Here is a 144,179-nt window from a genome sequence, read left to right on the forward strand (position 1 = left end):
CTGGAAAAACCCCTAAGGGAAAACCAGTTCTACAGATGAGAAATTATATTAAACTTCAGCAAATCAAGAGATACAAAATTCCTTGCCTCACACTGGCAGAACTCCGACAACCTCCTAATTTCTCCTGCTGATATTTCTCACTGCTATCCTTGCGCTAACACTGCACCCTTGCTAACACTGCAAGACTGTTTGCTAACACTGCAAACAGCTTCACCAAAGCATCACCGCCTTTTTTTTCTCCAAATGCCCCCTAGACCCCTTTTTATACTACTCTCGTTGGTAAACCAACGACCGAGATTACATCAAACCAACGGCTGAGATTAAGACAACTCAACAGCCAATAATAGAATTGGTTGCAAGGTGTCCAAAAGGAATCACTAAAATTAGTAAATAATAACCATTTACTAATTTTTGGCAAGTGGACAAACAGCTGTCCAAACCACCCATAAATACAACCGCTATTCATAGATAAAGGACAAACAGCTGTCCAAGCTACCCATAAATAGTGCTGCTATTTCCGAGTCAGAAATAACAGCTGTCCAACTAACAATAATTAACAGTAATCCCCTCTTCTCTCAGGCAAATCGACACCACTCGCACTCCTGACTTCCTCGATCTACCTTCTTCTTCCTCTTCCTCTTCCTCTGGACTATGGTCCAAATACTCAACTTTTGGCGAAGATGTTATCATAGGAGTGATCGACACGAGGATATGGCTTAAAAGCTGAAGTTTCAAAGACGAAGCTCTGGGACCTATTCCCTCGAAATGGAAGGGCGAGTGTGAGAATGGGCAAGAGTTCAACTCTTCTCACTGCAACAAGAAAATCATTGGAGCTCGCTACTTTTTCAAAGGCTACGAGACTAAAGACCGCATCAATGAGACCCTGGAGTATAAATCTCCTCGAGACAGCGATGGCCATGGCACACACACAACTTCTACAATTGCCGGGGCTGCAGTGGCTGACGCCAACTTCTATGGATTCACCAACGGAATAGCTTCAGGGATGGCCCCTCGAGCCAGGCTGGCGATCTACAAGGCCTGCTGGGAAAAGGGCTGCGTTAATTCGAACATAGCTGCTGCCATGGAAAAGGCCATCGCAGATGGCATGGACATCATTTCTTTGTCAATTGGCTCGCGGGACCGGCCATTTCACAAGCAGGTCAGAGCCATTGCAGAATTTGGGGCCATGGAGAAGGGTGTTTTTGTTTCTACATCGGCTGGGAATTTAGAACCTAGGTCATCTTCTCTTAGTAATACAGCCCACTGGGTTGCCACTGTGAGTGCCAGCACAATTGATAGAGATTTGCCCACTTTGATTGTCTTGGGAAACGAAGATATACACAGGGGAACTTCTACATACAGAGGTGAAGATAAAGATACAATTCAAAATAAACCTCTTCCGCTGATCTATTCATCAAACGACCATAGCTCAAGGTTTTGTCTTGACGGAGGGCTTGATGCGAATATGGTGAAGGGTAAAATTGTGGTGTGTGATCAAGGAAAGTCTACCACCTATAACAAGAGCATTGTTGTGTTGAAAGTAGGAGGTGCAGGAATGATTGTTGCGAATAAACTGGGTAATGGTGAAGTGCAGATACTTACAAACACTGATGGTATACCGGCTATCAATGTGGGTTTAAGGGCCGGCAAAAAAATCAAGGCATATATCATTAATACAGGGATTAATGCCACTGCTACATTGAGAATCCCTGGATTGACTGTGGTGGGAAAGACCATAGCTGCTCCAATGGCGGCGCCCTTTTCATCAAGAGGGCCAACTGTAGCATACCCACATGTTCTCAAGCCTAATTTGATTGCTCTTGGTACGAACATCTTGGCAGCATTTGCAGAAGTTGCAGATGGTTTGCCCTACGAGATTTTATCGAGCACCTCCATGGCATGTCCTCACGTCAGTGGCATTGCAGCACTCATTAAAGTAGTTCACCCTACGTGGAGCCCAGCCACCATTAAATCTGCCCTCATGACATCATCTTCCATTGTTGACAATATGGAGCATTCCATCAGGGATATTTCGACCATGGAAACAGCCAAATCGTTTGCCATTGGCGCAGGCCAGGTGGACCCAACTGGTGCAGTTAATCCCGGGCTTGTTTATGATTTGGAACCTCAAGACTACATCAACTTTCTCTGCGCTCTCAATTATAGCTCCCAACAGATTGCTCTTCTCACAAAGAAGATGGTGTCCTGCCCTACTAGTCCAAGTTTGGAAGTCGGTGATCTTAACTACCCATCGTTTACTGTGCTATTTGAAGCTGGCAAGGGATTGGTTCAGGTGAAGAGGAGAACAGTGAGGAATGTGGGTGGAAGACCTCGTGTGTTGTATCGAGCGAGTGTGAAGAGCCACCTGGAGTAAAAATAACCATGGAACCAGATATATTGGAGTTCATAAAAGTAGATCATAAGAAAAGTTTTAGTGTGAGATTTGAAACCAACATAACATCTCCATCTGTGTCTCATCAGTTTGGAGAAATAAAGTGGACGTGTATAGAGGGGAGAATAGGAGATTACGTCATTCGTAGCCCAATTGTCCTCCAATGGCCGACCGCCAATTAATACACCCCAACATTATTATATTGTTTTGGGCATTCCTAACTTGACATTACATTGCAGCTTCTATATAGAATAAAATTTCCTGCTTGAATTGTCTATTCCAAATGTGTATCGCCTACTATTTTTCATAAATAGAAATAAATAGAACATTCTTCTAATAAGGAATTTTTTTTTTTATAGAGATCAAATTAATTGACCAAAATGAAACAGTAAAGTTGTATCATATTTCTAATTGATCAAAAAAAAAATGAAAATTGAAAAAGTTAAGTTTGACAGAATATTTATCTATCAGTTAAGTATTCCATTAAGTTCATCATGAATTTTCTTCAATCTTTTCTCAAGTGAAATGAAATTTTAGTGGGGAGAATTTTACTCCTTTCTTTCAATAGAGCACTAGATATAGCATGCTATTAAAGCATTTATTTATTCTAATTATATAGTGTACCACTAGTTTCCTTTCAACGGGCTGTTCAAGAGATATTCCTACAACAGCTCAATCTTCAAATCTTATAATTTTAGAAATCTACAATATTTTTCTTCACCAGATAAACAATGACACTCAATGACATTAAATTGTATATAAACTTACTATATGCAGTCATTCTTTCTATCTTTTGTTAAAGGTCTTTTTGTCTAGTCTATGCCTCTGCAGGAAGAAAAATAATTGTCGATAATTTGTTCCTAATAAATTCACAAATGAAAGGACTCTAATTTGCTCCATGAAATATTTTGAAATTCATCAGGAACAACTTAAGACTAATGATATAGCTTACTATAATGAGAATTTGATTTCTATTTTATTTAACCATCTTTTCTTATTTGTCAAGAAAAAACTAATAGGGCCATGCTTAGAAAAACATTAAATCCAGATTAGACTAGAAGTTGTAATTTAACTACTTGATTAGAATACACAACTTCCTACGATTATTTATGATCTAACAGAAATGGGAAAAACCATGTCAGCTGATGTTGCTTTTAAGTTTGATGTCAGAATCTATTAAACATTTTAGAACTCAAGAGGGTTAAAGTTGTTACTATCAAGCCCTGTTACGAGAGCAATATAAAGATTACAAAGGAAGTTCACAATCATTAAATCAAATTTTGTGGATCTACATTTCCATTTCCCTCCTACTTTGGTGCAACCCATCTTATCAAGCTTACAATCCCATTTGAGAAACTTAGGAAAGCTAAAACTAATCTCAACCAAGATCTTAAAATCTCAAAGTTTTATAACTATTAATTGATGGTTCTCAATATAATATAATAGTAAAATTGGTTAACTTCCTTTTACTATCTTGATTACTTTATAAATATCTATCAAATGCAATAGCAGAAGTAGTAAAATAAAAGAATTTATCTATTATCATAACAATTGGTATCAATAAAAGAGAATGAAAGAATTTGTGTGAAGATATTTCCGTGCAGTTGCTCTCACCATGTTTCATTTTGTATTCTCAATTTGACATAATGATGTTTTTTCTTTGAAATGAGGAATGCCCATGATTTTTTAAATGATCTAGAATTAGTAATAGACTTTTGGTATTTTAAGTAAATTAGACCTTTTTACTTTCAAGTATACATGGATGTCTCCCAATGTAACATGTTTGAGTTTGAATATGTATGTGATTTTGAGTCTAAATTATTTAAGTGTTTTAGTTAGGCTCTTAGGAGTCGTATTCCTTCCTCTAGTTCTATTTTTGGAGGTTGGTTGCATATGAGGATGGAGGAACTCCATCACCTCAAGCTAGCTTCTTGTTTTGAGATGGTGTTTAGGATGAGAACCATTTTTAATTTTATTTTCTTTCTAGTGGTTTTAAAGTTACTTATATTGTGAAGCTTGATTTGTGGACATATGTAAGAATTTTTGTGTAGAGTTCAAGATGGATAGTTGTCCAATAGATTACAAGACTGATTTGAGAATTATTGATGGAGAACTCAAGAATCTAAGATAACTTGATAGAACTCCAGTTGATCCAAGATCTATTTCTTCTACAAACTATTTCACAAATATACATAAACTAATTCAATATACACAATATGAACATAGGAACTCAAACCTAAAAAAAATAAATTTATAACCATTATTATATAAATAAATTGTAAGAACCAATATCGTAGTGATATAACCTTTTTGGACAAATGATCCTTTCATAACATCTATACAATAAAACTAGCACTTGCACCGTCAAGTGCAAGGATTAGCTGATTTGGATTATGAGACATTTAATTTTTCCTAGCTTTTATTTGTTGGTGACCTTACTTTAGTATAAAATTGTTATTATTTTTCCTAAACTTTATCCAAAAAATCCATTGTCAAGAGATACCTATTCTATATCTCTAGATTAGAATCAACAAACATGGCTACATTCATCCAATAATAGTTGTTGAACAATTGCATGTCCTCCTCCTTGTATACCGATTTATTGAATAATACCTTGTCAGAAGAAATCACTAACATTAATTTAACTTATCAAATAATTTCTAAGAAGGAGGTATTTCCCATGATAAAGCAATTATTTCCAATGTTTCCTCTATGTAAACAACATGCAACTCTTTCTCTCCACTTCCCCCTTTCACACCCTCATGTACTTTTAAACCTATTTCAAGCCCTCTCTCACTCTTTCTCCTCTCTCATCCCCCCTTTCTAAGATAGTTATAAATATAAATTCAATAATCTCTCCTTCCATTTAAGGAAATCTTAGTAGTGACTACTCTATTTTTTTGAAGGTCCCCTATATGAGAATCCATCCTTAATATTCTCAATAGATTTTGATTATGACATAACAAATAAGTGTCAAATAGAAATGCTCCTGTTAGAAACATTTAGGATAACTGAGCAGGGGGTGGGTGGGGGGTGTGAATCAATTACTCAAAGTCTATATGTACCCCTTGAACAATTAAACATATCCTGCTATTGCTAAGTCTCTACTGTAAAACTGTTATAAACCTAACTTGTATTGCATAATGAAAACATCATAATGTGCAAATCATTCATAAGACATTCATCATAGTTTGACATTAGTATTTTATGTGGAAATCCAATTCGGAAAAAACCACTAGCAACATGTCACTCTTTTTCACTCCTTTGAAGTGAGCTCTGTTAGGAGGCAAGCTTGTTAAAGGTTACAATACCCACTATTAAATTTGACTTGGTTAGAGGATTTAATCAGCTTGTTAGGAGTGGCCTTGTAAGAGGACTTTGATTATTCCATTTGGAATGTCACCTATTTAAATGATTTACATAGATTGTTAAGTCTTCAAATAACTATTAGGTCAACCTCTACTAAAAGGATTTAAATATGGAATGTTTACAATGATAAAAAAGGAAATAATAGGTTTTGATCTGTGTGATTACAACTCACATTTTCTTATTCACATCTCTGTTTGATCCTTATGTTGGTTCATTGATAAGCCTTTCATTGTCATATTTGATCTTGATCTGCTTGGACACCCTTCAAGCAATCAATCCACTCTACTAATCAACACTTAAACATTCTTCACAAATCCACTTATCAACAACAACATCACATCTATAAAATTTCTCCTTTATCTTCACATTCACACTCTTGTGTACTTCTGATCAACCTTGCTTTTGTAAATGAACTTGCTCATACACACTAGATGGGCTCGGCTAGGCTTGACTAGACATGATATCAAAAGTTTAGTTCAATATCCCTTTAAATAGGCAATTTGTGCTTTACTATTTTCTACATCCATCATAGATCTCAAGGTTTATGATTAGATTAAACTCAATTCAATGTATTTGTACATCTTCTTGATCATCCTCTAGAAACTTCTCTAGAATCCTTTTATTAGGGCTTTACCTAATCATTAGTTTGAATTTAATGATCCAAATCAGCAGTCTTATCTTCAACACATTTTACATCTCCCAAGAAATCAACCAAGTCATATTGATCTTACAATTTCTTTGAATTTGATCTTTTACTATCACTTGGCAATCATTGATATTTGACATTCAAGAAATACTGAAATACTTGGTTGTTGTTTAAGCTTTCTGGCTCGACATGATCTTACTATCTTGGTGTCAACGCTAGATTTTCTCAGCACTAACTATGGCTTGGTTGACGCTAACATTACTCTACATTCCTTAGTATTTTACTCTTTTTCTCAACTTTCCTTAGCTTTCTTGACATAAACAACTTCTTTTCTTTATCAAAATCTATCTAATCAAATGTCCATTATAACTTCCTGTTCATAAATTCAACCTTTCCTCTAGGTGCTATAGTTATGAGTAACTTCTAAAATCCTCTTTATCAATTAAATAAATATGACATTTAGATTAGGTAGTAATATGTCTCATCCATAGATTAGACATCAATGATAGAACAACAATTGTTCCAATTATAAGTTTCCAACAACTTCATGACTTTGATGGATGCTATGTTTAAATATTACTTCTATTCTCTTATTTGTTCTCAACTATAGCAATACAATTATTAATTTCCTTGCATAAATCTCTTTTCCATATTTGTGATACTCAACTTGCACATTTTAAAGAAAATATTTATTATATTAGCTAGCTGAAGGGTTATATAATTTGTGTGAACTAAGAATCATGAAAAATTATATTAACAATAAAAAATTATTTAAAAATTATTAATATTATTTCTTAAACATTGGTGACGTTATATGTATTAAAGAGATATGATCACAATTTCTAACTTTAATATCTAGAAATGTATATGGGCAAAACAAGGTCAAGGAAAAGTAGTCCATAGATTGTTGATTTTGATTTTCCATTAGTGACATGTCATTCCCTCCACCTTTGATGCAATGCAAGGTAGGAGAATCCCCAATGTAGATGTCCTAATCCCCCAAAAGAATTGTTGTGGTACAAGAAACTAAAGATTCAGTAAATGAACCTAAGAAGGATGGGAATAACTTGCTGATTCAAAGAGCATTGCTTGGAAAGAGGACATTGAAACCTTCTCAAAGGGGTACTTTTTTCAAGACTTATTGTAATTCTAGTAGTAAGATCTGTAATGTGACTGTAGATGGTGGTAATATTGATAACTTGGTTGCTGAAGAGATGGTTCAAAAACTTGGTTTGAAGAGGGTAAGACATCCTTGTCCTTATCGGATTGGCTAGTTACAAGATGAACATGCTTTGAAAGTGAGGGAACAATATGTTGTTGATTTCTAGATTGGGTAGTATAAGGATCAAGTGTTGTGTGATATTGTGGACATTGATGGTTGTCACATATTACTTGGCAGACCTTGGAAGTATGATTGCAAAGATATGCATGATTATGTAAGGAATGTGTTTATGGTTGAGAAGGGTGGTATTAATCATTCACTAATTCCTTTATAGAATGAAGAACTCAATAGGAACCTAAGTATTGGTAGCCGAGTTGAGTTGAAGGATTTTGAAAGGGTTAAAGATCAGCATGGAAAGCAAACTTGTTGTACATCGAAGATAGATGTGAAGACATGACAGTTGCAAAAGAAGAATAAAGGAAAGAGTGTACAAGTTGATGAGGTGGACATGTATGTGAAGAACCAATTTGGGGTTTCTGTGTTGAACCCTAAAAGATGTTCTTCTAGCCATTAAGAACATCTTTTCTTCTCACTTGGGGTGTTTGATGCAAGAGCATCCTAGGGAAGTCAACAATCCTGTATGATGGGGATTCATGCTTAACTTATTGAATTATAATTTGGAAGGTTAGAGATATGTTGGAGACATTTTTATTTATCCTTTTCCTATGTGTATGGAGATTGGAGTTATTATGCTGAAGTTAGAGCCATTTTTACCTTGCTGCTAGAGTTGTATTTTTTTTGGTTTATAGGTGCTTATTGCAAGCTACATAACTAATTATACACTATTATTAAGAGGCTAAAAATTTAAAGGATTGAAGAGGGCCTAGATTAATATATATGATTAAGTGAACATTTCTTATTTTATTATGAGTTGAGAGATATGGTGATCCTCTTGGAGTATCGATTTCTATCAGTTTTCATGATGAGTTTTTGTGTGTGATTTTTGGGATGAATGCACACTTATCATTAGTGAATCAGCTTTTCACCACTTAAGGGGTTATGTAGGAGCTAAATTAATGCTTTAAATTCAAAGAACAAGTTCTAATTCAATTAGAGCTGGGTGATATCATTGTTTTCCTTAGGTATCAATTTTTGAGCAATTTTCACATAAAAGTGTGGAGTTTTCATCTTGCACAATTTCATATTAGGAAATGGGATCTTTTCAAGAAAGGGAAATGCTATTGGGTCATTTATGGACCTAAATGGAACTTGGCATTTCATTTTTTTCATGTTTGTTGTAGTTTTGGTTTACTCTTCCAAGGTTGACCTGTATTGTAACTAAATGCTTGACTAGTTGACTTGTGGCATAGCTGGCTATATAAGGAGCTTGCGTTGATGAAGAAATTATTATGGGATTATAGGGATCATAATTTGGAGGATTTCATATCATCAGTAGAGGAGTATCTAAGATAGCTAAGATAGCAAGTTTGTGAGAAGAGCTAGTGGTTGTGGTTTAGGAACAAGGAGATTAGTTGGTGGCTTGGGAGCACAAGTTGAGATCTTGGAGGTTTCTACTAGATTCTTGTTGTGTTATAGATCTAGGTTAGCTAGGATTTTAGTTGGATCTTGAGGGATCTTGGAGAACTATTGTAATTTCTTTATATTTGGTCGTAACTGGGAAGGTGTTACAGCTTGACACATTGATTGTAATCAATTGTTTTATGAATAAAGAGTTGTAAATTGGTATCAAATCTTATGTTTTTATTTATATTATGTTGGGTGGTTATTTATTGGGGGTTAGGATATCTCCATTGGGGATTCTCTTGCCTTGCACTACATGAACCTTTATATTACTTCTAGATTGGGAAATGAGAATGTTTGACTGAATGCTAGAAAGAGCTCTAATTGTTGCACTATTGGATGTAATTGCATGGAATAATTAGATCAGTACATCTAGGAAAATGCAATGAAATCTGATATTTACTTAATTTTATAAAGGTAAAATAAAAATTTAGAGGCCATATGGGGCATGTTGCATTCACTTACTAGTATGCCTAAAAGTTTAAATGAATGCCCAATAGAGTTTTTTCAAACTATGTTCCTCAATCAAAATGAAAGTGGATGAACTATGAAAGGTAAAATGCTTGTGACATTGCATTCATAGTGTATAGTCATTTTGTATTTTTCCATTGCATGTTATCATTTTTTTTAGATCTTGTGAATTGGGTAAGATGAAAATGATGTTCTCATTATCAATTTCTAAGACAAGTGTTATCCTTATTGACTAGCTTCCCTTTCTTATGTAGTTTAGATTTCACTCTCTATAACAGCTTAGCCCACACTAAAAACAACCAGAAGAGATTGGTGGAAAGAAAGCTCTCATTACAAGTTTATAATTTTTTTCTAAATATAAGTATGGCAATTTTATTTATGGGAGATTTAGCCTGCTCATCATATGACATCAATACCTATGAATAAATCTCCTTTAGTAAAATTATTGGATTTCCCATATCAATTCAATCTAGGTTGAACTCCTAATCTTCTAATGAGAAAAGAAAATTGTTTAACTATACATACCCTTTTCTTTAGTATGATATAACATTCTTTGTCCTAAACCAGGAATAGCCTTGAATGGGATTACAAAGAAGCTCATAGTGTTATTTCTATGGAATTGGATGAAAGATGCAAGATTTGGAATGGTTCAAACTTTAGACCATACCCAAATTTTTAAAGATTGCATTTTCTACGAAATTACCAAATAAGCATAACATCAAAATATGCAATGAAATCAAATTCACATTAGTGTGCAATGGGTAGATTTATGAAATGTCATATAAGTATTTGTTTCTTTATCCATTTCTCTCTATCATCCTCTATGTATGTCCTTATCAATCTATTAACCTATCTGGCCATCTATATCTCTACATATCTCTCCCTCTCTATGTCTATTTCTATATCTCTTTGCATCTCTTGTCACTATAGATTGTTATCTCTCTCTCTCTCTCTCTCTCTCTCTCTCTCTCTCTCTCTCTCTCTCTCTCTCTCTCTCTCCACACACACACACACATATGTATGTATATATATGTATATAGATATAGATATATATGTACATATACATATATATAGATATATATATATATATATGTATATATATATGTATATATACATATATGTACATACATACATATATATATACACATACATATAGACACGCACACACACACACAGATATATATATATATACATATATATATATATATGTATATGTATATATATATATATATACATATACATATATATATATATATATACATATACATATATATATATATATACATATACATATATATATATATATACATATACATACATATATATATATATATATATATATATATATATATATATACACACACATATATATGTATATATATGTATATGTGTGTGTATATATATATATATATATATATATATATATGTATATATATGTATATGTATATATATGTATATGTATATATAGATGTATATATGTATATGTGTGTGTGTGTGTGTGTGTGTGTGTCTTCATTTTATGTCTCTCCTTCTCTCCTTCTCTCCTCTTTTTATGTTTATAACTTCCAACTCCACTCTCTCCATTTATCTCTATCTACCTCTTCTCCACATCTCTCTTCTTCTTAGTCTCCATCTCCACACCACTATCTATTTCCTTACTCTCTATCAATAACACAATTTGAGTTGTTGTGAAAAATATCTATTCCTTATCAATTCATGAGCTTTTCTAGATAAGACTAAAATACAATATATAGGGTCATGTTGTTTCAATGTATAGTATCATATTGTGTTACAGTTAGCATAATGATGTAGTGGACTCTTAAATTTTTCTATTTCTTATTTTAATACCTTAGAAATAATTTTTTGAATAAAGTCCATATTATTTTTATTGAAAATTTGGGTTTTGGATTTAGAATTAGGAAATAATAGATATCAAATTTCTTGCACAACATTACATGCCATTGGCACATAGATGGAAACAATAAGCATATTCTAGTTAAACATAAAATATAAAGCAAGGGTAAAATCAGCTCAAAATGGGTGGCCAATCCCATGTCTTCTCCTCTTATTTGTAGTGTTATTCATGCTTTGTTTGTTTAATTCCTTTTGATGCTCTTATGCCCCTATTATTTTAATTATCATAATAAGTGAATTAATAATATGTCTGCATGTGTAAAAAGGTGACGAGTTGCATTTTATGAGCATAGGTTATAGTAAAGGGAGATTAATAGAAATTTGAAAGCATTAATTTAATAATTCCATAAATATATCCCAAAACAAATGATTATGTAATATCTTAGCAATCCCATAAATATTTAAAAGAACAAATGACTATTTAATAACTTAGACCTTCCTATATTACTAGATAAAAGTTTGAACAAGTAGGAAGTAGTTGCTAAGAATCTTAGATTTAGATAAAGAAACTTTCCACTTCTACCTTTTAACATTAGAAAATAGTATATAATACCTAATTTTTTTACAATAATACAGGCCAATAATTTTTTTGTAGGTTTTACCTTTCTACATTAGAAAATAGTGTCTAATTTCCAATCTTTTTAGAAGAACATAATCTATAATTTTGGGTCATCTACGCAAAGGACTATTCCACACATGTTTCAAAAGAGTTTTGCATATATGTCAGAGTGCACTAGAATTTCCCATTTTTAAATATTTGTTGTATCTTACTTCCCATGTTAAAGTGCAATTTTTTTCTAGTGCTCAAAATACTATATAAAGTCCTTGCATAGCTTCTTCTATTTACTCTATCTCATTGTCATGTAGGCTCTATGTAGAGGCATTTCGTTGGCTCAAATCATTTATTATTTCTGCACTATCAGTAGTGATCAGGGTAAACTTTAAGAAAGCCGCCTCAAAAAAAAGATATAAAATGTTGGCGAATATTTCATTATTTTGAAAAAACAAAATTATTTATATTGGCGAAACTCTCAATTTTTTATTCTAAATATGATTAATTTTGGCGATTATTTTTGAATCATAATTTTTTTGTATAAAATATTGACGAATCTCAATAATAATAGGAAGTTCATCAATCACCATGGAATATTACAAGTCAAAATTGAACATTTTTTTACCTTGTGGAATGTTATGAGAATCATTACATATACTTTAAATCAATAGTGAATAATAAATATTGGTGATATATCCCTAAATTAACTAATAATTATGATAATTATTGGTTAGTTCAATTTAATTTCTCCAATAATATATTATATTTAGGTTACTCAAATCTATTCATGTAATGAATATTGTGGTGAATATTTGAGTTTAAATTTTTCAATAAAATAAATTATTGAGCGATTTTAAATATTCTAGAATTGAATTTTATAAAACAATTGCGATTTAGGTTGTATCAAATCTTAAATTATTAGCCAAAATACTAGCTAAAAAATTCTAAAATTAGCCAATTTACTAATATTAGCCACTAAATTATATCCTAGTAGTGATACTTTTGGCAAGATTTTGTATCTATCTTTCTTAGGATCTCATCCCATTTTTGGAAACACAATTTGTTACAGAGGCTTCTTTCTCAACCATAAGTAAGTGGGTTTCTTATACTAACACTAATGTAGACTTCTATATCTTTAGACATACAATATGAAAATACACATGGGAAATTCCATTACAATATTCTTTAATATAGAGCCACAAACTACCACCTATAACTACCTTAACATCACTACAAGCCTTCCTTATATAGGAAATTTTCACCATATGGGAAGGTTCTAGACATTAACTTTAGCTCTTGTTGTCAATAAAAATCCAACTAAAAATTATTTCATAAATTAATTACATAGGGTCAGCCCTAATTATGTTCTTAGCTATACCAACTTCTAGAGTCCAAAACTTTCAAACTGTGTCTTATTTTCAACAAAAAATACATTTTAGAATCATCAACACCTAAACTATAGTGCCTAACATGTTCAAGCACTAGTCAATCCAAGCACGCCTTTATTTTGAAGCCACTACAACCTTCAAAATTGAGCTCAAAGGGTTCATGCTAGAAATCCTCAATAACTTTTGTAATACATATGGTATGACAATAAAACTCCACTAGTAGGTTGATATGACTAAGATGAAATTCCACCTCCTAAATTAGAACATTCTAAGATTTTATGACCCTCGTACTAAAAATGATAAGTTTTTATAAATAGTAACTCTTTACTAAAATATTCCTTATTAAAAATGACAAAGCATAAATATTTTTGGGTGATGCAATTTTTTCCTTACACCCAAGATGATCCTACATCATTAAAGATGATATTGATCAACCTTTCTTGATTCATGACGTTACTTTCTTTGATAGCAGTACTATTTGGGATGAGCCCTTAGATAGAAATATTGAATCTTTTTTCCTTCTTGATACTTATATGGCTCATGTGTTTTCCTCCTCAAATGCATATTTTCTTCCCTAAGATGATTCTACTACTCAGGATGTAGATATCATATAGATTATTATCTTCCTTATGAGACATTTTTTGATGATAAAATGGTTATTTAGTCAACCTTTTTCTATGTATTTCATTGGTATTCCTTCTATGGATAGGACCTTCATGAGTTTTATTTGTCCTTCAACTTAGATTTCCTTAGTTGTAGAAGACCACACCCTTTATTCTTGTTCTTGTTCCTATTAAAATACATCTCAAATAAATTTGTCTTGTTGAATATGATAATCATTATGACCTTCCTTTCATTTATTCAACATTATAACATAAGTATCCTATTCATATCAACCCTATAAGTGGCTAATAGACTCTTGATGATTGAGACACACTGGACTTCACATCAACGTCATACATCCTTGACTTTGTGTATGCAACTCCTTTATTTGATGAGTATACACATATTGATTCATTCTCTTTAGATATCAATATAATTACATATAAGATATCTTGATTTTTAATGTTTTATCAATTCACCACTTATATTATGTTTCATGTAATTTGCAATGATGAACAATATACTTTTTATGATCATTTTTGTTGATGCATTTATATCCCTACTATATTTCTCCTAGGTTTGTGATATTGATAGCCTATCTTTTGGGGATTCGTTTTCCTACTTTATGAGTAACATAATAATAATTTACCTTGAATCTTCATTTGGGGGACAAGGGCCCTATTTCTCTTTCTATGTATGTCATTGGATCCATTCTCTCCCTTTGCTAACTTCTTTTCCATTTATACAATGACATATTTTCTTTAATTGACTTTTTTGTATTAAATGTTAGTGTAAATTGAAACCCCTTAAGGAGACATAATGTATCCTTCTTCCCTTGTCTAATGTATCAAATATCACTTATGACTTATTATTTTATTATAAGGGATACATCATCTGTGTTGTATATTCGATTTTATTTCTATGTTTTCTCTACAATTTGTTATCCCTTTATTGTTTCTTTCATGATAACTATGTAGGCATAATGTCCTTTCAACTCTTTATCCTATTTCCATATATTTGTATTTTTTTATGTAACATTCTTATTTGTTTATATGATTTTCCTAGTTACATGCATGGATGTGGTTTTTTCCTAACAAGTGTCTTTTTATATCTTATATTTTAGTGTTTATAATTTAGTGACCATCTCTAGTTTATGTCATTTGTGATATCTTTTCTTATGTTAGAATTGATGATCCTATGATGTTTCTTTTATCCCCTCTATGGTGTAGCATTATATCCTCTTTTTTTCCTATGGGATGTTTGTGTTTTGTGCACGACTATAGGTTTTTCTTATGACTAATATTTATTTCCATCAATATGTTTCTATATAATCTACCCTAGATCTCTTTTTCTTGTCTCATGCTTAGGGGGGGGGGGGGGGGGGGGGGGAGGGGGGGGGGGAATTCTTGTATATTTTCTCTTTTTCAAGAGGTGAATGTCCTAATTCATCACCTCTTCTTTATCAAGTAAAGATATGTCCATTATGCATACTTTCCTTTGCTTGGAGATTATCATTCTTCATCAAAAGGTCCCTATTTTACCTATATATAAGGGGCTAACTAGGTGCACTCTTGTTCTTCTTCGCTTATTCTTGAAGATGTTATCATAATCAAGAAATCATCTTAGGTAGACGTCTTGTCATTAAGATTCCTCCCTTTTCAGGATCCTCTTTCTATAAGTGATATATCCTTTTCACAATTTGTGTATGTTCTTATATTGAAAGAGTTAAGGCTCTTCACTATGAACCTAGTTTGGATTGTTTCTTTAAGGATATCTCCTAGATACTTTAAGTTGGCATCCTTTTTTGGTTTGTTCTCATGTTTAATAACTAGACATGATAATGAAGGGATCATATATATACCATCCTTATAAATCATTTCTATTCTCATGGGGTATCAAATAGATATTTTGAGCATGGCTTAGAGTACTTTATTCCTAGATGATAGGTATGCTTTCTAAGTCATTCTAAAATGTATGCATCATTACTTCATCTCTCTTTTTTCATACATATACACATGATAAATCTCATATTGAGAAATTCAAATAAACATACTAAATCTCACTCAGGGGTAATGCATATAGACAGATATATTTTAGTTTATCTTATACTTAACTAATACATAACACTTGCTAATTCACAATATGAGTAACACATTCAAGAATAAAATGCTAAGTCCCATACATAGGTAACACATTTTCATAAGACCATGTCATATTAATGTAATAAATATTGATTTATAGATGGAACTTTGGTGTGATGACTAGAAGATTATCACTCTATTTGACCATTAAATGCTATCATTTTTGGAAGTTCTCTTGGTGATTCATAGTGGTGTAGACACTTTACCAAGTGAAGTAATCACTCTTTCTTTCTTATCTATCTTTTTCTTTCATGCTAGTAGAGATAGATTTTGAAGCTATGTTATTAATGATCGTGCTTTAGAATTTCTTACGGACATTCACTTATGCTCATATAATCACTTTCAAAATATGATATTGGTGGGTGAGATTTTTCTTTAGCTGAGGTCTCTTTCATTGGTTTGTTTGAGATTTTTTAGTACTGACCCCTTTGTCAAGTCTTTTTATTTTTTCCTTAATTTTTTTTCCTTTGCACCCTTGTTCAAGAATGTGGAGTTATTATGCTTGGTCTTGGTGCCTTGTTCTCTTTGACTAAGTGATGTCCTATCTCATTGTGATTTGTTGGACACTTGACTTCTTCTTCTCTATACTTTAATGCAAGCATGGGTTGATCACAACTTTCACTAAAGTGGGTTCCAAATGTACCATCTATTAAATTAGATGCAATCCAATTTAATAAAGGTTTAGAACATATTTAATGAGAGATCATCAATATCCTTACATCTTTCATTCTTCTTCCCTTTTCTGTCCCTCCTCCTAGGTAGAATTGTGGTAAAACCTAAGATATCATCTTTAAAGCTTCTATTTTCACATAATTAATCTCAAGGAATGATATATCCTTTTAGGTCCTCTATTCCCTTCACCTATCCACTTTTAATCTACTGTTCTCACCGTAACACCTATATCTTATATTTTACACTTAATTTTGGAGATCTGAGAACTATTTTGGATCCCTAAAGGATCTTAGAGGTCCTATGAACTATTTATTAAGTGTGCAGTTTTCCCTTGACCAATAAGGGGTGCAATGTGCCTAGATGGGCCAATTAGGGGTGTAGTGCACCACTAATGGGAACCTATTTTGGGTTTCCTCTTCAGGTTTGGCATTGACTTGTACGTTTGGGGTTTTACTTCTTAAACAAGTTAGCTTGTGAGAATTAGTAAATTATGACATCTATGTAAACCCTTCAATTTATTTTTCTCCATATTTCATACCCCATCATCAAGTGCTGAAGAAGTAACAAACTCAAGCTCTCAAGTCCTCAAGTATTCTTCAAAAAATCAAGTCATTCATGTTATCTCTCCATTAAAGAGCAAGAATTGATGCATTCAATCTATCGAAGGAGTTTATGTACGATCTATCATTTTAACATTCAAGATCTCTCTTCTTCCATTTAAGATTCATTGTTTCATCCTCTACATCCATCCTTCAAGATGTACATTTTTCTACATTCATTCCTAAGAAGGATTTCCAACACATTCACTTATGAAGCTTTTGATTTCACTTTGACTTTATTTCTGTGGTTTTGAAGGTGAGTTAAGGCTAAATTAAATCTACATACTTGATTACATTAAAAATTCAAGAGCATATTCATAGATTTACATTGCTTTTATGTTAGATCTATCACTACTGCTTGATAGACTACCTTTATTTCAATTCAATGTTAATTCATTAAAAAATATTTTAATGAGGCACCCCTCCCTCTACCCCCCCCCGAAAACAAAAAGAATCCTTATTTTGAAAGTTTTAGATCTCATGTCAAAGAAAAGGTTGTAGAACTAGATACTCTTTTCATTTTCTTCAAAACTTTGAAATCAGAATCAACATCATACACTTTCAATCAGGGCCATATAGTACTAATGATGCTCCATTTTGCCCCTAATTACCAAGGTCACCCCTAACAAATCATCAACTAATTTATGGGTTTTTTTTTGTAGCAAAGTTTAAAATCTAATAAGTGGGAATTGACCCTTTCTTAGGTTATTTGACAACCCATTTTTAGCTTTTTATTTCATAAGGTACATATTATCTTCCTCTCTTTCATTTATAAATACTTTATCATTTCATCTCATCTTTATATTCTATATGTTATTTATTAAACCCTCTTAAGGTGGAGGTGAGAGGGAAATAAATATGAGTCATTCATTCATTTTGTATTATGGCATTTCATTGATACTTCCTTTTATATTAATCAAACCTAACTAAAGGGGTAGATCTTGGTCTTACCCCTTCATTAATGTAGTGGTTGGATTGCTTTCATTTTCCTACCTTACATATTGATAATTATTTTATACCATACACATATATAATGTGAGATTGGGTATATCTCATATCTTGCTAGTGACATGATAAAGACAGTGAACAATAATGAATAACTAAAAACCAAATCCATATATTTTTATTAAATAAAAATAGGTTTTGTACAAAAGGTGAACCATTTACAAATAGATTTTATGAATAATTTGTAACTACAAATGAAATAAATGCAAAGATATAGTTCTAAAAATTAATTTAACACACAATGACAAAAAAAACCCAAAATTAGAGCATACAAGGTACTTGACCCATCAATAACTAGATGATTACTTACAAGACACTACACATATATTTAAAAGGATCACTTAACTCGAAGCATTAAAAACCATGGGTTTTACTAGGTAATAGTTTTATGTAGGATCCATTTATCAAGTCTCCCATAACCTTACTTATAACTAGTAACATGATATAATAAATAAAAATATATTGGAGAGTAGAGAGGTTATCCCTCAATGGAGAAACTAAATAATTTTGAGTGTACCTAACTCTTCAAAGTATATTATTGAGCTATACACAAAACCATTTCGTAACTATCAAATAAGGATTTTCTCTAAAAATTATGTAACTCACCTACATTCCATAGAGGTAATAAAAATTAAAAGTGTTCCTCAGAGATTAAAGAGCCACCCAAGAAAAGAGGGGGACCACAAGATTTAGAAAGGAATCCTAAAGCTTATAATTGGCTTTAAAAATGAAACCCAAAACCAAAAATTGGTCATCATGAATAATTTTCCATTCACAAGTCTTACACTCCTAGATAAAACCACTATCAACCTCTATAGGAGAAGAACCAATCTCCACAGGGAACAATAAGGGTGAAAAAATTTAGTAGAAAAGCCATACTCATTACAACCCTTTGTTTAAGAAACCAATAATATATGAAACCCTTGAAGAAAAAATTCTTAGCTATCTTAAAAGGAAAATATCTACCTCCATAGATTCCTACCTTAGTAAGATCAACAAAGGAGGGAGAAAGAGGGAAAGAGAATAAAACCTAAATAGTAATTATGAGAAACTTTCTCACCTCTATAGAAGAAGACTTGACCTCTTTATGAATCATATAAGTAAGGGAGGAGTAAAATCCAAAAATTCCTAAAAAGATAAAAATAGTAAAGACCAAGAAAAAAAAGGTCATAAAGAAACAAAGACCATGACTAGCAAGCTTGTTAGATCTAACAATAAATATAATCAAGTAGTAGGAAACACTTGACATGATAAGGCCCAAAGGTAAATACATAATTTTCTTTAGGTTATCACACATAATTAGGGAAACTAATGCTAAAATATTCATAGCACATAACAAGAATAGTTAGAAAAGCTATCATAAATAAAATGAAATTCCATGAGAAACAACAACCCTAGAGTCAAAAGAATTTTAAAAAACTCTAGACATCGATCATAATGGCCAATGAAAAGGCATACACAAGATACCTAGCCCACTATTTGTAAGGAATTCCAATTCCTACCATAGTAACATCAAATTCAAAAGTTTAAAAATAATAAAATACAAACTAGAGAAACAAGTTCCAAACCTCACCATCACACACAAGAAGTTGAAGAGAAATCATTAGCCAAAATATAAAGGGTCTCTAATAGATCAAGAAATTAATATTAACATGAATATAGAAGAGAGAATATCGTGAGAAGAATTTATGAGATAGGGATAAATCCCACAAAAATGCATTTTGGGAACCCCAAAGTGCCAAGCTCACATAAGTTGTAGCTAGTCAACATGACAGTGAAATGAAACCTAAAATCCTGATGCCATACAAGAAAAAAACTTTACACCAAAAAATAATACTTGAATCCTTGAACCTATAGAAGGTCCAACATGATCTTCATTGCACAAAACTCCCTTTTTACCAATGTAGATTTTAAAACTCTAGCATCTCTCTATTTCTCACTCTTCACCCTCCTCTTCATTCCTTTAGCCTTACCAGTGGCATTTTAAACTATAACCACATGGTGACAGTATGTTAAAGATTGATTTTAAGTATAGTGCCAAAAATCTTATATATACACTTAATCACTTATTTGGGTCCTAATTATTGTAGCAAAAAGTGGAATTGGTTTTGAAAACTTTTCTTTCTCTAATGATTCAAGAGAAAACATGGGTTCAAAGAAAGCATTGATAATTTAAATTCATCATGGAGAGAATAATCCTCTTGCACAAACAAACTCTAATGAAATCATTCCATTCTTTATGCTTTTATGAACTCTCTTATTCTATGTAAAGTTCTCATTTTATTATACAAAGAGAGTTCCATCAACTTTTTATTTTATCTATCATTTCTATACCTCCAAATGCCATTTCTCATAAGTTATGAAACCAACAAATATGATGATGGATATCTATATATCAATCTCACTACTTACCTTACCATAATATTTGTGAGAGATCTCAAAACCCTCACACATTATTGGATGGAGTATAAATGACATAGTTTAATTTTATGAGAGCCTCTTATTTTTCATATATTTTAATTTTTCTTATTGTTTTATATGTCACTTTCTTTCTTTTAAAAAATACTTTTAATTTTCTAATAATTGATAAGTGGGACATATTTTGGACAACATGTCAAAATGCGATATTGCTACTAGGATTCAACAATGTAATTTTCAAGTCAAACACATTAACCTACGTTTCATATGCAGTGGTTCACAATACAAGAGTGATTTACCTTTGTGACCATCACTAAGATGCAATGAGTACAAAGTTTTTGTTTATTCTTGTGAGAGATGAGATCTTGTAAACTACTACTCATAAAATATTGAGTAGTCAGTTTAACTTATAAAACAAAGTATTGAAACCCAATAGCATTATTACAATCAATATTTAATATTGAAATGTTGGCATAAAGGAGGCCAACGTAGAGATATGATATGAAACTTATATTTGTATTAATTAATAGCTCATATATATTTAATCAATGCAAAATTTTACTTAATGATAAATATCTTGAAAATTGATTATATTGAATTTTATTCTATAGATAAATTGTTTTCATATTAATGATGATAATGGGACGGTTTAGATTCTTTGTAATTTATTAGTGGAGTTCTCTCACTATTTGTCCCAATTTTGGAAACAATGAGTGTTACATTGTCTACTAACCTTAAAGGCCACATTAGCATGCATGTACATGAATTCTTTTGGACGGCCAAACATAGTCCAAGTTGTATAACCTGTCAGAGAAACGTTGCAAGAATATTCTCCATGCCTGTCCAAACCTTTAAAGCTGCATTACCATGCATATATAAAGTTATTTTTAGGGAAAAGTATACTGTCAATAATCTTTAATATCCGCTAGGAGAGTTGTATAACAGATAATATGAATAATTCATCATTCATCTGCAACCAACAATAGAATGCCCAAAGCACGCCGTCCATACCATCCGAAGCATATAAATATACCTTCACCCCATACAATATTACTCTACCACATTCTTCTCTTTGTGTTGTTGAGCTTTTTTTTCTTCGTGAAGTTATGGCCGAAACCAATGCAAGAGAGCAGAAAGATGGTGAGATCTTCGGTTTGGATGGCAAGGAAATTGAGGAGAAAATGGTGGGTTCTAAAGATTCCAGTGAAGCAAATGATGTAGTGCAAGAGGGTTTGATAAAAAGTATTCTTCTGCGTGAAGTAATACCAGCGACAAATGAAGAAGAGAAGAATGAAGAGGAAAGCTGCCATGAGGAGAAAACCAGTCTTGCAGATCCACATGTTAACGAACATGTGGAAAATGTTCTTCCTCCAGCTACGGTACAGCTCAAGACCCAAATGAGAATGAAGGGATAATGGATGAGAAGGGGTCGATTATAGAACCCTATCTCACAAGCAAATGTTCCTCTACCACTGTAACTTCTTTTTAACTTAGCCCAGTTTGTTTAATTTGATTGTTTTGAACTATAGAACAATATTTTGAGAATCACAAATTAATTTACTACTTTATTATATATCTTGGGATTTCTATACTGGCAACCTATTGATGAGGAAATGGGAAACAAAGACGAGAATATGAAAGACGCTAAGGAGAAGATTGGAGAAAAGATTCTAGGACATCGTGAAATTAATGAAGCTGAAGACTTATAAGACAACAAAGAGGCTTGGAGGACAATAACCAATTAAACTTTTAGAAGTGATAATGTAATGACTGGACATGATGTTACGTTCGTTTGTGGAATTTTTATGTGTGGTTTGTATTATTTCTGGAATTCTGGAATAATAACTTAATAATATTTATGTTCTCTTGTACTCAATTTTTCTTTAGTGTAACGTTCTATGTTGAATGTCCATATACTAGTGAATCTATTTATTATATTATTTTCAAATATTAATTTTATTTTAAAATATTTTTGACATTGGTTTTGAAAACATTTTTTCTCTAATGATTCAAGGGAAAATATGGGTTCAAAGAAAGCATTGATAATTTCAATTTATCATGGAGAGAATAATGCTCTTGCACACACAAACTCGAACGAAATCCTTCCATTCTTTATGCTTTTATGAACTCTCTTATTCTATGTAAAGTTCTCATTTTATTATACAAAGAGAGTTTCATCAACTTATTATTTTATCTATCATTTCTACACCTCCACATGCCATTTCTCATAATTTTTGAAAACCAACAAATATGATGATGGATATCTATATCTCAATCTCACTACTTACCTTACCATAATATTTGTGAGAGATCTCAAAACCCTCACACATTATTGGATGGAGTATAAATGACATAGTTTAATTTTATGAGAGGCTCTTATTTTTTATATATTTTAATTTTTCTTATTATTTAATATGTCACTTTCTTTCTTTTAAAAATTACTTTTAATTTTCCAATAATTGATAAGTGGGACATATTTTGGACAACATGTCAAAATGCGATATTGCTACTAGGATTCAACAATGTAATTTTCAAGTCAAACACATTAACCTATGTTTCATATCTAGTGGTTCACAATACAAGAGTGATTTACCTTTGTGACCATCACTAAGATGCAATGAGTGTAAAGTTTTCATTTATTCTTGTGAGAGACGAGATCTTGTAAACCACTACTCATAAAATATTGAGTAGTGAGTTTAACTTATAAACCAAATAATTGAAACCCAATAGCATTATTACAATTAATATTTATTATTGAAATGTTGGTATAAATGAGGCCAATGTAGAGATATGAAATGAAACTTATAATTGTATTAATTAATAGCTCATATGTATTTAATCCATGCAAGATTTTACTTAATGTTAAATATCTTGAAAATTGATTATATTGAATTTTATTCTATAGATAAATTGTTTTCATATTAATGATGATAATGGGACGGTTTAGATTCTTTGTAATTTATGAGTAGAGTTCTCTCACTAATTTGTCCCAATTTTGGAAACAATGAGCACTACATTGTCTATTAACCTTAAAGGCTGCATTAGCATCCATGGACTAGAATTCTTTTGGGCGGCCAAATATAGTCCAAGTCGTATAACCTATCAGACGAACATTGCAAGAATATTCTCCATGCCTCTTCAAACCTTTAAAGCTGCATTACCATGCATATATGCTAAAGTTATTTTTAGGGCAAAGTATACTGTCAGCAATCTTTAATATCTGCTAGGAGAGTTGCATAACAGATAATATGAATAATTTGTCATTCATCTGCAACCAACAATAGAATGCCCAAAGTACGTCGTCCATACCATCCCAAGCATATAAATGTACCTTCACCCTATATAATATTACTCTACCACATTCTTCTCTTTGTGTTGTTGAGCTTTTTTTTCTTCATGAAGTTATGGCAGAAGCAAATGCAAGAGAGCAGAAAGATGGTGAGATCTTCGGTTTGGATGGCAAGGAAATTGAAGAGAAAATGGTGGGTTCTAAAGACTCCAGTGAAGCAAATGATGCAGTGCAAGAGGGTTTGATAAAAAGTATTCTTCAGTGTGAAGTAATACCGGTGACAAATGAAGAAGAGAAGAAGAATGAAGAGGAAAGCCATGAGGAGAAAACCAGTCTTGCAGATCCACATGTTAATGGAAATGTGGAAAATGTTCTTCCTCCAGCTGCGGTAGAGCTCAATGACCCAAATGAGAGTGAAGGTATAACGGATGAGAAGGGATCAATTATAAAACCTAATCTCACAAGCATATCTTCGTCTACTACTGTAACTTCTCTTTAACTTCTTAGCCCAGTTTGTTTAATTTGATTGTTTTGAACTATAGAACAATATTTTGAGAATCACAATTTAATTTCCTGCTTTATATTATATGTTGGGTTGTCTATATGCGTAGCCTATTGATGAGGAACTGGGAAACAAAGAGAAGAATATGAAAGACGCTCTTAAGGAGAAGGCTGGAGAAAAGTTCTAGGACATCATGAAATTAATGAAGCTGAAGACTTATAAGACAATAAAGAGGCTTGGAGGACAATAACCAATTAAACTTTTAGAAGTCATAATGTAATGACTGGACATGATGTTACGTTCATTTTTGGAGTTTTAATGTGTGGTTTGTGTTATTTCTGGAATTCTGGAATAATAACTTAATAATATTTATGTTCTCTTGTACTCAATTTCTCTTTAGTGTAACGTTCTATGTTGAATGTCCATGTACTAGTGAATCTATTTATTATATTATTTTCAAATATTAATTTTATTTTAAAATATTTTTGACATTTATAAATTCATAATCAATTATATTAGATATTTATATTACAATTTACATTTATCAATTTGGAAAGCTAAACTTCCTTTCTGAGTCTACCAAAAACAAAGCTTCGAAGTATGGGGAAAACAATGAAGATGTAAGAAAGGCTCTATGGTTAGGCAGCTCCATAAAATCTATATTTACAATATTTTGTTAATAGTTTCTTCTATGCATTGGGAAAGTTGGTTATAAATAGGGTTAGGGCACAAGGTGTTTTGTAATATATAAATCTTAAAATATATGCGGGAAAATAATACAAGTACATGATTTCTCTATGTTGTCATAGGAGTAGTTAGTAGGGATGATGATACATATAATGGGAACTGGAAGAGTTTTCAGCTAAATATAATATATAAAGATTACCTAGTACTAAGCTCAAAAAACAAAAAATAATGAATGATTGTAAGGAGGCTCTATCTAAAGGAAACTATAAAAGAATAGAATATTTTTTTATATGAAAATGTAAAAATTCTGTTTATATGAATGGCTTCATATGAAATTTTATCTTGCTATTGGTTTGGGACAGAAATTGCCACTCTCAAACATTACTGACTAAAGAGATTAAGAAGAAAATTAAGCTTCAAAAAAATAACTCAACTTTGAATATTTAACACTTTAAGTTTTGAAATGAATCTTAGTATGTGATGTTTAAGTTATCCAAACGCTAACTCTATTTAATGAAATAACCCAAAAATATAACAAAACTAGTAAAATAAAGTAGAAAGGCATTATCAATTCTCTATATTGACTTTTGTTGATGTGAAGCTTGCACTTGGTTTCAAAGAAGCTAAAGGCTAGATAAATTTCATTCAAAATCTATATTCGCCATTTCTTCAACATGTTCTACAGATGAAATGAAAATACTTTTTAGATTAATCAATCACTTTTCATTCAGCCAATCAATTTACATGAAACTTATGCATAGGTTTATATAGCCTTATGTAATATCGAGAAAATATTCAAAGTGTGGACCAAATTTGCTAAGTAAAAGCTTGTTGGAATCTTTGAAATGCATTAAAGAAGATTCAAAGAATAAAATGCCTTTTCCTATACTTTGCATCGTTCCCAGATGGCTTGACAAAAGCTTAAAGGAAATCTCACCTTATTCATCAGATTCCATCTCTTATTATCCACAAAAACACCATGCAAAGACTCAGTTTCATGCAAATAGAAAGATATGTCAATGGGCTTCAAGAGAATTACAAATTTGATTCATCAGGATTATTTGAGAGTGAAGAATAAAAGGAAAATTAGAAACTTTCTAAAGAGTTGTGAAAAGAATTAAGATTATTTTTAGAAATTTCTAAAATTAATGTTTTTTTAGTGTATCATCTAAAAATTAATCAAAAAATTAAAAGAACGGGAAGGCTGACAACATTTTCGGTGAAATAGTGATTTTTGGGAGCAAAAGCTCCCACAATAAGCCTATCAGCTTAATTATAGTGCATTATGGATTGCTGAGTCAAACGGTTGGGACAACTAGGTTGTCTTCTATCTATGGTGGACTCTAGGTTGTGGATGGTGGGTGGTCAACAGAAATTAGCCAACACTCCCCCTTAATTTCTACCATTTACATTTTCTGCACCAATAATACTCAATTTTTCTTGCAGATATTCAAAGTTACTCTTTGGCAATGTCTTAGTAAAAATATCTACGAATTGATCTTCATATTTGCAAAACTCAAGGTAGATTTCTCCATTGTTGACCAATTCTTGACGAAGTGGTACCTTGTATCAATAGGTTTGCTCCTCTTATGAAATACATGATTTTTAGATAATGCTATTGCTGATTTGTTATCACAAAGGATTTGTGTTGGTTACTCCTAATGACAGTGAAGATTGAAAAAAAATTGGCACATCCATACTACTTGACATTCTGTAGAAGTGGCAGCTACATATTCTACTTTAGCTGATGAGATCGTCACTATAGGCTGCTCCTTTGATGCCCATGACATGGCTCTTGATATATATCTAGAAGTGCTCTTCCTATCATCAATGCTACCTAAAAAATCACTGTCAACATAACCAATCAAACCAAAATTGTTAGCTTTGGAATATAGGATTCCATATCATGTTGTTCCCACAATATATCTCAATATCTTTTTTCCAACTTGCTAGTGAGAATTTTGTGCTGACTCCATGAACCTTGAGATCAAACTAACACCACACATGATATCTGGCCTTGTAGCTATCATATACATTAAATTTCTAATATTTTTTCTAAATATAGTTGGATCAACATTTGAGCCCTTCTCTTGCTTGCTAAGTTTTGTTCTGGTTGCAATTGAAGTTGATATTGGGTTTGCAATTCATCATTTTACAAATGAAGATACCTTTGTCGCATTGAATAACTTCAATACTTAAGAATTATCTCATCAACCCCAAATCTATCATTTCAAATTGTTTCATATTTTTTGACTTGAACATTTCTATTGACAGATTTCCAGTGAATATCAAGTCATCAACATATAAACACACAATCAAAATCTGACCTTCCTTACTAGTCTTGACATACAACATGTGCTCATTGTTACTTCTATTGAATTGATTATTGATCATGTATGAATGAATCTGCTTATACTAAGCCCTAGGAGCTTGTTTCAAACCATAAAGTGCCTTGTTTAGTTTATATATCTTGTTTTCATGCCCACAAACCTCATAACCATGCACTTGCTTAACATATACCCCTTCATCAAGAAAACCATTAAAAAAAGATGATTTTACATCCATTTGATACACTTCCCAATCATTTTTGTGCAGCTATTGCTAAAATAGTTTGAAATATGTCAAGTCTAGCAACTGGAGCAAATGTTTCATTATAATCAAGTCCATAGTGTTGTGAAAAACCTTTAGCAACTACTCTTTCCTTATGCTTAACAATTTCACCTTTTGCATCAAGTTTATTTTTGTAGACCTATTTGACTCCTATACATTCCTTTCCTTTAGCTAAATCCATTAATTCCCATGTTTTATTTCTTTTAATAGAGTCAATTTCTTCATTTATTGCTTTGATCCATTTATCTTGTTTAATTGCTTCTTCAAAATACCATTGGATCAGAAGAAAATAAAGCAAAATTTGAGTATATGTCTATGTTCTCTTCTTCTTGATCATATATCTCTTTTAAGCTTCTTGTCTTCTTACCTTTGTAACTTGGTCTTGAGAAGTAGAATCTAATTTATCACTTACATTTGAACCTAGAGGTGAGGCTCCTTGCACAAAGTTTCTTGGTGGAGTATTAGGTGGTGATTGAGTCCCTTGTTCTTTTAATTCATCATCACTTTGTAATATTGGTACTTCTCTTGTGACTTGTTTTTTATCATTTCCATGCCATGAATCTTCTTCTTCAAATTTAACATTCCTGCTAATGATCAATTTCTTTGAAATAGGGCTATACAATCTATAAGCCTTTGATTCTTTACTATAACCAATAAAGATGCATTTTTCACTTTTATCATCTAATATCCTTCTCAATTCATATGGCACCAATAAATAAGCAACACATCCAAAAGCTCTAAAATGGGATACATTATATTTCTTACCATTCCACCCTTCTTGTGGAATCGTGTTCTTAACACTCTTTGTAGGACTCCTGTTTAAGATGTATACAACACATGCTACTGCTTTTGCCCAAAACTCATTAGATAGATTTTTGGCCGTCAACATACTCCTTTCCATTTCCATTATGGTTCTATTCTTCCTCTTTACTACACCATTTTGTTGTGGTGTGTACCTGGTCGTAAACTACTTCTTAATTCCATGAAATCTTCAATATTTTAGAAACTCATTAGAGGATAAAAGTACAAACCTGTGTCACCCTTTTACAAAAGAAAAGGCTAACAAAAGTATAATTGTTCAACTTCAATGATATAAATCTAATATTATTATTTATAATTTGAAAATGAAGTAAACTAATGAAATTTGTAGAAGTGGATGAAGTTTAGAATTATAATTTTTTATAATTATTTGCAAAAAGAAATGATAGATTTTTTTTTTTTTTTAAAGATAACTTTTTAGTTGTTGAAAAATGCTGGAAATTAGGGGTCTAGTTCCCACCACAAAACTATAAGGAAATAAACTTATTTCCCTTTGATCTCATATTATGATATAGATAATATATGTAGCTAGAACAATAAAAAACAAAATTGACTTTAGACCTATATTTTCTCTTTTATAACAATTCAAATTTCAACTTATTCAAATTGATAGTTTTCATCTCCTACCACATTTTTGAAAATAAATCTATTCCAACCAATATAAAAATTATAGATTCTTGAAGAGGACTCTCTCCTCTACAGCATTCTATAATTTTTAAATTTTTTTAATTTGATTTCTATTTTTTTCTTTCTCAAAATCGACATCTTCTCGAGTGTTAAAATGCATAATTGTAGAATTTTTTAATTACAATTTATTATATCTAATTAAAACTCTATGAACTCTATATTAGAATATTCTTGACTTTGAGATCTATAAAATGGTGTTTATAAGTTATTAAAAAAAATCATAAAAAATAGTAAGAGTTATTGAAATGTTAGCTTTCTGAAATAATTTAATTTCTTTGGTGATTTGACACTAACTACTATAGTACATGCATTTAATAGACATTTCCAATTGGAAAAGTGTGAGACCATATATAACTTAGCTAGAATAGATCTAACAAGATAATATATTTGAAAAAAAAAAAAAAAAAATTAGCTAGAAATACTCAAACTTAGTCATTCTGATTAGTTAGCCTGAAAGGTGATAGAACTTCATACTTTCACCCTAGAACTGAATTCACCACCTCTATCAAATCATAATACCTTGATGTAGAGACGACATTGTTTCTCAACCAAATTTTTAAACTCCTACAATTTGTCAAAAGCTTCACTCTTTTGTTTGAGAAAGTATATCAAAGTCTTCCTGCTGAAATCATCAATAAATGTTAGGAAATATATACTTCCTCCTAAATATGGAGATTGCATAGGTCCACATATGTTAGTGTGAACTAATTCCAATGTATGTGTCAATGTTAGATGTTCTATATTTTTCTGATAAATTCATAATAAATTTTTATTTCAGGCCTGCACACATCTTATGTAGTGGACTATAATTTCTAGCTAATGAACTTTAAATTAGCGGCCAAAAGAAGGAAAAAAAATGCATAACAGAAATAATTTTCTATCATGACAAGAGATTTTCCCTGCATAGTATTAATTTTAGGACACTTGTTCTCTAAATAACATTTTTTCATCTTTCCCTTGCCAAGTGTGCAAGAAATGATAATCATATTAGATAATGACAACAATTAAAGAAAAATAGAAAAAACAAGATTATGAAAACAATCTTTTTTCTATTTAAAAAAGAAAAAAGTTTTTATCTTCAAAAGGAAACTTTAACATTTTGAAGAATAAATTGAGTTTTATTGTATGTTGAGAAATTTATCTCTTATTTTCAAGAGGTTATATATCTTTCTTCTTTGTTAAGGCATAATCAATGTATGAATAGAAATATTGCAGCAACTGTGAAGTTGAAGATGTAATGAGTTTCTTCTGAGCAATAAGAATACCAATACTTGCCTCATGGATGTTTCCTTGACATATTGTTAAGGTTTTACCACATATATCTGTGCATTTTTTTTTGTATTGTTATTATTTTATATTTCTCTCACTATTTCTTAATTTATTTTGTAAGTATATTGTTTTTGGTTAATGCTTCCGCTCCCATAACAAGTGGTATAAGAGAAATTTCATTTTTACATTAGTTGTGTTAGAATTTGGTGTTGAGTTTTTTCAGTATCAAATGGCAAAGGTTTCAAATTTAAGATTCAAGGTGGAGAAATTTAATGGAAAAAATAACTTTGAGCTATGGTAGCTCAAGACACGTGACTTGTTAGTGCATCAAGGTTGCATAAGACATTATCTAGAAAGTCAAAGAAACTGATAAATATGACAAAGGACAATTGCAAATATTTGGATGTGAGAGCCCTAAGAACAATCTAGTTGTGTTTGGTAGATGAGGTTCTTTTAAATATTTTTGAAGAAGATATAGCTACAGGTTTATGGGGTAGAATGGAGAGTCTTTATATGAAAAAATCCTTCACAAATTCAATCTACTTGAAGAGAACTATATAGCTTGCAAATGAAGGATGGTATAATTTTTTTTGATCGTTTAAATATTTTTAATACTCTAATTTTTCAATTGGGAAGTATGGATGTAAAAATTGATGATGAAGACAAAGCAATTATTTTGTTATACTCTTTGCCCAAATCCTGGAATCACTTAGTTACTTCTATTAGTTTTAGTACAACTGACTCCCTTGAATTTGATTCTATTCTGGGAGCTTTTTTCTCTAAAGAGGTTCAAATGAAGTCTAATATAGAAACCTCCACACTAGAAGCAATGGTGGCTAGAGGTTGTTCCATAGAAAAAAGGGAAGGTTCGAGAGATAAATCCAGATCCAAGTCAAGAGGCAAAAAGAGTAAGGGTAAATGTTGGTATTGCAATAAAGTAGGGCATGTCAATAAAGATTGTTGGAAAAGAGAAGAAGAGAATGATGAATCCAAAAAGGAAGTGAGTCCAACTAAGGCAAATTTAGGTATAGTTAGTAAACGGTTATCTGTTTGTAATATCTTACAAAATCAAGATGAATGGATTTTATATTTTGGTGCTTCTAATCACATGTGTCTACATAGAAGTTGGTTTTCTTCTTACCAACCTATTGATGGAGGTGTTTTTTTATGGGAACTAATGCTTCTTGTAAGACTATTGGGATTGGGAGTATTAGAATCAAGATGTTTCATGGTATTGTAAAGACACTAATAGGGATACGACATGTACTATAAATTGAAATAAAAATTATATGAGACCAATTTCTGATGTAAATGCTTAGAGGCACAATAACATCAATATTTTCTAATGTGTTGTATGATATATTTGATATATATCTGAGATATGAAATACAAAGAGATAGCCCATTTATATAGGCATGTGTTGATAGAGTGCTTGGACAAGTGTCTCAACTTGGAGGAAGTAGAGTCCTCATGGACTCAACCACCTACCATCCACCTACAATCTAGAAGGGTGATGTCTAAATTGGAATTAACCACATGTGACATTTAAGGAGTAGTTGAAGTCAAAGGGATGACTCAACAATATCCTTCTAATAATAATATCCAAAATATATAATTCCTCCTAATTTGAGTTCACCTAAGTAAACTTAATAGATGATTGAAATGGGAAAGAGCCATTTACTCTAACACCCCACCTTAAGTGCTAATTAGGGAGTATCTTAATTCAATATATAGCTAATGGTCCTGAAAACAAAGCCATGTTAGGTATCCATGTACAACTAAAAATATACAATCTCTCAAAAAAAGGGACAAAAATGGAAAACCACATGGGAAAAGCTCTCCCCTCAAAAAGAGAACTAGAAAAAAAAAAGATGCATGAATGTAAGGTATAATCTAGACACGCCCATTATGGCATACATCATGCATAAACTATACATAAGTATGAGAAAAAGAGATATATAATAGCCCTTCATCAATGTAGAATGTCAACTAGTGGTGGATGCTCTAAGTTTGATGTATAAACCTCACCATAGGAAGAAACCTTAGAAAGTTTAGAATGATTGTGCTCAAGTGTCTCCATGTCAAGGATGAAAGAAGATGACATGAACCAATTAGGATCAAGCCTAATAAAAGAAGGTGACAAATAAGGATCTAATGGTAATTGATCCTTGTGATAATTTGTACTTGGGAACTCTACATAAAAAGATGACTCATGATCAACCAAGGATGAATCTAGACCATGTTGTAAAGAATCAATAATTCTCTCTTAAGATAAAGTGATCTCCTCTAATTGTTGTACTAATTGATGAAAGTGATCTCCAATTGTTATACTAATCCATGTGAACATAAAACGATCTTCATCAATTGTTCAAATAATTTTTGTGAATGCATGGCTATATGAATGAAAGAATCATCATAAGTACTAGTAGAAATAATATCAATAGAAGAATAAGGAATGGATAACTCATGAACTAGATCATATGTAGGAATACCCAAGTTTAGGTAGCCAAATTTCTCCTCAATACGTGAATCAAAACTAGAAGTGTGATCAAAATTTGTTGAATAATCACCATCATCATCTGAAGAAAAGTTTGAAAAGCATATATTCAAGATGCATGATCAACCATTTATGTAGCAATGATCTCTCTACTCTTCAATTCTTTGATAAGAACGAATTCGGTATTGAATTCTACAATCCTTCTTGTTCGATCATTAGTGACTTGATATATGGAAAATATATTGTGAGTAAGGTGGGGTACACACAACACATCTCTGAAGGTTCTCTCCCCCTTATCAATTGTTCCATTCTCAATAACATTCATGTAAGTATGATTTCCCATCAAAATAGGTGGTGCATTACAAGGCTCAAATCAAGAATACAAAGACTTTGAAGATGCCGTATAATGAGAATCTCCTCAATCTAGAAGCCATCTCCCTGAATCATGACTTGAAGTAGAAATTAAGTCTTGACCTTTTCTCTTGTTATCTTTTATTTTAGCATGATTGGAATGAGTAGAAGAGGATGAAGTAGTCATTCTTGAAGATAGATTTGTTTTAATTTTCTTAAGAGTATTCTTGAGTTCATCAATATCCTTCTTATAAAAATGATGTTCTTCATGTCCATTCTTCTTGCAACATGAACAAATATACTTTTCCTTTTTAAATAATTCTTTATTTGAGGAAGAAATTCAAAATTTTCTTTGTGACTTAATCTATTTGTTCTTTTGTTTCTCTTCAAGATTATCTGCATCTTTCTATACCTATGCCTTACTTGCAATTAATTCTTGTGACTTGGATGTCTTGATGATACCCATTTTAATTAACTTTACTTCCTCTTGGATTAGAAGATTTCATAAAGCATCAAAAGTAGGATCAACATATGTAGCTCCCATAGAAAACTAATTGGTATGAAAGGTAGAAACACATACGCAATACTCAGGACCAAGCTTGGATAACACATTGAGAGTCAATTGTATATCTTCCTTAATTGTCTTGTAGTCCTTTAGCTATGTTCTTAATTCTTTAATCTTGGAGATGTATTCTTGGATGTTGTTGAAACCTTTTGGATCAAGATTCATCAAATCATTATCAATTTGATAACTCTTAATCTTGTCAGTTTTACAAAAACAAAGTTTCAAGAGCACCCCAAGCCTCTTTAGCTCTATTAAATGATTCCAAATGAAATTTCAAATCAAAAGAGACTAATGAAAAAATGTATCCACGAGCTTTCTCAAGATTGACGTCCCATGCTTGAAGAGCATTAGCATTAGTCGGTGCAGTAATAGTTTCATTTACATATCCTATGCAACCTTTTTCCCTTAGATAATTCCATACTGATTTTTTCCATGATTCATAATTATATGGAGTTAGGAGTTCAATTTGTGATTTTCCCATTTGTACTACAAGAAAGAAACAATGACACCAACACAAAACAAGTTCATCATCCAAAATTTACTAAATGAGAAATCACCCCCACCAAAGATGCAATGATTTGACACTTTATAATTTAGTGCATGTAAAATTTTCATTTGCAAAAATGGACCAAAGTGAACTTATGATTTTGATAACTAAAACTTCAAATATGAAGAAAAAAGAGATTCATACAATTAGGACATAGATCACTCAAGGATCTAATAGATTACTAGTGCCAAATTAGGCCAATTTGGACAAAATTCTTAAAGTACTATGTCTAACCATAATATCTTAGAATTGATACCAAAGCTAAGAAGTAGACAAAATCATGCACTTTGAAAAAAACTAGCATATAAAAAAGTATCTGTATGAGCTCAAACAATACCTTAGAAGTTGCAAAATTCAAGAGCTCAAACAATACCTTAGAAGTTGCAAAATTCAAGATTGTAGAAGGATTGTCATCAAGAACTATAAGAAGGACCCATAGTAGGTGGGTCCCACAAGAGGATGAACATTACTAGAGGTGGTCCCCACTTAATATGGGTTAGCTGGAGGTCGGTCATTCTTGATCTGGGCCCTAATAGAGGTGGGCTTTGCTAGATGTTAACCCCACTTAGTGTGTGCCCCACTCAGTATGGGTCCTCCTTGATGTAGACCCACTAGAAGTTGGACCTGTTGGAGGTGGAACCCACTTGGTGTGGGCCTTGCTCTATGTAGGACACTACAAGTAGGTGGGCCCTTTGTCCTCAAGATCTAAATCCTTCAAAGTGCTACAATGACTAGATCAAGAAAAAACAATATATATGTAAAAGAGATTAATGAGTCTTAATGAATCCTTTTTGATTCTCCAGTTCATATAGAAATGCAAGAGATCATACAAGATTTTTCGAGACCACTAAAAATAATCTAATCTTTCAATAACTAATTTTATACCATGTTAGAACTTGTGAAAATAAATATATAAAATATAATCCATTGAAAAATTTAGATCAAACAACATGAAATGAAATTGATATAATAATTATATTAGACCAATTTCTAATGTAAATTCTTAGAGGCATAATAACATCAATATTTCCTAATGTATTGTATGATATATTTGATATATATCTAGGATATGAAATACAAAGAGCTAGCCTATTTATGTAGGGATGAGTTAATAGAGGTCTTGGACAAGATTGAGACAAGTGTCTCAACTTGGAGGAATTAGAGTCCTCATGGACTCAACCACCTACCATCCACCTACAATCTAGAAGGGTGGTGTCCAAATTGGAATTAACCACATGTGAAATTTTAGGAGTAGTTGAAGTCAAAGGGATGACTCAACAATATCCTCCTAGTAATAATAATAATCAAAATATATAATTCCTCCTAATTTATAAGTTCACTTAAGTAAACTTAATAGAAGAGTAAAATGGAAAAGAACCATTTACTCTAATAGAGATTAAGGGTTTAACACATGCCATGTACATGCCAAATGATTTCAAAATTAAGTGGATTGGTTTCCATTTGAGAAGAGTTCACGACATGTCTTTCTAGTTAGAACAACTTGTGAAGGTCATGAAGAAGATGGTTCACTAAGTTGCAAGTTACCTTATGCTGGATAGACCCAAAATGAAAAAAACCCTAGCTTGTGGTGAATTGGCAAAGAAGACCTTAGTTGAATGGGATGACAGAGGAATGAAGCTAAACGATATAATTGACATGGAAATAAAATTTAGGATCCATGTCATTTCTCACAAGATTTATAGTCCAAGTAGACCAAGAAATGTCCCTTGTGAACTTGTTGACTTGGCTTACAAGGTTGTGAAGAACAACCTATCATTTGACCTTGCTAAGTTGCAACTTAGTAAACATTGGAAAAATATGGAGAGCATCTAAGTATTAAAGAAGAACATGCAAAACTTTGGATCCCTCCTAGTTTGTTTATTCTTTATTTTCAAAAGTTCTTTCCATCCAAAGGTTGTGTTGTTTGGATTAAGGATAGGCCAATAATTTATCAAATCAATGACTACATAAAAGACTTGGGAGAAAATTTTGATGGCATAATGGAAGCATAGTTTGATAATTTCAAGAAGGAAATGCAAAACATGTATAGGATACCTTAGTAGTTGGTTGAGAAGTATGCTCAAGATATTTGTTTCTTGGTTGATTGTGATAATACTCACATTCATGCAATCATTCTTTGGACTACATGGTTAAAACCCTTGAGATATGAAGTTAATATATATGGTACAAGGGATATCATAAAGGCTCTTTTTAATGAGACTACTAACCCTAAGGCAACATACTTTGGTACCTATGATGAAGAAAAGACCAGGATATATCTAGAGATAGAGATTCCTCAAGCATTGAAAAGAGAAGAAGAGGATGGAGACCTTGAAGAAGAAGTTGAAAGATGACCCTCTCATCCTAATTGAGGGTAAATGTAAAGATGCAAAGGAGGGAGAAGAGGGAGAATAGGAAGAAGTAGATGAAGAACAAGAACAAGAACCCCCTAAGAAGAAAGGAAAAGTGATTACAAGGGCACCTAAGCAGGCTACAGTCAAGAATGTAGCTACCCCTATATTCAAAATTTCCAAAAAATCCAAGTGAAGCTAAAACTTCAGGATGAAGATGAAGTAGAGGAAAATTCTCCTATCATCCAACTCAAGAATCCTCCACTATCCTTTGAGCAAAAAGTAAAGAGACTAAGAGAAGGAAGTGGCATGGAAGGTTTCAAGTATATAAAGTATGAACCAGAGGTAGAGAAGAGAAAAAATAGATTGAAGATGATCTAATAGAGAAAATGGCTAAATGGAAATATGACCCAAATGAGTTAAAAAGCTAATCCCTTGAAGTCCTACTAAAGGTAGTTACATAGAGATGGACAAATGTTGTGAAAATATAAAGATACATTAGAGAGAAAAATCTAAAATATATCATGCCTAACCTCTTAAATGTAGAAATCAAGGAGGCCATGGAAAAGCATGAGAATATGTAGACTCCAAGACTCAAAGTATTTCAAATCTTGAAAAATAATATTGAGGATCTTGTGCAGTCCACAACAAAGCTGTCGAAAGTAATTTTTGAGGAAGAAGGTAAATTGAAGAAGGATGAAGAGCAAGAGATACACACTATAGAAGAGTATAATATAGAGATGATTGCAGCAACTATGATTGCATCTCTACCCTCCACTCTAAGCTAGGCCATTGATACATCTAGTGTAGGACAATTAGAGAAGAAGGAACAAAGTCTTTCATCCACCCAAGTAGGAGTTGACTTGTAGACTCAATCTACCTCCAAGAAAACTTTAACTAATAAAAAACCAAAGGATGAAGATAAGGTTAACAAAGAAAGCAAAGAAGAAACTCAGAGTCAACTAAATGAAGAGGAGAAGGATGAGCAAAAAGATAAAGCAATCATAGTCTCTCTTAGTGCCAAAGGTAAGGAAAAGGAAAATAACTCTAATGAGATAGACCTTGATGATGAGATTATGATTCCAAACTAGGATCAATCTAATCTCACTGCTGATCAAATGTAGATCCTCAATGATCTATGGAGGTAAAGAGCACAACAAAGGAAGTTGAGAGCAGAAAGAGACAAAGGTAAAGTTCTTAAAGACATCAAGGACATATCTTTGGATGTATTGCAAATTGGGGTAAATAATGAGGCCCTTGTTATTGAGAAATTAGTAGATACTATAAATAAATTCAACAAGGATATAGATGGCCAAGAATAAACTTTGCAAAGGGAAAAAAGAAAGTTTGAGAACGAAGTTTTGGAAAATGTATCAAAGAAAATTTCTATTGACCAAATGGAACCTTTTACTCTTATTGGAACTCATGAAGGATTTGTAAATAATATTCTTTCATTGTTCACGAAATTGAGTGATACATCAACTTTCACTAATGAAATAAAAGACAAACTAGAAATTTAAAATAGTGAAGATTTGAAGAACAATGCTAGTCAGTTAGGACTTGACCTAAGTACTAGCTCAAATCATTTTTTGCAGGTCATATTTTTAACAAATTTGTAGGCAAAGTTATTAAGGGAGGAAGCCATAATAAGGGCAAGCATTTCATACATCTAGAGTATGATACTTCCTGACATGGATGTGATGCAGAAGCATTAGACACATGCTAAGACATTAGTTCATGGCACCAACATCTCAGTTGTAGATCTCATGATGGAGCCATCAACTAAAATCCAACTTTAACCACACATTTTGAAGGTACTATAGGAAAATTGGGATAAAACTATGTCTTTAAAATTGAAAGTGCATAATGATTTCCTCACACATTTTTGTATTATCTTGTAAATACATGTTTTGGCATTTCCAACAAAAACAAGGGGGAAAACATAGTGCATATATAATCAAGGGGGGAAATAATGGTATATATGTATATGAGGAAATGTATAGAAGAAATATGTATATGATAGATGATTAGTCAAACAAAAAATAATTTTGAAAAATCCAAAATTAGATAAAGTTGTAATTGATTTAAAATAATCTAGTTTAAATTGAGTTACATAACCAAGCACATGCAAAAGGGGAGTTTGATAGAAAATCTTGATTAAATGATTTTTGTATTATTGGCAAAACTATTCAAGATAAGTTTTTTTTTCACTAATGCCAAAGGTGGAGACTTTTAACCCTATGGCGAGGCATATTGTCAATTAGTGACAAACCATTTAAGCTATCCAAGAAGGTTGGTTAATATTGCAATCGAGCTTTCCATTATGGAGAAAATTTTAGTCTAGCTTGAGCAGATGAAGGTATACTATGTTAACTGAGCTCATAGTATAAATCAAGTTGTTCAGTATTATCAATGTTGAAACAAGTTTTATGTGTGAACCGAGTTTACAGAGTTAACTAAACTCTCTATGTAAACTGAGCTCCTATATCACCCAAGTTCCACAATGTTGTTCAAGATTTTAGTACTAACCAAGCAACAGTTTCACTTGAGCTCACTATAATGCACAAGTGTCAATGAAAGATCAAAAGCACTATATTGCTTGATAATAAGCACTTGAGTTGACTTAAAGGTATATTGGATTATTATCATGAAGATATCTATTATGGGAGTCAAATTTGTATAGAGTTATTGTTTGAAGGGTATATAAGGAAAACAAATTCATTTTTTTAAGAGTGTAATATGAAAGAACTAGAAGATAAATTATTATTTTGGAAACAAGAAGTGAATATGGAGTGGAATATGTAATTAGGCTACAAGGTAGTATAAAAGGGCAAACCAAGGACTCATCCATCATAGTCAAAAGATCATATTATTCTAGTGTAGGGTACCTTTCTTTTTGATACTTTTAGATGTTTTCTGGGTGTATGGAATAAAATACAATGGGTTTGATCTATGGTGGATCACCCATATGTTGTAAGAGCCTATAGTGCTCAATAGGGGAAAAAATGTTAACAATTGCCATTTTGGCTTAAATTGGAGAATGGTGTTATTTTGGGGTAGGCTGAGTTTGAGGGGTGATTTAGGACCATATAGATGTTTTGTGGAGTCAATGTGCTCACACTCAAATATTGAGTTGTCTATATGGGCTAAAATGCTCATTGTGCAAAAAGTTGCTAAGCAAATTGGAAAAGTTGCTCAAGCAACTTTGACACCTTTTGCAACAATGGAGAAACTTTTGGTTGGATCAGTTATAACCACCCACGCTTGGGATCTAAGCATGGATTTTATGCTTGGAGAAGGCTAATGGAATTTTGGATTGTATTTAATTTTTTTTGTACTTCTGTATAGACTACTGTGATTGTATTATGTTAGAACTATATTGTTTCTTTGTTGCTATATAGACTGTATGGATTGGTGTGGTAGATCAAGATTCATGGAAATGTAGAGAATTTTACTAACTTTCATTTAAGTTAAATATTTTTCTTTCAAGTTGCAGGTGTATAGAGTTAGGATTTTTTGGAAGCTTGTTGCTTGTATAGAGCAATCACTGTGCTATTTGTAAAGAAATGACTCTAACCTAAGAACCCATAGGTGGAATTGACTGAAACCATGGGGGAAGTCAGGATAAGTATTTTAAAAAAGGTTTTTGTTTTCATTTATTTTTTTTCAAAGGTTTTCCATGGCCAAATTAGAAGCCCTATGGTTGATTGTTGAGATTAGGTGAACTAGGACAGGGACAATAGTGCTTTGGCATGTGCACCCATAGCCTTGTGGAAAAGGTTGAAAGGAATTTTTGGAAGCTCTAGATGTTCCCCTAATAGGATCTAGAGGTGGAAGGAGTAGAACTTAATATTGAAGGGCATTTTGACCATTTTTTGTGTTCATTAGCCTAGAGGCATTATTAATAGGCTTAAAACTAGAGCTTGGATGAAATTAGGGTTATGGGTGCAATAAAAAGTCAAGATTTTAGAACCTAATAGTGTTCATAAGTACCTTATCAATTCTTAAGGTCTTGTGTGGGGTCATTTCGAAAATTTGGGATTTTTATCATCAAACAATGAAAATAAGTCTAGTAGGCCTTGGAGCAATTAGGTCTTTTAGGGAATTTGAAACCAATCAAGTTAGAGAAGGGTCTAGAAGTGTGGGTGAAGGTTTAGAGGGTGGAATAGACTAGTAAGTGTCTAAGGGAGTATGTGGAGAGATCCTAGGTAGAAGACTGGGGATTCTAGGGGGATAGCCTAACAAAGAAGACTAGGGATTTGAGGACTAGCTAGATTAGTTCAACCTTGTAAGCTTGGAGTCTTACAAAGATCAGGTATACCTTGGAGGAGAAGTTGATACCAAAGGTTCTTGGAGATCCTAATTAAGAAGAAAATCCTAAACCACTAGAAGGTTAGAGAAAACAAAGGAGTATTTGGAGCAAGGAAAGCCTAGGATACCTAGGTCCTCTACATTATATTCAAAGGATCTAATTCAACAAATCATGTTGTAAAGCAGAGATCATCTTGTTGATTCATCATAATAGGTGCACCAATAAAATTCTCTAAAGAGGTGGACGTAATAATATTTTTCTAAGTCTCTTAATAGAGAAAATATTTTATTGTATTATAAAGTCCTTTTAGAAGGTGGATCTAATAGTCTTTCATACTCGCAATAAAGTAGAACACCAGAACTGATCAATTGTAAGCCCTAATAGGCCAACTTTATTATTGTAATAGTGAATTATTGTGGGTGTCATCCCCACCCTAATTTTATCTTCTACTTGGAGGGTTTTTGGGTTACCACATCTTATGTCAAAGTATTATGGCATTGACTTATTTATTGCTTTATGTTAATGCATGGAAGTAGATTAGATAATCAAAAGAGATAAAGCTAAAGTAATCTAAGTGTGAAAAGTTACATTGGTTCTTGATTCAGCCCCCTTCTTAATCACTTGCTTGTCATTACATTTCAAACACACTTTGCTTGACATGATTTCCATATCTAACCAGTAATAAGATTATGAAAAAAATTCTCTACAAAATTTCCACTAAAACTAGATTACAAAAACCCATCTATGCAACAACAATAATAAAGCTAGCTAGGCTTTGATACTAATTAACAGAAGCCAAAGTACAAAAATGCTTCCAAATGCTTAATCTAATAAGAGAGATGATGCCAAAAAAATCCTACAAACTCTTAAGCTATTACAAACTAGATATAGAGATATGAAAAATAGATTTCAACAAATAAACCCACAACACAAAATATAAATGGGAAAACCCTTGTAGGAAAAAACCCACCCTCCAAAAGCTAGGATCAATTGTATTATTAGAAATAACAATAGTTATAACACAATCCTTGAGCCAATGCTCATCAAGAGAAATTACAATAATAAAGATTTTTAGAGAATATTTGGCACATAAATGATCCTTAGAAGATATCTGAAAATAATCATTCAAAATGCACTAAGGGGATACATATTTATAGAGCTTAACACAAGTGGATAGAACCCATGGTTTCCAAAACCATCTCCAATACCAAAGAGGTATGTGGTGTCAACTTTCTAAACCAATGACATGTTGCACATAGAAACTTCTAGAATATCTCAACCATAATAAATATCATTCCATATGCAACACCTACCTCTCACCACTTGTTAATAGTTAATTCTACCATAAATATAATCTGACAAATATTAACTCTTTATGACTCTTCCACCAAACTAGTAACTACCATAATCATTACATAGATTCAACATCGCAAGTTAGGACACATTCTACTTAACTTTAGGACTTCTAAAATGGGCTATATGAAATAAATAAAATGAATAACATGTTTAGACTCAAAGGTTGAGATAGCTTTATACTAACACAAAAAATTGTTGGAAATATAAGAGGAGTAAATGAGAGGGAAGGGGTGAATCAGTTACCACAAAAAAAAATCTTAGATCCCTTAGATTGCAACACAATTCAAAACATAAACTCTGATAAACTATATTTTCTTGAAACTTGGCAAACACATAGGAAATCAATTTACACTAGAAAATACTGTAACTTGGCTAGCACTAAAATATGAACTGTAACTAAGTAACTACTAAGCATTCATATCTTTAGATGTTTATTGTGATTATCCTTAATTAACTTAGTTGCATACACATAAAATAAATAACATGAAAACATGTGACACCAAGATTTAATGAAAAAATCCAATTTGTGAAAAACCACCAATTGCAAGTAGTTACTATTTTTCATTCTTTTGAAGTGAGCCCTATTAGGAGCCAACCTTGTTAAAAGTTACAAAGCACACTGTTTGGTGTGACCTTGTTAAAGGAATTAATCACCCTATTAGGAGTGGCCTTGCTAGAGGTCTTCAAGACATTTCAAGTAGAAATGCCACCTCTTTAGAGGATTTACAAATAGATGTGAAGCCAACTTTGTTAAGAGATTTAGTTCACTGCTACAATGGTTAGAGTAACAATGATATGACCTAATTGCTGATGCAAATATATCTTTTCTGATTTTGAATCTCAATTCTAGCTTGAATACTTGATCCTTCTTGATCAAATGTATCTTTGCAGCTCCACAAGGATATTATGCTTATCCTTCCAATTTGCTTCCTCTAAGAATCTTCTCATCTTCACACACTTGTTCATACTCAATCCCACAACTTAGGTTTATACATGTATCATATACATTGTCAAGTTGACTTGAATACAACTTAAAATAATTTATATTTCTCTCCTTAGTCAACTAAAACCATCAAAAAAGTTTACTTAACTCAATATGCCAAAACAAGAACATCTATTGTTAGCCGACCCTGCTCGATAGAAACAAACCAAAAGTAGATTTTCCTTCATTGAAAAAGTGAGCTTGGTTAACACTAGTTTCATGCCAACTTTGCTTTTTCTCCCAAGTGAACTCTGTAGACATTAAGTTCTGTGAATTTTTTTTTGGTAATTGAGTGATATTGGTTAACACTCATTACCTTCCAAATTTCATTTGTCTCCCAAGTGAACTTGGTAGACACTATCATCTAAACTTGGCTAACTCTAGAATGCTTGATAGACATAAAGAAGTATCTTCATTGCTTGAGTGAGCTTGTGTAATGGAAACCCAGGAATGCCCAAAAGCTGAACCAAGGCTAAAATTATATTAATGCTGAGAATGCTGCAATCAATTACAAAGAGATGCATTTCAAAGCCCAAACCCTAATGAAATGACATCTAGAATGTTACAACAGAGAATGAATGTCCTCTATTGCCAAAAGAAGGGAGTGTGATTCACACATCCAAGCTCTTATCAAATGCAAGTCATAATCATCCGATGATTAGCATTATGACTTTCAACCCTATTTATCCTTTTCTTCATCCTTCTGGAAGGAACTAAAACATTAATTAATTGCAAGAGTTAGAAGCTTCCTTCTTCCAATAATTAATGCATTCTCTAGAAATTCCTCCCTGGCAATAATTAATTAAATCACGAGACAATTTTGTCCTTCAAATAATTAATACATACACTAGAAGCTACTCCCTTGTAAATAATTAAATTAATTAAATTAATTAAATAAAAAGTCACCTTTTAATCTTTAATTGAATTAATTTATAAGAAATTAATTTAATTTCTTCTTATCCTCCACTTAGACTTTGGAGAACGTGAGAGCTAAAAGATGGGATCATTACAAATCTGCCCTCCTTGAAATTGCTTGTCCTCAAGCAATTAAGTAACATAATGAACTTCAACCTCCACTTGGATCCCAATTGAAGTAATATGTGATATCCACATGGACATTAAACAAACTATAAATGAACATTATTAAGACCAACCGCAAGTCCTGCAAGTTAGCTCCTAAAACTTGTGCTGATGAAGTATAAGTCTGGATGTCACCAAAAGGTGATTCCATAGAAGATCTATGAAACCTCTTCGTCCCAAATGCTACAGCACAAAACTGAATCTTTGTAGATGGTGAAAACTGAGCCCAACTCCACTCAGGTGAATGATCAACATCAGCCTCAAATATTAGATTTTTATAAGACAATGTTGCATCCATGTTGAACATAGTACCATCCTGAGAGTGAACATTAACACTTTGTTGATCAATAGTATAATATGACTCTGTCACTATATTGCTCACCTCATTAGCAATAGCAAGTGTACTATCATTAGAGCACACATCTACAACCGCATGTATACAACAAAATCCCTTGTTGGATGGTTCAACTGACAAAGAAGTGGCTGCCGATATGATAGTATCCTCATGTTCTCCTAATCCCACTATTATTGTAGCACCATCTCCTGACAAAGCTTCATATGTGGTCTCCTAACTTTGCACATATGTTTCTGCTAATTCCACTAAAACACCCATATCACCAACATCATAGATGGGTGGCTCTATACGTGTCTCGATCCCACCTAAGGAAACAACTTATTTCTGCACTAGAGCAACATACAAATTATCAATATTGATGCCCATCTGTCTAGCCATAAGCTGCAACATCATATCCATTTGTCTAACCATTCAACTACTATGCTCCTCTAATGAACTCAGTAACCTAAGCATTGAATTTTCTTTATATGGACTGGTATACATTTTGTCAAACTCTTTTCCCTTTATCTCACTATTCCAAATTCCCTATAAGAACTCCATAGGATGCTAGGACTAATAGCTTTGATACCATAGTAATGGACACCCAGGAATGCACAAAAGTTGTACCAAGGTTGAAATTATATTAATGCTAAGAATGTTGCAATCAATTACAAAGAGATGTATTCCAAAGGCCAAACCCTAAGGGAATAATGTCTAGAATGTTACAACAGAGAATGAACGTCCTCTATTGCCAAAAGAAGGGAGTGTGATTCACACATCCAATCTCTTATCAAATGCAAGTCATAATCATCCGATGACCAGCAATATGACTTTCAGCCCTATTTATCCTTTTCTTCATCCTTCTAGAACAAACTAAAATATTAATTAATTGTAAGAGCTAGAAGCTTCCTCTTCCAATAATTAATGCATTCTCTAGAAATTCCTCCCTGGCAATAATTAATTAAATCACGAGAGGCTTCCATCCTTCCAATAATTAATACATACCCTAGAAGCTACTCCCTTGTAAATAATTAAATTAATTAAATTAATTAAATTAATTAAATACAAAGTCACCTTTTAATCTTTAATTGAATGACTTTAGAAGAAATTAATTTAATTTCTTCTTATCCTCCACTTAGACTTTGGAGAACGTGAGAGCTAAAAGATGGGATTATTACAACTTGATAGACATTGACTAGTGAATGTATGACATGTTGTGTAACATCTTAGACAATATACAATTGATCAATTATTTTCAACAATCTTTCTCTCTGGCATTGATGGCAATAGAACATTTCATAATACAATGAAATTATAGAGAAAAATAAAGTAAGGAAAAATATCCTTAGTTTCATTCTAATTTTCATCCATTAGAACTCCCTCCAACTTCAGTCTTCTCCCTTTGTCAACAAACTCTTATGTCTTCAACATTTTCTTTTGATAGCAAACCCTCTCTCTTTGATATTAGACTAATTTCTTCTTCTTTGCAAACAACCTCAATTTTCTTCCTCTTTGACATCTTCATATGAAATCAAACTCTTCATAGAATTATGGGATCAAAACTCTCTCCCTCTTTGACATCCTATGCCAAAGACCATAAACAATGTTGTTTCTAATATACCTTAAGTAATTATTCTAATGATGTGGGATAACCTCAACTTAGCTTATACTACAAAATTACTAGCACTCAAAAATTGTTGTAACTCTGCAACAACCAACAGAATCAATGGGATAACACAATGTCTAGGATGCTCCTACATCAGACTCTCTAAGTAAATAGAAAAGTGTGTCCCACACTTTGATGCCCAAAGAAAGAGAAACGATCATCTTCATCTTCACCAAAGGTTTCCACTCCAATAAGGAAAAGAAAACCAACCTACACATCATCCACATCCACATCATTCTGTAACACACCAAAACCTCAACCATCCAATTAGCATGCTCACTCCCAGGAATAAACTAAACATAATTTTTCATCAACAAATCCTCATCCATATCAATAACTAATAAATCCACACCAACAACAAAAAACTCCACATTAGTAACAAAATGTAGATCTTCATCAACAAATGTCAAACTCACAACACCAACAATCTCATTGCTCACAACAAGATGCTCTATAACATACAACTCGCCAACAATAGCAATTGAATCATCCATGACCAAGTGCTTTGCAATTTCCATGTTAGACTTAGCCAACTGATCATGAAAACCAATGTCTATCCCAACATAAAAAAGGATAGGAATATCTTTAGCAATAATCTCTAGCTACTCTACAAATTCTATATCAGTCTTTATAATCTTATCAACAAAACAATCCTCTTCCACCTTGACCTTGCTATTCCATCTTCTCTCATGAACATGTCTCTTAACTAGACAAACAACTCTCTTCTAGATTGGTAAACTCTAGCTCCACAAACATCTATAGAATGCCTTCCTTATCTTGTCCTTATCTCAATTAGCTAAACTAGTTTCAAACTGAGTAACAACCTTCTTACTTTGATAAACCAAACTAGCTTCAACTTGAGTAGACGTCTTAGAAAAATTCCTCTCCACCACATCATGGAGATTCACAATTATCTCAAGGTCCAATCCTCTTGGACCCATCTCCAAGGATATTCACAAACCTTCTACAATAAATCCTTCCCACACTCCTTGTGGCAACCTTGAATTGTTTTCAAGTTTGATCACAACCTACAACCTCACATGAATAATGAGGAATCACATCACAAGTCTAGGACCACGAACCTACAATCCACAAACTCTTTATGATCATGACTCAATAAGATCAATCTTCCATCTTTGCATCCATCAATCCATCTATAAGACCTTTGAAATTGCAATTTAGAACCACAATTTTCCACCTTGTAACCAAGAGATCTAGGAATCTAGAAAGAAAATCCACCACTAGATCAAGATCAACTCAGATCTATTTTTCCAACCCAAGTCCTGTGCAAACTACCTCATCTTGGGTGATCTATCTACATGCTTAGAAACAAACTTCACTCTAATACCTCCTAACATATTCCAAGGTAGGAGAATCCCCAAAGGAGATGTCCTAGCCCCCAAAAAATAACCACACAACATAAACACAAAAATAAGAAGCAATAATGCAAGATTTGATACCAAATCATAAGTCTTTATCTATTCATAAGATATAACTGAGTACTTGCAATATTCCAAGTTAGGGCCAAATACAAACAACAATTACAAAATAATCAATTCTACGAGATCCAATGAGATCCAACTTACAACACTGACTAGTTCAAATCCACACTTTGGATAAGAACAAGAAGAAGAATCCACACTTATACCCTCAAGTCCACCAAGCTATCCTCTAGTTCTCAAGCTATAGCCCTAGCTTTGCTCACAACTCATTTTTCAAGATCCCTCAAGATCCAACTAAATTCTTGCTTAACTCTAAGCCAAAACACCCTATTTATAGTTGTCAAACAGCTTACAGACCATTCTAGAACATTATAAAATAGGAAGGATGACCTAACAATAGTTTGGACACATCTCAAGAAAAGATCTTATCACAAATAGTGCAATCAAAATAAATCCCACGAGTTGGCTCACACCAAAAATGCAAAAATCATGTCCAAAATACTAACAGTAAATATAAGTAGGAAAACTTGGCACATGAAGAATCACTCAGGACATGAAGAGTCACCTAGAACATTCTATAGAACTCAACACACACTGCAAAGTGAGATGGGATAACACGCCAACCCAAGTGTTAACACAATGTGGGATATCCTCAACTTGGCTTACACTATAAAATCATTAGCACTTGGCAATTGCTATAACTTGGAAACAAACAATAGAATCAATGAGATAACATCATGGATAGGATGCTCCTACATCATTTTACTAGAAAGAATGCCCCACCACTGGTGCTCTTTCTGTCATCAATGCTTCCTATCCAATCAACATTAGTGAAGTCTTTTAAACATAAGTTGCCTCCTTTCTTTTACCATAAGCCATAATATTCAATACCCTTTAGATACCTCATGATTCTCTTGATTGGCATCATATGATTTTCTTTAGGATTAGCTGAAAATCTTGCTAGCATACCAACTACAAGAGCAATGTCAAGCCTAGTATGTACAACATATTGAAGTTTACCAACCATTGATCTGTATGTGCTCTGATCTATCTCCTTGGAATTATCATTTTTTGAAATCTTATGTCTAGTACACATAAATGTTCCAACTGGTCTTAAATCCCCCATTCCAAAAATTTTTAGTATCTCCTTAATATACTTAGATTGAATAATGTAGACACCATCTTTGTTTTGTTGAATTTGTAAGCCAAAAAAGAATTTGATTTCTCCAAACATTGACATCTCAAATTCCTTGCTCATTTCCTTAGAAAAAGATTTACATAAGTCATAATAACTAGTAAACAATATATCATCCACAATAATCTCTACCAACAATGTCTCCTTCTTTGGTCCTTCTTCGATGTACAAACTACTATTATCATTTGTCCTTTGAAAACCAATCTTCATCAAATAATTGTGAAGTCTTTCATACAAAGCTCTGGGAGCTTGTTTAAGAAAATATAATGCTTTGTCAAGTTTACAGGCCACGTCTCTTTTTCTAGGATCTATAAAACCTTTAGGTTTCTCATTTTAGACTTCCTCTTCTAGAATTCCATTCAAGAATGTAGATTCCACATCCATTTGATACACTTTAAAACATTTATGTGCTATATATGCAAGTAAAGTCCTAGCACCTTCTAATCTTGCAATGGGAGCAAAGGTTAAACCATAGTCAATACCTTCCTCTTGAGAATAACCTTTGCAAACTAACCTTGCTTTGTTTCTTGAAACTTCTCCATCTTCATTCAAATTTTTTTCTGAATATCCACTTTGTGCCAATTACATTCTTATCCTTGGGTTTAGGAACAAGAGTCCAAGTCTTATTCCTTTCAATCTGTTCAATCTCTTCATTCATTACTTCAATCCAACTTTCATTATCTAAAGCATCTTTAACAGTTCTAGGCTTAAATTTAGTAAGCAAACATGTACCTTTCAATTTTTTTCTAGTCATTATACCTTCTAATTTGTCTCTAATGATCTACTCAGGTGCATGGTGCCTTCTGACATATCTTGCTAGTATAGGTACATTGGATTTTGAGCTTGTTCCACTTGCCTCACCATGATATTCTGTATCATGCTTAGGTCCCATTATCTATGTCTAGGGTCCTTCAAATTTTAACTTGGGTTGTACTAGATGCAACTCAATAGCCTCTATCTGTGACTTGGGTCCTTCAAGCTATGACTCGAGTTGCACTAGTTGCATCTCAGCTACTTCTAGAGATTTTGGGGACTTGGAAGGTGAAGTCTACTAACTCCCAATTGGATTAGGCAATATATTAGGTTCGTAATACACAAACCTTCTATAATCTTTATGTTTTTTGTTGCTCTCTTCTTCGCTCTTTTTTGCAAATTCATCAATCTTCATATGTGCACTTTCTATGATCTTATAAGTGGTTAGATTCAAACACTTATCTGCTTTACTTCTGTAGGAGTATCCTAGGAATATGCCTTCATCATTTTTGACATCAAATTTACCTTTCCTAGACTCCTTCAAGTTATTAAATTTGCTACCAAATACTTTTAAGTAACTTACACGTGGTTTATTGCCAATACCATAGTTCATAAGATGTCTGATTTGAGCCTTTCTTCAGCTATACTTTGTTCAAGGTATGAACTATTGTATTGATTGCTTCCTTCTAGTATTTGATTGCAACGTTCTTTTTTATCATTAGTGTTCCTATACGATCCATGATAGATCTATTCCTTCTTTTTTATATACCATTCTATTGAGGTGTACTAGGGGATGATACTTGACGTTTGATTCCTTTCTTAGTGCAAAATTTATTGAATTCATTTGAGATGAATTCACCTCCTCTATCTAGCTTTAGACATTTTAATTTCTTTCCTATCTCTTTCTCAACTCTAGCTAGGTACCAGATGAATTTTTGAAAATCTTTAGACTTATCTTTCAAATACATTACAGTCATCATTCTAGAATAATCATCAACAAGTAAAATGAAATACTTATCTCTAGTATAGCTTTCTATTTTAATAGGTACACAAAGGTCTGTGTGGACCAACTCTAAGACTTCTTCTGAATGATAGTTCTTGCTTTTGAAACTAGTCTTTCCCATCTTTCCAATTTGACAATTTTTGCATAGACCCATATTAGGTTTCCTCTTACTACGAATACCTCTTACTCTTTTTCTTTTTCTTTTCTTATCTTGACTAGGTTGTCAAAGTTCACATGACACAACCTTTCATGCCATAACTAGCTTTCTCCTACTTGAGCAATGAAACATGAACTTTCACTAAGATCTAAGTAGAATAAGTTACCTTTTATTTGATTACCAGACCCAATTAGATTTCCTTTTCCATCTAAAAACTTGGCCTTCCCATTAATGAATTATACCTTGAATCCAATGTTATTCATTTGTGCCACATTCAATAGATTATGCTTCAGTCCTTCAATCTAATAGGCATTGTCACATCTTAGTTCAATGGTTAGTGAAATGCAACCTTTTACTTTTATACAACAGGGTTCATTATTTTCAAATCTAACACTTCCACCATCACAGTGTTCGATATTCTCAAACATTGGCTTATCACCAGTCATATGGTTCAAACAACCATTATTAGTAATCCATGTATAATTCTTGCTAACATGAGAAATAAGTGCCATCTTATTATCTTCATCATCAGATTTATCTTTTACAACAATATAGACTATTTCATCACTATCACTACTATAAAAATCCTTAGCCATAAAATAAGACTTGTTACCTTTATCCTTGTAGTCCTTGTAGATTTTGAAATCCTTCTTATATTTGTACTTGCTACCTTTCTTTTCTTCTTTGCTTTCTCTATTTGGACACCTTGTAGCAATGTGACCAAATTCTTCACAAGAAAAATAGATTAGAGGAATTTTACCTTTGCACTTCCCTCTACATTTGGGATATTTCCTTATAAGTAGGGCTTCAATAACTTCAAGATCACTCTCAAAACTTTCTTCCTCTTCTTCACTTTAAGATTTTTTTCCTTTTATTTTTCCACCTTTCTTCTTGAGTGAAAGCTTGGCTTCAAATGCAGACTTAATGCCTTTGGAACTAGGAACATAGTTATCATAGTTATCCAACTCAAAGGTTGTCAATCCTCCCACTAGAGCATCTAAATTTATCTTATTATTTAGATCACATCTCATCCCTTGAATTGAAAATACTCTAATTGCTTATATAGGAAGAAGGGTTTTGAGTACCTTGCTTACAAATGTTTTATCATCAATGTCTCCTCTAGAGGCTTTGATTGCACTTACACTGGCTTTGATTCTTTTAACATATTTTTCAATGTTTTCATCCTCTCTTATTTTCATCTAATCAAACTAGCCTCTAAGAATTTCAACTTTGGCTCTCCTCACATTGTCATCACCTCCATAGTTATCCTTTAGCTTGACCCATATTTCATGAGCAGTACCACAACCTTTGACCTTATCAAATTCAACATAGTTAAGATGAGAAGCAATGTCAATAATCATTATGTCATTATTTTTCCTTTCAACAATTTCTTCCACTATCAATGTTCTTGTAAGAGCCTTGTATTTATTTTCCAAATATTTCAAATTTGAATCACTAATGATTGCCGAATGTGGCTTCATAAGTTCTTGCCATGCTGAAAAGTTATCTTTGTTTAGCTTGGGAATCTCTCTTCTGTAAGACATCCTAATCTTTAGCTTAGGTCCCCGAAACCTTCTCTGCAAACACCAAAATCTTTGATACCAATTGTTAGAAATATAAGAGGAGTAACTAAGAGGGGAGGGGTGAATTAACTAACAAAAAAGTAAATTCAAGATCCCTTGGATGTCAAAAAAATTCAAAACATAAATTTTGATAAACTATATTATGTTCAAACTCGGCAAACAAATAGGCACTTGATTTACACTAGCAAATGTTGTAACTCGACAAACACTAAAATATCAACTATAACTTGATAACTATTGAGCATTCAAATCTTTATATGTTTAATGTGATTAGCCTTAATTAACTTAGTTTCATACATAAAAAAGGAATAACATGAACACAAGTGACACCAAGATTTTACATGGAAACCCAATTTGGGAAAAACCACCAATTGCAACTAGTTACTATTTTTCACTCTTCTGAAGTGAGACCTATTAGGAGCCAACTTTGTTAAAGGTTTCAAAACAAAATGTTAGGTGTGACCTTGTTAAAGGATTTAATCACCCTATTAGGAGTGGCCTAGTTAGAGGTCTTCAAGACACTTCAAGTAGAAATGACACCTTGTAATTGGATTTATGAATAGTTGTTAAGCTAACTTTGTTAAGAGATTTAGTTCACTACTGTAATGGTTAGAGAGTAACAATGATATGATTTGGTTGTTAATACAAAGTTATCTTTGTTGATTTTAGATCTCATTTCTAGCTTGAATACTTGATCCTTCTTGATCAAATGTATCTTTGCAGCTCCACAAGGATATTATGCTTATCCTTCCAATTCACTTCCTCTAAGCATCTTATTGTCTTCACACACTTGTTCATGTTCAATCCCACAACTTGACCTTATACATATATTGTATGCATTGTCAAGTCAGCTTGAATACAACTTAAAAAAAATTATATTCATCTCTTTAGTTAGCTAATTTAACCATCAAACAAATTCATTTAACTCAATATGCCAAAACAAGAAAATCTTTTGTTAGCTGACCCTGCTCGGTAGACACTAACCAAAAATAGATTTTCCTTCATTGACCAAGTGAACTCGGTTAACATTGGTTTTTATTCCAACTTTGCTTTGTCTCCCTAGTGAACTCAGTAGACATTAACTTCTAATAATTCTCTTTAGTATTCAAGTGAGCTCAGTTAACACTCATTACCTTCCATCTTTCCTTTGTCTCTTGAGTGAACTCAATAGACACTATCATTTGAACTTGGAAAACTCCAGAATTCTTGGCAAAAATAGAGAATTGTCTTCATCAGCTGAGTGAGCTTGACAGACACTAACTGGTGAATGTATGACATTTTGTGTAACATCAAAGACAATAAACAATTGATTTCAATTATTTTCAAAAATTTGTAGTACCTCTTTGTGTGTAATAGTATACCAAATGCAATGTTGTGATAATATAATGCTTGGGCTATTGTATCATGAAAACTGCACACTATTTTCCAAGGATTAGAGTGCTAGATCACATAGATTTTAGTTTACCATGGCATCTATTATTGCCCCATTGATCCAAGAACAAACAAGCCTTCCATGCATAGTTAGTGTTGTAATTTTCTTTTTTGTCTTAAATAAAATTGCTTTGCAAGCTTGTTCTACAATCAAATAATAAAAGCGAGAAACAAAAGGAAGAGATATTTTACATAAGACTATATGAGGATCTAGTACAAAAATGATATGAAAACTATTTGGCATAAGAGAAATGATAAATATTGTTTAGGTATTGGGGCACATTGCTTATAAATATGTTTATTTATAGAACAAAGCTTCACTATAAAAATTTGTGTCAGGCCACTAGAGCACATTTATGATACCAAGGTTTCTAGTTGCCTCTTCAACACCATTAATTTCACAAGCCTCCATCCTTTCCTTACAACATTTGTTTCCAACACAAAAGGAGCTCATAAGCCCAAAAAGCTCAATTATGTAATATCTTATGAGTAGAGTATTGATCAACTTGATGTATATTGACCATAACAAAATAAGGATAAAATATTGTAGTTGATATAGCCACTTATCTATACCTATTGCCTAATATAACCAATATAAAAATCATTTTTTTGATACCATTGAATGGTCGCACCCACAAATAGAAGAGACACCATTGAAAACAACCTTTAAAACATATTAAATTTAGTTCATTTAGTCCCTTGGACTAGTTGGTCTCATAGAAATTTCTAAAATTCATTCATTTTATTTTTATGATGATGAATATTTGTTAAATTGATAAATAGGATTTTCTAAAGCAATACAACTAGTGGATAAACAGAAATAGCAAGAATTAAATATGGATCCACATTGGACAAACTCAAAGTTGAAGTACACCTTAGTACAACTATATGAACTAGTGTGTTTTCCAAATTAATGATTAACATCATTTAAATTATATTTATCTAAACACAAATCATGCTATATTATTACTTTAATGATATTAAACAATGACTATATATATATATATATATATATATATAAACATGGATGCTACCATTACATGCACTCTAAGCTTATGTAAAACACTTTTTTCCTTGAGCTATGAACTACTTTTCCTAGAAATGGAGGACTTCATTACCATACAAAGCTAAAACTCAATTTGATGAACATAATTAAGGGAAGAAACAAGCATGTGATCTTGATGTTAGAATTTGAATCTTGATAGGAACAACACTAGCACCACTTAACTGACATACTTAGTAATGAATGCCAAATATATTACATATTTAATAGTTACCATTGAAATATTAAGTTATTTAAATTAGGTTAAATATATTAAGACTATTCTTTAATAATAATAATAATAATAAGTAGATTCTTACATATCATTAAATAAAAATAAATGATTGTTAATGGTGATTCCAATCACGAGAGTCGATGACTATTGTGTAGCATTACTACTTCGGTGGCACAACTATTTAACATAGTTTTACCAATCAATTTCTAGTCTCCTTAAAATAAGGACCGGTTCTCATCGTTACAACAACAGCCAAATTTAAATAATACACAACTATTAAATATGCACCATATTTAATGAGAGCGAGGAAGCAGGAAGAGCCAAAACGATGGGTACTACTCTCCCCTATAAAAAACTCTCTCTATCAACCGTTCTTGACACATCACTTCACTTTGCTATTCTACTCTACTCTTTACCTGCCAACAATGGCAAATGCCTTCCTTGCCTCTGAGATTCTCATGCTTCTCACCATCACAATGATGATGTTTCTAGGCACGGTTGAAGCTCAAAATTCAAGAAAGCTATACATTATTCAAATGATGAAGACCGTGAGGCCTTAACACTTCAACTCAGATGATAACTGGTATTCTTCAATGCTCAACCAGGTGTCAAGATCTGATACTAGAATTGACATGCTCTATACGTATGATATGGTCCTGCAGGGCTTCGCCGTGACGATGAGTAAAGCAGAGGTGGAAGCCATGAAGACTACGGATGGCTGCTTTGGTGTAATCCCCTCCTCTCTCAGCCAAATCGACACCACTCGCACTCCTGACTTCCTCGATCTCACTTCTTCTTCCTCTTCCTCTAGACTATGGTCCTAATAGTCAACTTTTGGCAAAGATGTTATCGTAGGAGTGATCGACAGGGGGATATGGCCTGAAAGCCAAAGTTTCAACGACGAAGCTCTGGGACCTATTCCCTCGAAATGGAAGGGCGAGTGTGAGAATGGGCGAGAGTTCTATTCTTCACCCTGCAACAAGAAAATCATTGGAGCTCGCTACTTTTTGAAAGGCTACGAGGCTAAAGACCGCATCAACGAAACCCTGGAGTATAAATCTCCTTGAGACGACGACAACCATGGCACACACATGGCTTCTACAATTTCTGAGGCTGCAGTGGCTGACGCCAACTTCTATGGATTCGCCAATGGAATAGCTTCAGTGATGGCCCCTCGAGCTAGGCTGGCAATCTACAAGGCCTGCTGGCAAAAGTGCTGCGAATTCGAACATAGCTGCTGCCATGGAAAAGGCCATCACAGATGGCGTGGAGATCATTTCTTTGTTAATTGGCTCGCGGGACCGGCCATTTCACAGTCAGGTCAGAGCCATTGCAGAATTTGGGGCCATGGAGAAGTGTGTTTTTGTTTCTACATTGCCTGGGAATTCAGGACCTAGGTCATCTTCTCTTAGTAATCCAGTCCCCTCGGTTACCACTGTGGGTGCCAGCACAATTGATAGAGATTTCCCAGCTTTGATTGTCTTGGGAAACCAAGATATACACAGGGTAACTTCTACATACAGAGGTGAAGATAAAGATACAATTCAAAATAAACCTCTTCCTCTAATCTATTCATCAAAGGACCATAGCTCAAGGTTTTGTCTTGACGGAGGACTTGATGCGAATATGGTGAAGGGTAAAATTGTGGTGTGTGATCAAGGAAAGTCTACCACCTATAACAAGAGCATTGTTGTGGTGAAAGCAGGGGGTGCAGGAATGGTTGTTGCGAATAAACTGGTTAGTGGTGAAGTGCAGATGCTTACAAACACTGATTGTATACCGGCTATCAATGTGGGTTTTAGGACCGGAGAAAAAATCAAGGCCTATATCACTAATATAGGGATTAATGCCAGTGCTACATTTAGAATCCCTGGATTGACTGTGGTGGGAAAGACCGTAGCTGCTCCAATGGCAGCGCCTTTTTCATCAATAGGGCCAACTGTAGCATACCCACATATTCTCAAACCTAGTTTGATTGCTCCTGGTACAAACAACTTGGCAGCATTTGCAAAAGTTGGAAATGTTTTGCCCTACGAGATTTTATTGGGCACCTCAATGGCTTGTCCTCACGTCAGTGGCATTGCAGCACTCGTTAAAGCAGTTCACCTTACGTGGAGCCCAGCCGCCATTAAATTTGCCCTCATGACATCATTTTCCATTATTGACAATACAGAGCATTCCATCAGGGATGTATCAACCATGGAAATAGCCAACCCGTTTGCCATTGGCACAGACCACGTGGACCCAATGGTTGTAGTTAATCCAGGGCTTGTTTATGATCTGGAACCTCAAGACTACATCAACTTTCTCTGCGCTCTCAGTTATAACTCCCAACAGATTGCTATTCTCACAATGAAGATGGTTTCCTGCCCTACTAGTCCAATTTTGGAAGTCGGTGATCTTAACTACCCATCGTTTACCGTGCTATTTGAAGCTGGCAAGGGATTGGTTCAGGTGAAAAGGAGAACAATGAGGAATGTGGGTGAAAGACCTCGTGTGGTGTATCGAGGGAGCATGAAGAGCCCACCTGGAGTAAAATAATAATGGAATCAGATATATTAGAGTTCATAAATGTAGATCATAAGCAAAGTTTTAGTGTGAGATTTGAAACTGCCATAACATCTCCATCTGTGTCTCATCAGTTTGGAGAAAAAAGGTGGACATGATGAGAAGATAACAAAAACAAAGCCTATAATAGGCTCAATATTGGATGGAAAGAAGAAACTGAAAAAAAACTATAGGAAAAATACCAAATGTGAACAGCACCTTACAGGTTACATGTGTTCATTCATGGCAAGCACATAGGGATGCTGCCTTACCAAACACATGTTTCTTCAAACTGTAGCCCATTCCTGCAAATGGCCATGAAGAAAGTAATGTACATTCCTCCTACCTGCTCTCCACCACACTCATGCCACTTCACATGATGTTCATGTGAGGAAGAGGCATTTTTGCCTAAATTAAGTTCTAGAGATTCTTGTGTGAGTCTACTTTCTACAGCAATAACTTTTAAACAACACAAAATAAATTTAAATAATAAAAAATAAATTAAAAAAATAATGCTACTACTACTTTATTTAGAAACCAATAGATATTATATGCATCCCTAATCAGTTTGCAGTGTGAACAAAATAAAACCAAAATGAAGTAGCAAGAAAGCACTAAAATATTATTTATTTCATTTGTTCAAGGCCGGGTAATAATCTTCACAATATCTCAGTCCTTCTTCACACAAAAAATAAAATTAAAATTAATCCTCTCCCCAACGATCAATTTGGAGAGAACATATAAACAAAGATAAATAGTTAAAACTATTTTTGGCAACCACTAGACCCGTACATGTTTTGTTCAATTATTTAATAAAACATCAAACTATGCTTTAAAATATTAAAATGTTCCCTAAACATCAATTATTTACGAAGTGATAGAAAACTATTAAATTATACCCTAAAATGATAAAATATGCCCTAAAACATATAAGTACCCCCCATAAACAATATAGAAATATTATTTATATAGTTGTTCCTGTAACATACTCCTGAGGGTGAATTTTGTCTCAAGTCCTCTTGGAGATCAACTGTTGTATATCCTCACCTTGCCTTAGAATCTCTTTTTTTGGCAACCAAGTAGCTTTAGAATCTGGAAGACCCTTCCACTTAACCAAATACTCCCTGTGTACTTTGTGTCTTGTCCTCATTGCTTCCCTACTATTGATGATACTTTCCATCTAGGGTGTCTCTTTAGAAGGCAATTCTTGAATCCAGTCATTTGATTCATGTGTTGTTGCTTCTATACCAACTTTTTTGTTTGAACCTTTATACAATGTGAGATCCAAGACATTAAATATAGGTGAAATAGCTACAAGACATTAAATATAGGTGAAATAGCTACATCTGGAGGCAATGCCACTTCATAAGCATTTTCTCCATACTTTTCTAAAATTTCACACGGTCCAATCTTCTTCATCATCAACTTTGTATGGCTGCCCTGAGGTAACCGATCTTTGTTCAAGTGAACCATAACCATGTTTCCAACTTGGAACTATACGTATCTTCTTTTCAAATATACTTTAGCCTTCACCTTTATTTTATTTTTTTGTAGAGTTTTCCTCATGTGCTCATGCACTTCCACCATTGCCTCAGCAAAGTTTTTTGCATGTCCACTCTTTTTCTCCAAACCATCCATATTTCTAGACAAATGATCCTCTCTCATAACATCTATAACATAAAACTAGCACTTGCACCATCAAATGCAAGGATTAGCTGATTTGGATTATGAAACATTTAATTTTTCTTAGCTTTTATTTGTTGGTGACCTTACTTTAGTATAAACTTCTTATTATTTTTCCTAAACTTTATCCAAAAAAATCCATTTTCAGGAGATATCTATTATATATCTCTAGATTATAATCATCAAACATGGTTACATTCGACCAATAATAGTTGTTGAACAATTGCATGTCCTTCTCCTTGTATGCCCATTTATTGAATATTACCTTGTTAGAAGACATCACTAACATTAAGTTAACTTATCAAATAATTTCTAAGGAGGTATTTCCCATGATAAAGTAATTATTTCCAATGTTTCCTCTATGTAAACAACATGTGACTCTTTCTCTCCCCTTCCCCACTTTCACACCCTCATGTACTTTTAAACATATTTCAAGCCCTCTCTCACTCTTTCTCCTCTCTCATCCCCCCTTTCTAAGGTAGTTATAAATATAAATTCAGTAATCTCTCCTTCTATTTAAGGGAATCTTAGTAGTGACTACTCTATTTTTTTGAAGGTCCCCTATATGAGAACCCATCCTTAATATTCTCAATAGATTTTAAGTATGACATAACAAATAAGTGTCAAAATACTAATGCTCCTATTAGAAATATTCAGGATAACTAAGTAGGTAGGGGGGGTGGGAATCAATTACTCAAAGTTTATATGTACCCCTTGAATAATCAAACATATCCTACTATTGTTAAGTCTTTATTCTAAAACTATTATAAACTTAACTTGTATTGCATAATGAAAACATCATCATGTGTAAATCATTCATAAGACATTCATCATAGGTCGACACTAGTATTTTATGTGGAAACCAAATTTCGAAAACACCACTAGCAACATGTCACTCTTTTTCACTCTTTTGAAGTGAGCTCTATTAGGAGGCAAGCCTATTAAAGGTTACAATACACACTATTAAATGTGACTTGGTTAGAGGATTTAATCAACCTGTTAGGAGTGGCTTTGTAAGAGGACTTTGATTATTCCATTTGGAATGTCACCTATTTAAAGGATTTACACAGACTATTAAGTCTTCAAATAACTATTATGTCAACCTCTACTAAAAGGATTTAAATATGAAGTGCTTATAATGATAAGAAAGGAAATAATAGGTTTTGATCTGTCTGATTACAACTCACTTTTTTTCTATTCACATCTCTATTTGATCCTTATGTTGGTTCACTAATAAGCCTTTCATTGTCACATCTGATCTTGATCTTCTTGGATACCCTTCAAGCAGTCAATCCACTCTTCTCATCAACACTTAAAAATTCTTCACAAATCCAATTATCAACAACAAGCTTTCTCCTTTATCTTAAAATTCACACTCTTGTGTGCTTCTAATCAACCTTGCTCTTGTAAATGAACTTGCTCATACACAGTAGTTGGGCTCAGCTAGGCTTGACTAGACATGATATCAAAAGTTTAGTTCAATATCCCTTTAAATAGGCAATTAGTGCTTTACTATTTTCTACATGTATCATAGATCTCAGGGTTTACGATTAGATTAAACTTGATTCAATGTATTTTTACATCTTCCTGAGAATCCTCTGAAAACTTCTCTAGAATCCTTCTATTAGGGCTTTACCTAATCATCGCTTTAAATTTAGTGATCCAAATCATCAGTCTTATCTTCAACACATTTTACATCTCCCAAGAAATCAACCAAGTCAGCTTGATCTCACAATTTCTTTGAATTTGATCTTTTATTGTCACTTGACAATCATTGATATTTGACACTCAAGAAGTATTGAAATACTCAATTGTTGTTTAAGCTTTTTGGCTGAGCATGATCTTACTATCTTGGTCAATGCTAATGCTCAGTCAACACTAGATTTTCTTGGAACTAACTATGGATTGGTTGACACTAACATTACTCAGCATTCCTTACTATTTTACTTTTTTTCTCTCTTTCTTGACTTTCCTTAGCTTTCTTGACATAAACAACTTCTTTGCTTTATCAAAATCTATCTAATCAAAAGTCCATTGTAACTTCCTTTTCATAACTTCAACCTTTCCTCTAGGTACTATAATTATGAGTAACTTCTCAAATCCTCTTTATCAATTAAATAGATATGACATTTAGATTAGGTAGCAATATGTCTCATCCATAGATTAGACATCAATGATAGAACAGCAATTATTCCAATTATAAGTTTCCAACAACTTCATGACTTTGATGAATTCTATTTTTAAATATTCTTTATATTCTCTTATTCATTCTCAACTATAGCAATTAAATTATTAATTTCCTTCCATAAATCTCTTTTCCAGATTTGTGATATTCAACTTGCATATTCTTAAAAAAATATTTATTATATTAGCTAGCTAAAGGGTTATAACATTTGTATGAATTGAGAATCATGAAAAATTATATTAAATATAAAAAAATAATTTAAAAATTAATAATATTATTTCTTAAGCATTGGTGACATTATATGTATTAAAGAGATTGGCTCACAATTTCTAACTTTAATATCTAGACATGTATATAGGCAATGCAAAACAAGTTCAAGGAAAAGTAGTCCACAGATTGTCGGTTTTCATTCGCCATTAGTGACATGTCATGCCCTCCACCTTTGATGCAATTCAAGTTAGGAGAATACCCAATGCAAATGTCCTAACCCCCCAGAAGAATTGTTGTGGTACAATAAACTAAAGGTTTAGTAAATGAACCTAAGAAGGATGGGAATAACTTGCTGATTCAAAGAGTGTTGCTTGGAAAGAGGACATTGAAACCTTGTCAAAGGGGTACTCTTTCAGGACTCATTATAAGTTTGGTGGTAAGATCTGTAATGTGATTGTAGATGGTGGTAGTATTGATAACATGGTTGTTGAAGAGATGGTTCAGCAACTTGGTTTGAAGATTAACATGATTTCAAAGTGAGGGAGCAATATGTTGTTGATTTCTAGATTGGGTAGTATTAGGATCAAGTGTTGTGTGATATTGTGGACATTTATAGTTCCCACATATTACTTGGTAGATGATTGTAGATATGTGCATGATTATGTAAAGAATGTGTTTATGGTTGAGAAGGGTGGGAGAAAGCATTCACTAATTCCTTTATAGAATGGAGAACTCAATAGGAACCTAAGCATTGGTAGCTGAGTTGAGTTGAAGGATTTTGAAAGGGTTAGAGATCATCATGGAGAGAAAACTTTTTGTACACCGAAGATAGATGTGAAGACATGACAATTGTAGAAGAAAAATAAAGGAAAGAGTGCACAAGTTGATGAGGTGGAGGACATGTATGTGAAGAACGAGTTTGGAGTTTATGTGTTGAATCCTAAAATATGTTTATCTAGCCATTAAGAACATCTTTTCTTCTCACTTGGGGTGTTTGATGCAAGAGCATCCTAGGGAAGTTAGCAATGATGTATGATGGGGATTCATGCTTAAGTTGTTGAATTTTGGTTTGCAAGGTTAGGGATATGTTATAGACATTTTATTTATCCCTTTCCTATGTGCGCATAGAGATTGGAGTTATTATGTTGAAGTTAGAGCCATTTTAACCTTGCTGCTAGAGTTGTATTTTTTTCGGTTTATGGGTGCCTGTTGTAGGCTGCATAACTAATTATACACAATTATTAAGAGGCTAAAATTTAAATTGTTGAAGAGGGCCTAGATTAATATCTATTATTAAGAGCACAGTTCTTAATTCATTATGAGTTGAGAGATATGGCGATCCTATTGGAGTATCGATTTCTATTAGTTTTCACAATGAGTTTCTGTGCCTGACTTTTGGGATGAATGCACACTTATCATTAGTGAATTATCCTTTTAGAACTTAAGGGGTTATATAGTACCTAAATTAATACTTTCAATTGAAAGTACAAGTTCTAATTCAATTAGAGCTGGGTGATATCATTGTTTTCCTTAGGTATCAATTTTTGAGCAATTTTCACAAAAAAGTGTGCAGTTTTCATTTGCACAATTTCATATTAGGAAATGGGATATTGTAAAGAAAAGGAAATGCTATTGGGTCATGTGTGGACCTAAATGGAACTTGGCATTTCATTTTTTTCGTGTTTGTTATAGTTTTGGTTTACTCTTCCAAGGTTGACCTATATTGTAACTAAATACTTGAATTGCCGACTTGTGGTTTAGCTGGCTATATAAGGAGCTTGTGTTGATGAAAAAATTATTATGGGATTATGGGGATCATAATTTGGAGGATTTAATATCATCAGTAGAGGAGTGTCTGAGGTAGCTAAGATATCAAGTTTGTTAGAAGACCTAATGTTGGGTATTTTTGATATGTGGTGATACGAAATTGGTTCTTGCGGCGGTATTGAGCTGTAAGGGATTACGGATTGTAATCAGGTTGTAATCACTGGATTGTAATAAGATCGGACTTGCTGTTTGGTGGACGTAGCCCAGGGATTGGGTGAACCACGTTAAATCTTGGTGCCTTGTGTTCATTTCTGTGTGTTCTATTATTTTTTGTTATTGGTTATATTTGCATGTAGTTTTTATTTCTGTCCATGGTTTATCCTAACAAGTGGTATCAGAGCCTAGTTGTTTCTCAGTTATCCTTTGCAGGAAAGTCTCACGGTTAAGTGGGAGTCTCACGGTTGAGTGGGAGCAATGGCAGATGATGGTAAGCTGAGGGTTGATAGGTTTAATGGGCAGAACTTCCAGTTATGGAAGATGCAAATGGAAGACTATTTATATCAGAAGGATTTGTGGAAGCCGTTTAAAAGGAAAAGCCAAGAATCAGGGAACTATGTCAGAGGCTAAATGGGATCTTTTGGACAGAAAGGCACTTGGAAGCATTCGGTTATGCTTGGCACCATCGGTGGCATTTAATAGTACAAAAGCAAAGATGACAGAAGATTTGATGAAAACCCTAGCGACACTGTATGAAAAGCCCTCCGCTTCAAATAAGGTATTTCTCATGAAGCGTTTATTTAATATGAAAATGGCAGAAGGTGGATCTGTTGCAGATCATTTAAATGAGTTTAATACTATTACTAGTCAATTATCTTCTGTGGGTATCAATTTTGATGAAGAAATTAGGGCTCTCTTGATTTTGTGTTCTTTGCTTGAAAGCTGGAATGGCTTGGTAATGGCGGTGAGTAATTCTGTTCCTGGATCTAGTACCCTAAAATATGATGATGTGATCGGTGTTATTTTAAGTGAGGAAACTCGTAGAAAATCCTCAAGTGGATCTACATCAGGAAGTGCTTTAAATGCACAAAGCAGGGGCAGAACGACTGAAAGAGGAAGTAACTCTGGAAATCGTGGGAAATCAAGAGGAAAGTCAAAGGGGAGGAGGTCTCAATCGAGAGGACCAAATGATTGCTGGTACTGTGGGAAACCAGGGCACAAAAAGAAAGATTGCTGGACTCGAAAGAAAAATGAAGGAGATAAATCAGATGGAGAGAAAGAGGCAAATGTGGTAAGTAACAAATCCGAAGAGGATGCTTTGCATCTATCTTTAGAGAGTGTTGATGATTCATGGGTTTTAGATTCTGGTGCTTCTTTTCATGCTACACCTCATAGAGGTTATTTCATTGATTATGTCCAAGGGGATTTTGGGCTTGTTTATTTGGGGGATAATGAACCCTGTCAGATTTTTGGAAAGGGAAAAATTAAGATTAAGTTGCAGAATGGGAATCATTGGCTACTACATGAGGTAAGACATGTTCCAAAACTAAGTAGAAATTTAATTTCAGTAGGGCAACTCGGTGATGAGGGTTGTGTAGTTACTTTTAATGATAAAAATTGGAAGGTTTCAAAAGGTTCCCTTGTAGTAGCAAAAGGTGTGAAAGTAGGCACCTTATATCTTTGTACAGGTCATATTGTTCCTTCTACTTTGATTGTTTCAGAGAAAAATGAATATTCAGGAACAATTACTGCAGATGAGCAGGGAGAACAAATAGCTGTTGTGGATTCTGATACAGCGCTGTGGTACAATAGACTTGGGCACATGAGTGAGAAAGGTATGAAAGTACTTCATTCAAGGAAAGTTTTACCAGGTCTAAAATGTGTGAATATGGATTTCTATGAAAGTTGTGTGTATGGAAAACAAAAGAGAGTGAGTTTTGTAAAGACAGGGAAGGAAAACAAAAAGGAGAAATTAGAACTTGTGCATACAGATGTATGGGGACCGGCTCAGGTATCTTCCCTTGGTGGCTCTCATTATTATGTTACATTTATTGATGATGCAACTAGAAAAGTATGGGTTTATTTCCTTAAACAGAAATCTGATGTATTTCAAACTTTTAAGAAATGGAAATGCTTGGTTGAAAATGAGACTGGTAAGAAATTAAAATGTCTCAGATCTGATAATGGTGGTGAGTATTGCAATCATGAATTTGAAGATTATTGCTCCACTAATGGTATTCGTAGACAAAAAATTGTTCCAAGGACTCCATAGGAAAATGGAGTGGCTGAACGCATGAACAGGACTATAATGGAGCGCGCAAGGAGCATGAGGTTGCATGCTGGGTTGCCCTTACACATGTGGGTAGAGGCTGTCAATACTGCAGTATATTTGATTAATAGAGGTCCCTCTACTCCTTTGGGCTGTGGTATTCCAGAGGAAGCATGGACTGGTAAGAAGGTGAGTTATTCATTTCTCAAGACCTTCGGTTGTGAAGCTTTTGCTTATATAGACTCTGAAAATAGAACCAAGCTAGAAGCTAAATCAAAGAAATGTGTCTTTGTTGGATATGGCATTAATGAATTTGGTTATAGGCTTTGGGATTTTGAAAATCATAAAATTATAAGAAGCCGGGATGTCATATTCAATGAAAAAGTGTTGTACAAAGATCTGTTGCAGCAACATGAGAAGAAAGAAGATGATTATGTAGTGCTGGATGATACTCCAAAAGCTGATGTTCCAGCCATTCCTCATGATGTGAAACAACCGCAACAACAAATACCACATACACCAGTGAATATTAGACGGTCAACAAGGCCAATTAGACCTCCACAAAGGTTTTCTCCCTCTTTGTATTCTATTTTACTTACTGATGCTGGTGAACCTGAAAGTTATGATGAAGCTGTGCAGGTGGATACTAAGATTCAGTGGGAGTCTGCAATGAAAGATGAAATGGACTCTTTGCTGAAAAATAAGACATGGGATTTGTGCAAGTTGCCTGCAGGTAAAAAGGTTTTACAGAATAAATGGGTTTACAGGTTGAAAGAAGAGGAAGGAGGTAAGAAAAGATTTAAGGCCAGGTTAGTTGTAAAAGGATTTGCACAGAAAAAAGGAATTGATTTTGATGAAATATTTTCTCCTGTTGTTAAAATGACTTCTATTCGTACTGTTTTAAGTCTTGTGGCTACTGAAGATTTGCATTTAGAGCAGATGGATGTTAAAACAACCTTTCTTCATGGTGATTTGGATGAAGAAATATATATGGCTCAGCCACAGGGTTTTGAGGTCAAAGGTAAGGAGAAATTAGTGTGCAAATTGAAGAAAAGTTTATATGGCCTGAAGCAAGCACCTCGGCAATGGTATCTGAAATTTGACAGTTTTATGCATGAGCATGGATATAATAGGTGTCATTCAGATTACTGTGTTTATTTTAAGAGGTTGGATGATGATAGCTACATTATTTTATGTTTATATGTTGATGATATGCTTATAGCTGGGTCTAACATGGATCATATTAAGGGGCTAAAACGCAAATTAGCACATGCATTTGCTATGAAGGATTTGGGGGCAGCAAAACAAATCCTTGGTATGAAGATTTGCAGAGATAGGAAGAACAGAACATTGACGCTATCTCAAGCTGATTATGTTGAGAAGGTGTTGCAACATTTCTCTATGGAGAATGCTAAAGCTGTCAGCACACCTTTACCTGGTCATTTGAAATTGACTAAGGAGATGTGTCCCAAGACACAGGAAGAGGAGGATAAGATGTCCAAGGTACCCTATGCTTCAGCTATAGGAAGTTTGATGTATGCTATGGTATGCACTAGGCCAGATATTGCACATGCAGTGGGAGTCGTTAGCAGGTATATGAGTCATCCAGGTTTTGAGCATTGGAATGCTGTCAAGTGGATTCTCAGATATTTGAGAGGAACATCCAATAAGTGTTTACACTTTGGGGGCTCTACTACTGATTTACAGGGCTATGTTGACTCAGATTTGGCTGGGGATATTGATACCAGGCAGAGTACTACAGGTTATGTCTTTACTGTTGGTGGGGCAGCCGTGAGCTGGGTTTCTAGGCTACAGAAGATTAATGCTCTCTCCACTACAGAGGCAGAGTATGTTGCTGCTACAGAGGCCGCCAAAGAGATGATATGACTTCAGTTCTTTTTGGAAGAATTGGGACATCCTCAGAAGGATAATTTTTTGTTCACAAATAGTCAGAGTGCCATTCATCTTGCTAAGAATTCAGCTCTGCATTCTAAGACCAAATACATACAGTTGCGGTACCATTTCATTCGGTCAGTTTTGGAGGATGGACAGTTAAAGCTGGAGAAGATACATACCAATGAAAATCCAGCAGATATGTTGACAAAGGTTGTCACAAGGGAGAAGCTGAACTCCTCTTCAGCTTCAGTTGGTCTTTTAGACTAAATGTGAATAAAAGAACAGTAGAGTCCAGGGTGGTTTGATCCAGTGGGAGCCCCATGCGGTAGTTGTATTGCTACAGGATCAGTCTCCAAGTGGGAGATTGTTGTTTAGTGTGGAGCCTGATCAGTCCCCAAGTGGGAGATTGTTAGCTGTAAGGGATTATGGATTGTAATCAGGTTGTAATCACTGGATTGTAATAAGATCGGACTTACTTTTTGGTGGACGTAGCCCAGGGATTGGGTGAACCACGTTAAATCTTGGTGCCTTGTGTTCATTTCTGTGTGTTCTATTATTTTTTGTTATTGGTTATATTTGCATGTAGTTTTTATTTCTGTCCGTGGTTTATCCTAACACAAATTGAGATCTCAAAGGTTTCTACTAGATTCTTATTGTGTTATAGATCTGGGTTAGCTAGGATTTTAGTTAGATCTTGAGGGATCTGTGAGAAATATTGTAATTTCTTTACATTTGGTCATAACTGGGAAGGTGTTACTATTGGAAATATATATTAACTAAGAGGGGGGTTGAATCAGTTACCACAAAATAAATGCACAAATCCCTTAGATGTCTTATAAAACTAGTTACTGCTGTCACTCGGTAGCTATTTAAAAAAATGTTGAAACTCGGTAGACGCAGTGTATGTTATCTTTAATAGAACTTGAATATTCATAGTGATTAACATACAATCATAAAGAAGTAACATAAACACATGAGACACCAGATTGAACGTGGAAACTCAATATGGGAAAAATCCACCAAGTAACTAGCTACTAATTTTTACTCTTCTAAAGTGAGCCCTATTAGGAGCCAACTTGGTTAAAGGTTACAAAACACACTATTAGGTGTGACCTTGTTAGAGGATTTAATCACCCTATTAGGAGTGGCCTTGCTAGAGGACTTAAAAACAATTTAATAGAACTGCCACCTTGTTAAAGGATTTAAAAAATGACTATTACACCAACTCTGTTAAGAGATTTAGAAATCACTGCTACAATGGTGAGAAAGTAGAAATGAATTGACTTAAATGAGATGCAACTAAAGTGTTGATACAGATCTCAATTCTGCTTCACTAGATCCTCTCTAATCGAATAAAACTTTGCTAGTCCCTAAGGATACCCAACCATCCTAAAAAAATTGTTCACACTTTCTTCTTGAGTCAATACACTTGCATGGTTGCTCATTCATTCATTCATACTTTAGAATTCTCAACTTGACCATTCATTTATACCTTACAAATTTTCAAGTTAACCCAATTGCAACTTACAACTATCAATAATCAATTCATTAGTTGGCTAAAATTATTGCATGAAACATTTAAACTTTATTTTCCAAAATAAACAAAATTCTTCATTGGCCGACCCTACTCGGTAAACACTGCTCCAGAACTGATTTCCAGTGTTAACCAACTGAAGCTCAGTTGACATTGCAAACCCTGCAAAGTCATTTGGAGACTGAGTGAAGTTAGTAAACACTGACTTTCCTTCGTTAACCTTGTGAGCTTGGTTGCCACTGACTTTTGCCACAAAACCCTTCAATGTCTGAGTGAATTCGGTAGACATAGCTTCCACAGAGTATTTTTCACGAATGCTCGGTAGACTCTAAAATTTTCTTTGCTAACCAATTGAGGTTAGTAGACTCTATCTGCCAACTAATATGACTTTTGTGTAACCTCAAAGACACCACAAAATTGAACAATTGTATCCAACAATCTCCCTCTTTGGTATTGATGGCAACACAACATGTCATAGGATAATGAAAATTGAAAACAAGTATTTTCTTGATAGGACATTTCTCCCTCTTAGATTTTATGCCACAAACTTCTCTAATGCAGTAATCTCCCTCTGTGAAGAATTTACATAGCTTCCTTTCCAAACAACAAACTCTTTGCAAAAAAATTCAAATTTTAGAAAGATATGAATTAAACTCTCCCTCTTTGAAAACACATGCCAAAGACAACACAAACCAAATGAGTAACAATGTACCTTAAGTAGTGATTCATATGCAATGTTCCCATGACTATGTTGCATCAACTGATAGATCTTCAACTTGGTTCCTATTGATGCATCACTAAAAAATTATTTTAGCAAGCTTAACATAGGGGAATGAACCCTAACTTACCTCTTAAATACAAGAATGAATCCTTAGGTAATGGCTTGGTGAATATGTTAGCAATTTGTTCTTTACTATGGAAATATTCCAATTTGATCTCTTTATCCTGCACCAATTCTCTCACAAAGTGATACTTTATTGCAATGTGCTTGGTTTTGGAATGCATTACTAGATTCTTTAATATGTAAATTGCACTTGTATTATCACAAAACATGACAACTAGTTCCTTGATCTCAACCTTCATGCCTTCTAATAACTGCTTAAACCAAACAATTTTAGAACAATTCATTGTTGTTACAACATGCTCTACTTCTATTGTAGATTGGGATGTACAATTTTTCTTTTTACTTGTCCAAGATACCAACCTCTTTCCAAGAAAGAATGCTCCACCACTTGTACTCTTTTTGTCATCAATATTTTCTACCCAATAAGCATCAGTAAACACTTTCATGTCCAAATTGTCTCTAAATTTATACCACAATCCATAATGTTTAGTGCATTTCAAGTATCTCAAGATCCTCTTGATTGCCATCATGTGATTTTCTCTGGGTTTTGCTGAAAATCTTGCCACTATACCAATTGCAAGAGAAATATCAAGCCTTGTATGAATCACATACTACAACTTTCCAATCATTGATTTGTATAAGGTCTAATCTGCCTCTTTTGATTCATCATCTTTGCTAAGCTTTATTCTAGTACACATGGGTGTTCCAACTGGTTTTGAATCTTCCATACCAAACTTCTTGAGTATTTCCTTAATGTACTTAGACTGAGTGATGTAGATACCATTCTTGCTTTGTTGAATCTGAAGACCAACAAAGAATTTGATCTCAACAAACATAAACATTTCAAATTCCTTGTTCATTTGTTTTAAAAATTCCTTTCATAAATCATCATTCCCTATAAACAAAGTGTTATCCACAAATATTTTTGCCAAAATAATCTTGTTATCTGGTCCTTCCTTGATGTAAAAGCTATTGTTATCATTAGTTCTTTGAAAACCAATTTGAATAAGAGAGTTATGCAATCCTTCATACCATGCTCTAGGGGGTTGTTTTAGACCATATAAGGCTTTATGTAATTTGTAGACCATGTCTTTTGTGTCTGGATGAACAAAACCTTCATGTTGCTCAATGTAGACTTCTTCATCTAGAATGCCGATTTGACATCCATCTAATATACCTTAAATTTTTTGTGTGCAACATATCCATGTAAGGTCTTGACACTATCCAGTCTTTCAATAGAAGCAAAAGTCTCTCCATAATCAATTCCTTTTTCTTGAGAGTAGCCTTTGCATACTAGTCTAGCTTTTTTCTTTGATACCTTTCCATCTTCATTCAACTTATTTCTGAATACCCACTAAGTTCCAATCACATTTTTGTCTTTAGGCCTAGGTACAAGAGTCCATGTTTTGTTCTTCTCTATTTTCTCTATCTCTTCATTCATAGCTTCAATCGAACTTTTATTTTCCAATGCATCTTTGACATTTCTAGGTTCAAAATCAGCAAGTAAACAAGTACCTTTTAATTTACTTCTTGTCATAGTACCTTCTAATTTTTCTCCTATAATTTGATTTGGTACATGATGTCTCCTAACATACTTAGCCAATATAGGTTCCTTTCCTTTTGTCATCCTCTTGCACTTCAACTTTAGGTTCTAGTTGCTTTGGCTCAGTAGGCATTAGCTCTATAGCATCTGAATGTGACTTGGGCTCTTGCAATTCAATTTGAACCTCTTGCGACTTGGTGACTAAAGATTCAGGAGTAGAGGTTTACTGATTGATAGATATATTTGGCACTATCTGAAGTTCAATAAAAAAGAATCTTCTGTGGTATTTTGGTTCCTTTTTGCTTTTTTCTTTAGTCCTTTTTACAAACTCATACACTTTCACATGTGCACTTTCTATGATTTTGTGAGTAGAAAAATTCAAACATCTATATGCCTAACTTTTGCAAGAATATCTTGAAAATATGCCTTCATAATCCTTCACATCAAATTTTCCTTTTCAAGATTCTTTCAAAATATAACATTTTCTTCCAAATACTTTTAGGTAACTTATATTGGGTTTATAGTGATACCATAACTCATAGGGGGTTTTTAATGAGTCCTTCTTTAGTTGTACTCAGTTCAAGGTATGAACTGTAGTGCTGATAGCTTCCTTCTAGTATTTGATAGCAATGTTCTTTTTAATCATTAGAGTCCTTGCATAGTCCATGATAGATCTGTTCCGTCTTTCAACTATTTGATTTTTCTCAGGAGTTTGAGGAGTTGATACCTATCTTTTGATTCCTCTTTCAATGAAAAAGTTTTTGAATTCACCACCTCTATCTAATCTCAAACATTTCAATCTTTTTCATGTTTCCTTCTCTACTTTTGCCAAATACCATTTGAACTTCTCAAATGCTTCTAATTTCTCTCTCAGATACATGACAATAATCATTCTAGAGTAGTCATCAACAAAAATAAGGAAAAAACTTTCTCCAGTCTAGCACTCAATTCCAATAGGTCCACACGAATTGATATGCACAATTTAAAAAAATTCTTTAGACCGATAGTTTTAACTTTTAAAACTAGTATTTCCCATCTTACCAATTTGACAATTCTTGCATAGACCAACATCAAGTTTCTTTATACTAGGAATGCCTCTTACTTTCCTAAATTTTCTATTCTTTACAATGTTATCAAAATTCACATGACACAACCTTCTGTTCCATAACCAAATTCCTTCAACTTGAGCAATAAAACATAAGCAATCACCAAGTTAAGGATAAAAAAAAGTTACCTTTTGTCTGTATGCCTAATCCAATTAACTTTCCTTTGTCATCTAGTAGTCTGGCCTTTCCATGCATGAATTCTACCTTGAATCCAATATTATTAGCTGTGCCACGCTCAATAGAATATGTTTTAGTCCTTCAACGCAATAGGCATTATCACATACAAGCTCTTTGGTTAGTGAGATTCTTCCTTTTCCTTTTATTCAACAAGGTTCATTAATACCAAACCTCACACTACTGCCATCATAGTCTTCAAAATGTTCAAATTTAGTTTTGTCACTAGTCATATGATGAGAACAAGCACTATCTATGATCCATGTATCATTTTTGCTCACATGAGAGATAAGTGCCACCTTATCTTCCTCATCATTATCAGATTCATCTTTCACAACAATGTAAACAATTTCATCTTCACTATTATCAAAATCCTTAGAATCCTTAGCCATGAAACTTGTTTTCTTACCTTTGTCTTTGAATGATTTGAAATCTTTCTTTCCATTGCACTTATGACCTTTCTTTTCATCCTTGTTTTTCTTGTTCGGGCACCTAGCATTAATATGACCAATTTCTTCACATAAAAAAATAGATTAGGGTAACCTTACCTTTGTATTTTCCTTTGCCTCTAGAATATTTCTTTGCTAGTAGAGCTTCAACTACTTCAAGATCACTATCATAACTTTCTTTTGATTCTTCTTCACTTTTAGACTAAGATTCCTTTATTTTCTTTCCTTTTTCTTTGAGTGAAAGCTTGGCTTCAAATAATGATTCAATGTTTGTGGAAGCTAGAACATAATTTTTGTACTTATCTAGCTCAAATGCTATCAACCTTCCTACTATGGCCTCCAAGTTTATCTTATGATTTTCTTCACATCTTCTTTCTTGAATTACAAAGACTCTAATTGCATAAATTAGAAGCAATTTTCTAAGAAATTTACTTACAAATGTTTCCTCTTTGATATCTCCTCCAGAAGCCTTGATTGCATCAACACTTTCTTTGACTCTTTCAACATATTTGGCCATGTTTTCATCCTCTCTCATTCTCATCTGATCAAATTGTCCTCTTAGACTTTCTACTTTGGCTCTCCTTACATTGTCATTACCTCCATAGATTTTTGTCAGCTTGTTCCACATTTCAAATGTAATTTTGTAGTCCTTGATATAATCAAATTCTTCATAGCTTAGAGCATATGCAATGCCTATCATCATGGTATTATAAGTCTTCTTCTTAACAATGTCATTAACAAATAATGTTCTAGAAGGAGTTGTGTATTCTTCATCAAGGTACTTTAATCTTGTGTCTCCAATGGAAGCCAAATGAAGTCTCATTAGTCCTTGCCATGCTGAAAAGTTATCCTTGTTAAGCCTTGGAATTTCCCTCTTGTAAGACATCCTAATTTTTAGCTTAGATTCTTGAAATCCTTCGTGCAAGCACCAAAAGCTCTGATACCAATTGTTGGAAATATAGATGGAGTAACTAAGAGGGGGGGGGGGGTGTGTGGGGGTGAATTAGTTACCACAAAATAAATCCATAGATCCCTTAGATGTCTTATAAAACTAGTTACTATTGTCACTCGATAGCTATATAGAAAAATGCTATAACTCAGTAGATGCAATGTATATTATCTTTAATAGAACTTAAATATTCCCAATTATTAACATGCAATCATAAAGAAATAACATAAACACATGAGACACCAGATTTAATGTGGAAACCCAATATGGGAAAAAACCACTAGTAACTAGCTACTAATTTTTACTCTTTGGAGGTGAGCCTTGTTAGGACCAACCTGGTTAAAGGTTATAAAACAAACTATTAGGTGTGACCTTTTTAGAGGATTTAATCACCTTGTTAGGAGTTGCCTTACTAGAGGAATTTGGAAGAATTCAATAGAACTATCACCTTGTGAAAGGATTTACAAAATGGATATTAGGCCAAATTTGTTAAGAGATTTAGAAAGTAACAATGAATTGACCTGAATGAGATGCAAATGAAGTGTTGATATAGATCTCAATTCTACTTCACTAGATCCTCTCTGATTGAATAAAACTTTGCTACTCCTTAAGGATACCTGACCATCCTTAAAATTTTTCTCACACTTTTTTCGTCAATCAATACACTTGCATGCTTACTCATTCATTCATTCATACCTTTAAATTCTCAACCTGACCCTTCATTATTACCTTACAAATTGTCAAGTCAGCCCAATTACAACTTACAAATATCAATAATCATTTAATCAATTAGCTACAATTATTGCATGAAACATTTGAGCTTCATTTCCCAAAATAAAAAAATCCTTCATTGGCCGACCCTACTTGATAAACACTACTCCAGAATTGATTTTCAATGTTAACCAATTGAAGCTTGGTTAACACTGTGAACCCTACAAAATACTTTGGAGACCAAGTGAACTTGGTAAACACTAACTTTCCTTAGTTAACCCCATGAGCTTAGTTTCCATTGACTTCTACCACAAAATCCTTCAACACCTGAGTAAACTTGGTAGACATAGTTTCCACAGAGTATTTTTCAAGAATGCTTGGTAGACTCTAGAATTTTCTTTGCTGACCAAATGGGCTTGGTAGATTTTGTCTACAAACTGATATGACATTTGTGCAACATCAAAGACAACACATAATTGAACAATTGTATTGAATAGTTATAGCCTGATGCATTGACTATAATCAGTTGTTTTATGAATAAAGAGTTGCAAATTGGTATAAGATCTTATTTTTTTGTTTATATTATGTTGGTTGGTTATTTATTGGAGGTTAGGATATCTCCATTGGGGATTCTCCTACCTTGCACTACATCAACCTTTATATTACTTGTAAATTGGGAAATGAGAATGTTTGACTGAATGCTAGAAAGAGCTCTAATTGTTGCACTATTGGATGCAATTGCATGGAATAATCAGATTAGTCCATCTAGGAAAGTGCAATGAAAGATGATATTTACTTAATTTGATAAAGGTAAACTAAAAATTTAGAGGCCATATGGGGCATGTTGCATTCACTTAGTAGTATGCCTAAAAGTTTAAAGGAATGCCTAATAGAGTTTTTTCAAACTATGTTCCTCATACAAAATGAAAGTGGATGAACTATGAAAGGTAAAATGCTTGTGGCATTGCATTCATAGTGCATGAAATATAGTCATTGGGTATTTTTCCATTGCATGTTGTGGTTTTTTTCACATCTTGTGAATTGCCTAAGATGAAAATGATGTTCTCATTATCAATTTCCAAGAAAAGTGTTATCCTTATTGACTAGCTTCCCTTTCTTATTTAGTTTAGATTTCACTCTCTATAATAGCTTAGCCCACACTAAAAACAACAAGAAGAGATTGGTGGAAAGAAAGCTCTTGTTACAAGTTTATAATTTTTTTCTAAATATAAGTATGGCAGTTTTATTTATGGGAGATTTAGCCTACTCATCATATGACATCAATACCTATGAATAAAGCTCCTTCAATAAAATTATTGGATTTCCCATATCACTTCAATCTATGTTGAACTCCCAATCTTCTAATGAGAAAAGAAAATTGTTTAACTATACATACCCTTATCTTTAGTATGATATAAGATTCTTTGTTCTAAATTAGGAATAGCCTCAAATGTTATTATAGATAAGCTAAGAGTGTTATTTCTATGGCATTAGACGAAATATATAAGATTTAGAATGGTTCAAACTTTAGACCATACCAAAAATTACAAAGATTGCATTTTCTACGAAATTGCCAAATACGAATAAAACCAAAATATGCAATGAAATCAAATTCACATTAGTGTGCAATGGGTATCTTTTTGAAATATCATATAAGTATTTGTTTCTTTATCCATTTCTCTCTATCATCCTCTATGTATGCCTTTATCAATCTATCAATCTATCTGGCCATCTATATCTCTGCATATCTCTCCCTCTCTATGTCTACCTCTATATCTCTCTACATCTTTTGTCACTATAGATTGTTCTCTCTCTCTCTCTCTCTCTCTCACACACACACACACACACACACACACACACACACACACACACACACACAAACACACACACACACACACATATGTATATATGTATATACATATATATATATATATATATATATATACATACATATACAAACACACACACACACACACACACACACATATATATATTTATATATATTTATATACATATAAATATATATTTATATACATATACATACATATATATACATATATGTATTTATATATATATATATATATAGGTCTTCATTTTATGTCTCTCCTTCTCTCATTCTCTCCTCTTTCTTTTTTTATAACTTCCAACTCCACTCTCTCCATTTATCTCTATCCACCTCTTCTCCACATCTCTCTTTTTCTTAGCCTCCATCTCCACACCTCTCTCTATTTCCTTACTCTCTATCAATAACACAATTTGAATTGTTGTGAAAAATATCTATTCCTTCTCAATTCATGAGCTTTTCTAGATCAGACTAAAATGCAATAGATAGGGTCATGTTGTTTCAATGTATAGTATCATATTGTATTACAATTAGCATAATGATGTAGTGGACTCTTAACTTTTTCTATTTCTTATTTCAATACCATAGAAATAAATTTTTTTGAATAAAGTCCATATTATTTTTATTGAAAATTTGGTTTTTGGATTTAGAATTAGGAAATAATGGATATCAAATTTCTTGCACAACATTTCATGGCATTGGCACATAGATGGAAACAATAAGCATATTCTAGTTAATGAAAAAATACAAAGCAAGGGTAAAATAAGTTGAAAATGGGTGGCCAATCCCATGCCTTCTCCTCTTATTTGTAGTGTTATTCATGCTTTCTTTGTTTAATTCCTTATGATGCTCTTGTGCCCCTATTTTTTTAATTATCATAAAAAGTGAATTAATAATATGTCTACATGTGTAAAAAAGTGACAAGTTGAATTTTATGAGCACATGTTATAGTAAAGGGAGATTAATAGAAATCTGAAAGCATTAATTTAACAATTCCATAAATATATCCCCAAAAAAATGATTATGTAATATCTTAGCAATTCCATAAATATTTGAAAAAACAAATGACTATGTAATAACTTAGACCTTCCTATATTACTAGATAAAAGCTTGAACAAGTAGGAAGTAGTTGCTAAGAATCTTAGATTTGGATAAAGAAAATATCAACTTCTACCTTTTTACGTCAAAAAATAGTATAAAATACCTAATTTTTTTACAAGAATATAGGCCAATAATTTTTTTTTAAGCTTTACCTTTCTACATTAGAAAATAGTGTCCAATTTCCAATCTATGTAGAAGAACATAATCCATAATTTCGGGTCATCTATGCAATGGACTATTCCATGCATGTTTCAAAAGAGTTTTGTATATATGTCAGAGTGCACTAGAATTTCCCATTTTTAAATATTTTTTGTATCTTACTTCCCATGTTAAAGTGCAATTTTTTTCTAGTGCTCCAAGTGCTATATGAAGTCCTTACATAGCTTCTTCTATTTACTCTATCTCATTGTAATGTAGGCTCTATGTAGAGGCATTTCATTGGCTCGATCCCTTTATTATTTCTGCACTATTAGTAGTGATACTTTTTTCAAGATTTTGTATCCATCTTTCTCGAGATCCCATCCAGTTTATCAAAGAACAATTTGCTACAGAGGCTTCTTTCTTAACCATAAGTAAGTGGGCTTCTTATATCGACACTAATGTAGAATTCTATATCTTTAGACATACAATATGAAAATACACATGGGAAATTCCATTACAATATTCTTTAATATAGATCCACAAACTACCACCTATAGCTACCTTAACATCACTACAAGCCTTCCTTATATAGGCAATTTTTCACCATATGGGAAGGTTTTACACATTAACTTCAGCCCTTGTTGTCAATAAAACTCTAACTAAAAAATATTTCATAAATTAATTACATAGGGTCAACCCTAATTATGTTCTTAGCTATACCAACTTCTAGAGTCCAAAACTTTCAAACCGTGTCTTATTTTCAACAATAAATACTTTTTAGAATCATCAACACCTAAACTAGAGTGCCTAACATGCGCAAGCACTAGTCAGTCCAAGCTTGACCTTATTTTGAAGCTGTTAGAATAAATAATATATAATTAATTATTTACTCTAACACCCCCCCTTAAGTGCAACTTCGTTGAAGAAATTTTGAAGCTGTGATTTGAAGTCACAAACCCTAGTTTGTTTGTGCAATTTTTCTTCAAATCAGGGGATCAGCAAATTTTCAGAGCATTTTTAGCCCAAACGGACATCACCATTGGATCCGAAAGGCTGTTTGCAGTTCGGATTCATATAAAACTTGTCGTTTTTGGACATAGGGCAATTTTGGCGATTTTTTGAGGCCTCCAGGGTCGCTGCTGTACGGTCGGACGCAGCGACGGATTTTTTTTAAAAAAAATATATATTTCCGAGAGCACCGCCGCCACGCCATCGCGGGGCCGCCGTCGCGCCACCTACGCGCAGCCCATAGCGGCCGTAGCAGGCAGCGCCGCCTCCGCTCCGCCGCGGCCCGGCCGCCTCTCGGCCGCCACCCTCCGCCGGCGGCTCCTCCGTGTTCGCCGCCCTGCGGCCACCTCCTCTCGGCTCCGCTGCCCTACGGCCGCCTCTACCCGCAAGCTATGCAGACCACTCTGCAGCTGCGTCAGCACTTTTTCAGCCACTGCGGGGGTGACACGTGGCCTGGGCGCCACGTGGCACCTTGCCACGTGGACCCGCCACGTCACCCCTGCCACGTCAGTACTGCCACGTGGAAATGCCACGTGGCACTCTTTTTTGGTGCGACGGCCACCAAACCATCAAATTTAATTGGCTGACTTGCTGACGTCAGCGCTGCATCAGCCCTTGCATGCACCTCTCCCGATTGCTTTTGGACCTACTTGTGGTTTTTTGGCCATAACTTTTGCATACGGAGGTATATTTCCAATCCGAAAGAAGCGCCAGAAAGCTAGTTCTGAGACGGAGATTTTGGTGTAGGTATTTTTTGGTTTTGATGCTTTCTTATTGCTTGTTTTTACTGTTGATGTCAGAAGTCCTATTTTTGACTCCGGCATGCATATCTTTTACATCCCATGTCAGTTTTTTGAAAACTTTATATTTCTGGAAAGCTGGTTCTGTGTACTCTTCAGAAAAGTAGTCCTTTTTCTTTGTTTTTGGCCTCTGCTCTTTCTATCATAGTTTTGGCATTTTTGCTCTATGGTGGATATTTTGAGTATTTTAGGCCCGAGGATCGTTTTCCTGGCATGGTTTGCTTTCTTTTTGGCTGTACCTCCTTTTGGTTCAGCTCTTTTTCAGTTTTGATCGTTGTAGCTATCATTTTTAAGCACTTCTTTGTATCGCACTGAGATAAAGTGTCACTTTTGCATTCTGGGAGTCATGAACGTTGTTTTGAGTCAGGTGTACTTGCACTATTTTCATAAAGCACCATGGGGGGGAATTATTTGTTTGTTGTTTTAGGCATTCTCCCTTTGTCAAGTGAGTGTCCCTTCCAAGACATTAGCCCCATGCAGAGTCAGTTAGACTGTGTCTTTATCGGTGTCTGTACTTGTTTTCCTCTCTCCTCGTTCTTGGTTCGTTTGCAGGAGATTTGGCTCACCTTCTCAGTTGCCTGTCATCATACCCCATCTGCATTAAGGGGGGGTTATGTTGTGTTCTAATGCATCCATGGTTCGATGGTTCGATAGTGTGAACTATGTATTTAGTGGTTGATCCTATATACAAGGCGATTGCAGTGGCTGGCTACCTATGCATTTCGGTGAGATGGATCATCTACCATATAGACATGCTCAGTTCGTGACTTCTTCTTCCATGGAGGTTTCTTCAGATCAGCAGTTTGGCAGATTTGCGACTTCTTCTTGCTTCAGTGATGCTGCTTCTTCATGATCATTCCTTGTGTAGACACCTAAATTTGATTACACTATTTTAGTAATCCTATTTAGTTATCTAAAAAGGCATTATTAATTAAATTTTTATTTAATTAATCCTTTGTCATCCCCTAGTTGATTAATTTAATTAATCATCTATAGTCCTAATTGATAAATCAAATAATCTATTATTTATCAATTAAATCCTATTCTTCTATCTAATTCCAAAAATCCTCATTTATTAAATAAACCTATTTGATAAATGAAATCCTCAAATTCAAAAACCCCTAACCTATCTCTAATCCTCCATTTAGCCTAATCCACCCCATCCACCCATACTAACCAAGCTTAGCCACTAACTCACCCACCCTCATTAATGCCATCCACTTGCACATCTCTAACATCCCTAATCTAATCCTAAACCCAAGCCTAATCCACCCCCTAATGTTGTCACATTCCTTAAAAAAGTTTAAGACTTTCCTAATCCAAACCAAAGTCTCCCCTCAAAAAAACCCAACCACTAAGTCATGAGTGCTCTTACAAAACATAAAGACTCTTACAAGCCCACTCATGACTCTTACACCCATCTTCCACACTCTTCCCTCTTCCACACTCATTCCTCTTACATCCCTCTTACATACTCAACCCCACTCATCATGCCTTTAACCAACCCCTTACCCTACCCTCTCACACTCATCCTCCTTGTGACAAGTGTCACCTTCCCATTGGTGCTAAACAAGCACAATCCATGTGCTCCCCTTTGAGTGCATCTTAGCCCTCCTTAACCATCTCCCCATCCTTGCATCTAAGCCCTCCATCCCTCTACCCCTTGACCTATAAATTGAATCCCATCCCAAGCCATTTCATCAACAATCTTTGAGCTAAAGTTACCATGCTATTTTGAGAACCAAAGCCATCAACCATACCCTTATAATGCCAAATTGAGAGCTCACAAAGCTACCAATTTTCCATTACCCATCTCCATTGAAGCAGTTTTTGAGCATCTTTGAGCATACATCCACAGCAAAAGGACACATCTACAGAATCAAGAAAGCATGGAGTGCTTTTTCTTGTGAGGTTTGAACTTTCTTGTTTTCTTCCTTTGTCTAAGCATATATGTGAATTTAGTTTTTGGTTTGTGAATGTTTACTTCATTTGTTAATGTTCTTTGCATACTGATTCTGGTTCTACATTTTGGCACACCCGGTGGGACCCCACTATGGGTCATTTAATCATCTATTTTCATCTATATGTCATTTTTCTAACCATCTAATGTTTGTTGTTGTTTGAGTGTGTTGTGAGGGTGTTTTTCTTGTTTTTGCAGGTTAAAGAACGCACTTAGGAAGAAGAAATACCATCTAAAAAAAAATTTGCATTTTTCAGCTTTTTTTGGTGCGGTTTTGGCGTCTGCAACCTGTTCTGTCTGTGAAAATTGACTTCTGCAAAAATCCGCGTCTGCACAAATCAACATCTGCGAAAATCCGCATCTACGAAAATCGACGTCTGCGAAAATCTGCGTCTGTGAAAATCAACATCTCTGCTTGTCACCTGGGTTCTGTGCTGCAAATCTATTTTGTCCTCTTCGTATTTTGGCACCTCTGTAGTTCAGCGTCTTTGTATTTTGGCAGACTGTGTTCTCTGCTTGCTTATGTTCCATTTCTACTATATTATGTTCCGTAGGATTTAGACCATTTTAAGCATTTTTACGCGTAGAAAAAACAACAAAAAAAGTTAAAAAATTTTTTCCCATAGTTAAGCTCTCATTTTTGAAGATTTTGGCTAACTAACTAAATTGCTTTTTTTTGTCTCATTGCAGGTTGGAGCACATATGGAACCACTAACCATGTTTCTTGCAGGTTTTCATGTTGCTAAAAAATGAACTTGAATGTTTAACCATTTGTCTTTGAATGCATGTTGCTAAAAAAAAAAAAATGAACTTGAATGGTTAAACACATTTTTCATTGAATGAATGTTGCTCAAAAACACACTCTTGAATGTCATGGATTAAAATCAACTTTCTTTGGAATGCATGCTTAAAACAAACAAATCCAATCTTGAATGCCAAGGATCAATTAACCATTACAAATCTCTTTTTCACATGCAATCTAGGTAAAGTTGGATTTTTGGACATTTAAGAAACTTTGTTAAGTTAAAATACAAATTTACAAAAATCAATTTTTGTAGTTCCTTGGACTCACCTCTTTTCTAATCACCCATCAAATATTAACCATTGGTTGCAATCTCAGCGCCATTTATGGGGATGGGTCTACTTGAAAAAGGTGTTAAATGTTCCACAATCTAACTAACTCACTTGGTCTTTGAACGTTTGCTTTAACTTTATCAAAATTCTTAAATGGTCAAAACTCTAGATTAAATCGATCACACTTTGAGTTTGGGCACTAAAATTGAACAACAACTGACGTGGAGAGCCTCTGAGCGCGCGCTTGAAATCGAATCTCACACACTTTTGTTTTGGGCTTAAAACAAACTCACACTCAATCTTGAATGCCTTAAAGAAAATTAATCAATACTTGACGTGGAGGGCCTCCGGGCGCGCGAGTTTGCTTTTGTTGACCCTAACTCTTCTTATTGTGTGCATTCTTTGATCGATTTACTTTTGTTGGTGCTTCAAGTTGGAATTGAACATTGTCTCTTAAACATGAGTGCTTGCAAAGTCTAGATTAGCACACATAAGAGTCAGTTGGTAAAAGAACAAGCGTGTTTTTTAGCCCAAGGTCATCCGAGTCTTCTCTCCCCTTGTCGTCTTTCGAGGCCATCTTGGGTGCATAAGATTAGGATCCAAAATCTTGTTTCTTTTTTAGGAGGCCTACTTGGGGATTTCATCACCCCTTGGACGACCTCAACTCCAGCGTTCCGGCGGAGTATAAGAATCGGGAGGTGAATCGAAAGACACCTCTCTTGGGATCAAGATTTTGTCATTCGGGCTAAGCCTCAAGGAACTTTATACGCTTGAGAAGTGAAAGAGGAGAAGTGGGTTACCACTCCTCTCAGCTGTGTGACATCCTTTTGGTATCATCTATGGATTTGGGCCTCACGTACCTTGCGTATATCGAGGACTCCCTAGCTAAACCAATTGTCTGCCTTGCAGAAAACCATCTAGGATGTTAATGTGTTTGGAGTGACTGATCGAAACATTTGTAGAACATACACACTCCTTGGCGCAAGTACCACATTCTGAGAACCACAAACTTCTATCTGGGTGTTCCTATCTATTGCTTGTTTTTATTTTACTTGTTGAATGAATGTTTGCCAAACTTGGTCAATCCTAGCTTAGGGCACACTTAGCGTAGTCACTGCCTATTTTGGAAGTTGAACAAGTTGAAGCAAAACAACTGAGATTTTTCCCAAAGCCAAGCAGATTCAGGAATTTATGTCGGAACAACCCAAACCCAAACAGAAGTTTCACAAGGTCAAACTCAAGCCATCTCTAGCATACCAAGAACTTTCAGCCAAGAGAAAAGCAATAACACCAAGCCCACGAATTTCCAAACTCCACAAAGCAGAGGACAAAGCTACCGACAAAGCACTTCAAGAGGCCTGGTTAGAGCGCACCATCAAATTTAGCCAACATCTAGGAGTTAATCCTGCTTATGCCTTACCAACTAGGCATGATTTCTATGATTAGACACCCTTGTTTCTCCACATCTTCTTGGATAAGCTTCACTCTAGAGTCATCTTTGTAGAAGAGCCAGCCATCTTAGCTTATCCCCTTAAGCATTATTAGCTCATCCATCTTATTTAGAATCATACCATCTAGCCAGTAATCGAAATTCTGCATATCTAAGCTTTCAAAATTGTTGTCACCTTGCTAAAAGTTTTCCATTCCTAAAATCTTCCAAATCCACCAATCTCACCAAGGTTATCCCTTTGACATAGCTTTGTCTAGGGTAATCTAGCTTTGTCACTTGTTATCCCTCATCACCTTGAGCTAAAGGTTGGGATTCACAAGTGGTCAATCTCGTGTTCTTCCTAAAGGATCATCAGTCTATCCTTAAGTTGACACAATCACCACCAAGCTTGCACATAGGAAAGCAGACCTTTTGTACTTTGACAACATATCTTTGAAGTTAGAATCCCCAACCCAATCCTCCTTAGGTTTTGTCATATAGCTTTGCCTCAACCTAGGAAATCATTTGCATAGAAAAGCCTTCCCCCTTTTGCATCCATCAGCATTATTGCATCTCATCCCTAGGAGCATTTTTCATGCCACCCGTCACTCGCTTAGCCAAGAAGAAAGAAACAATGGAGCCCTATCATTTGGATTGAACAGCCATACCCCCCTTGAGCACTCAGCCATCCTTCAGCCCAGAGCAAGATATGCCATCACCTACTGACATTGAAGCTTTCATGAACCAACCAAGAAATGCAGTATTGGTAAATGCCATTATAGACAAAAACAAAGAGACAATCATGGCTAATTTTCGAAGGGACAATGTAGGAACCTTTGACTTTGGAAGACCCCCTCCATTATCAGATCCATCTCACCCATTGTTTGGGCAACTACCACCACCCATAGGCTCTTATGATCCAAATTATCCTCAATATATTCCAAAAGAAGAGCCTCCAGCCAATCCATATGACCCAACAGACCCAAACATACCATCATCCACCCAAGTTGAAATCTCCATGCCGCAAGCCAACCCAACCACCACCACTCCATCCTTGGTTCATACCTCTCCACTCCAAACCCCCTTTACCCAAAACATCTCACCGTTCACCCCCTTCACTATTGCTGCTACTCCCGAACCTAGCCTTCCCAATCCACCCATCTCCCAAATCAGTGCTAGCATCTTTGGCCAACCTCAGCAATATACAATAGGGATGCCACCCATGGGGCCAAGTAATCAACCTTTCATCACCCCCAGCTTGTTCACCACAGCCCAAAGCACAATCCCATCATTTCCATTAGGTCTTGGGAGCTCAATACCACCAGCCACAAATCCACAAGCTACTACCTTTACTCCACAAAGCTATCAAAACCCACAAGCTACTGCCAATCTTCTACCAAGCTCCCAAGTGACCCTAGCTCCCACCACCACTCTACCAAGCTTCCAAATCCAGCCACAAAGCTATCAAACCCCATCAGTTCCATTCCCAAGCTTTCAATTCCCACCACCTCCACCACCAACTAATCCATTACCTCCAATTACCAACTACTTTTCAATGCCACTTCTAGGAGGTAATCCACCACCCCAGCCAACCACCAATTATTTGCAGATGCCATCCCAAATGGGGGCACAGCCCACATACATTGGTCAAACCCCACAAGCCCTCCGATCCTTTCCCCAAGCCTCACAACCATCTTATACCTTACCTCCACAAAGCAATCCATTTATCCCACAGCCAGCTTATGTTCCTCAATCCCAACCTCAAATCCCATATCAACAGCAAGCCTCGCAGCACATGCAGCAATATGTGCCACCTCCCCCTCAACAACCCGTCATCCACCATGCAGCTGCCCAAACAATGTACAATCCCTATCAGCAAATCCCTCATAACCATCCATATTCAGTGGCCCCATCCAGCACATACCTACCTCAAGGCACTCCTACATTGGGGGCACCCCAACCATCACCTATCAATTCAGAGTGGGAGCAAATGAAGATAGCTCTGAAAGCCATCCAAGAAGGGAATGATCCAAAGACATTCAAGTTTGAGAATGTGTGTCCTTACCCATTTGACAGAGCCATTACCATGACACCATTTCCCAAACACTTTGAGGTACCTAAATTTGACAAATTCAGAGGAAAAGGAGACCCTGTCACACATATCAAAGAATTTTACATGCATTGCCAGGACGTGGCATACAATGATGTCTTCCTCTTGCGCCTTTTTCCCAAAAGCTTGGCTGGACCAGCTCTTGAATGGTTTTATAGAATCCCCTATGGCACAATTAAAAACTTTGCTGAATTATCTGAGGCATTTGTAGCCCAATATGCCCATCTTGTTGAAACAGAGCTATCAATAGTTGATCTTGTCCACACCAAGCAAAAAGGTGGAGAAAGCCTTGCCGAATACCTGCAAAGATGGCAAACCCTTACCACCCGCATATCCTGCACCTTGCTAGAACGCCATGTGGTGAAAATGTTTATTGATAATGCACATCCCAGCTTGGCTCACCACATGACCATGAACTGTTTGCAGACCTATAAGGATATCAAAGAGAAAGGAATGATCCTTGAGCAAGGACTCATAAAAGATGGTGTGGTAAAGATTTACAAAGAGGCCAACCAAAATCAATCACATTCCAATGACAAGTCTAGGTATTGGAACAAAAACAAGCATGTTGCAACAGATGGGGTTACTGACACCAGACATGTGAATATCGTTGGTCCTTCTCAAAACCAGTCTAACCCAATATCAAACAAACAACAAACAAGCTACCAATTACCAACAATGAAATAACCAAAGCTATCAAAACCACAATACAAGACCCAACTTTCAAGGGTCTAACAATCAAGCTAATGCCATCAATGTAGCTGCAGGGCAAAAGCCCAGATTCCAACCTGCACCTAGAAACTATACACCCCTTGGTGAGCCATTGGATGTTATTTTTGAGAAATTGGCTAAGGAAAACCTCATCAAATTTCCTCCTACCCAGCAAATTGATCCAAGCCAATCCAAAGCTGCATGGTACAAGGACAATGAGTATTGCAAATTCCATAGGGTAAACGGTCACACCACCCTCAGATGCATGAAACTGAAAGACTATGTGCAAGACCTCATTGATTGGAAGGAAATCACTGTTGGTGCCCAAACCTCTCCCAATGCAGGCTTACAGATTTATCAAAATGCTTTTCCTCCACACAACAACCAAAATCCTGGAAAAGCACCTATCCAAAACAACACCAACAACTGCCAGCCAAACCAACAGCATGGGAAGAACAATGACCACACTTCATCCTATATAGACTATGGTAGCCTTATAGGTTGTATATCTGAGAAAGAGCCTTCTGTCAATGTTATCAATATCCGAGGACCAGACAATGAGTGTGCAGTCACCACGCGAAGAGCGCGATTTAACATCGCAGGCCCACCAGTTTCATCAACACCATCAGCTCCATTGAAAAGCCAGTACAATATCTTGGAACACCTTGGGAACATGCCAGCCCAAATATCCATTTTAGACCTTCTCCGCACTAGTCCTGTGTACAAAGACATCCTTGACAGTTCTCTCATAGAATCCCGTGTCCCTTCTGATATCAATGCTACTGATTTTCGTAATCTTGTTGGACACCTTTCATCCTCATGTGCCCTATCTTTCAAACCCATCGACATACCCGCGGTTGAGCCAGATCACACCCTTCCACTTCGCATAGCCATCATGGTATCCAATTTTGCCATGAAAAGAGTAATGATAGATAATGGATCAGCCTTGAACATTTGCACCCTAAAATTCATAAAACAAGCTGGGTATACTGAGGCAGATATAATCAGTGAGGTTATCACCATCAAAGCTTATGACAACTTGGAAAGGACCACAGAAGGGACTATTTTGCTACCAATCAAGGTTGGGCCAGTCATTCAAGAGACAGTTTGCCATGTTGTTGATCTAAACCTACCATTTAACATCCTCCTCGGTCGCCCATGGATTCATGCTATGAAGGCCGTTCCATCCACCTACCATCAGTGCATCAAATTTCCGCATCAAGGCACTGAGGTAACCATCCATGCCGATCCAGAACCCTTTGCTTACTGCAATGCGGTTGAAGCTTCATATACAAACCATTGCCCTGGAATAGACATCGGCACAGCCATCGCCAGCTCATCCCACACTTGTAATGATGCAGAAACCATCCTTGCCTCCACCCTATCTACTGTAAAGATCAACAACAAAGGATGTGGAGAATATAGTCTATCAGATGCATTTGCTGTCGGAGCAATCCCACTTGATCCACATACCCATGGACGGCCAACATATCATAAAGCTAAGGATATTCCACCTCCTCGATACAAACAGTTTGGCCCAACCACCTTTGTGTCCTCAAAAACCCCTCTTCATGAGGAGCTCACTCCAGATATCAACAATTGGCTACATAAGGATGCACCTCCAAGAAATCAAGCACGCCTTGATCACTTCAGCCAGAAGTATCCCAAACAACATAAGCTTGTCACTGAAAAATGGAACTATCAAGGAGGTGGACTAGGACCAAAAGAAAGGGGCATGCAATGTCCCATCGAAGCACATGATTGGGAAGTAAAGTTAGGTCTTGGCTTTGGCATACCCACAACTGGGGGCACCAACGAGAACGGTCACGCTTTTTCGAACATCCACCGCAACCTTGTCGAAATCGAAGACATTCTTGAGGAAGTTGAAAAGAGAGCCTACGACGATATCCCAGACCAAATCTTCCTAGGAGACTCTGTTCTCCGAGAACTATCCATCCATCTCATTGACCTACCACTTGCTCATCCACAACTCATAGATTGGGACCAACCAAGTGTCATACATATTGATGAGTTTGCATCAGAGGAAGCACTTCTAAGATTCATGGGAGCTGAAACTCCTCATAAGAAGACAAAGCCAGATTCTGCCTACATCTACAAGCTAGATCCCAAGGGGTATTTTGGAGAAAATCCCCAACCTAGTTTCGATACACCCAAAACTGGAACTAAGGTAAATCTAGGACTAGCTAAGGCAGCGAAGAGAACCCCTCAGCAAGAAAATCCTGAGCCACAAGTAGAACATGAGGATTTAGTATTGCCTCCTCAAGATAATCGACCAGAGGTGTCTTCTATTCTAATAGAGGATACTAGAGAAGTCAACATTGGTTCTTCAGAGATCCCTAGAATTGTTCACATTGCTGCATCCCTATCACAAGACCAAGCTGACCTCCTCTTTGAGGTTTTACGAGAGAACATTGGCCGATTTGCATGGTCATATCAGGACATGCCAGGACTTGATCCAAAGCTTGTAGTTCATCATCTTGCAGTCGATCCAAAGATCAAGCCCGTCAGACAAAAGCTTAGAAAAATGCACCCCAAGGTGGCATTACTAGTCAAAGCTGAACTAGAAAGAATGTTAGCTGCTAAGGTTATCCGGCCTATTGACTACTCAGAATGGATCTCCAACATGGTCCTTGTCACTAAGCCTTCCGGTGACATCAAAATCTGCACTGATTTTAGAGATCTTAACAAAGCTTGTCCAAAGGATGATTTTTCCTTGCCCAACATAGATATGATTGTAGATCTTACAGCTGGACATGAAATCTTGTCCCTTATGGATGGATTTTCTGGGTATAATCAGATCAAGATTGCAGAAGAGGATCAGCATAAGACAGCATTCACTACCCCCTGGGGAACTTTTTGCTACACCATGATGCCTTTTGGCCTAAAGAATGCTGGGGCTACCTATCAAAGAGCTATGACAGCCATTTTCCATGATCTTATCCATAGCATTTTGGAAGATTATGTGGACGATATCCTGGTCAAATCTCACACCTTCATGGATCATCTTGCTGACCTGGAAAAAGTCTTTGATAGGTTGGCCCAATATTATCTCATGCTAAATCCCAAGAAGTGTGTCTTTGGGGTCACATCTGGCAAGCTTCTAGGCTTCATACTTTCTAAACGGGGTATAGAGATCAACCCCAAAAAGGTTAAGGCTATCTTAGACATGCCTCCTCCCCAGACACTGCGACAGCTTCGCTCTCTTCAAGGAAAACTTCAATCTGTTCGGCGCTTCATCTCCCAACTTGCAGATAAGTGTACACCATTTTCACACTTGCTAAAGAAGAATGAGAACTTCAAGTGGGATCTTTTATGTCAGCGTAGCTTCGATCAGCTCAAGCAGTATCTCACCAATCCCCCTATCTTGGTTCCACCAGTTCCTGGTCGTCCCTTGATCTTGTATATATCAGCAACACCTACTGCTCTAGGGGCACTTCTAGCACAACATGATGATTATAGCAGAGAGAGAGCCATCTACTATATCAGTAGAACCCTAGTTGGTTATGAACTCAATTACACTCCTATGGAAAAAGCTTGTTTGGCAGTTGTTTTCTCAACTCAAAAGCTTCGCCAAAGATTGACCCTCTCAAGTATATGCTCTCCAGAACAGCACTTACAGGCCGTTTGGCCAAATGGGTTATGCTACTAAGTGAGTTTGACATCCAGTATGTGGACAGAAAAGCAATCAAAGGGCAAGCTATAGCAGACCACCTAGTTGATGCACCTCTAGTAGATGCATATCCTTTGCTCACAGAATTTCCAGATGAGCATATCTGCCTAATTAAAGAACAGCCCCCATGGAAGCTTTATTTTGATGGCTCATACACCTCTCATGGATAAGGGGCAGGAATATTATTAGTTACACCTCAAGGAGATTACATTCCAAAAGCCTTCAAGCTACAATTCCCTAGCACCAACAATATAGCAGAATATGAAGCTCTTGTAGCAGGATTAAAGATAGCTGCAGAATGGAATATCACTGAGTTACAAGTCTTTGGTGATTCCCAACTCATCATCAAACAAGTCTTAAATGAATATCAAACCAAAGATGAAAAGCTATTACCCTACAAAGAGCTAGTTGATCAGTTGACCCAGCATTTTACAAAGCTTCAGTTTACACAAGTGCCTCGAATGCAGAACAAGGCAGCAGATGCCATGGCCACTATCGGCTCGCTCTTGGAAATTCCTCAAGAAGCTACGCAGTATGAGTTTTTAGTTGAGCAGCTCCTCACACCTGCCTATGCGAATGAGGATTCAAACCGTGTTTGTATCTTGGTTGGTCCCCAATCCCCTTGGTACCATGAAATTCACGCTTACCTTAACGATGGTATCATATCCCCTCACCTCACACGTACCTAACGCCAGAACCTCATCCGAAAATCATCCCGCTATGTTATCATAGCCAATACCCTATATCGTCGGGGTTATCACGATACTCTCTCTCGATGTTTAGATGAAAATGAGGCCGCGATGGCATTAAAAGAAGTACATTTAGGACTTTGCGATGCCCACACGAGTGGTATTGTCCTAGCACAACAAATCCTTAGAGTAGGCTACTATTGGCCTACCATTGAAGAAGACTCTTGTGACTTTGTCAGAAAGTGTCTCCCATGTCAGTAGCATGCAAATCTTGTGCACGCTCCAGCACAGGATCTACAGCCTATTGCACCACCTTGGCCTTTCGCTTGTTGGGGCCTTGATCTAGTTGGAACTATCACCCCTCTCTCATCTGTTGGACATAAATGGATAATAACAGCTACAGACTATTTCACTAAGTGGGTGGAAGCAGTCCCCCTAGTCTCAGCTACAGGAGTTCAAGTCTTCAAGTTCATCTTGTACCACATTGTTTGCCGCTTCGGCATCCCATCCACCATTTTCACTGACCACGGAGGTAATTTTGAAAATCTCAACATGGAAGAATTATGCACTTCCCTCCGCATCCATCACCGCTTTTCTAGCCCATATTCCCACAAGGTAACGGCCAGGCAGAGGCAACTAATAAAACCCTCCTCAAAATCCTAAAGAAAGTTGTCAATGATTCCGGCCGTGATTGGCACCTTCAAATAAATCCGGCTCTATGGGCCTATCGAACTTCCTTTCGTACATCCACAGGCACAACTCCATACTCCCTAGTCTATGGTGCCGAAGCGGTATTACCTATAGAAGTTGAACTTCCCTCACTACGCATATCTTTGCGAGGGCAAATCTCAGATGAAGAATACAGAGTAGCTCGACTCACCCAGCTAGATCTCTTAGACGAGAAGAGACAACAAGCCTATGACCATCTCACAGTCTATCAAACTCGTCTCAAAAGGAATTTCAACAAGAAGGTGCTCCCACGACACTTTCAGCCAGGTGACATGGTCCTCAAAGAAAATATGAAAGTCCAAGCAGATCGAGAAAAGAAAGGCAAGTTTGAACCTACATGGCTTGGTCCCTATGTGGTTACCGCCTCCTTTGGCTCTGGAGCCTATCAATTATCTACACCAGAAGGAGAACTCTTGAATGATCCCACTAACATCATTCATCTCAAGAAGTTCTATGCTTGAAGATCCTTGGTATACCCAGCTTTTGAAAAATACAAGAAAAAAATAGTAAAGAGAAATAAGCGTCCAATGGTGAAAACTTGGCAATTCAAGCGCCTTGGATAGGTACCTTGGTGAAAACCTGGTAATTCAGGCGCCTTGTGTGCTAAAGACTAATCCATTATCTATCACTATCCTATCCCTCATCCATCCACCCACCATCCCATAAAACACCTGCTTGTTCCCTTGGTGTTCCAATCAAATATCCAAAATCTGATGGAGCTTGTCAATACCTCCTGTACAGTTTGTAAATCTTGTACCAAAGCTTGTATTATACCTTGTAAATCTTGTACCATACCTTGTATATATCCAAATCTTGTCCAAAGCTTGTACCATATTCCATCTTGTAAATGATCTTGTATCCTAGCTTGTATCCTATCACATGCACACACAGAATCCCATTTTCCTTAAGCTTTTAACAAACCATCTACCTATCCACCTATCAACTATTATAGACACCCCATCCTTCACAAACATTTCCATCTCACAAAAAACCAAAACATGAACAAACTTGTACATTTGTAAAATATTTTGGTCTGTCAGCTTGTACATCCTCTTTAGCTTAGTATCATTGTATCTATCCGGCTTTCGTGTTAGTTCATCCTTGGTCAACATCTTGCACACATCGCACACCTTGGTTAGATATTCCAATGCATCCTTTAGCTAGATCTCCTATCACCAAAGTGTTATCCTTCTTAGTTTAGCTTGCCAGACGCATCACTCATCCAGATCCATTAGCTTAGGTGCTCTCTGATAGATTTTTGTAGGATATAGCTTTCCTCATGTCTGATCTTGGTCCATTAGTACCTCGCCCTACCCATCTCGTTGGCAAACAGTTCTCTTTTGGATTTTCACTTTCTTTTGATTTGGGATCTTCCCTTTTGGGTCTCGAAATATCTTTTTCAAGCAATCTCCTTGTTCCCTCCTCAAGGTTGCCATGATCTTCCATATCATGGTATGCTGCGAATGGGGCAATTAGAGCGTAAGGTCTTGATAAGGTCTTTTGCTTGTTTTCTTTTTCTGCTTGTGGGTTACCTAGTGTCATTTCCACGCTGCTTCCTCTAGGATTCATGTGTGATACTGGGGCAATCCTTGTGTATTTTTTTTGAGTCAGTTCGTCAGTCCTCTGGATAGTTGGTGAAAAGGCCTTGATGTTCTTGGTAACCTTGACAATTAACCAACAGTCCTATAGCAAATCTAGTGCTCAACTACATGGTGGTACTTCTCTTTGAAGTATCCCCCCGCTCAAAAAGCTTCAATGGATTCCTTTTATAGCACTCCGCTCCTCCATCTCCCCCCCCCCCAATCTTGGAAAGTCTTAAGCTTGCTTTACTATTGTGCCTCTGATTTCCCTTTATCATTCACCCGTAGTGAGAGTTTGAGCTAATTCAGCCCCTTCTCTTCGCTAACCTGTGTCTTAGCTCGCCTCAAATTCTTGTACTTTTCAAGAAGTCGTCGAGCCTCATTTCTCTCCCCGTTGCCTTCTTGAGGGGGCATCATCTAAGTCTAGTCTCTCCTCTTCTTATCTGAGACTGGGGCAACCTTGTTGCTAAAACATCTTCCTCATGTCGTCTTCATTCAAACTTCTTTGAAATAGTGTTGTCTCAACACTATGTCAAAGAGGGGCAAAATGTAGACACCTAAATTTGATTACACTATTTTAGTAATCCTATTTAGTTATCTAAAAAGGCATTATTAATTAAATTTCTATTTAATTAATCCTTTGTCATCCCCTAGTTGATTAATTTAATTAATCATCTATAGTCCTAATTGATAAATCAAATAATCTATTATTTATCAATTAAATCCTATTCTTCTATCTAATTCCAAAAATCCCCATTTATTAAATAAATCTATTTGATAAATGAAATCCTCAAATTCAAAAACCCCTAACCTATCTCTAATCCTCCATTTAGCCTAATCCACCCCATCCACCCATACTAACCAAGCTTAGCCACTAACTCACCCACCCTCATTAATGCCATCCACTTGCACATCTCTAACATCCCTAATCTAATCCTAAACCCAAGCCTAATCCACCCCCTAATGTTGTCACATTCCTTAAACAAGTTTAAGACTTTCCTAATCCAAACCAAAGTCTCCCCTCAAAAAAACCCAACCACTAAGTCATGAGTGCTCTTACAAAACATAAAGACTCTTACAAGCCCACTCATGACTCTTACACCCATCTTCCACACTCTTCCCTCTTCCACACTCATTCCTCTTACATCCCTCTTACATACTCAACCCCACTCATCATGCCTTTAACCAACCCCTTACCCTACCCTCTCACACTCATCCTCCTTGTGACAAGTGTCACCTTCCCATTGGTGCTAAACAAGCACAATCCATGTGCTCCCCTTTGAGTGCATCTTAGCCCTCCTTAACCATCTCCCCATCCTTGCATCTAAGCTCTCCATCCCTCTACCCCTTGACCTATAAATTGAATCCCATCCCAAGCCATTTCATCAACAATCTTTGAGCTAAAGTTACCATGCTATTTTGAGAACCAAAGCCATCAACCATACCCTTATAATGCCAAATTGAGAGCTCACAAAGCTACCAATTTTCCATTACCCATCTCCATTGAAGCAGCTTTTGAGCATCTTTGAGCATACATCCACAGCAAAAGGACACATCTACAGAATCAAGAAAGCATGGAGTACTTTTTCTTGTGAGGTTTGCACTTTCTTGTTTTCTTCCTTTGTCTAAGCATATATGTGAATTTAGTTTTTGGTTTGTGAATGTTTACTTCATTTGTTAATGTTCTTTGCATACTGATTCTGGTTCTACACCTTGTTCCTATTTTAGGGGACAATTTCCCTACTTGGAGACTTCTTCAGCTCTTCACTAGGTTCTTACCTCTTTTTGGGGGAGGGTTTTTCCCATGTGGTTTTCTCTCTTTCCTCACTTACAGAGGTTGCATTCTTCTTGCATTGTACATGGGTACCTAACATGGCCTTGTTGCCGGGACCCATTATGCATTTCATCTTATTTTTGTGAGCTTAAGGCATTTCCCTAAGTTGCACTTAAGGGGGGGTGTTAGAGTAAATAATTAATTATTAATTATTTATTCTATTGCTTAAGCTTACTTAGGTCATGCATTTATTTAATATTTTATATTTAATGCATGTTGTGGTTAGTTGGTGACAACACAGGAGTTTGTTCCCTTCTAGTTGTCACACTTATCTTCTACCACCTTCCAGCTTGTTCTACAAGCTTGCATGAGCTCTTTATATTCGGCCTCTCTCTCATTGTATCATAACAATATCACAACATCATTTCTTATTGTAAATACATTTCTTCTTGTGTTTGCATTCATGGTGTCTCTCATGTCCATTTAGGGTTTTGCCCATGCTCCATGCTCTTCCCTTCTATGGCTTCTCTTTGACAGGTTCGCATGCAGGTGATTTTGGGCATCTTCGGAGTTGCCTTTCCTCAACTCCAATAGAAGCCACTATAGCCTTCAAAATTGAGCTCAAAGGATTCATACTAGAAATCCTCAATAACTTTTGTAATACATATGGTATTACAATAAAACTCCACTAGTAGGTTGATATGGTTAAGAAAAAACTCCACTTCCTAAATCAGAACATTCTAAGATTTTATGGCCCTCTTACTAAAATGATATTTTTTTATAAATAGTAACTCTTTACCAAAATATTCCTTATTGAAAATGACAAAGCATAAAAAATTTTAGGTGATGAATAATTTTCCTTACACCCAAGATGATCTACATCATTAAAGATGATATTGATCAACCTTTCTTGATTCATAATGTTCTTTTCTTTGATAGCAATACTATTTGAGATGAGCCCTTAGATAGAAATATTGAATATTTTTCCCTTCTTGATACTTATCTGACTCATGATTTTTCCTCCTCTAATGTGTGTTTTCTTCCCTCCTTAGATGATTCTATACTACTTAGGATGTAGATATCATACAGATTAATATCTTACTTATGAGACATTTTTTGATGATAAAATGGTTATTTAGTCTATTGATAAACCTTTTTCTATGTATTTCATTGGTATTCCTTCTATGCATAGGGCCTTCATGAGTTTTGTTTGTCCTTCTCCTTAGATTTCATTAGTTGTAGAAGACTACACCCTTTATTCTTGTTCTTGTTCCTATCAAAATACATCTCAAATAAATTTGTCTTGTTGAACATGATAATTGTTATGACCTTCCTTTCCTTTATTCAACATTATCACATAAATATTCTATTCATATCAACCCTATAAGTGGCTTCGAGACTCTTGATGATTGAGACACACTGGACTTCACATCAACATCATATATCCTTGACTTTGTGTATTCAAATCCTTTATTTGATGAGTATACACATGTTGATTCATTCTCTTTACATATCAATTTAATTACATATAAGATATCTTGATTTTTAATGTTTTATCAATTCATCACTTACATTATGTTTCATGTTGTTTGCAATGATGAATAGTATATTTTTTATGATCATTTTCATTGATGCATTTATATCCCTACTATGTTTCTCCTAGGTTTGTGATATTGATAGCCTATCTTTTGGGGATTCATTTTCCTACTTTGTCAGTAACATAATAATCATTTACCTTGAATCTTTACTTGGGGGACCAGGGCCCTATTTCTCTTTCTATGTCTGTCATTGGACCCATTCTCTCCCTTTGCTAACTTCTTTTCCATTTATACAATGACATATTTTCTTTCATTGACTTTCTTGAATTACATGTTAGTGCAAATTGAAACCCCTTAAGGAGACATAATTTTTACTTCTTCCCTTATCTAATGTATCAAATCTCCCTTATGACTTATTATGCTATTATAAGGGATATATCATTTGGGTTGTATATTGGACTTTATTTCTATGTTTTATCTACAATTTCTTATCCCTGTATTGTTTCTTTGATGATAACTATATAGGCATAATGTCCTTTCAACTCTTTATCCCATATATATATATATATATATATATATATATATATATATATATATATATATATATATATATATGTATTATTTTATGTAGAATTCTTATTTGTTTGTACGATTTTCTTAGTTACATGCATGGATGTGGTTTTTGCATAATAAGTTTCTTTTCATATCTTATCTTTTAGTGTTTATCATTCAGTGATCATCTCTAGTTTACATCATCTGTCATATCTTTTCTTATGTTAGAATTGATGATCCTATCATGTTTCATTTATCCCCTCTATGATGTAGCATTATATCCTCTTTGTTTCCTATGGGATGTTTGTGTTTTGTGCATTACTATAGGTTTTTCTTATGACTAATATTTATTTCCATCAATATGTTTCTATATAATCGACCCTAGATCTCTTTTTCTTGTCTCATGCTTAGGGGGGAAAATACTTGTATGTTATCTCTTTTTCAAGAGGTGAATGTCCTAATTCATCATCTCTTCTTTATCAAGTAAAGATATGTCCATTATGCACACTTTCCTTTGCTTGGAGATTATCATTCTTCATCGAAAGATCCCTATTTTACCTATATATAGTGGGTTGACTAGGTGCACTTTTGTTCTTCTTCTCTTATTCTTGGAGATGTTATCATAATGAAGAAATCATCTTAGGTAGATGTCTTGTCATTAAGAGTTCTCCCTTTTGAGGATCCTCTTTCTATAAGCGATATATCCTTTTCACAATTTGTGTATGTTCTTAGATTGAAAGAGTTAAGGCTCTTCGCTATGAACCTTGTTTGGATTGTTCATTTAAGGATATCTTATAGATACTTTAAGTAGGCATCCCTTTTTTTCTCTATTCTCATCTTTAATAACTAAACATGATAATGAAGGGACCATATATACACCCTCCTTATACATCATTTCTATTCTCATGGGGTATCAAATGGATATTTTGAGCATGGCTTAGAGTACTTTATTCCTAGATGATAGGTATCCTTTCTAAGTCATTCTAAAATGTATGCATCATTACTTCATCTCTCTTTTCCATACATAGACACATATGATAAATCTCATTTTGAGAAATGAAAATAAACTTACTAAATTTCATTCATGGGTAATGCATATAGACACATATATTTAAATCTTATAATTAAGTAACACATAACAACTTGTGAATTCACAATATAAGTAACACATTCAAGAATAAAATCCTAAGTCCCATACCCAGGTAACACATTTTCATAATACAATGTCATAGTGATGTAATAAATGTTGATTTATAGATGGAACTTTGGTATGGTGACTAGAAGATTACCACTCTATTTGACCATTCAATGCTATCATTTGCGGAAGCTCTCTTGGTGATTCATAGTGGGGAAGACACTTTACCAAGTGAGGTAATCATTCTTGCTTTCTTATCTATCTTTTTCTTTCATGCTAGTAGAGAGAGATTTTGAAGCTATGTTATTAATGATCATTCTCTAGAATTTCTTACACACATTCACTTATGCTCCTATAATGGCTTTCCAAATATGATATTGATGGGTGATATTTTTCTTTAGCTGAGGTCTCTTTCATTGGTTTGTTTGAGATTTTTTAGTACCGACCCCTTTGTCAAGTTTTTTTTTTTTTCTTATTTTTTTTTCCTTTGCACCCTTGTTCAAGAATGTGGAGTTATTAAACTTGGTCTTGGTGCCTTGTTCTCTTTGACTAAGTGATGTCCTATGTCATGGTGATTTGTTGGACACTTGACATCTTCTTCTCTATACTCTAATGCAAGTGTGGGTTGATCACAACTTTCACTAGAGTGGGTGCCAAATGTACCATGTATTAAATTAGATGCAATCTAATTTAATTAAGGTTTAGAACATATTGAATAAAAGATCATCAATATCCTTACATCTTTCATTCTTCTTCCCTTTTTTTGCCTTTCCTCCTGGGTAGAATTGTTGTAAAACCTAAGATATTATCTTTAAAGCTTCTATCTTAACATAATTAATCTCAAGGAATGATCTATCCTTTTAGGTCCTCTCTTTCCTTCACCTATCCACTTGGAATATACTACTTGCACTGTAACACCTATATCTTAGATTCTACACTTAATTTTGGAGATCTAAGAACTATTTTGGATCTCTAGAGGATCCCAAAGGTCCCATGAACTAGTTATTAAAGGTCCAGTGTGCCCTTGACGAATAAGGGGTGCCATATACCTAGATGAGACAATTATGGGTGTAGTGCACCCCTGATGGGAACCTATTTTGGGTTTCCTCTTTAGGTTTGGCATTCAGTTGTACGTTTGAGGTTTTAATTCTTAGACAAGTTAACTTGTGAGCATTAGTAAATTATGAAATCCATGTTAACCCTTCAATTTATTTTTCTCCATTTGTCATACCCCATCATCAAGTGCTCAAGAAGTAACAAACTCAAGCTCTCAAGTTCTCAAGTATTCTTCAAGAATTTAGGTCATTCATGTTATCTCTGTTGAGATAATGGGTATTGCACACATTGCATAATATTGTTATTTTAGTATTTTATTTTATTATGTAATGTTGTGCCTAGATGGATGTACAACATGTAAAGATTCCCATGGAATATTCTTGATGAGTTGTATTGTAACATTGTGAAAATATTTCATGTAACTATTTAATATTGGTGAAAAGAATTAAATTCCCAATATTAAATGTGGGGTCAGTGGGTTAGGTAGCACATGGTTTTAGCACATGGTTTATGTAATACCACTTAGTGGTTTTGTGGGACTTGCTACTATATAAGCAGCCACAAGGGTAGTTGTTGAAAAGTGTGAGGAAGAGTGGCAAGAGTCGAGCAGGACAAGGCTTGACAGGTTAGCCAAGGGAGCATTTGTGAAGTTTGGAAGCATGGCATGGGATGTGTGGATTCATGCTTGTTCACATAGTTTTCTCAGTTGTGGCTATGGCTATGAAGGCTTCCATGGGTGTATGGCAATGGTATTTTTGCTGAATAATACATGGTGATGGATGCTTTTGGAAGCTGGGTTTTCCCTCAATGAGGGTTTCCCAGGGTATATCTTGTGTCACAATTTTGTGGGTATGTTGTCTATTCTCTTGCATGTGGATTTTAATTTCATATTTATTTTAGATCTATTATGGGTTATGTGGAAACGGTTATATTCTTTGTTCTCAAGTTTCCTTACAATTGGTATCAAAGCTATGGTTGTGTTGTTGTAACCCTAGATTGAATCCATGAGAATGCATGAGAGGATAAAAGAAAGGGCAAGATATATGAATGATTTATTGCAGATTTGAGGGTTTTGGATTTGCTGTTATGATGGGATGCTAAAATATTTTGGGCATGTGAAATTGTTGGACAAAAATATTTTTTCGGATGTTTCATTTAAATGAGGGTTTTGGGGGGTAGCTTGCAGAAATGACCTCCTGGGTAAAAACAGACCTCACCATTGGATCTGGGTCGACATTTCCATAAAATTTGATATATAATATGCCCTAGTTTGGCCATGTTCAGAGGAAATGGAAGAGTTTTTTGGTTTCAGCCCATGATGGCCGTCAAATTTAATCCCGTCGGAATTTTTGTCACTGAAAAAAATTAAAAATGAAAAATCGTACTGAAAATGGTAAAAAGACTGTCTCAGTAAAATGGCCATAACTTTCTCTTCGAATATCAGATTTAAGAGTTCTTATAAGCGTTGGAAAGCTAATTCAGAGCACTACAAGATGGTGTAGGTTTGGTTCTATGGTTTTAAAAAAATTTCAGGTTTTAAGAGCCCTAAAGTCAGATGTTGTTTATTTTGAGCACGAATTGGGGCATAACTTGGGCATACGGAGTCGGATTTTGGACTTCGAGTAGTCAACGGAAAGCTCTTGGAGAGCTCTACACATTGGTTTAGATTTGGTGCAGGTTTGGCATGATTTATTTATTGATATATTGATCTGAATAGTTTATAGGTATATTTTGACTATGGTAACATTGTGAGTTTATGGCATTGGAGATTTAAGTTTTGATGTCATTGTATACTCAGTTCATATTTCAGATTGGTCTCATGATGATATGGTTATCAGTGTTTGGATTTGGATATGCATGATGACTTGTTGGATCTACAAGTTGTGCAGTGTTGTAAGCGGTCTATACTTACAGGTTGCATTTATGGCTTGGTTATGGGTTGTCTTTGCCCATTGATCTTTTATTATTGATGCATATTCAGATTGGTGGCTTGGATTTGGGTTTTCTATCCCTTAAGTCACATGATTTACTATTTTCTTCATGTAGAAGGGATGAGATGTTGTTACCAGGTACAATCATGGTGGAGGATTGTGGTTGACTATGCTGGCAGGTTGGACACTATTGAGAACTAGATGCTCGGTTCATGGATGTGATCATGGTGTCATAGATTTTGGCATGACATGATTGGTTATACAGGTACATCCTTGATGTTCATTAGCTTGGATTTTTTGATTTGGTTATGGTGGTATATCTTCTTGGTAGAGGATCATGGTTATTTGGTTTCTTTTGAGGAGCTCATGATGTGCACTTTGAGTTCTTTGATGGTTTGATGCCTTCGTTGATTCTCATGGTTAGAGGATGGTTTTTTTCATCATTATGTCATGGATAGCTTGGATACACAGTTTAGTGGGAGCTGGTGACAGTGATGGGGTGACAGTGCAGGATTAGTTCCTGGTTTGGTTTATATCTTCTTGGTTTGGAGAGGATGGATTTTATGATGCCATAGGTGACTTGGTACCACGGTTGAGTGGGATTTGTTGGCATTGATATATTTATTGAGTGTTTGCAGATGTTGGAGGTTTGTCTTAGATCTTGTTGCTACAAAAGCCTCATTGACATTTGCATGGTGCACTTGTTATCTTCATGGTGTTTGAAGATGGTTAGATCTTGAGGACTCATGGAGTTCTTGGTTATCTTCATGGTTTATAGAGATGGTTCTTCCTGGTATGTGGAGATGGTTTTCTTCATGGTGTGTGGAGATGATTGCATCTTGAGGACTCACAGGGTTCTTGGAAAAGGTGTGGTTTATATCTTTTATTCGGCATGTTATCCTTGGTATGAGGATGGTTTCATTATTATATCATGGTATACTCTTGATACGCGTTTAGAGTTGTGACATGTTATGGTGTGTTCATGTGGAGCATGTTAGCTCTTTGGTTGAGATGGTTAGATCATGTTGTCATGTTTATGTTCCTGAGGCCATGGTTGGAACTTTGACATTGATCTTGGTTTAGTTTCTTGGTATTGAGTACACTGATCATAAGCTAGATACTTCATGATATTACTATGTTTCATTTGGAGTTGGCATGGATTGATTGGTTACAGGTGCTCATGGATACTTAGAGACAGTGGTGATGCTGATTTCTCTTGGATTAGAGAAGTATTTGTTGGGACGGTTGATGATTTCAACAGGAAGTCCGAGGGGCAGTCACCTGATATGGACTTGAGAGGAGATTGTTCTTAGATGAGTCTTGGTTGGAGACTTGGGTATCTTGATGAGCATTCTCATTCCCCACTCTTGGTCTACTCGGCAGTTTGCTACTTGAGAGGTATAGCCCATTATTTTCTCTCAGTTGCATTATATTTATGTTTGTCTTTCATGGATATGGATCTTGAGCTATGGTACATGAGTTAGTTCGGGAGGGTTCATTTGAGCGATGATTTAGCATTGGTTATCTCCATGTGCATATGTTGTTATGCTGGTTGAGTTTGGGTGATGGTTTTATATTGGGCATATTCCTTGGATTAAGAATGGTTATTCCTTGGTTTAGGAATGGTTTTATTGAGTTTGATCTTCTTGTGAGAGGCTTACATCCATGATTAGCTATATGGTATGGTTTGGGTATTGTTGAGGTTTCTTGTTGGGGTTTTATGGAGGAGATCATACTTACACAGTTTACATCTAGAGGTGTGTGTAGAAGGACATGATACAGGTTATGATTTGCATGGTTTCTTTGGTCTTGGTTATCTTCCTGGATGTTTAGTTTTGCCTACATTAGATTTGAGATTGGTTAGAGATTGTGATCACTGGTTTGTGCTCATGTATGTCACGTGAGAGATGACATGGTTATTCCTTTATCTCTTTCCTCTGTTGGTTGTGGTGAATTTGGGAGACTATTGGAGACTTGTTATGAGAGTTGTTCTTGCAGGATATTAGTTTATGTATTGTGGATGTCCTTGATACTACATGGATTCACTTCTTTGAGATGTGTTGAGTGGATTGGTTATAGATTTGACATTATCTTTTGCAGTGGGAGCTTCTTGCTATATATGTGGTAGGTATTGCTCTTGAGGCTTATGATTGCAGGTTATAGATTGGATATGTTGGTGATATGAGATTCACTTGTTATACCTTTGAGGTATGGATAGTTGGATGGGTTTGGCACTTGCTGTGGGTGCTATTTCAGCTATGGATATTTTGACAACTACGGATACATGTGATTACCTTTGGATTAGGTTTTTGTGCTTGGAATTTCAGTTGATATAGGATTTTATGATCTTCTAATGTGACAGGTTGGGTGGTTTTCTCTTTGGATGGCTTCTATGTATGTTCAGTGGCAGTGGTATTATAGGAGGTGAGATCATTCATATTTGAGATGCTAGATACTTTGATTTTTTCATGGGTACTAGGATGGAGCACTTGGTGTATTTTGATCCATGATGGTGGATGTGCTGGGAGGGATTGTTCCCTTGTTCATTTTTGTGGCTACGGATTGACCCTATGCAATGTATACAACAAGTGGGAGATTGTTGAGATAATGGGTATTGCACACATTGCATAATATTTTTATTTTAGTATTTTATTTTATTATGTAATGTTGTGCCTAGATGGACGTGCAACATGTAAAGATTCCCATGGAATATTCTTGATGAGTTGTATTGTAACATTGTGAAAATATTTCATGTAACTATTTAATATTGGGGAAAAGAATTAAATGCCCAATATTAAATGTGGGGTCAGTGGGTTAGGTAGCACATGGTTTTAGCACATGGTTTATGTAATACCACTTAGTGGTTTTGTGGGACTTGCTACTATATAAGCAGCCACAAGGGTAGTTGTTGAAAAGTGTGAGAAAGAGTGGCAAGAGTCAAGTAGGACAAGGCTTGACAGGTTAGCCAAGGGAGCATTTGTGAAGTTTGGAAGCATGGCATGGGATGTGTGGATTCATGCTTGTTCACATAGTTTGCTCCGTTCTGGCTATGGCTATGAAGGCTTCCATGGGTGTATGGCAATGGTATTTTTGCTGAATAATACATGGTGATGGATTCTTTTGGAAGCTGGGTTTTTCCCTCAATGAGGGCTTCCCAGGGTATATCTTGTGTCACAATTTTGTGGGTATGTTGTCTATTCTCTTGCATGTGGATTTTAATTTCATATTTATTTCAGATCTATTATGGGTTATGTGGAAACGGTTATATTCTTTGTTGCCAAGTTTCCTTACAATCTCTTCATTAAAGAGCAAGGATTGATGCATTCAATCTATTGAAGGAGTTTATGCAAGAGCTACCATTTCAACATTCAAGATCTCTCTTCTTGAATTTAAGATTCATTGTTGGATCTTCTACATCCATCCTTCAAGATGTACATTCATCTACATGCATTCCTGAGGAGGATTTCCAACACATTCACTTATGAAGCTTTTGATTTCACTTTGATTTTATTTCTAGAGTTTTGAAGTCAAGTTAAGTCTATTACATCTACATACTTGATTACATTAAAAATTCAAGAGCATATTCATAGATTTACATTGATTTTATGTTATATCTATCACTACTACTTGATAGTATTCTACCTTTATTTCAATTCAATGTTAATTCATTAAAAAATATTTTAATGAGGCACCCCTCACTCCACCCTCCCAAAAACAAAAAGAATCCTTATTTTGAAAGATTTAGATCTCATATCAAAGAAAAGGTTGTAGAACTAGATACTCTTTTCATTTTCTTCAAAACTTTGAAATCAGAATCAACATCGTGCACTTTCAATTAGGGGCATATAGTACTAATGATGCTCCATTTTTCCCCTAATTACCCAGGTCACCCCTAACAGATCATCAACTAATTTATGGGTTTTGTTTGTAGCAAAGTTTAAAATCTAATAAGTGGGCATTGGCCCTTTCTTAGGTTATTTGACAACCCATTTTTAGCTTTGTATTTCATAAGGTACATATTATCTTCCTCTCTTTCATTTATAAATACTTTATCATTTCATCTCATCTTTATATTCTATATCTTATTTATTAAACCCTCTTAAGATGGAGTTGAGAGGGAAATAAATATGAGTCATTCATTCATTTTGTATTATGGTGTTTCATTGATACTTCCTCTTATATGAAGCAAACCTAACTAAAGGGGTAGGTCTTGGTCTTACCCCTTCATTAATGTAGTGGTTGGATTGCTTTCATATTCCTACCTTACATATTGATAACTATTTTATACGATACACATATATAATGTGAGATTGGGTATATCTAATATCTTGCTAGTGACATGATAAAGATAGTGAACAATAATGAATAACTAAAAACTAAATCCATATATTTTTATTAAATAAAAATAGGTTTTATATCAAAGGTGAACCATTTACAAATAGATTTTATGAATAATTTGTAACTACAAATGAAATAAATGCAAAGATATAGTTCTAAAAAATAATTTAACACACAATGAAAAAAATAACCCAAAAGTAGAGCATACAAGGTACTTGCTCCATCAATAACTAGATGATTACTTACAAGATAGTACACATATATTTAAAATGATCACTCAAGCTAAATCATTAAAAACCATGGGTTTTACTAGGTAAGTCTTTTATGTAGGATCCCTTAACCAACCAAAGTTAGAAATGTATTTTATCAAGGCTTGGATAACCTTCCTTATAACTAGTAACATGATATAATCTATAAAAATATATTGGAGAGTAGAGAGATTATCCCTCAATGGAGAAACTAAATAATTTTTAGTGTACCTAACTCTTAAAAGTATATTATTGAACAATAAACAAAACCATTTTGCAACTATCAAATAAGGATTTTCTCTAAAAACTATGTAACACACCTACATTCCATAGAGGTAACAAAAAAAAGAGTGTTCCTTAGAGATTAAAGAGCCACACAAGAAAAGAGGGGGACCACATGATTTAGAAAGGACTCCTAAAGATTATAATTGGCTTTAAAAATGAAACCCAAAACCAAAAAGTGGTCATCATGAATAATTTTCCATTCACAAGTCTTAAATTCCTAGATAAAACCACTATCAACCTCTATAGGAGAAGAACCCATCTCCATAGGGAAAGAAAAGGGTGAAAATTTTTACTAGAAAATACATCCTCATTACAACCCTTTGTTTAAGAAACCAATAATATGTGAAACCCTTGAAGAAAAAATTCTAAGCTCTCTTAAAAGGAAAATCTCTACCTCCATATATTCGTACCTTAGTAAGATCAACAAAGGAGGCAGAAAGAGGGAAAGAGAATAAAACCTAAAGAGTATTCGTGAGAAACTTTCTCATCTTTATAGAAGAAATTTTGACCTCTTTATGAATCATATAAGTAAGGAAGGAGTAAAATCCAAAAAATCCTAAAAAGATAAAAATAGTAAAGACTAAGAAAAAAAAGGTCATAAAGAAACAAAAACCATGAATGACAAGCTCCTTAGATCTAACAATAAATATAATCAAGTAGTAGGAAACACTCGACATGACAAGGCCCAAAGGTAAAAAAACATAATTTTCTTTAGGCTATCAAACTTAATCAGGGAAACTAATGCTAAAATATTCATAGCACATAACATGAATAGTTAGAAAAGCTATCATAGCTCAAATGAAATTCTATGAGAAACAACGACCCTAGAGTCAAAAGATTTTAAAAATACTCTAGACATCCACTAGAGTAGCCAATGAAAAGGCATACACAAGTTACCTAGCCCACTATTTGTAAGGAAGTCCAATTCTTACCATAGTAACATCGAATCCAAGAGTTGAAATAAAATAAAAAATACCAACTAGAGAAACAAGTTCCAAACCTCACCATCACACACAAGAAGTCAAAGAGAAAACATCAACAAAACTCTAAAGGGTCTCTAATAGATCAAGAAATTAATATTAGCATGAATATAAAAGAGAGAATGCCTTGTGAATAATTTATGAGATAGGGATAAATCCCACAAAAATGCATTTTGGGAACCCCAAAGTGCCAAGCTCATATAAGTTACAGCTAGTCAACATGACAACAAAACAAAACCTAAAATCCTGATGCCATAGAAGAAAAAAACTTTACACCAAAAAATAATACTTCAATCGTTGAACCTATAGAAGGTCCAACATGATCTTCATTGCACAAAGCTCCCTTTTTACCAATGTAGATTTTAAAACTCTAGCATCTCTCTATTTCTCACTCTTCACCTCCTCTTCATTCCTTTAGCCTTACTAGTGGCTTTTTAAACTATAACCACATGGTGACAGTACATTAAAGTTTGATTTTAAGTATAGTCCCAAAAGGCTTATATATACACTTAATCACTTATTTGGGTCCCAATTATAGTACCTAAAGTGGAATTGGTTTTGAAAACATTTTTTTCTCTAATGATTCAATGGGAAACATGGGTTCAAAGAAAGCATTGATAATTTAAATTTATCATGGAGAGAATAATCCTCTTGCACACACAAACTCTAATGAAATCCTTCCATTCTTTATGCTTTTATGAACTCTCTTATTCTATGTAAAGTTCTCATTTTATTATACAAAGAGAGTTTCATCAACTTTTTATTTTATCTATCATTTCTTCACCTCCAAATGCCATTTCTCATAATTTTTGAAAACCAACAAATATGATGATGGATATCTATATCTCAATCTCACTACTTACCATACCATAATATTTGTGAGGGATCTCAAAACCCTCACACATTATTGGATAAAGTATAAATGACGTAGTTTAATTTTATGAGAGGCTCTTATTTTTTATATATTTTAATTTTTCTTATTCTTTTATATGTCACTTTCTTTCTTTTAAAAATTACTTTTAATTTTCTAATAATTGATAAGTGGGACATATTTTGGACAACATGTCAAAATACGATATTGCTACTAGGATTCAACAATGTAATTTTCAAGTCAAATACATTAACCTACGTTTCATATCTAGTGGTTCACAATACAAGAGTGATTTACCTTTGTGACCATCACTAAGATGCAATGAGTGCAAAGTTTTCATTTATTCTTGTGAGAGATGAGATCTTGTAAACCACTACTCATAAAATATTGGGTAGTGAGTTTAACTTATAAACCAAATAACTGAAACCCAATAGCATTATTACAATTAATATTTATTATTGAAATGTTGGCATAAATGAGGCCAATGTAGAGATATGAAATGAAACTTATAATTGTATTAATTAATAACTCATATATATTTAATCCATGCAAGATTTTATTTAATGTTAAATATCTTGAAAATTGATTATATTGAATTTTATTCTATAGATAAATTGTTTTCATATTAATGATGATAATGGGACAGTTTAGATTCTTTGTAATTTATGAGTGGAGTTCTCTCACTGATTTGTCCCAATTTTGGAAACAATGAGCGTTACATTGTCTATTAACCTTAAAGGCTGCATTAGCATGCATGGACTAGAATTCTTTTGGGCGGCCAAATATAGTCCAAGTCGTATAACCTGTCAGAGGAACGTTGCAAGAATATTCTCCATGCCTGTCCAAACATTTAAAGCTGCATTACCATGCATATATGCTAAAGTTATTTTTAGGGCAAAGTATACTATTAGCAATCTTTAATATCCACTAGGAGAGTTGCATAACGGATAATATGAATAATTTGTCGTTCATCTGCAACCAACAATAGAATGCCCAAAGTACGTCGTCCATACCATCCCAAGCATATAAATGTACCTTCACCCTATACAATATTACTCTACCACATTCTTCTCTTTGTGTTGTTGAGCTTTTTTTCTTCGTGAAGTTATGGCAGAAGCAAATGCAAGAGAGCAGAAAGATGGTGAGATCTTCGGTTTGGATGGCAAGGAAATTGAAGAGAAAATGGTGGGTTCTAAAGACTCCAGTGAAGCAAATGATGCAGTGCAAGAGGGTTTGATAAAAAGTATTCTTCCGTGTGAAGTAATACCGGCGACAAATGAAGAAGAGAAGAAGAATGAAGAGGAAAGCCATGAGGAGAAAACCAGTCTTGCAGATCCACATGTTAATGGAAATGTGGAAAATGTTCTTCCTCCAGCTGCGGTAGAGCTCAATGACCCAAATGAGAGTGAAGGGATAACGGATGAGAAGGGATCAATTATAAAACCCAATCTCACAAGCATATATTCGTCTACTACTGTAACTTCTCTTTAACTTCTTAGCCCAGTTTGTTTAATTTGATTGTTTTGAACTATAGAACAATATTTTGAGAATCACAATTTAATTTCCTGCTTTATATTATATGTTGGGATGTCTATATGCGCACCCTATTGATCAGGAAGTGGGAAACAAAGAGAAGAATATGAAAGACGCTCTGAAGGAGAAGGCTGAAGAAAAGTTCTAGGACATCGTGAAATTAATGAAGCTGAAGACTTATAAGACAATAAAGAGGCTTGGAGGACAATAACCAATAAAACTTTTAGAAGTGATAATGTAATGACTGGACATGATGTTACGTTCATTTTTGGAGTTTTTATGTTTGGTTTGTGTTATTTCTGGAATTCTGGAATAATAACTTAATAATATTTATGTTCTATTGTCCTCAATTTCTCTTTAGCGTAACGTTCTATGTTGAATGTCCATGCACTAGTGAATCTATTTATTATATTATTTTCAAATATTAATTTTATTTTAAAATATTTTTGACATTTATAAATTTTTAATCAATTATATTAGATGTTTATATTACAATTTACTTTTATCAATTTGGAAAGCTAAACTTCTTTTTTGAGTCTACAAAAAACAAAGCTTCCACAAGTACGGGCAAAACAGTTAAGATATAAGAAAGGCTCTATGGTTAGGCAGCTGCATAAAATCTATATTTACAATATTTTTTTAATAGTTTCTTCTATACATTGGGAAAGTTGGTTATAAATAGGGTTGGGGCACAAGGTGTTTTGTAATATATAAATCTTAAAATATATGCCGGAAAATAATAAAAGTACATGATTTCTCTATGTTGTCATAAGACTAGTTACTAGGGATGATGATACATATAACATGGGAACTGGAAGAGTTTTCAGCTAAATATAATATTTAAAGATTACCTAGTACTAAGCTCGTGCTTGATTGAATAATGGTTAAGGTCTGTATCTGAATACTAGAAAATGATGATGAATTTGAGATGCATTACAATAGGGTTTAGCATCTTATGGTTTTAAAAAACAAAAAATAATGAATGATTGTAAGGAGGCTCTATCCAAAGGAAACTATAAAAGAATAGAATATTTTTTTATATGAAAATGTAAAAATTCTGTTTATATGAATGGCTTCATATGAAATTTTATCTTGCTATTGGTTTGGGACAGAAATTGTCACTCTCAAACATTACAGACTAAAGAGATTAAGAAGAAAATTAAGCTTCAAAAAAATAAGTCAACTTTGAATATTTAACACTTTAAGTTTTGAAATGAATCTTCGTATGTGATGTTTAAGTTATCCAAATGCTAACTCTATTTAATGAAATAACCCAAAAATATAACAAAACTAGTAAAATAAAGTAGAAAGGTATTATCAATTCTCTATATTGACTTCTGGTGATGTGAAGCTTGCACTTGGTTCCAAAGAAGCTAAAGGCCAGATAAATTTCATTCAAAATCTATATTTGCCATTTCTTCAACATATTCTACAGATGAAATGAAAATACTTTTTAGATTAATCAATCACTTTTCATTCAGCCAAACAATTTACATGAAACTTATGCATAGGTTTATATAGCCTTATGTAATATCGAGAACTTGCATATTTTTTAAGCAACCTTTTCATACAAACTATTATGGAGTTTGCTGATTGGCATTGCAGATGTTGTGTAGTTGAATTCGCACATATCTACAAAACAATTCTGGGGCTATTGGAAATGATGTTTATCTCCCATGCAAAAAGTAATGAATGGTTTGGACAAGTAGCAAAGGTGTTGGACATTTGACAATTAGGATGGTATATGTGGTGTTACCGAAGCCTAAGTATCAAATACAAGTGTCTATCATCTAAAAATTAGAGCTTATACAATCAACAATTATAACACAATTTGAAAAATCAATCATGCATCGTCTGTTTGGCTGAAGGGGAGTAGTCTTCCTTTTATATGTAGCTACTAGACATGTGCTACAAGTCATAGATTTTGTTTGCCAAAATCTGGGAGAAGCTTTTGTCTTGGTCTTTCGCTGGTGATTTCATGGGATAATATAAAATAGTTGCAATGGCAGCATCTTTCAGAAAAACAAAATAGTATATTTTTGAAAGATTATAGTGTTTTGATTGTGCAAAAATGGCAGTTTCTTGGGTGCAATCTATTTTCCTTATCAATTCTAAGGCTGAGAAAGGTAAAACGTATATGCTTATATTGGGATTATCATGGTTAGAATGAATTATGTTGAAGATACAATATTTAACGTATTATATATACACTACTACACACTAGCACCATTAAAGACGTTAGTTAAAGACAAAATATGAAATTTGTCTTTAAAACATTTTTTATATTTAAATTATTTTAAGTCTTTTAAATAAAGACAATAGAGAAACTCGTGACGTTTTCTAAAATGGCTGATTGTTAGTTGCTCATTAGCCTAACCCAGTTTAGGCATTCTTAATAGAGCATCATCCGTAGTTCTGAACAGGGCATCATCTGTAGATTTCAACAGAGGCAAAAGGTCGGTTCCTCATGGATATGACTGGAAGTCATGACAAGTTCCTTAGTTATATCACAAATGTTTCCTAGATCTATCATACCCTCGCGCCATCGGCAGTTCTCAACCAAAGCAAAAGGGTTGTCATCATGGATATGATTGGAAGTCATGACAAGTTCATCATTTATATCACATTTTTTATCCCAATATATCATGCCCTAACTGTCGGTGCCTTCAACCAGAATGATTCTGATAAGCATAATAAACAAGTAAATACCCTAATGATCTCTTGCAAGTTTAATCATTTCTGCTCGATTTCCTCTGTATTTGCATTATACTTTTCTAGTTTGGCGCAATTAATATGGTCTTTGGGATTTTGGGTTTTCAATCTAATAGAAAAAGATCGCTTAGGCTGGAAAATGTCAACTACTAATAGCCTTGGACCATCTCAAACACATTAACTAAGGTAAGACACTTGTCGTGGCTGCATAATATATTAATAAGCTTTCTTTGTTTTTATATGCCCTACTGTGTGCAGTATCATGATCTTTTAATGATTTCATTGAGATTATAGGTTTTACAATGTTTTTCCCTAATTTGACATGGTTCCTTACCATTTATCTCTCCGCTCCATGGATCCTCCTAGGGTTTTGATGCATCAAGCATTTCTTTAGGCCATGCTGAATTTTTTCTTTCTTGTATGAAAAGTCTGATCTCAACTCTACAGAATACCTTTATCACTGCTCACTCCTCCTAGATTTGTGAAAGTGACAGTGAAGGTGATAGTAGCTATCAGAGTTGCGACTATTGATAAACTTTGAACTGATTCCTTATGGGAGTAGTTGTCTTATGTTTTGTTTCCTCACTTATTCTCAATCCCATTTGCATTCTTAGATAAACTAATTTCATTTTCAAGGATGACTCCAAATTCGTCCTCAGATAAACTGTGACACAAGCCTTGAAGCTACTTTCTCACTTAATAATCTATAGGAGAATAAACAACCAAGCTACTAGAGAATCTAAACATTAGTATTAGTGATCTATTTGCAGATTTGTTCTTGAATTTTGATTTGCTTCTTCCTTGATCTGATTTTTTTAATATGTCTGGATGATTTCAACTGATCATTCCCTTACACAATAATTCCATAGTATCGAATATAAATTTCCAGTGTCTCTTTTTGTATGATATACAGTTGTGATGCATCCTCTACTTTGACTATTGCTGATAACCATTCTTGAATTCCAATCACATCTCCTTAGATATGGTTTGTTTACAAGTAGTTCTTAAAGGACACCACTGAAAATCCCATTTTAAGTTCATTGTCTCAATTCACAACTCAAGTTCTACCTAGGTTCTACGGCACCCATCAAATTTCACTTCAATTTTGGGAAAGCTCTTCCTAGATCGTTCTTTGCAAACCCACAGTGCGAATGCAAGACCTAGGCTATTTTTAGGTCTAAACGTATCTAAACCCATAGTTGGGCTTGACCAAAATCAAACCCTTATTTGGGCCAGACCAAACTAGGAACTTGGTTTTCTAGGGAAGAATTTGGTCAACTTATACCATTGTTTTATAAAAATTACATAGCTTTGATTCACTTTCCTATTTTGACTAGTTTGGAATGTACTGAAATACATTTGTACTTTGTGGAGTTTATTTGCATAAAATTTTCATCATTTTGCCTACCTTCTAGTTACATGTTTGATGAAATACAAGTGTGAAAAACTCAATCTCTTGAAATCTAGGAATTGTGTTTTTTTGTCAAGTTTATTTTTCATGTCTCTTTTATTTGAGTTTATAATTACATTTTGATTTTTTTTATAGACTAAGGCTACTTGTCCATACTTTCTATCATATGATTTGATATTCATTATTTAACATAGTGAGTTTGGTCAAACCAAGAATTCTAGTTCTGATTAACACAAGAATTTTGTGGGTTTTTTCCTTATTAGAACCCTTCAAGTCTATCTTTTTATTTTCACCTTCGGGCAAACAATTGAAGAAAATTTTCAAACTTTATTGGGTGAACATGAAAACTAAACCAAACATTTTGTATTACTCAAATTAGGGCAGATCAACATACATTTGGCATTCTTTCGTGGTAGTCATCACTCCTCTCAGGTGCTATTGAAGGTGATCAACTGATTGATTGATGAGACTGGTCTTACATTCAAATTAGTTTTAGCCGATGAAGTGAAAGCCTTAATTTACTGTAATTAGGTTATGGATAATTGTAACTATGTTTGTGTAGAGCTGACTATTTTACATCTCCATTTGGGTACCGTAGAGATCACAAAGCCATGTTGGGGATGTCTTGATATGCACTTTGATGAAACATAAAGAGTTCATTTTATCATTTTTTTAGGAGCTTTAAATTTTATAGGGTGTTGTTGATCCTGTCTAATTATTAAGTTTCCTGATCCAGAGTCATCTATTCAGTATCTAATGTTTCTAAAACCTTACGTTGCAAGAATTTGTGTTGATGATAATGCTTGTTTTGTGTTTTAATAAATTTGTCCAGCTTCTTTTGATAACAAATGAGAATCTTTCTATAATAACCCAATTAGCAGAGTAGCAATATAAGAATGAAATTTGAATAATTAATTAATTACCAAGAATCATTTATCGTAAGGTAATGCAGTATAGTTTAGCCTAGAAATCTTTTTGAATATATTGTTATCTAAATAACATTATAATTTCATGTTGTGATATATGATAAAGTTATGAACTATTTTGACTACAGCAATATTGAATGTTATTATGATACTAATATTAAAATAAAGGATCAGTACATCTATCATTTTCATAGCTTTCTTTCTTTGTGCAGTCGTCAATGCTTATGGTTCTTGATGTGCAAGATGTGTACAACCCTCTTCAAAGAGAGGTCATCGTCCAAATTTTTGAGGTTTATGTTTCTATGCTGTCATTTTCTTTTGAATTTAAAATGTTTTACAATTTTTTTCCAAGCATAACTTTTCAACCTTTTTTCTATAGGACACATTGACCTTATCCACTATTGGACAATCTCAACTTTAATTCTATAGGACACATTAACCTTATCTGTTGTTATTGGACACTTTAATCTATTTTGTGAAGTGAATATTGTTCTTAACTAAGCCATCCTATTAGAGATGGCTTTTGTGACATCCTAATAATTTTCTATTTCTTGGTTGACATCCCAATTTAGTTGTCTGAGGGTTTTCAATTAATATGATCTATTATTTGAGTTCATGTTGGTCAACTATATGTCCTATCTAGTTTTTCTAGACTGAAATGATTTGCATTTTTGCCTATGCAAACCCTAAACTCCCCCAAATTATACTTCTTTTCCATACAACTAATCAACCTCCCTCCATTCCCCATGCATTTTTCCTTCTTAGCCTCAAAATCTAAAATGCCCAACATAACACTAGATTATGGATACTTTAGGATCCATTTGATTGATTTGTCCAAAGCATCCCAAGACTTAGATTAGATGATATGTTGAGTAAATTGGAGCATCTAGAAGTCACCTAGCACTTTCTCCAGTTGCTCAAATATAGCCTCATGAATCATCATGAATTGGTTGCTTAGACCATGCATTTTCATCAACAATTTTGATAATCATGTTTCTATCCTCTTCATCTAGTAGTAAGAAGAGGAACACAACCTACTCTTCTCTTGACTCAACTACACACCATCAATGTGTGCCGAAGTAAAAATGCATTGCTTTTGTGTTGTTCAGTTCCCCTTTCAGTAAATTTTGTGAGCCCTTTCCTACATGCTCTTATCAGGAGGAAGCCTATTCTTGCACCAAATTCTACGATCCTATATAGCTTTTTTTTGCCTGAGAAAATATCCATTATTACCTGTGTAGCCCCTAAAATCCTCTAAATTATGATAATTTTCCATGCCATTCCCAATCAACCTCTCTTCCTTCCTCTAGAATTTTTCCTTCTTAGCCCAAAGATCCAAAATGCCCAACATGACACTAGATTATATATGCTATGGGAGACAACTGATCAGTCTATCGAAAGAATCCCAACAAACCACCCCAAATGCCCTTTCACTTCAATTTTGGCCAACTCTTTAGGAAATTTGCAATGCTCTTATATTTTGGACCCATCTAGTTCAATTCATTAGAAACCACTTGCAATACTGTTCAAGGAAAGGACACAACATTAAGTGGTGAAATATCACTTTCGCACTTGTGCAGAGAACACACCAGGTTGGGCCACTCATCTTTTTTCTATGTACCTGTCTCTTGTAAGGACACATTTGTTCAAAATGGTCCAAAGAAAAGCACTTGCTTTTAAAAGCAATCTATTAATCCAACAAAGCTTTATTGGACAATTGTCATTATTCTGCGTGTTACTAGTAGATATTGTCATCATGTAGCTCAAGTGGGCATAGTATTGGCCTAATATGGTAGCACACCATTGAATCTCAATAGTAGTATTAGTGATCTCTTCACAAGTTTGTTATTGAATTTTGATTTGATTCTTCCTTGATCCGAATAGTTTCAATGTTTGCCTATACCATCCTACCTTGAATGTGTACTCTGTCAATATAATGTTGCACATTCTTCCCCAGAGTTTGAAGTAATATCTCTTTTAATACTACAGGAATCCATCCCACAATTCAGCCCAAAAGTTTGTTCTCCAATTATTCACCCACAAGTTGGATAATTTATAATGTTTATCGACAATCCCACTCGAACCTTAATACAATTGAACTGCTATTACTAAATGCCAAAGTGAGATTCCTACTTGGATTGAGACTATCCAAATACTTGTTTTGCATTATTTGGCACCACAATTTCTTAGGGTGTTTGAACACCTTTCAGGCCAATTTGGCACCCAATGCATTGCCTTTCTTACTTTATATCTTTAATTCCCACCCCACCATATTCAAATGGTTTAGTCGCCTTGTCCTAGTGCACCATCTCCACTTCAGTGTCACCCAATTCTTTTCTATTACATTATTTCATAATGATGTTTTGGAAACCCCACTAAAAAATGAAGCCCTCAAATGTTTAGCCAAAGTGGTAATACGAAATAAGTGTTGTCCTTGTATTGATGCTAAATTTATCTTGATCTCAATCACTTTTCTTTGCAAATTTAGGGTAAATTACAGCTCCCCGCTACTCTTCTATTATCAGCAACCAATCTGCTTGCCCTTTGGTGGGGGTGGGGCCGAGTAGGAGAGAAACTATTTATGATGCTGATGAAGAGTATAGCTTGACAACTTCACCCAAAAGCAACAGAATAAAAAATTAACAAGGCTAATCAATGTTGTATTTATACAAGAAAAACTAGGGATGATTATGTGCAGCTCACAAAATCATTATAGATCTCTAGCCCAGGAAATGAATATACAAATGAAATTTAAATAGCCATGAAAAAAAAATGCTGATAACAATACGACAATCACTAGAAAATGTGATTTGTTCCGTTTGAGAGAAAAATATATCAATCTGAATGCGAAAAGTAATTTCCAAAATGAAGGCTTTTACTATACAACCCCAAGTAAAAAAATCTACATTCCAGAAACTACTTACACTTTTATGAGTGTTTTACATTTATTTTCAATTTATTAATGTAGTGACAAACAAATGATATGTCTTCCCATTGAGGGTGAACTATGCATTCTTAAGTGCAACCATATGATAAACTTGTATATTAGTATAGATCCATGACTTTGCAATAAAGTAAAATTTAAAAAAAGTATATACTTGCAATGCATGAGGCCCTCTAAATATGATTTAGGTAAAATAGGAAATATTTTGACCATATATCAACCCAACCCCTCTCCATAGAACCCCATCCTAAGAAACTAGAATAAACTGGAATTTGGTAAATATTATGGTTTTATCCTTTTGGATTTATAAAGATAGCATCCCCAATTTATGGCCTCACCAGTATTAGATTGTGGGGTAAATTTGGCAGGTTCTAAATATCAATCTTATTTATTCATGTCAATTATCATAATTTGGTGAATGAAGTGAATTCAAAGGAAGCTCATTAACACTTGTTTAATGTGTTTATTGGTTTAAAGGGAAAGAAAGAATATGAAAAATTCACATGAGAAAAATTTAGATCGATCCTTATATGGTAAAAAAATGGTTACGATTTAATGGTCCTAGCTGCCTTAGCTAGGGATCTATTCTAAACAATGAAGGTAAAAGGTGAAAGTAAGTGTACTTAGAGTATGCATTCAGTACAATCTATGCTAGCTTCTATAGCAGCACATGAAAGACACTTCAATAAATCACTATGGTGTATCGGACAAAATTCAAGGAGTGATCTGAAACAACTTGCAAAGCTACCTATTAGTATAATAGATCATGAATCTAAATCATGGGATGAAAATATACATGTGGATATATGCCATTAGTCTGATTCTTTTGGAATTCACCATGATTATTGTGCATTAGATCAAAACCCTCCAGAAAATAGAGCTTTGTGATTGCCCTAACTTACACTTATCTAACTTGATAAGATAGCAACATTTACAGGAATTTTCAGTTTTCACAACTATCATCAGTCATTGGAAACCACAGATATTGGATTTGTAGCACAAAATCATAGTTGGCTTGGGGACCTTGGGGATATTAGCACTGGGTTTACAATAGAATTATTTCTCATCTATTTTTATAAGTTGGGAGACAACATTTTTTTTGGGGCTCTTTTGGCTTCAGAAAAATTCCGTGGTGTTGTTTTCCTTAAGACATTTGGTGCCTTTGTGGTAATAAAGGTTCTCTATCTTTATTGGGGTACATTTCATTATGTTGACACTATTGTGCCAATAAGACTTGGTCAAATGGAGTTTCCACTTCATGATCTAGCTATTGTTGGTTTTTTGATGTATTTTTTAGTGTCAACTTCATTGGTGCATTCCTTGTGGTCTCAGGGTTGATTCTTGATAGGAAAAGTATAACATAGTTTTGTTTTAAAAAAAAAATTGTGAGAATCCAATCTTGACTGGAGAGCAGAAAACAAAGCTCTCTCTATGGAAGATTAATAATATGTAAAGAGAGAAACATGGAAATAAGACATTTTTGCATTTCATAGAGAAAGTTGTACTCGGTTTCATATGAGTTTGTTTGTTTTAGATATTGCTCATTAAAATGAAAGAGATCAGTTTCATTATTGGCTGTTTTGATGACAAGTAAATCTTTGGAAGTAATTGAATCTATCCCCAATTAACTTAGTTTTTAGATTGCTTCCTACATTATGGATTGGGTTATTAATGGGGTGCATGTTATTACATTACCTTATAATTTTCTTGTCATTTTTTTGGACAACAAAATCTGTCATAAGAAATCTGAAATGTTCTTTGATTTGGGCTGCATACAATCAGACTTTCTTAGCATTTTCTTGGCATCCAATATTATGGTTTTGGCTGCAAAAATCAATGTTAAAAAAATCTGGAAATACTCTTTTATTTAGTGCTGCATCATTGACTTCCCCTTGATTATTAGAGATTGATTTTGTTGGCTATGGAATGGGCTGAGTGGAGTCTTTAAAAATATTCATTATACTTGTTATGGGTGCTTAGATCTTTTTGTTCTTTGAAAGAGGTCCAGATTAAGCAAACAGAATGTCAATATCTTTTTTGGCCCCTATATGATCTAGTATTTTGATTCTGTAAACCATTCTAATTTTATTTGACATTGTAAGAATGGAGAGTGTTGACAAATTGAAAATATCATCTTGTAGTGTCTAGAGGGATTCAACCACTTACTAGATTGTCTTGTTTAACCTTTCAAAGTAAAGATCTTCAAGCATGCACGCATGGCCTTAGAGATGCTAAGATCATAGAAAGTGGAACCATTTGTAGGTTATTTTATATATTTTTTTGTGTGGTTAACATCACCTCATGGGATTTCCTTCGACAGTTATCTTAGATGTCATATTCAGAGATGAATTCCCTATTGTGATACAACATACAACCTGTTGGGATGCATCATACCATTAATTGGATGTGTTAGTTTGCCCAATTCAACTTTCAAGATTTTTATATTTGAAGCATTTAACAGGCTTCTTGGGGAATTGAACTTCGGTGTTCATTAGGAAAGCCTCAATGATTTATTTGTTGTGCTTATTTCAATTGACATCTCATGTTTTAAAAATCAGTTTTTATTTTTAGAAAATATTTCTTCTGTGCATGTTAATTTAATTCACTGAATTCATACTTTTTTGTTTAGAGGCAAGGCAACTATGTGAATGAACAGGAAATTGTTACACACATATATATATGAATATGCATTATCTTCTTGGCCTTAGCAAAATGAGTTGTAGATACAATAGTTTAACCAAGAAGAACTAAATATAGAGGAATAGATGGTGGATCAACACAAAGGCTGAACATTTCAAAGGATTAGCAAAATACATATTCTAATTCACTGTATGTATCCATATCATAGGTTCCAATTAGTTGATTGTTATCTCACCATTTTCATGCCATGTCTTCCTCAGCATTGTCATTACTTCTCTAAGATTCTTGTCCTCTTAAAGCTTATGATAGGTATAATTCCTCTTGTCCCTTTTTTGGAATTTTCTGTAGCTTTTGACAAAATTGTTTTTTCTTTTTTTAGAATAAGGCCAACATTTTTCCATCTTCAACTCTGACTTTCACTATCTTGACTTTGCATGGGAAATTAATTCCCAGATTTTTTTCTATGTAAGGTCTAGTGTAAGGGTAATCTGCATGACAATATAGACAAAGATGAGTTTTTTAGATGACTCAGTGAGTTTCTTTTTTGTTCCTTGAAAACAATCCTTATTTTGTTTTTTTCACAAAAACCAAATAATTTCATTGGTTAGAGCTTGCAAAAAAAATATTAAATTCTTATTCAACTCTTTAGCAAAATCAGACTAGAGTTCATGCAATGAAAATTTGTCGAGTCATTAACAATATATTATTTTTCAGAAAGTGGTTATCATGATAAATCTATGCCCCTTTAAGAAATAATTTGTTCCAGCTAGGACCTCAATGTTGAAAGATCTTGTATCTTACGCAATCTAAACATCTTTGAACATTGAGGTCAACTAGAACAAAGGAGCATAGACTTTTCATAATAACCTCTTTCTAAAAAATAATATTTGTTTGTGATTACAAGAAAAATGTACTTAAATGAATTGTATTTTTGATGGTTGTGTATGATTTTGAATAATAAATGTGAAAATGATTTTCCAAATGTTACGAGAGTCTAGGACTGTCTGATTTTGTGATAATAATCTTAGGTGAGCAGATTGATGCCTTATTGAAAATTGGAAAAGCTTATATAAGAGAATTCATCATGAAAATATTCAAGGAGCTGAATATTATTATATATTGTGGGCTATAGAAGAAAGTTGTCTTTGCCCTTAAAAGTTTATTCCATATATTATAAGAGAGGATCTTCTTTAATTACCACACATCTTGAGAGGAATGTATGGGAGGGGTTGAGGAATCTCACCCCCTACTCACAAGCATTGGCAGGGATCACTGTGGAGTTTATTTTTCTTTCTCATAAGTGATATGTGTTTAGATTTTCTTTTTATTACTATCATATTTTGATATTAAAAGTATTGGTGATTTTGGTAATTGGTTGTGATTGAGTAAGATTATAGGAAAGTATTGGAAAGGAGGAAGATGGCCCTAAGGCAATTTTTAGGATGGTCGAATGGGGAGTTAATGAGATCAGATGCAAAAACCCTGCTCAACAATGGTGTGGCAAACGATTGGCATCTTTAGTGTTTGCAGAGCTCTAGCATTTTGGACTCTTGGTAGGGTATATTATGGTATGTAATGTTGCTCTCCCAGTTATCTGTTTGTACATAAATATGCTTGTCTGTGGTATAAAAATCTTTTACTCATCTAAAGTCAAAAATACCTGTTGGACTCAAAAAATAATAATTACAATGTATTAAGTCCAACTGGCATAGCTATGCAATACAACATCCCCTGCTTGCCATTTGATTTCACCAGTAGAGTCATGTATAACAAAATTCCCTTCTTTTTGCCAAATCTTAGAGGTGAGGCTCCTTGCACAAAGTTGCAACATGTATAGCAACATTCCCTTGTATAGAATCTAATTTATCACTTACATTTGAACTTAGAGGTGAGGCTCCTTGCACAAAGTTTCTTGGTGGAGTATTGGGTGGTGATTGAGTCCCTTGTTCTTTTAATTCATCATCATTTTGTAATATCGGTGCTTCTCTTGTGACTTGTTTATTATCATTTCCATGCGATGAATCTTCTTCTTCAAATTTAACATTCTTGCTAATGATCAATTTCTTTGAAATAGGGTTATACAATCTATAAGCCTTTGATTCTTCACTATAACCAACAAAGATGCATTTTTCACTTTTATCATCCAATATCCTTCTCAATTCAGATGGCACCAATAAATAAGCAATGCATCCAAAAGCTCTAAAATGGGATACATTATATTTCTTACCATTCCACCCTTCTTGTGGAATTGTGTTCATAACACTCTTTGTAGGACTCCTGTTTAACATGTATACAACACATGCTACTGCTTTTGCGCAAAACTCATTAGATAGATTTTTGGCCTTCAACATACTCCTTTCCATTTCCATTATGGTTCTATTCTTCCTCTTTACTACACCATTTTGTTGTTGTGTGTACCTGGTGGTAAACTACTTCTTAATTCCATGAAATCTTCAAAATTTTAGAAACTCAGTAGAGGGTAAAAGTACAAACCCGTGTCACCCTTTTACAAAAGAAAAGGCTAACAAAAGTATAATTGTTCAACTTGAATGATATAAATCTAATATTATTATTTATAATTTGAAAATGAAGTAAACTAATGAAATGTGTAGAAGTGGATGAAGTTTAGAATTATAATTTTTTATAATTATTTTCAAAAGGAAATGATAGATTTTCTTTTTTTTTTAAAGATAACTTTTTATTTGTTGAAAAATGTTGGAAATTAGGGGTCTAGTTCCCACCACAAAACTATAAGGAAATAAACTTATTTCCCTTTGATCTCATATTATGATATAGATAATATATGTAGCTAGAACAATAAAAAACCCAATTGACTTTAGACCTATATTTTCTCTTTTATAACAATTCAAATTTCAACTTATTCAAATTGATAGTTTTCATCTCCACCACATTTTTGAAAATAAATCTATTCCAACCAAAATAAAAATTATAGATTCTTGAAGAGGACTCTCTCCTCTAGAACATTGTATAATTTTGAAATTTTTAAAATATGATTTTTATTTTTTTCTTTCTCAAAATCGACATCTTCTCAAGTGTTAAAATGCATACTTGTAGAATTTTTTAATTACAATTTATTATATCTAATTAAAACTCTATGAACTCTATATTAGAATATTCTTGACTTTGAGCTCTATAAAATTGTGTTTATATGTTATTAGAAAAAAACATTAAAAGTAGTAAGAGCTATTGAAATGTTAGCTTTCTGAAATAATTTAATTTTTTCGGTAATTTGACACTAACTACTATAAAGCATGCATTTAATAGACATTTCCAATTGGAAAACTGTGAGTCCATATATAACTTAGCTAGAATAGATCTAACAAGATCATATATTTGAAAAAAAAAAAAAATTTAGATAGAAATACTCAAACTTAGTCATTCTGATTAGTTAGCCTAAAAGGTGATAGAACTTCATACTTTCACCCTAGAACTGAATTCACCACCTCTATCAAATCATAATACCTTGATATAGAGACCACATTGTTTCTCAACCAAAGTTTTAAACTCCTTCAATTTGTCAAAAGCTTCACTCTTTTGTTTGAGAAAATATATCAAAATTGTCCTGCTGAAATCATCAATAAACTTTAGGAAATATATACTTCCTCCTAAATATGGAGTTTTCATAGGTCCACATATGTTAGTGTGAACTAATTCCAATGGTATATGTCAATGTTAGATGCTTTATATTCTTCTAATAATTTCATAATAAATTTTTATTTCAGCCCTAGACACATCGTATGTAGTGGACTATAATTTCTAGCTAATGAACTTTAAATTAGTGGCCAAAAGAAGGGAAAAAAAATGCATAATAGAAATAATTTTCTATCATGACAAGAGATTTTCCCTACATAGTATTAATTTTAGGGACACTTGTTCTCTAAATAACATTTTTTCATCTTTCCCTTGCTAGGTGTGCAAGAAATGATAAGCATATTAGATAATGACAACAATTAAAGCAAAATAGAAAAAACAAGATTATGAAAACAATCTTTTTTCTATTTAAAAAAACAAAGCTTTTATCTTCAAAAGGAAACTTTAACATTTTGAAGAATAAATTGAGTTTTATTCTATGTTGAGAAATTTTTCTCTTATTTTCAAGAGGTTATATATTTTTCTTCTTTGTTAAGGCATAATCAATGTATGAATAGAAATATTGCAGCAACTGTGAAGTTGAAGATGTAATGAGTTTCTTCTGAGCAATAAGAATACCAATACTTGCCCCGTGGATGTTTCCTTGACATATTGTTAAGGTTTTACCACATATATCTATGCATTTTTGTTTCTATTGTTATTCTTTTATATTTCTCTCACTATTTCTTTGCATCCAATTTATTTTGTAAGTATATTGTTTTTGGTTAATGCTTCCGCCCCCATAACAAGTGGTATCAGGGCAATTTCATTTTTACAATGGTTGTGTTAGAATTTGGTGTTGAGTTTTTTTAGTATCAAATGGAAAATGTTTAAAATATAAGATTCAATGTGGAGATACTTAATGGAAAAAACAACTTTGAGCTATGGTAGCTCAAGACACATGACTTGTTAGTGCAGCAAGGATTGCATAAGACATTAGCTGGAAAGTCAAAGAAATTGATAAATATGACGAAGGACGATTGAAAATATTTGGATGTGAAAGGCCTAAGAAAAATCTAGGTGTGTTTGGTAGATGAGGTTCTTTTAAATATTTTTGAAGAAGATATAGCTACAGGTTTATGGGGTAGAATGGAGAGTCTTTATATGAAAAAATCCTTCACAAATTCAATCTACTTGAAGAGAACTATATAGCTTGCAAATGAAGGAAGGTATACTTTTTTTTTATCATTTAAATATTTTTAATACTCTAATTTTTCAATTGGGAAGTATGGATGTAAAAATTGATGATGAAGACAAAGCAATTATTCTGTTATACTCTTTGCCCAAATCCTGGAATCACTTAGTTACTTCTATTAGTTTTAGTACAACTGAATCCCTTGAATTTGATTCTATTGCGGGAGCTTTGTTCTCTAAAGAGGTTTAAATGAAGTCTAATATAGAAACCTCCACACTAGAAGCAATGGTGGCTAGAGGCTGTTCCACAAAAAAAGGGCAAGGTTCGAGAGATAAATCCAGATCCAAGTCAAGAGGCAAAAAGAGTAAGGTTAAATATTGGTATTGCAATAAAGTAGGGCATCTCAATAAATATTGTTGGAAAAGAGAAGAGAATGATGAATCAAAAAAGGAAGTGAGTCCAACTGAGGCAAATTTAGGTATAGTTAGTAAACTGTTATCTGTTTGTAATATCTTACAAAATCAAGATGAATGGATTTTATATTCTGGTGCTTCTGATCACATGTGTCTACATAGAAGTTTGTTTTCTTCTTACCAACCTATTGATGGAGGTGTTTTTTTAATGGTAAATAATGCTTCTTGTAAGAGTATTGGGATTGGAAGTATTAGAATCAAGATGTTTGATGGTATTGTAAAGACATTAACAAGGATAAGACATGAACTAGAAATTGACATAAAAATTATATGAGACCAATTTTTGATGTAAATGCTTAAAGGCACAATAAAATCAATATTTCCTAATGTGTTGTATGATATATTTGATATATATCTGAGATATGAAATACAAAGAGATAGCCTATTTATATAGGCATGTGTTGATAGAGTTCTTGGACAAGTGTCTCAACTTGGAGGAAGTAGAGTCCTCATGGACTCAACCACCTACCACCCACCTACAATCTAGAAGGGTGATGTCTGAATTGGAATTAACCACATGTGAAATTTTAGGAGCAGTTGAAGTCAAAGGGATGACTCAACAATATTCTCATAATAATATCCAAAATATATAATTACTCCTAATTTGAGTTCACCTAAGTAAACTTAATAGATGAGTGAAATGGGAAAGAGCCATTTACTCTAACACCCCACCTTAAGTGCAAATTAGGAAGTATCTTATTTCAATAAATAGCTAATGGGTCCTAAAAACAAAGCCATGTTAGCTATCCATGTACAACTAAAAATATGCAATCTCTCAAGAAAAGGGGCAAAAATGGAAAACCACATGGGAAAAACTCTCCCCTAAAAAGAGAGAACTAGAAAAAAAAAAGATGCATGAATGTAAGGTATAATCAAGACACCCCCGTTATGGCATACATCATGCATAAAATATACATAAGTATGAGAAGAAGAGAGATAGAATAGCCCTTATTCAATATAGAATGTCAACTAGTGGTAGATGCTCTAAGTTTGATGTAGAAACTTCACCATGATTGAATAACAACATTCATCCCTTTAGGTAGAGATTAAATCAAAGGTGTATCAATGAAGTCTCTCTTATATGAAGGAAGAAACCTTAGAAAGTATAGAATCACTAGATTCTGCTTAAGTGTCTCCATGTCAAGGCTGAAAGAAGATTTCATGAACCAATCAAGATCAAGCCTAATAGAAGAAGGTGACAAACAAGGATCTAATAGTAATTGATCCATGTGATAATTTGTACCTGGGAACTCTACATAAAAAGATGACTCATGATCAACCAAGGATGAATCTAGACCATGTTGTAAAGAATCAATAGTTCCCTCTTAAGATAAAGTGATCTCCTCTAATTGTTGTACTAATAGATGAAAGTGATCTCCAATTGTTATACTAATCCATGTGAACATAAAATGATCTCCATCAATTGTTCAAATAATTTTTCTGAATGCATGGCTATATGAATGAAAGAATCATCATAAGTACTAGTAGAAATAATATCAATAGAAGAATAAGGAATGGATAACTCATGAACTAGATCATATGTAAGAATACCCAAGTTTAGGTAGCCAAATTTCTCCTCAATATGTGAATCAACACTAGAAGTGTGACTAAAATTTGTTGAATAATCACCATCACCATCTAAATTTTTTTTTGAAAAGTATATATTCAAGATACATGATCAACCATTTATGTAGAAATGATCTCTCTACTCTTCAATTCTCTGATAAGAACTGATTCAATATTGAATTCTCCAATCATTCTTGTTGGCTCATTAGTGACTTGATATATGGAAAATATATTGTGAGCAAGGTGGGGTACACACAACACATCTTTGAAGGTTCTCTCCCCCTTATCAATTGTTCCTTTCTCAATAACATTCATGTAAGTATGATTTCCCATCAAAATAGGTGGTGCATTACAAGGCTCAAAAGAAGAATAAAAAGACTTTGAAGATGCCATATAATCAGAATCTCCTCAATCTAGAAGCCATCTCCCTGAATCATGACTTGAAGTAGAAATTAAGTCTTGACCTTTTCTCTTGTTATCTTTTATTTTAGCGTCATTGGAATGAGTAGAAGAGGATGAAGTTGTCATTCTTGAAGATAGATTTGTTTTAATTTTCTTAAGAGTATTCTTGAGTTCATCAATATCCTTCTTATAAAAATGATGTTCTTCATGTCCATTCTTCTTGCAACATGAACACATATACTTTTCCTTTTTAAATAATTCCTTATTTGAGGAAGAAGATGCAAATTTTCTTTGTGACTTCATCTATTTGTTCTTTTGTTTCTCTTCAAGATTCTCTACATCTTTCTATACCTTAGCCTTACTTGCAATTAATTATTGTGACTTGGATTTCCTTATGATACCAATTTCAATTAGCTTTACTTCCTCTTGGATTAGAAGATTTCAAAAAGCATCAAAAGTAGGATCAACATATGTAGCTCCCATAGAAAATTGATTGGTATGAAAGGTAGAAACACATACACAATAATCAGGACCAAGCTTGGATAACACATTGAGAGTCAATTGTATATCTTCCTTAATTGTCTTGTAGTCCTTTAGCTATGTTCTTAATTCTTTAATCTTGGAGATTTATTCTTGGATGTTGTTGAAACTTTTTGGATCAAGATTCATCAAATCATTCTAAATTTGATAACCCTTAATCTTCTTAGTTTTACAAAAACAAAGCTTTAAGAGCACCCCAAGCCTCTTTAGGTGTATTAAATGATTCCAAATGAAATTCAAAATCAACAAAGACTAATGAAAAAATGAATCCAAGAGCTTTCTCAAGATTTATCTCCCATGCTTGAAGAGCATTAGCATCAGTTGGTGCAGTAATAGTTTCATTTACATATCCTGTGCAACCTTTTTCCTGTAGATAATTCCATACCAATTTTTTCCATGATTCATAATTATATGGAGTTAGGAGTTGAATTTGTGATTTTCCCATTTTTACTAAAAGCAAGAAACAATAACACCAACACAACACAAGTTCATCATCCCAAATTTACTAGATGAGAAATCACCCCAACCAAAGATGCAATGATTTGACACTTTATGATTTAGTGCATGTAAAATTGTCATTTGCAAAAATGGACCAAAGTGAACTTATGATTTTGATAACTACAACTTCAAATATGAAGCAAAAAGAGATTCATACAATTAGGACATAGATCACTCAAGGATCTAATAGATTACAAGTGCCAAATTAGGCCAATTTGGAAAAAATTCTTAAAGTACTATGTCTAACCATAATATCTTAGAATTGATACCAAAGCTAAGAAGTAGACAAAATCATTTACTTAAAAAAAAAAAAGCATCTAAAAAAGTGTCTGTATGAGCTCAAACAATACCTTAGAAGTTCCAAAATTCAAGATTGTAGAAGGATTGTCATCAAGAAGTATAAGAAGGACCCATAATAGGTGGGCCCCACAAGAAGATGAACATTGCTAGAGGTGGTCCCCACTAATATGGGCTAGCTGGAGGTTGGTCATTCTTGATTTGGGCCCTACTAGAGGTGGGCTTTGCTAGATGTGAACCCCACTTAGTGTGGGCTCCATTCGGTGTGGGCCCCACTCGGTGTGGGTCCTACTTGATGTAGACCCACTAAAAGTTGGACCTGTTGGAGGTCGAACCCACTTGGTGTGGGCCTTGCTTGATGTAGGACACTACAAGTAGGTGGGCCCCACAAGAAGGTGTGCCCTATGGGAAGGTGGGCCACACTAATAGAAAAAAGAAGCTCTATTTGCACGTTGTCCTCAAGATCTAAATCATTCAAAGTGCTACAATGAGTAGATCAAGAAAAACAATATATATGTAAAACAGATTAATGTGTCTTAATAAATCCTTTTTGATTCTCTAGTTCATATAGAAATGCAAGAGATCATACAAGATTTTCCAAGACCACTAAAAATAATCTAATCTTTCAATAACTACTTTGATACCATGTTAGAACTTGTGAAAATAAATATATAAAATATAATCTATTGAAAGAGTTAGATCAAAAGACATGAAATGAAATTGATATAATAATTATATGTGACCAATTTCTAATGTAAATGCTTAGAGGCATAATAACATCAATATTTCCTAATGTATTGTATGATATATTTGATATATATCTAAGATATGAAATACAAAGAGCTAGCCTATTTATGTATGGATGAGTTAATAGAGGTCTTGGACAAGATTGAGACAAGTGTTTCAACTTGGAGGAAGTAGAGTCCTCATGGACTCAACCACCTATCATCCACCTACAATCTAGAAGGGTGGTGTCCAAATTGGAATTAACCACATGAAAAATTTTAGGAGTAGTTGAAGTCAAAGGGATGAATAAACAATATCCTCCTAGTAATAGTAATAATCAAAATATATAATTCCTCCTAATTTATAAGTTCACTTAAGTAAACTTAATAGAAGAGTGAAATGGAAAAGAACTATTTACTCTAATAGAGATTAAGGGTTTAACACATGCCATGTACATGCCAAACAATTTCAAAATTAAGTGGATTGGTTTCAATTTGAGAAGAGTTCATGACATGTCTTTCTAGTTAGAACAACTTGTGAAGATCATGAAGAAGATGGTTCACTAAGTTACAAGTTACCTTATGCTTGATAGACCCAAAATGACAAAAACCCTAGCTTATGGTGAATTGGAAAAGAAGACCTCAGTTGAATGGGATGATAGAGGAATGAAGGTAAACAATGTAATTGACATGGAAATAAAATTCAGGATCCATGTCATTTCTCACATGATAGATAGTCCAAGTAGACCAAACAATGTCCCTTGTGAACTTGTTGACTTGGCTTACAAGAAGGTGAAGAACAACCTATCATTTGACATTGCTGAGTTGCAACTTGGTAAACACTGGAAAAATATGGAGAGCATCTGATTATTAAAGAAGATACATAAGTTTGGATCCCTCCTAGTTTGTTTATTCTTTATTTTCAAAAGTTATTTACATCCAAAGGTTGTGTTGTTTGGATTAAGGATAGGCCAATAATTTATCAAATTAATGACTACATAAAAGACTTGGGAGAAAATTTTGATGGCATAATGGAAGCATATTTTGAGAATTTCAAGAAGGAAATGCAAAACATGTATATGATACCTTAGTAGTTGGTTGAGAAGTATGCTCAAGATATTTGTTTCTTGGTTGATTGTGATAATACTCACATTCATGCAATCATTCCTTGGACTACATGGGTAAAACCCTTGAGATATGAAGTTAATATAGATGGTACAAGGGATATCATAAAGGCTCTTTTTAATGAGACTACTAACCCTAAGGCAACATACTTTGGTACCTATGATGAAGAAAAGACAAGGATATCTCTAGAGATAGAGATTCCTCAAGCATTGAAAAGAGAAGAAGAGGATGGAGACCTTGAAGAAGAAGTTGAGAGATGACCCTCTTATCCTAATTGAGGGTTAACGAAAGATGCAAAGGAGGGAGAAGAGAGAGAATAGGAAGAAGTAGATGAAGAACAAGAAAAAGAACCCCCTAAGAAGAAAGGAAAAGTGATTACATGGGCACCTAAGAAGGCTACAATCAAGAAGGTAGCTACCCCTATATTCAAAATTGCCAAAAAATCCAAGTGGATGCTAAAACTTCAAGATGAAGATGAAGAAAAGGAAAATGCTCCTATCATCCAACTCAAGAATCCTCCACTATCCTTTGAGCAACAAGTAACGAGAGTAAGAGAAGGAAGTGGCATGGAAGGTTTGAAGTATATCAAGTATGAACCAGAGGTAGAGAAGAGAAACAATAGATTGAAGATGATCTAATAAAGAAAATGGCTAAATGAAAATATGACCCAAATGCGTTAAAAAATCCAATATCTTGAAGTCCTACTAAAGGCAGTTACATAGAGATGGACAAATTTTGTGAAAACATAAAGATACATCAGAGAGAAAACTCTAAAAAGTATCATGCCTAACCTCTTAAATGTAGAAATCAAGGAGGCCATGGAAAAGCAGGAGAATATGTAGACTCCAAGATTCAAAGTATTTCAAATCTTGAAAAATAACATAGAGGATCTTGTGCAGTCGACAACAAAGCTATCGAAAGTAATTTTTGAGGAAGAACGTAAAGTGAAGAAGGGTGGAGAGCAAGAGGTACACACTATAGAAGAGTACAATATAGAGATGATTGTAGTAGCTAAGATTGCATCTCTACCCTCCACTCTAAGCCAAGCCATTGATAAATTTAGTGTAGAAAAATTAGAGAAGAAGGAACAAAGTCTTTTGTCCACCCAAGTAAGAGTCGAGTTGTAGACTCAATCTACCTCCAAGACAACTTTAACTAAGAAAAAACTAAAGGATGAAGATAAGGTTAACAAAGAAAGCAAAGAAGAAACTTAGAGTCAACCAAATGAAGAGGAGAAGGAGGAGAAAAAAGATAAAGCAATCATAGTCCCTCTTAGTGCCAAAGGTAAGGAAAAGGAAAATACCTCTGATGAGATAGACCTGGATGATGAGATTATGATTCCAAACTAGGATCAATCTAATCTCACTACTGATCAAATGGAGATCCTCAATGATCTATGGAGGTAAAGAGCACAACAAAGGAAGTTGAGAGGATAAAGAGAAAAAGGTAAAGTTCATAAAGACATCAAGGACATATCTTTGGATGTATTGCAAATTGGGGTAAATAATGAGGCCCTTATTATTGAGAAATTAGTAGATACTATAAATAAATTCAACAAGGATATAGATGGCCAAGAATAAACTTTGCAAAGGGACAAAATAAAGTTTGAGAATGAAGTTTTGGAGAATGTAGCAAAGAAAATTTCTATTGACCAAGTGGAACCTTTCACTCTTATTGGAACTCATGAAGGATTTGTAAATAATGTTCTTGCATTCTTCACAAAATTGAGTGATACATCAATTTTCACTAATGAAATAAAAGACAAACTAGAAATTTAAAATAATGAAGATTTGAAGAACAATGCTAGTTAGTTAGCACTTGACCCAAGTACCAGCTCAAATTATTTTGTGAAGGTCAGATTTTTAACAGATTTGTAGGCAAAGTTATTAAGGGAGGAAGCCATAACAAGGGCAAGAATTTCATACATCTAGAGTAGGATACTTCCTCACATGGATGTGATGCAGAAGCATTAGGCACATGCTAAGACATTGGTTCATGACACCAACCTCTTAGTTGTAGATCTCATGATGGAGCCATCAACTAAAATCCAACTTGAACTACACATTTTGAAGGTACTATAGGAAAATTGGGATAAAACTATGTCTTTAAAATTGAAAGTGCATAATGATTTCCTCACACATTCTTGTATTATCTTTTAAATACATGTTTTGGCATTTGCAACAAAAACAAGGGGGAAAACATAGTGCATATATAATCAAGGGGAGAAATCATGGTATACATGTATATGAGGAAATGTATAGAGGAAATATGTATATGATAGATGATTAGTCAAACAAAAAATAATTTTGAAAAATCCAAATTTAGATAAAGTTGTAATTGAGTTACAATATTCTAGTTTAAATTGAGTTACATAACCAAGCACATGAAAAAGGGGAGTTTAATAGAAAATCTTGATTAAGTGATTTTTGTATTATTGGCAGAACTACTCAAGATAAGTGTTTTTGTCAATAATGCCAAAGGTGGAGATTTTTAACCCTATGGTGAGGCATACTGTCAATTAGTGACAAACCATTTAAGCTATCCAAGAAGGTTGGTTAATATTGCAACCGAGCTTTCCATTATGGAGAAAATTTTAGTGTAGCTTGAGTAGATGAAGGTATACTATGTTAACTGAGCTGATAGAAAAAATCAAGTTGTTCAGTATTATCAGTGTTGAAACAAGTTTCATGTGTGAACCAAGTTTACAAAGTTAACTAAGCTCTCTATGTAAACTAAGCTCCTATATCACCCAAGTTCCACAATGTCATTCAAGCTTTTAGTACTAACCAAGCAACAGTTACACTTGAGCTCACTATATTGCCCAAGTGTCAATTGTAAGGAAACTCAGGTGTGGAAACAACTTCCTACACTAATCTCATAAGGAAAGTATGGTGCAAATCCTATTAAAATATTCTACACTTACAGATTCAATATCATATAAACAACAATATTGTAGCCAACCATGCATACAAAAAATAGACAGAGAAAGAAAACACATAACACAAAGATTTTTCTGTGGGGAAAAACCTTTCGATAAAACAATCCCACCCCTTCAGAATCTGCACAATGTATTATCTTCAACACAAGGTTACAATACACTTGCAATGCAAGTTCAACATTGACAACAGAAGACTCCAGTAGCAACTCGCAGTATGAACAATACACCTTTTCACATACTGTCTTCGCAACACTAAAAAATGCTTATAACATGCGCTTCACTTTTAGGGCTACTCCCAAAGGTAAACCATATTAGGGTTTTACTATTGGTGTAGAGTGTACAGTACTTAAATATCTTAGTTACCACATGTCTTCACCTGTCATTGAATCTTCCTAATGTAGCTCTTACGTGTCATAGGAATCTGTCATAACCGTTTTAGCTATGATCTCTTATACACAATTCAAGATGCCGACACATCAACATTATTTTCAAGAAATACATTTTAAAAAATAAATAATAATGAATAGGAATTATCCAAGGTTGAGACACCTTATTCCTAACATCAATGAAAGATCAAAAGCACTATATTTCTCAATAATAAGCACTTGAGTTGACTTAAAGGTATATTTGATAATTATCATGAAGATATCTATTATGGGAGTCAAATTGGTATAGAGTCATAGTCAGAAGATCATATTATTCTAGTGTAGGGCACCTTTATTTTTGATACTTTTAGATGTTTTTGGGTATATGGAATAAAATACAATGGGTTTCATCTATGGTGGATCACCCATATGTTGTAAGAGCCTATAGTGCTCAGTAGGGGAAAAGTTGCTAACAATTGCCATTTTGGCTTAAATTGGGTAATAGTGTTATTTTGGGGTAGGATGAGTCTGAGGGGTGATTTAGGACCATATGGATTTCTTGTAGAGTCAATGTTCTCACACTCAAATATTGAGTTGTCTATATGGGCTAAAATGCTCATTGTGCAAAAAGTTGCTAAGCAAATTTGAAAAGTTGCTCAAGCAACTTTGACACCTTTTGCAACAATGGAGAAAATTTTGGTTGGATCAATTATAACCACCCATGCTTGGGATATAAGCATGGATTTTATGCTTAGAGAAGGCTAATGGAATTTTCAAATGGATTTAATGTTTTTTGTACTTCTGTATAGACTACTGTGACTGTATTATGTTAGAACTATATTGTTTCTTTGTTGCTATACAGATTGTATGGATTGGTGTGGTATATCAAGATTCATGGAAATGTAGAGAATTCTACTAACTTTCATTTAAGTTAAGTATTTTTCTTTCAAGTTTTAGGTGTATAGAGTTAGGAATTTTTGGAAGCTTGTTTCTTGTATAGAGCAATCACTATGCTATTTGTAAAGAAATGACTCTAACCTAAGAACCCATGGGTGGAATTGACTGAAACCATGGGGGAAGTCAGGATAAGGATTTTAAATAAACTTTTTTTCTCATTTATTTTTTTTCAAATGTTTTCCATGGCCAAATTAGAAGCCCTATGGTTGATTGTTTAGATTAGGTGAGCTAGGATAGGGACAATAGTGCTTTGGCATGTGCACCCATAGTGTTGTGGAAAATGTTGAAAGGAATTTTTGGAAGTTCTAGATGGTCCCCTAATAGGATCTAGAGGTGGAAGGAGTAGAAATTAAGATTGAAGGCCATTTTGACCATATTTTGTGCTCACTAGTCTAGAGGCATAATTAATAGGCTTAAAACTAGAGCTTGGTTGAAATTAGGGTTATGGATGCAATAAAAAGTCAATATTTTGGAACCTAATAGTGTTCATAAGTACCTTATCAATTCTTAAGGTCTTGTGTGGGGTCATTTGGAAAAGTTAGGATTTTTATCATCAAACAATGAAAATAAGTCTATTAAGCCTTGGAGCAATTAGGTCTTTTAGGGAATTTGAAACCAATCAAGTTAGAGAAGGGTCTAGAAGTGTGGTTCAAGGTTTAGAGGGTGTAATAGACTATTAAGTGTCTAAGGGAGTATGTGGAGAGATCCTAGGAACAAGACTAGGCATTCTAGGAGGAGAGCCTAACAAAGAAAACTAGGGATTTGAGGACTAGCTAGATTAGTTCAACCTTGTAAGCTTGGAGTCTTACAAAGATTAGGTATACCTTGGAGGAGAAGTTTATATCAAAGGTTCTTGGAGATCCTAATTAAGAAGAAAATTGTAAACCACTAGAAGGTTAGAGAAAACAAAGGAGTATTTGGAGCAAGGAAACCCTAGGATACTTAGGTCCTCTGCATCATATTCAAAGGATCTAATTCAACAAATCAAGTTGTAAAGAAGAGATCATCTTGTTGATTCATCCTAACAGGTCCACCAATAAAATTATCTAACTAGGTGGACCTAATAATATTTCCTAAGTCTCTTAATAGAGAAAATATTTTATTGTATCATAAAATCCTTTTAGAAGGTGGATCTAATAGTCCTTCAAACTCATAAAAAAGTAGAACACCAAAAGTGATCAATTGTAAGCCCTAATAGGCCAACTTTATTATTGTCGTAGTGAAGCATTGTGGGTGTCATCCCCACCCTAATTTTATCTTCTACTTGGATGGTTTTTGGGTTACCATATCTTATGTCAAAGTGTTACGACATTGACTTATTTATTGCTTTATGTTAATGCATGGAAGTAGATTAGATAATCAAAAGAGATAAAGCTAAAGTAATCTAAGTGTGAAAAGTTATATTGGTTCTTGATTCATCCCCCTTCTTAATCACTTTCTTGTCATTACATTTCCAACTTACTCTTCTAGACACGATTTCCATATATAACCTATAATAATATTATGAAAAAAATTCTCTACAAAATTTCCACTAAAACTAGATTAGCACCAAAAAACCCATCTATGCAACAACAAAAATAAAGCTAACCAGGCTTTGATACTAATTGATAGAACCCAAAGTACAAAAATGCTTCCAAATTCTTAATCTAATAAGAGAGATGATGCCAAAAAACTCCTACAAACCCTTAAGCTATTACAAACTAGATATAGAGATATGAAAAATAGATTTCAGCAAATAAACCCACAACACAAAATATACATGGGAAAACCCTTGTAGGAAATAACCCAACCTCCAAAAGCTAGGATCAATTGTATTATTAGAAATAACAATAGTTATAACACAATCCTTGAGCCAATGCTCATCAAGAGAAATTACAATAATAGAGATTTTTAGAGAATATTAGGGACATAAATGCTCCCTAGAAGATATCTGAAAATAATCATTCAAAATGCACTAAGGGGATACATATTTATAGAGCTTAACACAAGTGGATAGAACTCATGGTTTCCAAAGCCATCTCCAATACCAAAGAGGTATGTGGTGTCAACTTTCTAAACCAATGACATGTTACACATAGAAACTTCTAGAATAACTCAACCATAATAAATACCATTCCATATGCAACACCTACCTCACACCACTTGTTAATAGTTAATTCTACCATATATATAATTTGACAAATATTAACTCTCTATGACTCTTCCACCAAACTAGTAACTACCCTAATCATTACATAGATTCAACATAGCAAGTTAGGACACATGCTCCTTTACTTTAGGACTTCTAAAATGGGCTACAGGAAATAAATAAAATGAATAACATGTTTGGACTCAAAGGTTGAGACACCTTTATACTAACACAACAAATTGTTGAAAATATAAGAGGAGTGAATGAGAGGGGAAGGGTGAATCAGTTACCACAAAAATAAATCTTAGATCCCTTAGATGTCAACACAATTCAAAACATAAACTCTAACAAACTATATTTTGTTGAAATTTGACAAACACATAGGAAATTAAAAAAATACTGTAACTTGGCAAGCACTAAAATATCAATTGTAACTCAGTAACTACTAAGCATTCATATCTTTAGATGTTTATTTTGATTATCCTTAATTAACTTAGTTTCATACACATAAAATAGATAACATGAAAACATGTGACACCAATATTTAATGCAAAAATCCAATTTGTGAAAAACCACCAATTGCAACTAGTTACTATTTTTCATTCTTTTGAAGTGAGCCCTATTAGAAGCCAACCTTGTTAAAAGTTATAAAGCACACTGTTTCGTGTGACCTTGTTAAAGGAATTCATCACCCTATTAGGAGTGTCCTTGCTAGAGGTCTTCAAGAAATTTCAAGTAGAAATGCCACCTTGTTAGAGGATTTACAAATAGATGTTAAGCCAACTTTGTTAAGAGATTTAGTTCACTACTACAATGGTTAGAGTAACAATGATATGACCTAATTGCTAATGCAAACTTATCTTTTCTTATTTCAAATCTCAATTTTGGCTTTAATACTTGATCCTTCTTGATCAAATCTATCTTTGCAACTCCACAAGGATATTATGATTATCCTTCCAATTTGCTTCCTCTAAGAATCTTCTCATCTTCACACACTTGTTCATAGTCAATCCCACAAGTTAACTTTATACATGTATCATATACATTGTCAAGTTGACTTGAATACAACTTAAAATAATTTATATTTCTCTCCTTAGTCAACTGAAACCATCAAATTTTTTTATTTAACTCAATATGCCAAAACAAGGACATCTGTTGTTAGCTGACCCTACTTGACAGAAACAAACCAAAAGTATATTTTCCTTCATTGACCAAGTGAGCTTGGTTAACGCTAGTTTCATACCAACTTTTCTTTGTCTCCCAAGTGAACTCTATAGACATTAACTTCTGTGAATTTTTTTTTGGTTATTGAGTGAGATTGGTTAACACTCATTACCTTCCAAATTTCCTTTGTCTCCCAAGTGAACTTGGTAGACACTATCATCTAAACTTGGCTAAAACATAAAGAATTGTCTTCATTGCTTGAGTGAGCTTGATAGACATTGACTAGTGAATGTATGACATTTTGTGTAACATCTTAGACAATATACAATTGATCAATTATTTTCAACAATCTTTCTCTTTTCCATTGATGGCAACACAACATGTCATAATACAATGAAATTATAGATAAAAATAAATTAAGGAAAAATATCCTTATTTTCATTCTAATTTTCATCCATTAGAACTCCCTCCAACTTTATTCTTCTCCCTTTGTCAACAAACTCTTATGTCTTCAACATTTTCTTCTGATAGCAAACTCTCTCTCTTTGATATCAAACTAATTTCTTCTTCTTTGCAAAGAACTTCAATTTTCTTCCTCTTTGACATCTTCATATGAAATCAAACTCTCTCCCTCTTTGACATCCTATGCCAAAGACCATAAACAATGTTGTTTCTAATGTACCTTAAGTATTGATTCTAATGATTTGGGATAACCTCAACTCTTCTTACACTACAAAATTACTAGCACTCAAAATTTGTTGTAACTCCACAATAACTAGCAGAATCAATGGGATAACACAATGGCTAGGATGCTCCTACATCAGACTCTCCAAGTAAATAGAAAAGTTCATCCCACACTTTGATGCCCAAAGAAAGAGAAACAACCATCTTCATCTTCACCAAAGGCTTCCACTCCAATAAGGAAAAGAAAACCAACCTGCACATCATCCACATCCACATCATTCTGTCACACACCGAAACCTCAACCATCCAATTAGAATGCTCACTCCTAGGAATAAACTAAACATAATACATCATCAAAAAATCCTCATCCATATCAATAACTAGTAAATCCACACCAACAACAACAAACTCCACATCAGTAACAAAATGTAGATCTCCATCAACACATGTCAAACTCACAACACCAACAATCTCATTGCTCACAACAAGATGCTCTATAACGTACAACTCACCAACAATAGCAATTGAATCATCCATGACCAAGTGCTTTGCAATTTCCATGTTAGACTCAGCCAACTGATCATTAAAACCAATTTCTATCCCAACATAAAAAAGGATAGGAATATCTTTAGCAATAATCTCTAGCTACTCTACAAATTCTTTATCAGTCTCCATAATCTTATCAACAAAACCATCCTCTTCCACCTTGACCTTTCTATTCCATCTTCTCTCATGAACATGTCTCTTAACTAGAAAAACAACTCTCTTCTAGATTGGTAAACTCTAGCTCCACAAACATCTATAGAATGCCTTCCTCATCTTGTCCTTATCTCAATTAGCTAAACTAGTTTCAAACTAAGCAACCACGTTCTTACTTTGATCAACCAAACTAGCTTCAACTTGAGTAGACATCTTAGAAAAATTCCTCTCCACCACATCATGGAGATTCACAATTATCTCAAGGTCCAATCCTCTTGAAGCCATCTCCAAGGATATTCACAAACCTTCTACAATAAATCCTTCCCACACTCCTTTGACAACCTTGAATTAATTTCAAGTTAGATCACAACCTACAACCTCACATGAATAATGAGGAACCACATCACAAATCGAGGACCACGAATCTACAATCCACAAACTCTTTATGATCGTGACTCAACAAGACCAATCTTCCATCTTTGCATCCATCAATCCATCTATAAGCCCTTTGCAATTTCCAATTAGGACCACGATCTGCCACCTTGTAACCAAGAGATCTAGGACTCTAGAAGGAAAATCCACCACTAGATCAAGATCAACTTAGATCTATTTTTCCAACCCAAGTCTTGTGCAAACTACCTCATCTTGGGTGATCTATCTACATGCTCAAAAACAACCTTCACTATAATACCTCCTGACATAGTGCAAGAAGGAGAATCCCCAAAGGAGATGTCCTAGCCCCTAAAAAATAATCACATAGCAGAAATACAAAAATAAGAAGCAATAATGCAAGATTTGGTACCAAATCATAAGTCTTTATCTATTCATAAGATATAACTAAGTACATGCAATATTCTAGGTTAGGGCCAAATCCAAACAACAATTACAAAAAAATCAATTCTACAACATCCAATGAGATCCAACTTACACTCTAACTAGTCTAGATCCACACTTTGGATAAGAACAAGAAGAAGAATCCACACTTATACCCTCAAGTCCACCAAGCTATTCTCTAGTTCTCAAGCTACAGCCCTAGCTTTGCTCACAACTCATTTTGCAAGATCCCTCAAGATCCAACTAAATCCTAGCTAGCCCAAATCTATAACACAACATCAATATGGTAAAAATCTCTAAGATCTCAACTTGTGCTCAAAAGCCACCAAGAAACTTGCTTGTTTCTAAACCGCAATGACTAGCTCTACTCAAAACTTATAACTCCACCACAATCCTACTATAAACTAACTTACATTCAATGCTCTATTCATAGACTCTATAGAACTTAGCACACACTGTAGAGTGATATGGGATAACACGCTAACCCAAGTGCTAACACAATGTGGGATAACCTCAACTTGGCGTACACTACAAAATTATTAGCACTTGGCAATTGTTGTAACTTGGCAACAACCGATAGAATCAATGAGATAACATGATGGATAGGATGCTCCTACATCATTTTACTAGAAATAATGCCCCACCACTAGTGCTCTTTCTATCATCAATGCTTCTTGACCAATCAACATTAGTGAAGTCTTTTCAATATAAGTTGCCTCCTTTCTTTTACCATAAGCCATAATCTTCAATACCCTTTAGATATCTCATGATTATCTTGATTGGCATCATATGAATTTCTTTAGTTTTAGCTGAAAATCTTGCTAGCATACCAACTACAAGAGCAATGTCAAGCCTAGTATGTACAACATATTGAAGTTTACCAATCATTGATCTGTATGTGGTCTAATCTATCTCCTTGGAAACATCATTTTTGGAAAGCTTATGTCTAGTAGACATAAGTGTTCCATCTAGACTTAAATCCTCCATTCTAAACTTCTTTAGTATCTCCTTAATATACTTAGATTGAGTAATGTAGACACCATCTTTGTTTTGTTGAATTTGTAAGCCAACAAAGAATTTGATTTCTCCAAACATTGACATCTCAAATTCCTTGCTCATTTCCTTAGAAAAAGATTTACATAAGTCATCATAACTAGTAAACAATATATCAACCACAAAAATCTCTACCAACAATATCTCCTTCTTTGGTCCTTCTTTGATGTACAAACTACTATTATCATTTGTCCTTTGAAAACCAATCTTCATCAAATAACTGTGAAGTCTTTCATACCAAGCTCTGGGAGCTTTTTTAAGACAATATACTGCTTTGTCAAGTTTACAGGCCATGTCTCTTTTTCTAGGATCTATAAAACCTTTAGGTTTCTCATCGTAGACTTCTTGTTCTAGAATTCCATTCAAGAATGTAGATTCCACATCCATTTGATGTACTTTAAAATATTTATGTGCTATATATGCAAGTAAAGTCCTAGCATCTTCTAATCTTGCAATGGGAGAAAAGATTAAACCATAGTCAATACCTTCCTCTTGAGAATAACCTTTGCAAACTAACCTTGCTTTGTTTCTTGAAACTTCTCCATCTTCATTCAAATTTTTTTCTGAATACCCACTTTGTGCCAATTACATTCTTATCCTTGGGTCTAGGAACAAGAGTCCAAGTCTTATTCCTTTCAATCTGTTCAATCTCTTCATTCATTACTTCAATCCAACTTTCACTATCTAAAGCATCTTCAACAATTCTAGGATTAAATTTAGTAAGAAAACATGTACCTTTCAAATTTTTTCTTGTCATTATACCTTATAATTTGTCTCTAATGATCTACTCAGGTGTATGGTGCCTTCTGACATATCTTGCTATTATAGGTACATTGGATTTTGAGCTTTTTCCACTTGCCTCACCATGATATTTTGTATCATGCTTAGGTCCCATTGTCTATGTCTAGCGTCCTTTAAATTTTAACTTGGGTTGTACTAGATGCAACTCGGCAGCCTCTATCTTTGACTTGGGTCCTTCAAGTTATGACTTGAGTTGCACCAGTTGCATCTCGGGTGCTTCTAGAGATTTTGGGGACTTGGAAGGTGAAGTCTACTAACTCCCAATTGGATTAAGAAATATATTAGGTTCATAATACAAAAACCTTCTATAATCTTTAGGTTTTTTGTTGCTCTCTTCTTTACTCTTTTTTGCAAATTCATCAATTTTCATATGTGCACTTTCTATGATCTTATAAGTTGTTAGATTCAAACACTTATCTTCTTTACTTCTGCAGGAGTATCTTAGGAATATGCCTTCATCATTTTTGACATCAAATTTACATTTCCTAGACTCCTTCAAGTTATAAAATTTGCTACCAAATACTTTTAAGTAACTTACATGTGGTTTATTGCCAATACCATAGTTCATAAGATGTCTAATTTGAGCCTTTCTTCAGCTATACTTTGTTCAAGGTATGAACTATTGTATTGATTGCTTACTTCTAGTATTTGATTGCAACATTCTTTTTTATCATTAGGGTTCCTATACAATCCATGATAGGTCTATTCCTTCTTTTTTCTATACCATTCTATTGAGGTGTACTAGGGGATGATACTTGATGTTTGATTCCTTTCTTAGTGCAGAATTTATTGAATTCATTTGAGATGAATTCACCTCCTCTATCTAACTTTAGACATTTTAATTTCTTTCCTATCTCTTTCTCAACTCTAGCCAGGTACCA

The 144,179-nt window shown here is 34.2% G+C and overlaps 3 pseudogenes; all 3 read left to right on the plus strand.

Annotated features, from left to right (window-relative positions):
* The window catches only part of LOC149545210 (subtilisin-like protease SBT1.7), a 3,212-nt pseudogene extending 638 nt beyond the window's left edge, over window positions 1–2,574 (plus strand).
* Window positions 2,575–56,084: 53,510 nt separating this feature from the next.
* Window positions 56,085–110,778, plus strand: LOC149545211 (subtilisin-like protease SBT1.7; annotated as a pseudogene).
* Window positions 110,779–119,164: 8,386 nt separating this feature from the next.
* Window positions 119,165–119,961, plus strand: LOC149545212 (uncharacterized; annotated as a pseudogene).
* Window positions 119,962–144,179: the final 24,218 nt, after the last annotated feature.

The sequence above is a fragment of the Cupressus sempervirens genome, chromosome 7 (genome assembly GCF_028749045.1).
Source record: "Cupressus sempervirens isolate cs-2001-9-10 chromosome 7, ASM2874904v1, whole genome shotgun sequence".
In the NCBI taxonomy this organism is placed as follows: Eukaryota; Viridiplantae; Streptophyta; class Pinopsida; order Cupressales; family Cupressaceae; genus Cupressus; species Cupressus sempervirens.